General features: G+C 48.7%; 2 protein-coding genes across 8 annotated transcripts; one reads left to right on the plus strand and one right to left on the minus strand.

Annotated features, from left to right (window-relative positions):
- Positions 1-811: 811 nt before the first annotated feature.
- On the plus strand, positions 812-95873 carry xpnpep1 (X-prolyl aminopeptidase (aminopeptidase P) 1, soluble). Of its 3 annotated transcripts, none has more exons than XM_072479543.1 (20): positions 812-925; positions 27216-27340; positions 30594-30657; positions 35199-35303; positions 36003-36095; positions 37589-37732; positions 40912-41007; positions 43963-44044; positions 50327-50537; positions 52638-52727; positions 53641-53691; positions 54692-54750; positions 66493-66570; positions 68540-68611; positions 71170-71230; positions 72667-72736; positions 75366-75539; positions 79347-79423; positions 93159-93257; positions 95587-95873. In XM_072479543.1, the coding sequence occupies exons 2-20, from the start codon at positions 27224-27226 to the stop codon at positions 95707-95709; spliced, it is 1866 nt and encodes a 621-aa protein (XP_072335644.1). In that variant the 5' UTR covers positions 812-925; positions 27216-27223; the 3' UTR covers positions 95710-95873. The 3 variants fall into 3 exon arrangements, with proteins under 3 accessions (XP_072335644.1, XP_072335641.1, XP_072335645.1); XM_072479540.1 differs by lacking the exon at positions 812-925 and adding an exon at positions 16789-16950; XM_072479544.1 differs by lacking the exon at positions 812-925 and adding an exon at positions 25238-25393.
- Positions 95603-119180, minus strand: LOC140393264 (uncharacterized). 5 transcript variants are annotated; one of them, XR_011935561.1, is made up of 5 exons: positions 118976-119180; positions 118764-118860; positions 108418-109119; positions 105911-106629; positions 95603-98718 (listed from the first exon to the last, which is right to left on the minus strand). XR_011935561.1 is itself a non-coding variant. In XM_072479545.1 (4 exons), exon 4 carries the CDS (start codon positions 103735-103737, stop codon positions 102673-102675), a length of 1065 nt encoding a protein of 354 aa, XP_072335646.1. In that variant the 5' UTR covers positions 103738-106629; positions 108418-109119; positions 118764-118860; positions 118976-119152; the 3' UTR covers positions 102022-102672. The 5 variants fall into 5 exon arrangements, 3 of the variants coding, with proteins under 3 accessions (XP_072335646.1, XP_072335647.1, XP_072335648.1); XM_072479545.1 differs by lacking the exon at positions 95603-98718 and having other exon boundaries at positions 102022-106629; positions 118976-119152; XM_072479546.1 differs by lacking the exon at positions 95603-98718 and having other exon boundaries at positions 102023-106629; positions 118976-119144.
- Positions 119181-133212: the final 14032 nt, after the last annotated feature.

A 133212-nucleotide genomic window follows, 5' to 3' on the forward strand; every position in this document is an offset into this window, starting at 1 on the left:
GTGACCCTTCGAAAGATCACCCTACCTAGGCCCAATCCTCTGCCCTATTCCTACGAAACTACCCTAAGGGGTAATTTAGCATGGCCAATCCACCATCTTTAAACTGTGGGAGGAAACCGGAGCACCCGGAGGAAACCCACGCAGATACGGGAAGAACGTACAAACTCCACAGTCACCCGAGGTTGGAATTGAACACGGGTCCCTGGCATTGTGAGGCAGCAGTGCTGACCACTGTTCCACCATGCCACTGTGTTGGCGCAGACAGAGAAGGGCTACTTCAGCAGTGCATTTTCCTTGAATGGACATAAACCTGCCTTTTAAACTCAGGAGAAAGCAGCTCCCAATTAGACATTAATTTCATGTCAATGAACAAGTTACAATCCTGGACATTTGTATTTATATTTCTTGGTTTGTTTTACGTAGAATTATAGCAACCCCACAGTGCAGAAGGAGTCCATTCGGCCCATCGAGACTGCACTGAGTCTTGGAAAGAGCACCATACGCATGCCCACTCCCCTATTACCATAACCCAGTAACTGCACATAAACTTCTGGACACTAAGGGGCAATTTAGCATGGCCAATTCACCTAGCCTGCACATCTTTGGACATGGAACGTTTTATGTAGCTGTTCCAGACTGAGAAGTGTTATTCTTTCGTTGGTGAAAGAATTAGTAGAAATCCATGATTGAAATAATGTCTATTCCGTTAAAGATGTTAATTTGACAGCTAATGGCTTTTCTACTCCTTGAGGGGTTTCCTAGCGCATGCGCCTTAGGCGCAGATTTCCTGCTTATGCGTACTAAACGCGCATGCGTCCAATCGCAGAACTGACGCGTGCGCACTGTCGGCTTACCGGACACTGACGCAATTTACAAATGGCGGCGCCCAGGCGGTGAATCTAATTACAACAGAGACCGGAATCAGGTGGGTATCGACGGGGGAAGTGAAGCCGGCACTGAGAGGCTGGCTTGAGTCTCACTGACTGACCCTCACTCACTGACTGACCCTCACTCACCGACTGACTGACCCTCACTCACTCACTGACACCTCCCACACCCACACTCGCCTCCCGCCCCCCCCCATACTCGCCTCCCGCCCCCCCCCCCCCGCCCCCACATACTCGCCTCCCGCCCCCCCCGCCCCCCCCCGCCCCCCCATACTCGCCTCCCGCCCCCCCATACTCGCCTCCCGCCACCCCCGCCCCCCCCATACTCGCCACCCGCCCCCCCCCCCATACTCGCCACCCGCCCCCCCCCCATACTCGCCTCCCACCCCCCCCATACTCGCCTCCCACCCCCCCCCATACTCACCTCCCACCCCCCCCATACTCGCCTCCCACCCCCCCCATACTCACCTCCCACCCCCCCCATACTCACCTCCCACCACCCCCATACTCGCCTCCCACCCCCCCCCCATACTCACCTCCCACCCCCCCCCCCCATACTCACCTCCCACCCCCCCCCCCCATACTCACCTCCCACCCCCCCCCCCATACTCACCTCCCACCCCCCCCATACTCACCTCCCACCCCCGCATACTCACCTCCCACCCCCCCCCCGCATACTCACCTCCCACCCCCCCCCCGCATACTCACCTCCCACCCCCCCCATACTCACCTCCCACCCCCCCCATACTCACCTCCCACCCCCCCCATACTCACCTCCCACCCCCCCCCCATACTCACCTCCCACCCCCCCCCATACTCACCTCCCACCCCCCCCCATACTCACCTCCCACCCCCCCCCATACTCACCTCCCACCCCCCCCCCCCATACTCACCTCCCACCCCCCCATACTCACCTCCCCCCCCCATACTCACCTCCCCCCCCCCCCATACTCACCTCCCCCCCCCCCCATACTCACCTCCCCCCCCCCCCCATACTCACCTCCCACCCCCCCCATACTCACCTCCCACCCCCCCCCCATACTCACCTCCCACCCCCCCCCATACTCACCTCCCACCCCCCATACTCACCTCCCACCCCCCATACTCACCTCCCACCCCCCATACTCACCTCCCACCCCCCCATACTCACCTCCCAGCCCCCCATACTCACCTCCCAGAGCCCCATACTCACCTCCCACCCCCCCATACACACCTCCCACCCCCCCCATACACACCTCCCACCCCCCCCATACTCACCTCCCACCCCCCCCATACTCACCTCCCACCCCCCCCATACTCACCTCCCACCCCCCCCATACTCACCTCCCACCCCCCCCATACTCACCTCCCACCCCCCCATACTCGCCTCCCACCCCCCCATACTCGCCTCCCACCCCCCATACTCGCCTCCCACCCCCCCCATACTCGCCTCCCACCCCCCCCATACTCGCCTCCCACCCCCCCATACTCGCCTCCCACCCCCCCATACTCTCCTCCCACCCCCCCATACTCTCCTCCCACCCCCCCATACTCTCCTCCCACCCCCCCATACTCTCCTCCCACCCCCCCATACTCTCCTCCCACCCCCCCATACTCTCCTCCCACCCCCCCATACTCTCCTCCCACCCCCCCATACTCTCCTCCCACCCCCCCATACTCTCCTCCCACCCCCCCATACTCTCCTCCCACCCCCCCATACTCTCATCCCACCCCCCCATACTCTCCTCCCACACCCCCATACTCGCCTCCCACACCCCCATACTCGCCTCCCACCCCCCCCATACTCGCCTCCCACCCCCCCCATACTCGCCTCCCACCCCCCCCATACTCGCCTCCCACCCCCCCCATACTCGCCTCCCACCCCCCCATACTCCCATCCCACCCCCCCCATACTCACATCCCACCCCCCCACCCCCCTCCCATACTCACATCCCGCCCCCCTCCCATACTCACCTACCGCCCCCCATACTCGCCTCCCACCCCCCCATACTCGCCTCCCACCCCCCCCATACTCGCCTCCCACCCCCCCCATACTCGCCTCCCACCCCCCCCATACTCGCCTCCCACCCCCCCCATACTCGCCTCCCACCCCCCCCATACTCGCCTCCCACCCCCCCCATACTCGCCTCCCACCCCCCCCCATACTCGCCTCCCACCCCCCCCCATACTCGCCTCCCACCCCCCCCATACTCGCCTCCCACCCCCCCCATACTCGCCTCCCACCCCCCCCATACTCGCCTCCCACCCCCCCATACTCGCCTCCCACCCCCCCCATACTCGCCTCCCACCCCCCCCATACTCGCCTCCCACCCCCCCCATACTCGCCTCCCACCCCCCCCATACTCGCCTCCCACCCCCCCCATACTCACATCCCACCCCCCCACCCCCCTCCCATACTCACATCCCGCCCCCCTCCCATACTCACCTACCGCCCCCCATACTCACCTCCCACCCCCCCCATATTCACCTCCCACCCCCCCCCCATATTCACCTCCCACCCCCCCCATATTCACCTCCCACCCCCCCCCATATTCACCTCCCACCCCCCCCCATATTCACCTCCCACCCCCTCCCACACTCGCCTCCCACCCCCCTCCCACACTCGCCTCCCACCCCCCTCCCACACTCACCTCCCACCCCCCCCATACTCACCTCCCACCCCCCCATACTCACCTCCCAGCCCCCCATACTCACCTCCCAGAGCCCCATACTCACCTCCCACCCCCCCCATACTCACCTCCCACCCCCCCATACTCACCTCCCACCCCCCCCATACTCACCTCCCACCCCCCCATACTCACCTCCCACCCCCCCATACTCACCTCCCACCCCCCCATACTCACCTCCCACCCCCCCATACTCACCTCCCACCCCCCCCATACTCACCTCCCACCCCCCCCATACTCACCTCCCACCCCCCCCATACTCGCCTCCCACCCCCCCCATACTCGCCTCCCACCCCCCCCCATACTCGCCTCCCACCCCCCCATACTCGCCTCCCACCCCCCCATACTCGCCTCCCACCCCCCCATACTCGCCTCCCACCCCCCCATACTCGCCTCCCACCCCCCCATACTCGCCTCCCACCCCCCCATACTCGCCTCCCACCCCCCCATACTCGCCTCCCACCCCCCCATACTCGCCTCCCACCCCCCCATACTCGCCTCCCACCCCCCCCATACTCGCCTCCCACCCCCCCCATACTCGCCTCCCACCCCCCCCATACTCGCCTCCCACCCCCCCCATACTCTCCTCCCACCCCCCATACTCTCCTCCCACCCCCCCATACTCTCCTCCCACCCCCCCATACTCTCCTCCCACCCCCCCATACTCTCCTCCCACCCCCCCATACTCTCCTCCCACCCCCCCATACTCTCCTCCCACCCCCCCATACTCTCCTCCCACCCCCCCATACTCTCCTCCCACCCCCCCATACTCTCCTCCCACCCCCCCATACTCTCCTCCCACCCCCCCATACTCGCCTCCCACCCCCCCCATACTCGCCTCCCACCCCCCCCATACTCGCCTCCCACCCCTCCCATACTCGCCTCCCACCCCCCCCATACTCGCCTCCCACCCCCCCCATACTCGCCTCCCACCCCCCCCATACTCGCCTCCCACCCCCCCCATACTCGCCTCCCACCCCCCCCATACTCGCCTCCCACCCCCCCATACTCGCCTCCCACCCCCCCCATACTCACATCCCACCCCCCCCATACTCACATCCCACCCCCCCCATACTCACATCCCGCCCCCCCACCCCCCTCCCATACTCACATCCCGCCCCCCTCCCATACTCACATCCCGCCCCCCTCCCATACTCACCTACCGCCCCCCATACTCGCCTCCCGCCCCCCCATACTCGCCTCCCACCCCCCCATACTCGCCTCCCACCCCCCCCATACACGCCTCCCACCCCCCCCATACTCGCCTCCCACCCCCCCCATACTCGCCTCCCACCCCCCCCACACTCGCCTCCCACCCCCCCCATACTCGCCTCCCCCCCCCATACTCGCCTCCCACCCCCCCCATACTCGCCTCCCACCCCCCCCATACTCGCCTCCCACCCCCCCCATACTCGCCTCCCACCCCCCCCATACTCGCCTCCCACCCCCCCCATACTCGCCTCCCACCCCCCCCATACTCGCCTCCCACCCCCCCCATACTCGCCTCCCACCCCCCCCATACTCGCCTCCCACCCCCCCCATACTCGCCTCCCACCCCCCCCATACTCGCCTCCCACCCCCCCCATACTCGCCTCCCACCCCCCCCATACTCGCCTCCCACCCCCCCCATACTCACATCCCACCCCCCCACCCCCCTCCCATACTCACATCCCGCCCCCCTCCCATACTCACATCCCGCCCCCCATACTCACCTCCCACCCCCCCCATACTCACCTCCCACCCCCCCCATACTCACCTCCCACCCCCCCCATACTCGCCTCCCACCCCCCCCATACTCGCCTCCCACCCCCCCCATACTCGCCTCCCACCCCCCCCATACTCGCCTCCCACCCCCCCCATACTCGCCTCCCACTCCCCCATACTCGCCTCCCACCCCCCCATACTCGCCTCCCACCCCCCCATACTCGCCTCCCACCCCCCCATACTCGCCTCCCACCCCCCCATACTCGCCTCCCACCCCCCCATACTCGCCTCCCACCCCCCCATACTCGCCTCCCACCCCCCCATACTCGCCTCCCACCCCCCCATACTCGCCTCCCACCCCCCCATACTCGCCTCCCACCCCCCCATACTCGCCTCCCACCCCCCCATACTCGCCTCCCACCCCCCCATACTCGCCTCCCACCCCCCCATACTCGCCTCCCACCCCCCCATACTCGCCTCCCACCCCCCCATACTCGCCTCCCACCCCCCCATACTCGCCTCCCACCCCCCCATACTCGCCTCCCACCCCCCCATACTCGCCTCCCACCCCCCCATACTCGCCTCCCACCCCCCCATACTCGCCTCCCACCCCCCCATACTCGCCTCCCACCCCCCCCATACTCGCCTCCCACCCCCCCATACTCGCCTCCCACCCCCCATACTCGCCTCCCACCCCCCCATACTCTCCTCCCACCCCCCCATACTCTCCTCCCACCCCCCCATACTCTCCTCCCACCCCCCCATACTCTCCTCCCACCCCCCCATACTCTCCTCCCACCCCCCCATACTCTCCTCCCACCCCCCATACTCTCCTCCCACCCCCCCCATACTCGCCTCCCACCCCCCCATACTCGCCTCCCACCCCCCCCATACTCTCCTCCCACCCCCCCCATACTCTCCTCCCACCCCCCCCATCCTCTCCTCCCACCCCCCATCCTCTCCTCCCACCCCCCCATCCTCTCCTCCCACCCCCCCATCCTCTCCTCCCACCCCCCCATCCTCTCCTCCCACCCCCCCATCCTCTCCTCCCACCCCCCCATCCTCTCCTCCCACCCCCCCATCCTCTCCTCCCACCCCCCCATCCTCTCCTCCCACCCCCCCATCCTCTCCTCCCACCCCCCCATCCTCTCCTCCCACCCCCCCATCCTCTCCTCCCACCCCCCCATACTCTCCTCCCACCCCCCCATACTCTCCTCCCACCCCCCCATACTCTCCTCCCACCCCCCCATACTCTCCTCCCACCCCCCCATACTCTCCTCCCACCCCCCATACTCTCCTCCCACCCCCCATACTCTCCTCCCACCCCCCCATACTCTCCTCCCACCCCCCCATACTCTCCTCCCACCCCCCCATACTCGCCTCCCACCCCCCCATACTCGCCTCCCACCCCCCCATACTCGCCTCCCACTCCCCCCCCATACTCGCCTCCCACCCCCCCCATACTCGCCTCCCACCCCCCCCATACTCGCCTCCCACCCCCTCCATACTCGCCTCCCACCCCCCCCATACTCGCCTCCCACCCCCCCCATACTCGCCTCCCACCCCCCCCATACTTGCCTCCCACCCCCCCCATACTTGCCTCCCACCCCCCCCATACTCGCCTCCCACCCCCCCCATACTCGCCCCCCACCCCCCCCATACTCACATCCCACCCCCCCCATACTCACATCCCACCCCCCCCATACTCACATCCCACCCCCCCCATACTCACATCCCACCCCCCTCCCATACTCACATCCCGCCCCCCTCCCATACTCACATCCCGCCCCCCTCCCATACTCGCCTACCGCCCCCCATACTCGCCTCCCGCCCCCCCATACTCGCCTCCCGCCCCCCCCATACTCGCCTCCCGCCCCCCCCATACTCGCCTCCCACCCCCCCATACACGCCTCCCACCCCCCCCATACTCGCCTCCCACCCCCCCCATACTCGCCTCCCACCCCCCCCATACTCGCCTCCCACCCCCCCCATACTCGCCTCCCACCCCCCCCATACTCGCCTCCCACCCCCCCCATACTCGCCTCCCACCCCCCCATACTCGCCTCCCACCCCCCCATACTCGCCTCCCACCCCCCCCATACTCGCCTCCCACCCCCCCCATACTCGCCTCCCACCCCCCCCATACTCGCCACCCACCCCCCCCATACTCGCCACCCACCCCCCCCATACTCGCCACCCACCCCCCCCATACTCGCCTCCCACCCCCCCCATACTCGCCTCCCACCCCCCCCATACTCGCCTCCCACCCCCCCCATACTCGCCTCCCACCCCCCCCATACTCGCCTCCCACCCCCCCCATACTCGCCTCCCACCCCCCCCATACTCGCCTCCCACCCCCCCCATACTCGCCTCCCACCCCCCCCATACTCGCCTCCCACCCCCCCCATACTCGCCTCCCACCCCCCCCATACTCGCCTCCCACCCCCCCCATACTCGCCTCCCACCCCCCCCATACTCGCCTCCCACCCCCCCCATACTCGCCTCCCACCCCCCCCATACTCGCCTCCCACCCCCCCCATACTCGCCTCCCACCCCCCCCATACTCGCCTCCCACCCCCCCCCATACTCACATCCCACCCCCCCACCCCCCTCCCATACTCACATCCCGCCCCCCTCCCATACTCACATCCCGCCCCCCATATTCACCTCCCACCCCCCCCCATATTCACCTCCCACCCCCCCCATATTCACCTCCCACCCCCCTCCCACACTCGCCTCCCACCCCCCTCCCACACTCGCCTCCCACCCCCCTCCCACACTCGCCTCCCACCCCCTCCCACACTCGCCTCCCACCCCCTCCCACACTCGCCTCCCACCCCCTCCCACACTCGCCTCCCACCCCCTCCCACACTCACCTCCCACCCCCCTCCCACACTCGCCTCCCACCCCCCTCCCACACTCGCCTCCCACCCCCCTCCCACACTCGCCTCCCACACTCGCCTCCCACCCCCTCCCACACTCGCCTCCCACCCCCTCCCACACTCGCCTCCCACCCCCTCCCACACTCGCCTCCCACCCCCTCCCACACTCGCCTCCCACCCCCTCCCACACTCGCCTCCCACCCCCCTCCCACACTCGCCTCCCTCCCCCTCCCACACTCGCCTCCCACCCCCCTCCCACACTCGCCTCCCGCCCCCCTCCCACACTCGCCTCTCGCCCCTCTCCCACACTCGCCTCTCGCCCCCCTCCCACACTCGCCTCTCGCCCCCCCCTCCCACACTCGCCTCTCGCCCCCCCACCCACACTCGCCTCCCGCCCCCCCTCCCACACTCGCCTCCCGTCCCCCCTCCCACACTCGCCTCCCGTCCCCCCTCCCACACTCGCCTCCCGTCCCCCCTCCCACACTCGCCTCCTTCCCCCCCTCCCACACTCGCCTCCCGCCCCCCCCTCCCACACTCGCCTCCCACCCCCCCATACTCGCCTCCCACCCCCCCCATACTCGCCTCCCACCCCCCCCCATACTCGCCTCCCACCCCCCCCATACTCGCCTCCCACCCCCCCCATACTCGCCTCCCACCCCCCCTTACTCGCCTCCCACACCCCCCATACTCGCCTCCCACACCCCCCATACTCGCCTCCCACCCCCCCCATACTCGCCTCCCACCCCCCCCATACTCACATCCCACCCCCCCCCATACTCACATCCCGCCCCCCTCCCATACTCACCTTCCGCCCCCCATACTCGCCTCCCACCCCCCCATACTCGCCTCCCACCCCCCCATACTCGCCTCCCACCCCCCCCATACTCGCCTCCCACCCCCCCCATACTCGCCTCCCACCCCCCCCATACTCGCCTCCCACCCCCCCATACTCGCCTCCCACCCCCCCATACTCGCCTCCCACCCCCCCATACTCGCCTCCCACCCCCCCATACTCGCCTCCCACCCCCCCATACTCGCCTCCCACCCCCCCATACTCGCCTCCCACCTCCCCCATACTCGCCTCCCACCTCCCCCATACTCGCCTCCCACCCCCCCCATACTCACCTCCCACCCCCCCCATACTCACATCCCACCCCCCCACCCCCCTCCCATACTCACATCCCGCCCCCCTCCCATACTCACCTACCGCCCCCCATACTCACCTCCCACCCCCCCCATATTCACCTCCCACCACCCCCCCATATTCACCTCCCACCCCCCCCATATTCACCTCCCACCCCCCCCATATTCACCTCCCACCCCCCCCATATTCACCTCCCACCCCCCCCATATTCACCTCCCACCCCCCCATATTCACCTCCCACCCCCCTCCCACACTCGCCTCCCGCCCCCCTCCCACACTCGCCTCCCACCCCCCTCCCACACTCGCCTCCCACCCCCTCCCACACTCGCCTCCCACCCCCTCCCACACTCGCCTCCCACCCCCTCCCACACTCGCCTCCCACCCCCTCCCACACTCGCCTCCCACCCCCTCCCACACTCGCCTCCCACCCCCTCCCACACTCGCCTCCCACCCCCTCCCACACTCGCCTCCCACCCCCCTCCCACACTCGCCTCCCATCCCCCTCCCACACTCGCCTCCCACACTCGCCTCCCACCCCCTCCCACCCCCCTCCCACACTCGCCTCCCACCCCCCTCCCACACTCGCCTCCCGCCCCCCTCCCACACTCTCCTCCCGCCCCCCACCCACACTCGCCTCCCGCCCCCCTCCCACACTCGCCTCCCACCCCCCTCCCACACTCGCCTCCCACCCCCCTCCCACACTCGCCTCCCGCCCCCCTCCCACACTCGCCTCCCGCCCCCCTCCCACACTCGCCTCCCGCCCCCCTCCCACACTCGCCTCCCACCCCCCTCCCACACTCGCCTCCCACCCCCCTCCCACACTCGCCTCCCACCCCCCTCCCACACTCGCCTCCCACCCCCTCCCACACTCGCCTCCCACCCCCTCCCACACTCGCCTCCCACCCCCTCCCACACTCGCCTCCCACCCCCTCCCACACTCGCCTCCCACCCCCTCCCACACTCATTAATAAAATGGGCAAGCAGAGTTGAGGACTATGATGGGTCATGATCTTATTAAATAGCAGGGCCAACTCAAAGGGGCTGGTTTAGCACACTGGGCTAAATCGCTGGCTTTTAAAGCAGACCAAGGCAGGGCCAGCAGCACGGTTCAATTCCCGTACCAGCCTCCCCGAACAGGTGCCGGAATGTGGCGACTAGGGGCTTTTCATTTGAAGCCTACTTGTGACAAGTGATTTTCATTTCATTTCAAGGGCTACTCCAGATCCTATCTCCTATGTTTTTATGTATGATAGGAATATTTTTTTGCCAATTTCTACCCAAGCTTGAATGTTATGCAGAACCTGGTGCATGTGGGCGCAAATTGCTCCCATAATGCGAATGGGTCTGAACATTGCTCAATCACCAGCATTGGCCTCGGGTCACGACCCTGAGGCACTCCTGTAGCAATGACCTCAGGATGAGATGATTGGCCTCCATCAACCACAACCATCTTCCTTTGCGCTAGGCATGACTCCAACTAGTGGAGAGTTTCCCCCGATACCATTGACTTCAGTCTGAGAGGCTCCTTGATGCTTCGTTTGGTCAAATGTTGTTGAGGGCAGTCACTCTCACCTCATCTCTTGAGTTCAGCTCTTTTGTCCATGTTTGAACCAAGGCTGTAATGAGGTCAGGAGCAGAGTGACCCTGTGGGAACCCAAACTGAGCGTCAGTGAGCAGGTTATTGCGAGGTGCCAATTGATAGCAACGTTGAAGGCACTCTCCACCACTTTTAGCGACCATGTCCGGATAGGTCGCGCCTACGGCAGCTCCCGCTGAGATCGGACATTTGGGCTCTTTAACGGAGCTGTAGCAACACTTCGGCGGTGATTCCCGGCGTGGCAAGAGATGCTGGAGAGGTTCCCCTCATCGCTGCATGGATGGGACCAGGAGTGGGGCTGTGAAGAGAGCAATTGCGGGGAAGCGAGTGGAACGGGCGCGAGAAGACAAAATGGCGGCCGGCGCGGACCAGGCAGCGTGGGCCCAGTGGTCGCGGGAGCAGCAGGAGTTCCTAAGAAGCTGCTTCGCAAAGCTGAAGACAGAGATGCTGGCCCCTATGAAGACCTCTATGGAAAGGATGGTGGAGACTCAGAAGATGCAGGAGAAGGCGATCAAAGAGGTGGAGAAAAAGGTCTCTGACAATGAGGATGAGATCCTGGGCCTGGCGGTCAGGGTGGAGGCGCATGAGGCCCTGCTCAAGAGATGGCAGGAGAGACTGGATGACCTCGAAAATAGCTCCAGGAGACGAAACCTGCGAATTCTGGTCCTCCCTGAAGGTGCGAGCGAATTTGTGACCACGATTCTGGTGACGCTGATGGGCGCGGGGGCCTTCCCGCGGGCCCTTGGAACTGGACGGGGCGCACAGAGTCCTCACGAGGAAGCCTCGGGCGAACAAACCGCCTCGGGCAATGGTGATAAGATTCCACCGCTTCACAGACAGGGAGCGTGTCTTGCGTTGGACAAAGAAGGAGCGGAGCAGTAAGTGGGAGAACTGTGAGATTCGTATATACCAGGACCTGGGAGCAGAATTGGCTAAGAGGCGTGCGGGATTCAACCGGGCTAAGGCAGCCCTCCACAACAAAGGGGTGAAGTTCGGGCTGCTACATCCGCCGAGGCTTTGGGTTACGTACCAGGACAGGCACCACTACTTCGATACACCGGACGAGGCGTGGACATTTATTAAGCATGAAAAGCTGGACTCCAGCTAAAGGACAGCTGCACGTTGATGAAATGCCCTGGTGGGGATGTGTAACCGGGTGTTGGCCTAATGTAAGATTGGTAGTCAAATTTAAGTTGTTCGTTTTTTTCAGGAGGCGGGGTAACGCCCGGGGTGTGTTTCTTGTTTCATGGGAAGAATTTGGATGGGTCTCTCTCTTTTACCCTTTGGGGGAGGGGAGGTTGGGGGCCTGAAGGAGGAGACAACTGTAAAATCTTAGAGGCGGGAGCGGCCGGGGTCAGCATGGGTAGCTGACTTACGGAAGAGTAATGGGGAGGAAAATCAGTGTTAAACGGGTGCTTGACATGGGGTATTGGGATTGGGGGGCTGGGGGCGGGGGGGGGGGGGGGGGGGGAATGGGGTGCTGCTTTGCTGACTGAAGGGGAGCCAACTTTCGGGAACCCCCCGTCCAGGCTGATCACGTGGAATGTGAGGTGTCTGAATGGGACGGTCCAAGAGGGCCCGCGTGTTCACGCACTTAAAGGGATTAAAGGCAGACTTAGCCATGCTACAGGAGACGCATTTAAAACTCGCTGACCAAACGAGACTGAGGAGGGGATGGGTGGGCCAGGTGTTCCATTCGGGGCTGGACTCAAAGACCAGAGGGGTGGCAATTCTAGTTAGCAAACAGGTGGCATTCGAGGCAGGGTTTATTGTGGCGGACAAAGGGGGCAGGTACATAATGGTGCTTGGCAAGCTACAGGGGGCCCGGGTGGTGTTCGTGGACGTCTATGCCCCGAACTGGGACGACGTGGAATTCATGAGGCGCATGCTGGGTAAAATCCCGGACTTGGAGTCAAATAATTTGATAATGGGGGGGGGACTTCACCATTGGACCGTTCTAAGCCCAGGTCGGGAAAGAGACCGGCAGCGGCCAAGGCCCTGAGGGGGTTCATGGATCAGATGGGGGGTGTGGACCCATGGAGATTCGCTCGGCCAAGGGCGAAGGAGTTCTCTTTTTTTTCTCCCACGTTCACAAAGTGTACTCTCGGATTGACTTTTTTTGTGTTGACAGGGCGTTAATCCCAAGGGTGGAGGGGGTCAAGTATTCGGCCATTGCGGTCTCAGACCATGCCCCGCACTGGGTGGACTGGCAACTGGGGGCGGAGGGAGGGCAGCACCCTCTCTGGAGACTAGATGTGGGACTGCTAGCGGATGAATAGGTGTGTGGGCAGGTAAGGAGGAGCATCCAAAACTATCTGACAACAAACGATACAGGGGAGGTAACAGCGACAATGGTCTGGGAGGCTATGAAGGCAGTTATTAGAGGGATGTTAATTTCTATTAGGTCCCATAGAGAGAAGAGGGAGAGGGCGGAGAGGCTGGTGGGAGAGATACTCAGGGTAGACAGGAAGTACGCAGAGACCCCCGAGGAGGGGCTGCTAAAGGAGCACCGGAGACTGCGGGCGGAGTTCGATCTGCTGACCACTGGGAAGGCGGAGGCACAGCTGAGGAAGGTGAAGGGGGCAGCCTGCGAGTATGGGGAGAAGGCGAGTAGCATGCTGGCGCACCAACTGCGCAGGAGCGAGGCGGCCAGGGAAATTGGGGGAGTTGGGGATAAGGCAGGTAACACTGTCTTGGGCCTAGAGAGGACCAACAAAGTCTTCAAGGAGTTTTATTGTAAACTACGAGTCAGAGACCCCGGTGGGAGGGGAAGGGATGAAGCAATTTATGGACCAATGAGGTTCCCAAGGGTGGACGAGGATCTGGTGGAGGGACTGCAGGCCCCGATGGAGTTGGGGCCCCGATTGAGTTGGAGGAGATAGTTAAGGGCCTGGATAGTATGCAGTCGGGCAAGGCCCCGGGGCCGGTTGGCTTCCCTGTAGAATTCTACAAGAAATTCTCGGAGCTGCTGAGCCCACTCCTGTTAAGAACCTTTAACGAGGCTAAGGAGAGAGGAACCCTCCCCCCCGACGATGTCGCGGGCTTCGATCTCGCTCATCCGGAAGAGGGAGAAGGATCCGCTTCAATGTGGGTCCGACAGGCTGATATCGCTCCTGGACGTAGATGCCAAACTGCTGGTTAAAATTTTGGCTACTCGAATAGAGGACTGTGCCCCTGGAGGATTGATGAGGATCAGACGGGTTTCGTTAAGGGCAGGCAATTGAACACAAATGTGAGGAGGCTCCTAAACATTATCATGATGCCCACAGAAGGAGGGGGATGCAGAAGTCGTGGCTGCAATGGATGCAGAGAAAGCCTTTGACCGGGTGGAATGGGAGTACCTGTGGATAGGTTTGGATTTGGTGAGGGATTCATAGAGTGGGTCAAGCTGCTGTATTAGGCCCCTGTAGCGAGTGTGTCCACAAACCGGCTGAGGTCGGAGTATTTTAGGCTGCACCGGGGGACGAGGCAGGAGTGCCCCCTGTCCCCGCTACTATTTGCCCAGGCAATTGAGCCGTTGGCCATAGCGCTGAGGACTTCAAGGAACTGGAGAGGCTGGTTCGGGTGGGGGAGGGGGGGAGGAGCACCGGGTTTCCCGCTACGCGGATGACCTGTTGTTGTATATTTCGGACCCGATTGAGGGGATGGGGGAGGTCATGCAGATCCTGGGGGACTTTGGGAGCTTCTCGGGTACAAGTTGAACATGGGGAAAAGTGAGCTGTTTGTAATCCACGCTAGGGGTCAGGAGGAGAGACTGGGAGAGCTCCCGCTCAAGATGGTGGAGAGGAGCTTTCGGTACCTAAATATACAGGTGGCTAGGAACTGGGATGCCCCACACAGGCTCAATCTATCTCGGCTTGTAGAGCAGATGGAGGGAGACTTTAAAAGGTGGGACATGCTCCCGCTTTCCCTGGCGGGAAGAGTACAGACCGTGAAAATGACGGTCCTCCCCAGATTCCTGTTCGTTTTCCAGTGCCTTCCCATCTTCAGCCCCAAATCCTTCTTCAAGCGGGTGAACAGGATTATCACGAGATTTGTGTGGGCAAACAAGACCCCGCGAGTTAAAAGACTGTTTTTGGAGCGCAGTCGGGGGGGGAGGGGGAGGGTTGGCGCTACCAAACGTTTGTAGCTATTACTGGGCGGCTAATGTAGGCATGATTAGGAAATGGGTAATGGAGGAGGGGGGCGGCTAGAGGCGGCGTCATGCAAAGGCACCAGCCTAGGGGCACTGGTAACGGCACCGCTGATGTTCTCGCCGGCACGATACACCACAAGCCCGGTTGTGACGGCGGCACTGAGGGTCTGGGGTCAGTGGAGAAGGCACAGGACCCTCAGTTTGGACCCCGATACGGAATAATCATAGATTTATGCCGGGCAAGATAGATGGAGGGTTTCAAAGCTGGCACAGTGCAGGCATTAAAAGGATGGGGTCCTGTTCATAGATGGGACTTTCCCTAGCTTAATGGCGCTGGAGGAGAAATTCAGCCTGCCCTCTGGAAATGCCTTCAGATACCTCCAAGCCCGCGACTTTCTCAAAAACAGGTGGGAACATTTCCGTTGCTACCCCCCTCGAAGGATACAGAACAGGGTGGTGTTTGGCATCTGGGTAGGAGAGGGGAAGGTGTCGGACATCTACCAAGAACTGCAGGAGGCGGAGGAAGCCCCAGTGGAGGAACTGAAGGGCAAGTGGGAGGAGGAGCTGGATGAGGGCCTGTGGGCCGATGCCTTAGGCAGGGTGAACGCCTACTCATCATGTGCCAGGCTCAGCTTAATTCAGTTTTAGGTGGTACATCGGGCACACATGACGGCGAGAATTAACAAGTTCTTTGGGGTTGAGGACAGCTGTGCGAGATGTTCAGGGAGTCCAACGAACCATGTTCATATGTTCTGGGCATGCCCGGCGCTTAAAGAATTCTGGCAGGGCTTTGTGAGGGCGATCTGAAAATCGCTTATTGTCACAAGTAGGCTTCAAATGAAGTTACTGTGAAAAGCCCCTAGTCGCCACATTCTGGCGCCTGTTCGGGGAGGCTGGTACGGGAATTGAACCGTGCTGCTGGCCTGCCTTGGTCTGCTTTCAAAGCCAGCTCTTAGTTCCAGTATTGAATAATCAGAGCGAAAAAAATGCTCCAGTGTTTTTAATTAATTTTGCCAAATGCGCGGCAGGCAGTAGTAGAATAATTCAGCTTATTCAGCCATGCTATGGTTTTGAAAATTGCGAATTCAGCTGATTAAACCGGTTTAATCATTTACTTGAATTATTGTGCGGAATATCTGAATTGATTATAATCACAAGTTGTGCTGGATTTGGTGACTGGTTCAGCAGTTCATGTATAATGCCTGATATTATTTGTGGTAAAATGCAGCATAGCCTTTAATACCAACTTATACAGGACTCTGTGCAGTCAGCCTGGCCGAACAAGTAAGGGACTTGGGAGTCAAAAACCCCAAATTCTGATCTGGTTGTTCCACAATAAAGTCTCCCACCTTTTCCTTCAGAAAGACCTGACGAAGGGCAGCACGGTGGCGCCGTGGTTAGCACTGCTGCCTCACGGTGCCGAGGACCCCGGTTCGATCCCGGCCCCCCCACTGTCCGCGTGGAGTTTGCGTATCCTCCCCGTGTTTGCGTGGGTCTCATACCCACAATGTGGAGGGTAGGTGGGTTGGCCACGCTAAATTGCCACTTAATTGGGGGGAAAAAAAGAATTGGGCACTTTAAATTAAAAAAAAAAAATCTGACGTTGCAATTTTGCGCTTCTTCACTCGTATCCAAAGTCTGGAGCTGGACAATAATGTAAATTATAATCACCCCTCCTCCCCACTTAACAAATTGACCTGACAGTAAAATAGCATTTCACAACAATGGCCCTTGAGCAAGTTTATTGTAGTTGAGGTTTAATGTATTACAGGTTCAGGTACTGTTTTATGCTGCATAAGAATAAAAATAGTGATAATGGATAGGCAGATGAATTGTGTATTCTAAAGGGCAAGGACGCATCAAGACTTTGCTAATATTGCACTCTTGACATCTCAAGACACTTGTACTGTACCCTCTAAAACATGGACGGTGGAGGTAAGGAATCCGTGATCTTCGAATTCAGATTCTTTAACAAACAAAATGTGTTCAAAGTCCTTTGCATTTTTATTCAGGATTGTAGAGTAACTTTGTCAACAGTTTCCATCAGAGATAAGGTGGTATCAAGGAATATTCGGAGATGACACTTGTTGGAAGGGTTGTTACCCAGGTGGGGTCTGGATGTTTTCGTGCTGTTGTGGTAAATCTAGTTTTGTAAAGGAAACTGATAAAAGAAAGAACCAACTTGCATTTAAATAGTGCCCTTCCTGTGCTCTGGACGGTAAGGATCTGGAATGCACTGCCTGAGAATGTGCTGGAGGCAGAATCCGTTAAGACTGGGGAGAAAGGGCTGAGGGGAAAAGGTGGGGGAGTGGGACTAGATGAGTTGCTCTTGCAGAGGGCTGGCACAGACTCGATGGGCTGAATGGCAGCCTCCTGTTGATTCACTGACTGAATGTCCCAGCTCACTTACTGCCACTGAAATGTAGCCACAGTTGTCGGAAACGGAGCAGCCAATTTGCTCACAGTCCGGTCCCACAAACGAGCTAATTCTTCTTTGCAAAAGGTGTTGCATAAATTGGAAGGGAGGTAGCTGAGATCTGGCAAGCGGTAGATTCCTGCCTTTGAGGAGGCTAATCACAAGACTCTGCTTCACATTGGGTGCAGTACTCTGTTACGAAGGATTAGTTTTGTCCGAAGTTGCATCATGATAAGGAGACCTGGACACAAACCATTGAGGCAAGTTTGCTATCAAAAAGCATTTACTCACAGACGGAGTAATCGATATCTGGCACTGTGCGTAGGTAATTGAAGCTCCAGCTCCAGGGGAATGAGCCAGCTCAATTTATCACGTATTGACCAGCACATCCCTGGGAGTGTTTACAAAATGATATATTTAAAAAAAAAAAAAAGATTGAGTACCCAATTAATTTTTTCCAATTCGGCAATCTAGCGTGGCCAATCCACCTCGCCTGCATATCTTTAGGTTTTGGGGGCACAACCCTTGCAACACGGGGAGAATGTGCAAACTCCACACGGACAGTGACCCAGGGCCAGGATCGAACCTGGGGCAACGTGAGGCAGCCGTGCTAACCACTGCACCACCGTGCTGCCCAACAAAATGATATTTTAACTTGTCTTTCGGATGAAATGCTAAATCAAGGCCTTGTCTACTCAAGGCGAAGGATCCCATGGCACCATTTTGATAAAGAGCATGGGAGTTCTTCCTGGTGTCCTGGACAATAGTCATCTCGGAGCAACCACTGAAACATTGGGCGGGAATCTCAATCAGTTCACAGCAGCGGGATTCTCCAGTCCGCTGCCGCGAAGGGCAGATTTGGCTGAGCGTCAAATTCTCCGTCCTCGCTAGCAGCGGTAGTAGGGCGGACTCGCAACGCAGAAACCCGGCCATTGTGTCCATTGATCTCAATGCTGATTGTGGGACCTCACTCGTGAGCAAATTGGCTGTGGTGTCTCCAGTTATATTATGGTGATTATACATCAAAACTGCCTCCAGGAGGGGGTGGGGGCGGCGGGAGGAGAGTTGTGAAGTGCTGCGGGGCATCCACAGCTTGGGAAAGGTGCTGTATGAATATAAGTTGGTTCTTTCCTTTAACGCCATAACAATGATGACAAAACAAAGAACAAAGAAATGTACAGCACAGGAACAGGCCCTTCGGCCCTCCAAGCCCGTGTCAACCATGCTGCCCGACTAAACTACAATCTTCTACACTTCCTGGGTCCATATCCCTCTATTCCCATCCTATTCATGTATTTGTCAAGATGCCCCTTAAATTCCCCGTTCCCCTTAAGTTGCCCCGTTGCAACTCTTCTAGCTCAACACACCTTGCAAATTGGAAGGTGAAGAGACTTTGAAGCAAAGGTTATTGTTACTTTGGACTTCAGGATTACCACATTGGGTAATCAGTAATGTGGTATTCTGAGGTAGTGGTTTATTGATTAATAAACTGCAACCCTATAATAATGTTCGTCAGATAATGAGCTTTCATTCATCATAGTCTTGTGCCATTTATCCTTAATTTAAATTCTGCTCCAAACTCCCGATGAGGTGTTTCCTTGTAATGCAGTGTTTTCACACTAATAATGAGCAGTTGTGGGCCTCTGGATTCAGTGTCAGTCTGATCTCCGTGGAAATGGCAGTGGGGATTACGCAACCTGACTCTGGATCCACAAGTCCCCTTGGATGGAACTTGCAGTTGAGTTTGGAATTTGCTTTCCTCCCCAACATCGAAGCATCCCGCTACTGTTCACTGTTTCAGTTTGCACTGGAGAAGTAATCACTTTCTGCAATCAGTTACATCTAGTGAGATAATTGGTCAATTTCAACAGCCTAATCTTCCTTTTAAGTATCTAGCCTGCTTTCTGAAATATCTGGCATTGGATATTCTGGCTATCTTTGTTCGCCAATTTATTTACCTGCTGACCATCCCTAATGGTCACTGCGCTTTTATCATGAGCATTGTAAAATGTAATTGATCAATTTTTTGACTGTGGCTGTTTTATTATCTGGCCTATAATTTAATATCTCAAATGTTGTCCTGAAGAGGAAGCTCCTCTATTCAAAATATCAAGCCAAGTCTCTAGTATTTCATCACTCACATCCCTGAAGGTTCTTGGCATCGTCCCATCTGGCCTGAAAAATGCTAATTCATTGGCTTCCTTTAGAATAAATAAAAAAGGTTCTTAAATCAATCTCATTGGATCTTGAATTTGACTGTAGTCTTCTGACAGGACTGCACAGAAGGCTGGTACACAAGGTCGGATGGACCTGAACAAGGGAGATTTATTGAGTCAATCAGAAATTGGTTGAATCAGGGAAGAAAATGGTCGTCGTACGTGAAGCTTTGCTCCAGTGGGGAAAAGCTCGCGAGCAGGCTGGCATCCTACCCAAATGGCTTCGTGGTGGGAAGGGAAACTCTGGGCGGGATTCTCCGATCGCTGACACCGAAATCGTCTCCAGCGATTGGCCGGAATCCGTTTTTACGCCAAAATCGGGGGTGATGCCGTTTTTCGGATGCTCCTCAAAAACAACTTAATCGCTGAGTACACCGCACGCTGTTGGGAGGGCCTCAGGACGTCGCCTGAGGCCCTCCCCCCGATGCTCCGCCCCTGATGGGCCGACTTCCCGACGGCGGCGGTCGCGTGTCCTCTCAGCTTTCAGAGACCTCGCGTGGCGCCTGTGGACTGTGTCCATCGCCGCCATAGTAGGGGAACGGGAGCCACTCCGCTCACCAGGGGGGCTTTTGCGAGGTCTGGGGGGGACTGGTGGGGGTGTGGTCAGGGGATTACAGGGGGCCACTATCTGGCAGGCTGGGTCCGCGCGTGGCTGTCGCCATGTTGTACGGCGCGGACGCCGAGGGTGGCCGCTGTGCGCATGTGCGGCCACGGACCCAGCCATTCTCCGCCTGTATCTGCAGGTAAAGCCGGGGCTTTACGTCGGCGCAGCTGCTAGCCCCCCACCAGATGGAGCATCGGTCCGGGGGGCGGCCCTGACATTTTGGTCGTAAGACGACACACCTCCTCCGGACGTGGCCGCCAAATCGGAGAATCCAGCCCTAAGTTTTCGAATGATTCAAAATATGTTCACCCTCTTGAGACAGTGGCGACTCTAGGTCCCGTGCATGAATGGCTAATAGTCACAGCCTTGAAGACATGCCATGTGGCAAGCTTGCTATTGGCATGAGACCGAAAGGTTGCCCAGGTGTGTGATGCAAGGATGTCTGAAAGCGAGACCTCAAGTTGACAAGGATCAGAGTCGATGCATGGGAATTCTATGCTGCTGACCTGAGTGCCTGCAGACAAGCAGTCCGGAAGACTGTGGAAAAAGCAGAGGTCAAAATAACCGACCAGATGGAGGAAAAGAGAGGCCTCCGGAAGGAACTTGGCACAATGTTACTCGGTTACGGTAGGGATTGTCATTCACGTGTCGGCCTCTACTGCTGCAACAGACCATGTTCAATCCAGAAGTGACATACGCCCCGGGCGCAGTCCATCATCTCCCAAGGTGGAGGAATGCCAATAAAAGGGAGCTGGATTAATTGGGGGTTTCGATGGAGTGAAATGACTTGACCAGATGGTCTTTGCCAGTTCTGAACACACCTAAATTTGTGAGGACAGAAGTGAAACATCAAATTGCCTTATCTGCCAGTTCTTATCTTACTGACATTTGAATGCTTCTGGATGATTATGGCCTTGCCTTCGATATTCTACGGGGTCCAGGAGCGCCATGAATCCAGCAAGTGATTTCATATCTTTGTTGCGTATGCCTACAAAATCTCTTTTAGCAGATGAGAGAAGTATTTGACAAAGATACGGCTGGTTACGAATTGAAAAGCTGCTTTGTTTCACAAGTGACCATATAAGGACAATCATTTTAATCGGATTTACTTTGTCCAATCAGTAAAATTTGTCTTTGTGGAACAATGTAAAATAATGAACATGATATGCTTCCCCAAAATCAGTCGGTTATATTGCTTAACTTGAGCAATTACTCACTACTTTCCTTCATTCGAACTTCCTCACAGCTTTTGTTGTGTCTGATTGCCTGGTTTCTGATCGAAGAGGGAAGATCTGCCAGACGCCTTGGCTGGGATTCTCCTGGAATCGGCGGGGCGATCCTCCGCACTTTAGGGGGCTAGGCCGGCGCTGGAGGGGTTTGCGCCTCGCCAACCGGCGCCGAAGGGCCTCCGCCGGCCGGCGCGGGTTTGCGCATACGCAGGACTGCCAGCATGTTCTGGCGCATGCACAGAAGCACTGGCATGTTTCCTGCGCATGCACAGGGGGCTTCTTCTCCGCTCCGGCCATGGCGGAGCCTTACACAGGCCGGCGCGGAGGGAAAGAGTGCCCCCACGGCACAGGCCTGCTTGCAAATAGGTGGGCCAGGCCATTGTGGGAGACCCCCCCCCCCCCCCGGGTCGGATCCCCCCCGAGGACCCCGCGAACCACCCTCCAAGCCAGGTCCCGCTGGTATGGACCATGTCTATTTCACGCCGGTGGGACTGACTGGCCGAAAACGGGCGGCCGCTCGGCCCATCGTGGCCCGGAGAATTGCCGGGGTGGGGGGGCGCTGCCAACGGCCCCCAACCGGCGCGCTCTCCGCAGCCGGCATCGGAGCGGCGGGGCTGGATTCGCACTGCCTCCCGACGATTCTCCGACCTGGCGGGGGGTCGGAGAATCCCACCCCTTATTCTAAGCACTAGGGAGCAGGAACTTCCTGATGCAATAGATGCAAAATGTTAGTCAATCATCAAGATGCTTATTATTTACATTCTTTGGCGGGAAAATCCACTTCCAATAGCATATTAACCACCAATCAATTTTGTGTCTTTACTTTTAACTGATGTGATTGTGGCACAGTGGTTCGCACTGCTGCCTCACAGCACCAGGGACCGGGTTCGATTCTGGCCTTGGGTGACTATATGTGCGGAGTTTGCACGTTCTCCCCGTGTCTGCGTGGCATTGCAAGTTGCAATGAGGAAATAAGAAATTTACAAATGGGTATTGGATAGGTTAGGTGAGTGGGCCAAAACTTGACAGTTGGAATTTATCGTGGATAATTGTGAGGTTATCCATTTTTGGTCGGAGGAATAAAAAAAAGCAACATATTATCTAAATTAAAATAAACCTCAAAATGCTTTGGTGCAGAGGGATCTGGGTGTCCTCATGCCTGAATCACAGTTAGTGTGCAGGTGCAGCAGGTAATAAGGAAGGCAAATGGGGTTTGGGCATTTATTGCTAATGGAATAGAGCTTAAAGTGGGGAAGTGTTGTTACGACTGTGTAGAGCATTGGTGGGACCGCTTCTGGAGCACTGTGCACAGTTTGATCCCCTTAGTTGGGGAAGGGTGTAAATGAATTGGAGGTGGTTCAGAGAAGGTTTACTAGATTGATTCTAGGGATGAAGGATTTGTCTTACAGGAAACTTTCAGGATACTGCGAGGCCTGGATAGAGTGGACGTGGAGAGGATGTTTCCACTTGTCGGAGAAACTAGAACTAGAGCACACCATCTCAGGTTAAAGGGAAGATCCTTTAAAACAGAGATGAGGAGGAATTTCTTCAGCCAGAGGGTGGTGAATCTGTGGAACTCTTTGCCGCGGCTGTGGAGGCCAAATCACTGAGTGTCTTTAAGACCGAGATAGATAGGTTCCTGATTAATAAGGGGATCGGAGTTATGGGGAGAAGGCAGGAGAATGGGGATGAGAAAAATATCAGCCATGATTGAATGGCGGAGCAGCCTCGATGGGCCGAGTGGCCTAATTCTGCTCCTATGTCTTATAGTCTTATGAAGAGAGATTGAGCAGTTTAGGCCTATATCCGAGTTTGGAAGAATGAAAGGAGATGTAATTGAGGTATATAAGATACTAAAGGGGATTGACAGAATAGACGGAGAGCAGATGTTTCCCGTTGTTGGACATTCTCTAACGAGCGGCTATAGTTTCAGGCTAAGGGGTGGGAGGCTTAAAATAGAAATGAAGTGGAATAATTTCACTTAAAGGGTTGTGAGTCTGTGCAATTCTCTATCCCAGAGTTCAGTGGACACCGGAACACTAAACAAATTTAAAGAGATAGATATGTTTTTAATTAGTAGCGAGATGAAGGGTTATGGGGAGTGGGCAGGAAGATCGAGATGAGGCTGAGATGAGACCAGCCATGATCGTATTGAATGGTGGGGCAGGCTCGAGGGGCTGAATTGCCTAATCCTGCTCCTAATTCTTATGTAAGAAATGAATCTGGATTAGATCTATAAATTTGCAGTATATAGAAATTTGCATTGTGTATTTTGCCCATATGAGGCTACCTTACATACATGTCCCAGCAGTGGGAGTCTACAGGGAAGAGAAGGACAAGAAGTTGCAGTTCTAATTCTAAATGTCTCGGAATATTTAACTGTTTCTGTCCTCCGAGCTCCACGTGAGGGTAAATCAGGGAAGTGTAAAATGAGCAGCCAACCTAATGCTTTTGGTGGGTGGGTCATGGTTAAATTATCCTCTATTATTGAGGAGAGTGTGGATGGCATCTTTAGGATTTGTATGAAGGAAAGTAACATGTATCTTACTGTCGTACAGTTTGTTCACCCATCCTGTTGGGGAGAAAACACTTGGTTCCAAACCTGATGATTCAGGCTGGTAAGAATGAATGTTTGGTCCACTTAAGAACAAAGAACAAAGAAATGTACAGCACAGGAACAGGCCCTTCGGCCCTCCAAGCCCGTGCCGACCATACTGCCCGACTAAACTACAATCTTCTACACTTCCTGGGTCCGTATCCTTCTATTCCCATCCTATTCATATATTTGTCAAGATGCCCCTTAAATGTCCCTATCGTCCCTGCCTCCACTACCTCCTCCGGTAGTGAGTTCCAGGCACCCACTACCCTCTGCGTAAAAAACTTGCCTCGTACATCTACTCTAAACTTTGCCCCTCTCACCTTAAACCTATGCCCCCTAGTAATTGACCCCTCTACCCTGGGGAAAAGCCTCTGACTATCCACTCTGTCTATGCCCCTCATAATTTTGTATACCTCTATCAGGTCGCCCCTCAACCTCCTTCGTTCCAGTGAGAACAAACCGAGTTTATTCAATCGCTCCTCATAGCTTATGCCCTCCATACCAGGCAACATTCTGGTAAATCTCTTCTGCACCCTCTCTAAAGCCTCCACATCCTTCTGGTAGTGTGGCGACCAGAATTGAACACTATAATGAGACCTGCACGTCAGGGTGTAATACATTTCAATAACAAGCATATAGAGAAGTTTTCCTCATGATCCCAGGTCTTCCTTTCATTTATCTAGATTATAAACAAAGAAGGCACGCGATGGATCTGGCCTGAGAGTCCCCTGTTGGGAGTGATTGGTGACTCTGAACTAAATATCCACTGCACCAACCCAGAAAAATGTGATGTCCTATGTTTTTTGTTCCTACGTTTCTGTGTTGCTGCTAATTTTTCTTTTGCTTTCATATGGGTGCAGCCAGTAGGAATGAAATGGCATTGGTGCTGAACTGGGCATGGCAATACTCATTTGAGCCTATAAGGCTCGCTGAACTTGTTTGAAGTGTGTTACAGGTGCACCCGCTGGCATAATGCCCTAGGTGAGCATGACTATGCTCGAACTAAATTTGGAAGTGTACCCTAGGCTATCCTCATTTTTTATGTTCCTCCCTCCAAATTTCATTTGTTTTGCAAAACGTCAGAGGTGACGCAATTGAAATGAGGATAAAAGAGGTTCGACATTTCTACTCGCCTCCACACTCTGTTCCATTTGCATCAAATGTGTGTTTAGCGTTGAATCTAATGGTTCTGGATATGGACTGGCTGTTTGGCTTCTGCATCAGCCCTATATGAGTTTCCCTGACCCGTGGATGCAAAAGGAACATCAGAAAGATTTATAGCATTGCTCCCTTCACTGGCTCCTAGCAGTCCAGGTATTGTTTTGTTTGAAAGCTTTTTTGTTTTGTTAATTTAACAAAATACTGCATTAATGATTCTGTTCTTGGCTTGATGGCGTGGTTCATAGCACTTGTTTCTGAGTCAAAAGGCTATGGGTCCAAACCCTACTCAAGAATTTGAGCTTGTGCCCCAACCTGACACTCCTGCGGTATACTGAAGGAGTGTTGCATAGTCAGTGACGCTGTGTTTTGGCAGAGATGTTCAACCAAGGCTTTCCCTCGCTGCCTGCTCCGCTGGGTTCAGGTGGCCTTATTTGAAGGCTGAGGAGGGAGTTCATCTGATGTCCTAGCCAATATTCCAGCACAGCTAAGACCATCAGCAACAGAACAGATTACTCATCGCACAGCTCCTTGTACATTCTTAATGTGCACAAAATTAGCTGTTACGCACTTGGAGGCATTGTGGAGAAATGTCCTTGGGTATTATTTTACTGCAAGCCTTTTTGCCTTGATTCACTGCAAAGTAAAAATACTCGAGCCCTGGGCCCATATATTTAATGGCATTGGCTAAGGTCGTCGGAGTTTATATTAGAATTGCAAAGAGAGGCTAAAGAAAGTGTTTGAAATGCCAAGTAGGGTTGGGGCAGGTTAGGATTGTAGGTCCCACCCCAAAATGTTCAGGAGATTACCAGCCTGCCTTTCCGGTTCTAATGCATCGTGTTTTCTTTAGTGCATTGTGCGGGTGTTTACTAATAGGCGTCAGTGACGCACCTGAAATCTGAACACGTCAAACAAACTCCAAAAATACCCCACATGCTGGAAATCTGAAATAGAAGCTGAAAGTGCTGCTCAACAGGTCTGGCAGCATCTGTGGAGAGAAGCCGAGTTGATGTTCCAGGTCAATGACCTTTCTTTGTGGTGGTGGAAGATGTTGCGAAGAGCAGATTTTAAAGCCAGGGTAAACTGGATGGGGTGAGGTGGCAGGGCGTTGACGCTAATGATGAATCCTATATTTTAGTTACTATAAAATAATCTCCCTCTTCAATCTGAAAGAGCTGACTTTGGTTTATTTGGAGCCAAGTACTTTTCAGCGGTTAAGATCAGCCTAGACGCAAAAACAATTTAAAATGTAGTTGCCCAACGGCAGCTGCTGCCCTCTGTGTATAAAAAAAAATAATAATAATTAAGGCTACTTTTTCTCTCGAGGCATTTAATTATAATCTTGTTTCAGTCGCACACTTACATTTTTTTTTGTTTTTGTTTTTGGATCATTTTCTGAAAAGAAAACTTTTATGTTGTGTGAAATTCGAGTTTGTCAAGGGTGCGGAACAGCCCATTGTATTGATCCCAGTGATACCACCCAAGTGTTCTCAGCCACGTAGAGAAAGGTTAGATGCCAGGGAACCAATCTCCCTCTTTTCAACCCCCGACTCTGATGAACTCCCATTTCAGGGGGGGGAGTGCCACGTGATCTTTCCCTATCGGGCATAGTGGACCATGACAGTGCAGCGCTCCTTTAGCGAGACAGCCTAGCTTTGGTGCAAAAAAGCTGAACTGGGACTTGAACCCCTAATCTTATTCTTTACTGATAGTTCTACTATTGAGTCAAGCTGCCACTTCAGCTATTTTAAGTGTGCATTCTATGCCGCATTTCTTCTACTTGTTGTTTTCGTTGCAAATGGATTACGCGAACTAAACACGGTGGGCCAACTGCGACCTTTACGGTGCCTGACAAAGTTATGTGAACAATCACTGAACTTTAGCATACAGCCCATTAAAGGAGGTGGGTTAAGTATGCTTGCTGCAGAAGCCGTTTAAAGTTGCTTGTACTTGCTGATGCTATGCCTGATTTCTGTAGGAAAAAGCATGCCTGCGAAAGACACGACCAAGCTGCTGAAGCAGCTGAGGCAGGTGATGAAGGGCACGAAGAACATGCGTGAAGCAATCCAAGCCCTGATTGTGCCATCAGGGGACAATCATCAGGTACCTGGACTTAATCATCTTCTCACTACAATTACCAGATTAAAATTTCAATTTTGTTTTTTTTCAAAATGTATCCTTAATGAATGTTGTTTGATTAGATTGTTGGAAGCTTCATAAACTGCCATTAATGGTTTTCCTAGTTTAATTAATCTCATGATAAGGTCTTATCCATGGGAGATTAAAGAATCAGATTTATGTTCTGTGCTATCTGTATTACCTTTAGAATATATTTTATCTTTTTGATTATATTTTGTTTTCGTTTAACTTTTTTCCTTTTTCATTCTCCCCCTAATGTTCCATGTGTGTATTGCCATTCACTATTGTAAGGTACAGTTATGATGATGGTTTATTAGATTCCCTATTTTTAATGTTCTTCTATCTCCCCCAACCGTCAAGGTAAATTTATTCAATCTAACTTATTGTTATTCTTAATCCTTGACTAAGAAAGCTTTTTGATTAGCTTTGTCAGCTGTACCAGCTACAGGCTTAGTCTTCAAATAAAATGTCCTACATCCCATGGTTATTAAGACTAAACAAAGATAGCTCAGAATGAAATATACTTTCTAGGTATATTTTGCAGAAAGAACTTTTCTGAGTTGACCTTTCACAAAGATCCGTCCGTGATAAGTTCTGGAGTAATTAGGGTCCTGTGGTACACAAAGTAGGGGCGATTCTCTGATATGGAGGCCAAGTGTGCGCGTCGTCGTGAACAGGGCCCGGGCACGACCTATTCTGGCCCCCATAGGGGTTCCCGCCGCTCCAACCTGCGCTTGCGCGGGGGACTTCTTCCGCGCGCTGGCCCTGACCCCAACATGGGGTCGGTGTTCAGGGGCCGGCCGCGCCAGGAAGTAGGCCCAGGGGGGGGCGGAGAGGCCGGCCCGCCGATTGGTGGGCCCCGATCGCGGGCCAGACCCATCGGAGCCCGCTCCCCCACCCCCCCTCCCCAGTGAAGGAGTCCCCCCCCCCCCCCCCCCCAACAGGCCGCCCCCCCGAGCGTTCCCGCCGGCAGCGATCAGGGGTGAACGGCGTCGGCGGGATTCTGTCGTGTCGGAGCGGCCGCTTGGCCCATCCGGGCCGGAGAATCGGCGGCCCTGCCGATTCCAGCGGCTCGCGCCGTGCCAAATGCGCCGGTGCAAATGCCACTGATTCTCTGCACCTCAGAATCGTGCGCCGGCGTCGTGGCGCGGTTGCTCCGATTCTCCGGCCCGGCGCGGGGCTCGGGAATCGCTCCCCGAATGTCGACAACTTTTTATGCTTTATTATAACCTTATGAAACTTAATGCTTTATTATAACCTTAAATCTTGGATTACATTATAGTTATGGTTGGAATATGTGATAGACTAAAATATGAATGCAAAATATAAATCCACCGAAATGTGGGATAGTCAAGCAAATAATAAACTAGGTTTGTACTTCAATCTAAATATAAAGCATAGTTTCTGCCTATGTCGCAGGTAAGAGGAGATCTGTAAGATCTCAACTCTGCTGTGGAGATCTGCTCTGATGTTTACCTCAGATCCTAATTTAAAGAAAATCGTCCGCTTTCAGAATAACATGACCATTGTCTGTCTTACCCTTAAGGGTCTTTGTTTAAGAATTCCTAAAGAGTCAAATCATGCGTTTTGTTTGATTGCTGATGTTCCTCATATTCTAAACAGTCTCAAAACCTTGTCTAGTAGTGTTCTCAAGGCCTTTTCGTTTGGTGTATGATTTTGCCTTTTTCAGCTCTTGGCAAAGTTTTCTTTTAAGCGGAGTTAGTTTTTAAACCTTTCAGTAGCTGAGTTACACCCTAAACACTATGACTTCAAATCCAATATGGCGCGTGTTTGCTGTATAGGCCTATGCCCTTGCACTGTATAGATTCTCCTTGCACTTCCTCTTCATCCTCAACCATGATATGAGAGACCAGTCACGCAATGATACAAAGAGTAAAAGCTTTTAAGAAAATTGCCTGGTTATATCAGGGTTTGGATAATAGAAAGCACCCTACGTTTTAGAGTCACAATTTCATTACAAACGCATGACACCACGATGCAAATCATCCTACAAGACAGTGATTACCAAGTTAACATACTTGTCAATATTAATACCCCCTTTCAAATAGGTGTTCACTTTAGAGTCTTTATCGTAGCAATGTGTTTGTGACAATGTTTTTGCTTCCCATACTATGTAGCCTTGAGGCCACACACTGGGGACAGAGGTGGTGATATAGTGGTATTGCCACTGGACTAGTAAGCCAGAGACCCAGGGTATTGGGTTGGGGTCCCAGGGTCAAGACAGATGGTGAAATTTGGACTCAATAAAAATCTGTAATTTAAAATCTAGCGACAACCATTAAACCATTGTCATAAAAGCCCACCTGGTTCACGAATGTTCTTTAGGGAAGGAAATCTGCCGTCCTTGCCTGGTTTGGCCCACAGGTGACTCCAGACCCACCGCAACGTGGTTGACTCTTAAATGGCCTCGCAAGCCACTCAGTCCAAGGGCTGAGGCAATTAGGAATGGGCAATAAATACTGGCTCAGCCAGTGACACCCACATCCAACGCAAGCGCAAAAAAACCCATTTTAAATGCACATGCCCATTATTTTGTGTTATTAAGCTGTTCATGCAAACTTATCTTGCATTTGGGAATTCATTCAGCAGCTCGACAGCGGCGTTAAGGCTAGCTATTCCTAAATCTCCAGGCTCAAAACAGAGATATTTAAGGACGAATTTGCTTGAGTTCTGAGGGACTGAATTGCCATGGAGACTATGTGTGGCCATGTCCAATCCCATTTGGACTGGCTATTTATTCTTTTCTAGTTTAAATACTGCTTTCCTGCTATGAATTTTTTTTTCTTCTACCACAAGTTGTATATTAAAATAAAGCCCGTGAGTATTGTATCTGGATGAAGTACAATGTTTTCAAATGTTTAAAGGGAAGATAGTTAACTGGTCAGCAGTATTCTTTATTATGTGGATATTCCATATTTGAGGTGGTGCGGTTTCTGAATAGCTCCATTGTTCCAACTTGCCGTTCATAAATCTAATTTTTTTTGCACCTGCCAAGTCCGTTTAAACTCCTAATCAGAGGTGCCCTTTCGTGACCTTGTGAGCAACATCTGACATTTCTGTTAATGGGTCTAATAACAGTACTTCCCTGCTCATAAAGACATCTGCTTTGCTAATTCATTTGAAGTAGTTAATCTACATTGTCGAATGGTGTGCCTTGGATTCAGTGTCTAATTTGAAGAGCTTTTGTGATTTTCAGAGTGAATACATTGCTCCATGTGACTGTAGACGCGAGTTTCTTTCAGGCTTTGATGGCTCTGCAGGTCAGTGGTAATAAAGAACAAAGCATAGCTATGAAAGAGTCCACACAATGCCCATAAAATATGTGTTGAATAGATTGCTGCGACAGCTGCACTCTTTAAAATATACAAGTAATTTGAATATTTAATACAAATATGCACCCTTAATTTGGATCTGGACCCAAATATTTGCATGTAATCACAGTAAACAGAATCACAGATAATGCAGAGGAGGCCCTTCGGCCAATCGGGTTTGCACTGATACATGAAAAACACCACACGTACCCATCTAATCCCATTTGCCAGCACTTGGCCCATAGCCTTAAATGTCATGTCGTGCCAGATGTTCATCCAGGTACTTTTCAAAGGATGTGACGCGACCCGTCTCTACCACCCTCCCAGCAGTGCGTTCCAGGCCGGCATCAACCTCTGGATAAAAAAAGCTTTCCCTCGCATTCCCCCAGAACCTCCTGCCCTCCCCTTGAACTTGTGCCCAACCCCCTTCAACCAAGGGGAACAGCTGCTCCCTAACCACCCTGTCCATGTCCCTCATAATCTTGTACACCTCGATCAGTAGACCGTTGCACATGTTCCACACCCTATTCCCAACCTCCAAACACATTATGCCGTGTCATGTCACCCAGCTCTGCTCCTGCCTCAGCCTATCCACTATTAAAACCTTTTTTATTACCCATCTTCCACCCCTGTAAACTTGAGTTTATCCAAAACTCCTCTGACAGTACCCAAACTCTAACTTGGGTCCGTTCTTGCATCTTGCGTGTGCTCACTAATTGGCAATGACTCTTGGACCAGCAATGGCTCAAATTTGTAAAACCTCATCCTTGTGTTCGAATCCCTTCATGACTTTGTCCTTCTTTGAAAATGGTCTTCCGTAGGTTAGTAAAGAAGGGATAAAGTCCAGGAAATAGATGACAAATTTTCTAGATGCTTTATAAAAAGGAAATTGTGTCTGATTAATTAATTAGAGCTTGGCGAGGAAGTCTCAACCAGAGGGGATGGAGGGGAACCAGTAGATAGAAACATTAAAAAAAAAGGAGAAGCAGGAGGCCATTCAGCCCTTCAAGCCTGTTCCCCCTTTCATTATGATCATGACCGTGCATCCAACTCAGTAGCCTAATCCCACTTTCCTCCATATCCTTTTTTCTCCTTCTCCCTAAGTGCTATATCTGACTGCATCTTGAAACCATATAATGTTTTGGACTCAACTACTTTCTGTATAATGAATTCCACAGGCTCGCCGCTCTCTGGGTGAAGAGATTTCTCCTCATCTCTGTCCTAAATGATCTACCCCGTATCCTTAGTCTGTGACCCTTGGTTCTGGACACACCCACCACCGAGAACATCCTTCCTGCATTTACCTTGTCCAGTCCTGTTAGAATTTTATAGGTTTCTATGAGAACCCCCCTCATTCTGCTGAACTCCAGCAGATACAATCCTAACGATTCGGTCCTGCCATCCCAGGAATCAGTCTGGTAAATGTTCGCTGTACTCCCTCCATAGCTAGATCGCCCTTCCTCAGATAAGGAGACCAAAACCGCACACAATATTCCATGTATGGTCTCACCCAGGCCCCATATAATTGCAGCAAGACATCCCTGCTCCTGTACTTGAATCCTCTTGCAATGAAGGCCAGCATTCCATTTGCCTTCTTTACCGCCTGCTGTACCTGCATGCTTACTTTCAGTAACTGGTGTATGAGGGCACCAAGGTCTCGTTGTACATTCCCCTCTCCTAATTTATGGCCATTCACATAATAGATGTGTTGTATTGGGCTTCCAGAAGGCATCCAACAAGGTACCTTATAAAAGGTTAAGTCATAAGATAAAGGGGCGACATGTGGCGCAGTGGTTAGCACTGGGACTGCGGTGCTGAGACCCGGGTTCGAATCCCGGCCCTGGGTCACTGTCCGTGTGGAGTTTGCACATTCTCCCCGTGTCTGCGTGGGTTTCACCCTCACAACCCAAAGGTGTGCTGGTTAGGTGGATTGGCCACACTAAATTGCCCCTTGATTGGAGAAAAAAATAATTGGGTATTGTAAATTTTTTAAAAAGTCATAAGATAAGAGCCTATGGTGTAAGAGACAGTAAATTGGCATGGATAGAGAATTGGTTAATGGGCAGGAAACAGCCAGTGGGGATAAGGTTGGCGACCTGTATTCAGTGGGGTTCCACAGGGATCAGTGCTGGGACTGCAACTGTTTGCAATATGGTCAAAATGTTGGCAAATAGTACAATGTGGGAAAATGTAGTTCTTCGTTTTGGAAGGGAGAACAAAAGAACAGAGTATTATTTAAATAGAGAGATTGCAGAAAGCTGCAACACAAAGGGACTTGGGGGTACTTGTGCACAAAACACAGAAGGTTAACACGCAGGTTTGCCCTTATTTCAAGGGGGTTGCAGTGTAAGAATAGGGAAGTCTGGCTACAACTATTCAAGGTACTGGTACCACATCTGGAGCACTGTAAGCAATTTTGGTCCCTTTATTTAAGGAAAGGTATTGGGCATGATGTAACGGAAATGAAATAGAGTCCTGCGTTGAGCGCGTTTATCTGAGTGTTTCCCAGTGCCGGCAGTGCCAAGAACAACCCTGCTCCGCTCTGCTCGCCAGTGCAGGAAGAGATCCCAATCTCGAGACCCCCACCGTGACCTCCAGACTTCCACAACACTCCTATAAGAGGGTCATCGTGGCCCCAGCACTCCAACTCATAAGGGCAGGGCACCCCTGGGCCTGATCTCGGTGCGGGTTTGCACTGCCAGGTGGCATCGGGGGTGCCAGGGTGCCACCCTGTCCAGATCCCGACCACCCAAGGGCCCTGATCGCCTGGGAGACCCCATAAGTGCCGGTATGGCTGGTCTACTTTGATGGAGACCAGTACGAACCGGTGCTCACTCAGGGCCTCCCAGGTGCAGGGGTTAGATTTGCGTCTTGGGTAAGTCTGGCGAGTGCATACTGAATTGTCCCTTACTCATGGGAGAATTTAGGACCAGAGGGCAGAATCTCAAAATAAAGGGTCCCAATTTGAGATGAGGAGGAATTTCTTCTCTGAGAATTCGGAGTCTTTGGAACTCCTTGCCACAGAGAGCTGTGGGGGCAGAGTCCTTGTGTATATTTAAGGCTGAGATAGATTCTAGATCAGTAAGGGAATCGAGGGTTATGGGGAAAGGGCAGGAAAGTGGACATGAGGAATTTTGGATTAACCACGATCCTATTTGTCTTAGCAGAAAATTAAAGATGTTGATAAAGCTGTGTATGCGACACACATGTGCACATTGGTGGGAGGCAACAGTGATATTTCATTACAGATTAGAGATAAAGCAGGATATGTTTATAGTTCCCTCTGAGTTGAGCAGCTAAGTAAAGCCTATTATTCCCAATGTGCCTTTCTTCCCTTGCTACTTGCTCAGCATCATCTCCATGACTATTCTGGATTATGCGTAAAATTAAAAATCTGGAGTGATTTGATTTTGGTTGTGACCATTAAAGTGTTTTTTGAAATCCAAAAACCCAAAAAGAATGAAGCCACAACTTCACTTTTAAAACCAAAGAATTTTATAACACAAAAATCAAGAATACAAATGCAAAAATTATTATATTATAATTAATTATTTTGCATGCTATATCTTAAATAGTTAGTCATATTAAAGATACTTGAAATACAGTGAACACAGTTACTTTAAACTAAACTTCTTAACTCAAACGCCCCTCCACACTTGCACCTAAAACATCCAGTCAGATATGTATCAGAAACGAGAAGATTGACCATTTGGCCTGAGCACTGTTCCAAAGGGATTTCTTGGGCCTTCCATTTACTTCCAGCAACGTTTTCCCTTCAGATTTCCGCTAACTGTCCCACGGTTGTAGGCTCTGTGTTAAGCACAAGCGTCGCCAGCGTCTTAAGTGTTGAGGCAGAATTCTTCCAGTTCTAATGTTCTTGAACTCTGGCATTCTCCCTTTAGGAAGTTGCCCTCTCTTCTCAGCTTGACTATCCCAGAAGTCCCAACTCACTGTTAATAGAGCCCTTCAGTTACTCAGACTTCTAGCCAGCACAGAAAATTTCAGTTAGTGATGGTTCCCTACAGCCAGTTTACTCTAAACTAAACTTATTTACCCTTTGCTTTTCTTTTGTCTCTCTCCCAGGCAGCTTGGTCACATGATCAGTTCCTGGACCAAATTGTTTTTCACAAGAAATCATCTTCCAAAGAAAGGACCACCACCCTGACATAAAATATAGGTCATTTTCCTCCCAGAAGCACGTGGGCCATCACAAGAGTGAGAGGAGGCCAAACCTGCTGCATTTGGCACCCGTGTTTATACTACCAAGACTTTCATCCTTCCCGCACGCTACCACCAGCTGGACTTGCATGTCAAGGAATGGTGGGTGCATATGCCACAATTTTCTGTCCATTAATTTTCAGTGGAATAAAATTGATGGCTTAAGCATGTAATGTTCCTTTACCTGCTCCCGGTGGCTGAGAGTTGTGATTTTGACTTTAATTGTGAGTAATAAAGAATGTGTTGAGCACTTGTAATTTGGCTGCTTGTAGGTACTGCGATTGTAACTCAGGAGCATGCAGCAATGTGGACAGATGGCCGTTACTTCCTTCAGGCCTCCCAACAAATGGACAGCAACTGGACCCTGATGAAATTGGGTGAGTGGCTCTGAAATTCGGTGCGTGCATGTCACTGCTGGTCTGTCAATGAACAGGAATTCTAAGTGCAGCAGGGTCAGGATTAAATCAGATTTAAAATGTTCGAAATATTAGGATCAGCAGCAGTGGAAACAATGGGCAAAATGCATTTCATGATCCTTAATAAAAATGTTCATACAGCCCAAGTTGACTTTTCTTTTTGCATGATTTCTCCTGCACCCATTAAATTGGGATAAGTGCAAATTGGTAAAATCCATAGAATGATGCAGCACATCAGATATTTGGCCCATCATTCCTATGCTGGCCCTTTGAAGTTAGTCCCACACCCCTGCCCTTTCCCCAGATACTGCTCACACTTGACAAATGGTGATGATCTGTGAAGTATAACAATTTTACCTTCCTTATCTTGTTCTGGATTGATGAGCTTCAGCTTCATAAGTTATTCTCTTAAAATATTGGGAATCTCAGAAAAAATCTGCTTAAATGTGACATGTTTGGTCTGTGCATTCTCGCCGGGAAAAGTTGCCAGTATTTCTGGCACGGCATTCCGGTTTCCATATGTTCCCCTATCAGGGTGTGTTATGACAAGCCAATGTAACAGTCAAGGTGTTTGATACCTGCCTACCATTCCTTGTGGGATATGTGCACCAACTACTGGTGAAAGCCTTTATGTTGAACCCAGCTCCCCTTGTGTTTCAGGTCTGAAGACCACGCCTAGTCAGGAAGATTGGCTAATAAAGGTACTCCCTGAAGCGTCGAAGGTTGGCGCGGATCCTTTCATCCTGGCAGCCGGTAAGTGGAATCTATCTGCTGTGCTAACATTTTACGAAGGATCGTCATTCCTTTACACGCATTCATTTTTGTTCCATTATGCGTTAAATTTTATAGCATTAAAATCAAACCGAGAGGTTTAGCAACTTGTTGACGCACCGCATTGCCCCACTCATCAGAGTCGCAGTTTTTGGGAAGCCTTAAGAAGTTTAAAAATTTATGTTTTACACTGTTTTTCAATTTAAAAGTGTGGCGCAGCAGTGGGAGAAATGTATTTCTTTCCCGGGCTTTAGGCAAGTAGGGAACGCTCACTTTTATGCACAGGATCTGCTCGCTTAGTTAAAAGAAACTTTTAATGACGCATGAAGTTAAAATCACTAGTACTTAAAGTTTAAACTATTCATTTTATTCAGTGGGTTAGTTGACTGTTGATAGGATGATCAAATTAAGATCGGGATCAGAAATCAAGATCAGACTGCAGCTTTTGCTTTTCTGTGTGCTTAGCTGATGTTTTGGCACATGTATAACTTGGATTTCATAATAGTAATGACAGCGGAGCTCTCGCCGTGTTCTCCACCATTACTCCTCTGAAGCTGGCATTGACCTCTGGGGCCCAAACGTGCTGAGCTAAACACAAAATTCCAAAGGTTGCAATTGGTGGTTTTATGTCTCTCCATAGGATGCATTGTTTTTTTCCCCCCAATCCTACCCTGCACATCTTTGAGTTGTGGGGGTGAGACCCCTGCAGACTCTGGGGGAATGAGCCAACTCCATGCAGACAGTGTCCCAGAGTCGGGATCGAACCTGTGTCCTCAGCGCCGCACTTTGGGATGCACTGTTGAAGTTTTGACAGACTGCAGTCGGTTAGAAATCTCTGAACTGATGAGAACCTGCCCTTAGTGCGTTTAGTTTTGCTGTAAAAAAAGCTTTTGAAAAAGTTAAACCCTTGTGAAATGGGTATAACTGAGTTTTAATGGTGTACTCAGTTCATAATTATTGCTGAAAATCTCCTTGGTTCCTGACATTTTTTTATTTGTGGAATGCCAAATTTCTCCGATGAATTTCATATTTTAAAATCATTTTAAGTTTTTTAGTTCAGCTACTATTTTAATCTTGAGCGTGTATCCCAATTAATTATTTCCTAGCCAGTAAAATTATAAGAAGTGAAGAATAAATCAGTACATTTTGCTATAAATAAATACAGAAAATGCTGGAAAAGGTCAGCAGGTCTGGCAACATGTGTGGAGAGGGAAATAGCTAACATTTCAAACCTGTATAACTCTTCAGTGCATTTTGCTTCCTTGTATGCTGTCTGTGAGAATATTTAAATGTGATTGGCTGCTTACCCTGCTTGGTGAAATCACTGTTGCTAGATACATGGAGATCTCCTTGACTTGTGACCAGATTTGAGCTAAAGTTGGGAGAGAGGACACCCAAGCCACGGAGATGGTTGCATCTTTGTGCCTAGATTTCTTCAAGGTCCAGATCCCGATCATAGTGTATTTATCTTTCAGACCAATGGAAGAACTTGTCCAAAGCAATGAGGAATGCAGGACATACCCTTGTGCCTGTCAAAGAAAATCTTGTTGATTTGATTTGGGAGGACCAGCCATGTCGACCGTGTGAACCTTTGTTGGTTATGGATCTGAGTTATACCGGTGAGTCGGTTAACTGTCAGGAATCGTTCCTCTGTCGTCTTGTACCTTGTTGCAAACTGCGCTGCCAGTGGGAACAGAGAATCCCAGTGGCCGGAGAATTCTGACCACAGTTGTGTAGCTAAATGTCAGTTGTTCCGCATGTAACGTTGTCTCGCAAATTGTAGTGAGATGATTGAAGACCGGATGTGTCATCTGAACTCCAGGCGCAGCAGGTATAGAACCTAGATCTTGATGCTGCACGTCAGTTGACCTAATTACCAAGCATGGGATGTACTGGGAAATCATAAAATGGAAATGAAACAATTTGGTTGAATCAGTGCATGTTAGTCCTTAACCTTCATATGAGGAGCAGCCTTCATCACATGTGCCCACTCTGTTCTCAATTCTCTTTATTTCTCTGTTCTTCAACTGCCTGGATCCGATTGTAGTGGCAAATGGAACAAAGTTTTTCTACTTTTTTTTGTCAATAGTTAGTCTAAATGTCACCTGAATGAACCTCCTCCTTCTGCAATGACATTATTATAATATAACCTTATTCCAATGTCCAATGACATCCCTGAACCTCAGCTTCAATTGCTCCATGTCGCAAGTTTATAAGGCCACTTAGAAGACCCTTACCACCAGCAGAGAGGTAATAAACTTTTACAGAAACAAGATACTCTGGATTTTGGAAATCTGAAATATAAAAACAGAAAATGCCAGAAGTACTCAGCAGGTTTTGCAGCCTCTTTGGAGAAGCAAGCAAATGGGGGCATCAGGTCAGTAACATCTCATCAGGACATCCAAACATCTGAAGAGATTTTTACCATCAGTTTGGGCTAGATTGTAGGGCTCTGAGGTGAAAGGAGAGGCTCCTTGACCCACCATCCAGTTCCAATAGTTCAGTTCTGAAAATAAACTTTTGGATAAATTGTGACACTTTCGTTCAAAAAACGTTTGCAGCAACATTTTGAACATGTTCCTTGTTATGTATTTACAAACCGGGTTTAAAAGTGTTCTGCATAAAATGAATAGGAGTGGGAGGTCAAACGACCCTTACATAGAATTTACGGTGCAGAAGAAGGCCATTCATCCCATCGAGTCTGCGACGATCACATGAGCAGTTCCTGGAGCTGCGAGGCAGTAGTGCTAGCCACCGTGCCTCCATGCCGCTTTGAGCCTGTTCTACCATTCCGTAAGGTCATACCTCCACTTCACTTTCCTACTCTAGCCCCAGATTATTTGAGTCCCTTACTGCGCAAAATTCTGTTGATCTCCGTGTTGACTATACTGAAAAAGTGAGCATCCATTGGGGCAGAAAATTCTGAAGATTCTCGATCCTCAGAAGTGAAGAAATGTTTCTTCATCTCAGTCCTAAATGGCCAACTCCCCATCCTGATGTTATGTCTGCTCTCCAGCTAGTGGGACAGATTCTCAGCGTTGCTCTGTAATAGGCTTGTTAGGAAGTTTGCACGGTTCATTGAGATTTCCCCCTCATTCCTCCAAATTAAAAGGAATATTGTCCCATTCTATTCCATCTTATCCGCGAAATCAATCTCATGAACTTTTTTGACTTGGTCTTGGAAAGAATGCAACACAGATTCTTCGAATGTTACCAGGGCTCCAAGGGTTAGTTTGAGGAGAGGTTACGCAAACAAGGCTTGTATGCCCTGCAATGTAGAATGTTACGGGCGATTTGATTTGAGGTGTTTAGGATTTTGAAAGAAATTGATGGGGTAGATAAAGAGCAACTGTTTCTGCCGGCGGAGAATTCGAGGACAAGGGTGATTAGAAGTTTGGAATCCTAACTTCCACAAAACGCAATAGATGCTAGATCAATTAATTTTAAACCTAAATCTGCTTTTAAAGGATTATGGCAAGGCAAGTGGATGTAATTAGGACATAGATGAGCCGTTGTCTCATTAAACAGCGGAATAAGGTGATGTGTTTGAATGGCCCACTCTATGTAAATCCTTGCTTGTTCTTTCATCTTAAAGAATTAAGCATAGAACCATAGATTCATTACAGAGCAGAAGGAGGCTATTCAGCTCATCGAGTCTGCACCGACCCTCCAAAAGAGCACCCTACTGTCATGGGCCAGGGTTTAGAGAACCCCAAAGTGTATCATGGAGTTTACCTGACCCACGACTTTTACTAGATTGTGGTATGGGGAGCACACGGCCCACTCTATAGGTGTGGTGCACCAGACATCTGACAGTATTTTTTAAAGCAAACAATGTTTATTCTATGAATTAAAGTTAACTTTTTTTTTAAATTTAGAGGACCCAATTATTTTTTCCAATTAAGGGGCAATTTAGTGTGGCCAATTCGCCTATCCTGCACATCTTTGGGTTGTGTGGGTGAAACCCACATAGACACGGGGAGAATGTGCAAACTCCACACAGACAGTGTCCCAGGGCCGGGATTCGAACCCGGGTCCTCAGCGCCGTAGGCAGAATTACTAACCACTGTGCCACTGTGCTGCCCCAAGTTAACTTTTCAAAACATACAGAGAACATCTTTGCAACCATCAATTCAAATACAACCCCCAAAGAATACAACACTAAGTAATCCTTAAACTTTCCTTTTAACATCCATAAGACAAAAAAACAAAACCTTTTAACAGAAACACAGCAGGTTTAAATTCACTACTGAGAACAGTTATCACTCTGAATTCACCAAATGATCAAGAGATAGTCTTTACATGGCGGAGGGAGCACCATTACACCCTCTTTGGCTGGCTGCAGCTCCAACACTAAAACAAAACTAAAAAACACAGACACACCCAAGCTTTTCTCAAAGTGAAACTAAAAAGCAGAGCCAGAGCTCTGCTCCACCCCCACTCTGACATCACTACAGTAACTTGAGCAGACAAACATTTCTTAAAGTGACATTCTCATGACACTACCTAGGCCCATTCCCCCGCCCTATCCCCGTATTCTCACCTAAGCTTTGAACACTAAGGGGCAATTTAGCATGACCGATCCATCTAACCTGCACAGCTTGGGACCATGAGAGGAAACCGGAGCACCCGGAGGAAACCCATGCAGACATGGGGAGATCGTGCAAACTCCACACAGACAGTCACCCGAGGTCTGAATTGAACCCGGGAACCTGGTGCTGTGAGGCAGCAGTGCTAACCACTGTGCCACCTATTGATGCTAATAGTTTTCAGTAATTTTGTTTTAATTCCATTTCAGGTATGTCGTGGCAAGACAAAATTGTTCAGCAGCGTGCAAAGATGGCAGAGAAGCATGCCAGCTGGTTGGTGATCACAGCCCTTGATGAAATTGCATGTGGGTACATATTTAGCAGTTGGAAAATCAGTACCATTTTAGCAAGAAATATTATGTAAGAGGAAGAATTTACACTTGTATATGCATATTGGTTATATTTATATATCACCTGTTCATGCCACTGAAGTCCCAAACAAGCATTTACAGAAAACTTACAGAAACGGGCCATTCGACCCCGTTGTCCCAGACCGGGGTTTATGTTCCTTCACCGTACTTCCCCTAACTCGTACTCTAGTCTGTTTGCCTCAACTACTTTAGGTGGTAGCAAGTTCCACATTCAAGCTACCATCTGGATAAAAAAGAAGCGGTTGGATTTATTTGTGATTTATATTTGTGTCCTCTGACTTTGGACGCCCTAATAAATGGAAACATCTTTTCGAAACATCTTGAACCTGAGGCTTCTGACCCGGAGGTAGGGACACTACCATTTGCCACACGGCCTCCCCGTTTATTGCAGTTTGATCTTTCCTAATTCTTTGAGCCATAGCTCACTAACGCTGCTAACCCCTGTCCCTTTATTGGAACGCTTAAAAGGAAAAAAATCTTGTTAATTATTGGAATTCATAGAAGCATAGAAAATAGGAACAGAAGGAGACCATTCAGCCCCTCGAGCCTGCTCCGCCATTCATTATGATCATGGCTGATCATCCAACTGAATAGCCTAATCCAGCCTTCGTGCAATTCACGGCTATCCCTGTATTCCTTGCCATTTAATGCCAACAGGCTATTTGACTGTAGGTGTATCACAGCTAAGAACCAATTTGCGGTCACCTGCGTTCACTTACCAGCTCCTGGCACACAAGATCAATCCGGAATGGAAGGCCTAACCTTGGATCAGTACAATTTACCTCTGCATTGCTGGGTTAAGGAACAGACCTAGCTGACAACCAGGCTCAGATCAGCCAACTAGGACAGGTTGGAGCTAGAGCCCTGGGGCCTTTAGTTATGTGAAATGAAAATGAAATGAAAAGAAAATCGCTTATTGTTACAAGTAGGCTTCAATGAAGTTACTGTGAAAAGCCCCTAGTCGCCACATTCCGGCGCCTGTTCGGGGAGGCTTGTACGGGAAGACTCCGTTCCACCCTGGACAGTGCGGTCCCCAGCATGAACTGGGGATAATATTAAAATAAATTTAGAGTACCCAGTTATTTTTTTCCAATTAAGGGGCAATTTAGCGTGGCCAATCCAGCCTACACATCTTTTGGGTTGTGGGGGTGAGACCCAGACAGACATGGGGAGAATGTGCAAACTCCACACGGACAGTGACCGGAGACGAGAGAGATAACATTTCAATAAAGTGTTCTGCATTCCCCCTCCAGCAACACCCTTAAGTTCTCGAGAGGTAAATTGTGGTGTCTTGGCAAGTGGTCCATTTGAGAATTAAGACATTTGTGGTCTCTTGCACAGTTATCCTTCAGCATATTGCGTTCCTTTGCGGGGTAATTATGGCACCACCGTTTTATATAGGCCTACACTTGAAATTGTGTGCCTCTACTGCAAGATTTTCTTCCCTGTTGGTGAAATGTTGTTCTCAAGTAATAACTATGCTTCGCCTGACAGATTTTTGCAGTGTTTGTATTTCACCACTGGAAGATGCTGCAGGTCATGGAACCCTCGCTTCCAGTGTTGGATATGTATGAGTTCTTTTCAATCAATCTTACCTCTGACAGTGATTTTTGAGCTGTACTTATTTAAACCGCAGCAACACTGAATTCCCTTGGGAAATGTCTACATATTTTGAAAGCTGTTCTGTAGTTATTTACATATATATCACAAGGTTTTATCAAATGCATTTGAATAAATGCATAAAATCAGAACTTATCCTGTAACTCGCAGTATTCACTGAACACTTAATGTAATGTGAACATGAAAGAAATTCTGCCATAGACCTCCGCGACACGATTCGAGATCTTGGTTTAAAGTGTGATCACTGGAATAGTGTATTGATCGAGGGAGAGATACAGGCAGCAGTTGTGACGGAGAAGAAATTAGGTCTTGGGCAGGGTTTCTGACAGCCTGCTTGATCCCAAGGCAGTGGATAAAGTAGGGAACGGAATAGACAAACCTGTGGAGTTTGTGGTCCGTGCAAGTCAAATCATAAAAGCGAAATAATGCAGATGCTGGAAGTCTGAATTAACAGAAACTCTGTACGCAGGGCAACATCTGGGAAGAAAGGAGAATTTAATGTTTCAGAGCGCGTTCAGAGGCAGGGGAGGAATGAAGAAAAGATGGAAAGGTCTATGATAGGGTGGAGGGAGAAAGCATTGCATGGCAATAAGGATGATAGGGCAAAGCAAAAGAGGGGTGATAATGGGACAGGTAAAGAACTAAAAAGATTGATGTAAAGGAGAAACATCATTCCTGACAGCTGCTGTCCAAAGATAGCACTGTTGCTTCACAGCGCCAGGGTCCCAGGTTCAATTCCCGTGTCTGCGTGGGTTTCCTCCGGGTACTCTGGTTCCTTCTCACAAGTCCCACAAGACGTGCTTGTTGGGTGAATTGGACATTCTGAATTCTCCCTCCGAACAGGCGCCAGAATGTGGTGACTAGGGGCTTTTCACAGGAACTTCATTGCAGTGTTAATGTAAGCCTCCTTGTGACAATAAAGATTATTGTGGTAGCAGTGATTATGATCTGAAATTGTTGAACACCGTGTTGAGTCTGGAAGGCTGCAAATTGCCTATTTGAAAGATGAGTTTCTGTCCCACGAGCTTTTGTTGAGTTTCTCTTGGAACAGTGTCGGAGGCGACTGAGTTGGGAGTGTGGCGAAGGATTAAAATGGCAAGAGACTGGAAACCCTATGCCGTGCTTGTAGAATGAATGGTGTTGCTCAGCAAAGCAATCGGCATGTCTGCGTTTCACCCCCGATCTTGACAAGATTTATGTTTTATTGTGTTGTTTTCTCAGTTACCATCTTGGCTGTACTGTTTTGATTTTGATTTTCTCCCTCCACAGGGCTGTTCAACCTTCGCGGCTCTGAGATACAATACAATCCAGTGTTCTTCGCCTTCGCAATCATTGGTCTGAACTCTATTCGGTAATTTGGGTGCAAAAAGCACCCTCAACTCAAGTTATCTAAAACGTTGTTGCATAGTTTAAACATTTAACGTTTAGGGTTTATTTTTTAATGTCAGTTTTTCTAAGGCTGTAACAAGCCTTGATTTTGAAGATTTATTAGATTTGCACGTGACTGGCAGCAAATGTTTAACAACTGTAGATTCATAAAGATGCAGAGGGACTGGGGAACCTGCAGTTGTTCTTGGAGCAAAGAGTTAAGGAGTAGATTTAATAGCGCCGTTTAAAATTATTAGAGGGGTTTGAGGGGCTGTTTAGCACAGGGCTAAATCGCTGGCTTTGAAAGCAGACCAAGGCAGGCCAGCAGCACGGTTCGATTCCCGTAACAGCCTCCCCGAACAGGTGCCGGAATGTGGCGACTAGGGGCTTTTCACAGTAACTTCATTTGAAGCCTACTTGTGACAATAAGCAATTTTCATTTCATTTCAATAAATAGGGATAAACTGTTTCCACTTAAAGGAAGAGTTGCAGACGCAGGTTTAAGATAATTGGCAAAAATATCCGGGGGCAGCTGAGGATTATTGGGTGGGATTCTCCCATCGGGTGACTAAGTGCCGACGCCGGCGTAAAAACGGGAGTGTTTTACTCCGGCGTCAAAACGGGAGTGTTTTACTCCGGTGTCGGACCCGTTCCGAGACCCGATTCTCCGGGCCACAGTGGGGTAGCACGGCGCTGGAACGGCCCACGCCGCTCCAGCTGCTGATCCCTGCATGAACCCGGCGCCATGGGGTCCACGCATGTGCAGTCTTCCCCGCGCCGGCCCCGACGCCAAATGGCGCAGGGCTACAGGAGCCAGCGCGGAGGAAAGGAGGCCCCCCTGACAGAGAGGCCGTCCCGCCGATCGGTGGGCCCTGATCGCAGGCTACTACGGAGGCCCCCCCCCCCGGGGTCGGACCCGTCCTCCCTCCCCCACAGGCTGCCCCCGGACCCTTCAAGGCCAAGATCCTGCTGGCTCAGAGGATGTTGGAACAGCGCCGGTGGGACTCGGCTTTTTGTTGACCAATCCGGGCCGGAGAATCGGCGTGCCGGCCTATGCTGGCCCGGGCCGGAGAGTCGGCGCATACCCCGACCGGCACCGTGCCAACCACACTGGCCCCAGTGACGCCGATTCTCCACGGCCCGCCGGCGATTCTCCGACCCGGCGGGGGTCGGAGACAAGTGGCTGGCGGACCGGAGAATCCAGTCTCATATTTTTACCGTATATATTATAGTTGTATTTTAAAGCATGTTGGATCTGTGCACATTTCTTTTCTCTGCATCTTTCCATGGCCGCATTTTTCTTTAGCTTCGATATCAACTCTGTTTTTCCATTATAAATATCAGCGTCTGCATTTAGAGTGGGTTTTGCCTTTGCAAGTCTGTCACACTGGTGGCTGCTGACTGGATTCCCACAAATCACTTAATAACTTCTAAAAGTTTCATGAAGTCCCTCCCCAAATACCTGAAGTTCCTTTTGTCCAAAATGTGAGTTTAAAACAATTTTACACATTTCACAACTTGATGAAATTTATCCATTCTATAGACTTAAATTAGTTTTTAATGCCTTAAAGGTTTTACTTGAAGCTTTCCTCAAAAGCTTGGGCTTGGTTATTTTTCGCAAAGCTGCGAAAATCTGAGCAGAATTCTGATTGTGTCGGAGTGATCTCAGGATTTCTCAGTGCCGTTTAGACAGCTGTACTGATGCAAAATTACACTAGTTTCTGCTCAAAAGCTTTTTGTTATTAGAATAACTAGGGAACAACCTCGGGAGCAACAGAAAATTGTCAATCGACATTGTTAAACGGGCTGAGAGGGAGAGGGTAATGAATGAAAGATCCCTCATTGCACATTCATTGCAGTTTTTGTTTTTGGTTCTATAAACGGAAGAAGGTCCTTTCTTGTAATCAAATTCCAAAGTTTGCAAGAATGAATTGGAATTTTGTAGCAAACTGTGTAATTATCTCACTGTTTTATGCTGACAGAAAATAACAATTCTTAATTATTAACAGCTATCAGACATAGGAGCAGATAGAGAGAGGATCTTTCCTCATGTAATTTGTTTTTTTTCTTGAATGAATTGAAAGGTCTGTACAAATTTGTCGCACTGAAGTGGGAGGGTTGTAGTAATTCTATCATGCCCATTTTAGGTCAGGGTGTTTCTATTATAAATATGGACGCTAGTTCACCATAGAAAAATTTGGCAACAAAGGTGTACAGATGTTAATTACTATCTCTATTCCCAGTTAAATAACAAGAAAGAGGAAAAACATACAGCTCTCAGTCCATCCTACATCCCAATGGCACAGAGTAATACTTGCTTTCCAGAACAGATTTGGCTCCTGTTGAAACCTCTGCAGACTCTGGCTGAATGTCTTCAAAAAGCTGCTTCGGCTGGTTTGTTTCAGCTTCCCTCTTGTCCTCTGACAAGTCCGCTTTGAACACTATTGATCTTTTTGTACTTTCTTACTGTGAGAGCAAAAGACTAAAAGTGGGCTCAGGGTTAGTCAGATCAGAACTCAACTCAAAATCTTTCTCAATATGTCTGAAAGACTTAGCTGCACCCAGCAATGACATCATCTCCCCAAGCTGAAAAGAAATTAACTCCCCAGGCTTAAAACACTAACTTCTCCACCCCACCCCCCTTAGTCAAAGTGCATTAACCGAGGCTTTTCACCTCTGGCTCCGAAAAGCTTTCTGGTTTTGCAAAACCAGATTATTTTACAAACATGACTACTGCAGTCGAACACACGCTAACTCAGGCTTTTACCCCTTAAATTTCCAAATGTTTATGATCCAATATATCTAAAATCTAAATTAATTGAAGCAAGCAGGCAACTGTTCCAATGTTCTCCGTGTTTAGGCATCCACTTGATTGCAGTTCCCTCATGGACTGAAACCACTTATTAGCCAGGTCATCCACCTAGAATCGTTTTTTCAATGTTTCTTTCATAAGGTCACGGGGAGTCCACACCGAGCAACAATAAAGAACTTTGGTTTTTTTGCCGTTACGTTGTATACAACTGCTGGTAGATCCATACCGGATATCTCCACGGTTAGTGCCTTACAGGCCGCCCTTTTATCCGTGGTTGAATTATGTTCCCCGCCCCTCAGTGGGGAGCTCGTACTCCCCATGGGGAAAATAATCATTCCCACCCCGTAGGTCCGGTGCGGGATACGACAGTTTTGTCCTATTAAGTTTTACACAATCCTGTTTTCTGCCGTTACATCGCCAGTTCAATGTCAATAATCTTCTCGGTTCGTTTTGTTTCCAAATTGCAGACTGATTTGTTGCAGTTCGTGTGTTCAGTCTTCCACAGTAGGTGTACATTGCTGAGTAGGTGATGTGTAAGATCTGCAGGTTAGGTGGACTGGCCATGATCAATACGCAGAGTTACAGAGATAGGGGAGAGGAGATGGCCTAGGTAAGGGTGCTCTTTCGGAGGGTCGTTGAAGACTTGATGGACCGAATGGCCTCCTTCCGCACTGTAGGGATTCTATAGAATCCAAGTTCGATGCGAGTTTAACATGACTTCTCTGCTTTTCAATCCTGTCGCTCTATAATTAAACCCCATTGCTGTATATGCCTTTTTTTGGCCTAATTAACTAGCACCGCTTAGTTTAGATTGCGGGAAATGGAAATTGGCAAGCTGGCTCAAGCATTTGCAACACTAAATCCAGCTGGCTTATCTCACAGGCAGACTTGCTAACCCAATTTCTTTTTTTTCTCCTTATCTACAGGTTCTGCAGCTGGGGTAGGCGGGCTGGATTTACTTGTGTAAATGCACAAGGCTTACTGTCTTGACACCAGCTACAAAATGAGCCTTTAGCCTCATTTGTCTTCCCCGTAACTCTGTTAGGTCTAAGCACATTAAATGTTCCAAGTAAATTGGACGTATTAATAGGATGTCGCTGCATTTCACTGCTTACCACCCACACGGTCACAGGTGATTGTTTAATTTCCAGTGCCTTTGCCGCAGCAGCCACACTTTATCTGAGAGGGAGAGTAGGTGTGGGAGGTGGAAGCATTTTAACCAAGCTGGTGTCCTGGTGCTGGGACTTGGGGATACCTGGAAACAAATGAGATGGTAGCACAGTGGTATTGATACTGGGCTGTATGTAACCACAATCTGCAACCTCACGACCCGGCATATCTCCCACCTTCTCATTACCACCAAGCTGGTGGATCAACCCTGGTTCGATGGAAGAGTGCAGAAGAGCATGTCTGGATCAACATCAGGCATACATAAAAATGAGTTGTCAGCCTGGTGAAGTTACAACACAGGACTACTTGCCAATCAGTAAAAGCAGCGAGTAATAGACAGAGCAAAGCAATCCCACAACCAACGGATCAGAGCTGAGCACTTGCAGTCCAGTCATATCCACCCATGAATGGTGGTTGGACAATTAAACAACTCACTGGAGGAAGAGGCTCCACCAATATTCCCATCCTCAATGGAGGGGGAGCCCAGCACATCAGTGCAAAAGATACGGCTCAGGCATTTGCAGCCAGAAGTGTCAAATCAATGATCCATGTCTGCTTCTCTCCCCCCTCCCCCCCGTGTTACAGATGCCAATCTTCAGCCAATTCAATACACTTCAGAAGCAGCTGAAAGCACAGGATACTGCAGAGGCTATGGGCCTTGACAGTATTCTGGCAATAGTACCGAAGACTGTTCTGCAGAGCTTGTCACGCCCTAGCCAACCTGTTCCGGTCCAGCTACAGCATTGGCATCTGTCCACAAAAAAACAGAGCAAATCCAACCCAACAGTTGCCACCCCATCATTTAACTCTGGACCATCAGCCAAGTGATGGAAAGTGCCATCGACAGTACCATCTCAGCAATATGCCGCTCAGTTGGTGTTCTGCCAGGACCACTCGGCTCCTGACTCCTTACAGCCTTGGTCCAAACATGGACAAAAGAAGTGAACTCCAAAGGTGGGGTGATGGTGACTGCCCTTGAAATCAAGGCACCATTTGACCAGAGTGTGGCATCAATGAGCCTGACCAAAACTCGACTCAATAGGAATCAGGGGGCAAACACTGTGCTGAGTCATACATAGGACAAAGGAAGATGGTTGTAGTTGTTGGAGGTCAATCATCTCAGTCCCAGACCATCGGCTGTCGGCGTTCCACAGCGTAGTGTCCTGGGCCCAATCATCTTGGTTGCTTCATCAATGACCTTCCCTTCATCGTAAGGTCAGCAGTGGTGATATTCACGGGTGACTGCACTAAGTTCAGCACCATTCGTGGTTCCGCAGATATTGAGGCTGTCCGTGCCTATATGCAGCAAGACCTGGACAAGATTCAGGCTTGGGCTGATAAATGGCGATTAACATTCACGCCACACAAGTGCCAGGCAGGAACCATCTCCAACAAAAGCGAATCCAACCATCTCCCCATGACATTCATTGCTGAATCCACCATTATTAACATCTTGGGGATTACCATTGATCAGAAACTGAACTGAACTCACCACATAAATACAGTGGCTACAAGACCAGGCCAGAGGCTGGGAATTCTGCGGTGAGTAACCCATCTCTGACTCTCCCAAATTGTGTCCACAGCAGCTCCAGCAACACTCAAGAAGCTTGACATCATCCAGATCAAAGCAGCCCTCTTGATTTGCACCCATCCACCATCATCAACATTCACTTGCTCCACTACTAATGCACAATAGTAGCAGCGTGTACCATCTCCAAGATGCACTGCAGCAACGCACCAAGGCTCTTCAATTGAGTTTCCCCTGCGACCTCTACCACCTAGACGGACAAAGACAGCGGCTTCATGGGAACACCACCACCTGCAAGTCCCCCTCCAACCCACACTGCATCCTGACTTGGAACTATATTGCAGTTCCTTCACTAGTGCTGGGTCAAAACCCTGGAACTTCCTTCCTAAAAGCACTATTGGTGTTCCTGCAGTGGCTGAAGAAGCCACCTCACCACAACTTCCTTGAGGGCAATTAGGAATGGGCAATAAGTATGGCCTAGTCAGCAACGCTCCCATCCCATGTACCAGTTTTTCTAAAATATGAGATAGTCAAATAATTTCCCTGATTTTTGCTTTTATTCCTCTATGGTTAAGAATCCAGCTTTTATGGGACTACAAGAATGCAGTGCAGGGAAAGCGGGACGGGTCTTCAGTGCAAAAGAGTTGTGTTTATTTCAAATGAGCATATCTTTAAAACAAAAGCCAATGCCACAAAATTCTCTGGAGGCTAGTTGCTAACGACAACATGTTTTGTTTTATATCTCGTTACCGCAGACTGTTCATCAACGAGACGCACATGGAAGACCCTGTTGTGCGAGAGCATTTGCAGCTTGACTGTGACACAGCACCCAGTTTCAAAATACAAGTACTCCCGTATGAATCTGTTCTGTCTGAACTGCAGACTATTTGTTCCAATATGACTGCGAAGGACAAAGTGTGGATCAGCAGCAAAGCCAGCCATGCTCTGTGTGAAGCAGTCCCGAAGGTCTGTTGAGAGGCAGTACTGCCATCTAATAATTTGTCAAAACAGAAAAAAATCTTTTGAACTCGTAATCAAGGCTGCAGCCTGCAGTTCTGTTGGTAAAACAGGTCCGCGAAGGGTTCTGGATGTGTGTGAAAATAGAATGAAAATTGCGGGGGGAGGGTGGGAGCAGCAATTGTGTTGAGAATGAAAAGCAGCAGAGTAAGAATCTCTGGGGTGGTTTGCTGACTCTCCGTGATTCTCGGTCCAGCCTGCACCGACATTGGAAATGAATTGACCTTCACTGGCAAAGTGTTGCTATTTCTTGTCTTGGCTGCCAAGAACTCCAAAGGACCGCACCACCTCACGAACTGGGCCAATTAGGTCAGACGATCACCATCCCCAGACAGTGGGCACCGCAGCACACTGTTGCAACTGGAGAAGAACATGGGGTAGTGGTGATGGATAGCCAAAGGAGGTTAAACTGGAAAAATAGCATACAAGTGCTGTTTAGCTGTTGATGGACGTTAACCACGAACATGCATGATCCAAGGGTGTATTTTTGTTTGCGGGTCGATAGCTGCAGTTTGGGTTTAGTCAGGCCGAATGTTGCAGATGTGGGCTTGGCTGTGGCCTGGAATTCTTCAACAATACTGAGCGGAAGAGATGGCTGCTCGCGTCCTCGACACACACCCTCCCGACTAACATGGAAATTTAAAATAACCTGGAGAACTAATGGGGGAAATTCCTTGCTCTCGCAAGATTCAGGTTGAGGTCAAGTTAGCTTTAATAAGGCCCTAGGATGTACACCACCTGCTGATGAATGCGCAGGGCGTTTGATTGCTGTCTCTGGGAAATACCACAGGTTCACACTGGAGACGGGTTGGGCTGTGAGGTTGGGCTATGACTCAGTTTACACTGAGTTTGGAGAAGGAAGGAAGAGGAATGTGCCTGGCACCGGCCAGCACTAAAGATGCGATGTCAATTTGACTGCCTACAATTTGCTGTGCTCGATCAGTTCCGGATAATGTAACTCCCTACATGGGAACTTTTCAGAGGCTGTGGTTTGTGATGCCGGCAGACTTTAGGCTTTTGTTAACAAACACAAACCTGTGAAAAGGATCGAATCCTCAGAAATGCTTGCAGACTCCTCTTTCTTTCCCTACGTGTTTCATTTCCCCATTTTTAGACTGTGATTGATCAAGACCTTTCCAACTTTTTTTTCTGTATGTATTTGATGTTTCCAACATCTAGGATGTTTACATTCCCCCCCATCTTATACGCTTGTGCCTTGATGGCCGTGGTTTCAATTGTGTTCGTTGCAGTCGAAGGCTGGAATCAGTTTAAAAAAAAAAAAATAGGTTGTTAACTACGAAGGGCACTTGCATTCATATTGAAATGCATCTAAATTTAGACGTTTCTGGAGATGGCCATGTGGTGATCGATGGGGAGTTGGTAAACCTGGGTTTTGGCAGGCACATCAATGTGACATCATACTGCTATTACTGCTCAGTTACAGCAGCGGTTTCTTCGGCTAGCCAGAGCCTATTTTACCTTTTGACAGTCTTTGATTTACTACTGTTATAACATCACTTTCCGGACCTGATCAAATTTCAAAAAGAGCAAAACAACGGGAATGCTCAGTGGATTAGTCAGTAACTGAAGGAGATTAGATCCAACCTCCTGGGCATTTCCTATTTTATCTGTTAGCAGCTCCATTTTCCATCTTTTGTTGTCTGCTTTTGAAATTTTATTGAAGACTCATGCAGAGCTGGCCTAATACTTAAGAATTGTAGAAAATCATCCCAAGTGTGCGAATTGTGTTCGCACCCTCCCCCCCCCCCCCCCCCCCCCGACTTTCTGCGACTCTGCCATTGTGACGCTCACCGTAGCTTGGCCATATTATCAAATGCAAACTGGTACCCTCGTTACGCCCTTTGAGATGGGGTCAACAATACAATCATTAAATTGTGCAGCTTGCTTTTGCTCTTATTTGTATCGGTGTGAAAGGTGACCCAGGTACCTTTTGATCACCTGCAACCACGGTGTCACTCCATGCTCGTTGAAATTATAGTAAGAGGCGGCTGTGAGCAAAAATAAGTTTATTTGCTTTGATCTCAATAGATGCTCAGACTGCAGACTGTTTACACCCCCATCTGCATTGCAAAGGCTCTGAAGAATGCAGTAGAAGTCAAAGGGATGAGACGAGCTCATGTGAGTGATAAGTGAACTTATTTTAAGTTTAAATTTGGTGTAGTAATGTTGGCGCTCATCTCGTTTAGTCAATCTGTACAGCCGGAGTCGATGTTTAAATCTGCATTTCTTAATGGTACTTACTGTAACTGGGTTATCTAGCCATTAATCACATTGTTGTCTGTGGGATCTTGGATGTGCACAGGGTGGTGTTTATCTTGCTTCCTATAGTGACTACACATCCAAAAAAAAAAGCTGTTGTTGTTTGTGGAGCACTTTGGGATGTCTGGGACCCTGAAATGCAGTGTTAACATGCAAGATTGATTCTTTTTCATTGAAAATTGAAATTGACCTTTGACCAATGAATAACAAAGCTTTCAGATGCTGCTTTAAAACCCCCGATTGGGGTGATTTCAGCTCTTCCTCCATTTTCATCCTTTTTCTTCTACGCTGCAAAACACCTTGTCCTTTTTCTTACACGAAAGTCCTGCAATTGTTACCTGCTTCAGGATCAGGTTGTGGCGACGGGAGATGACGTATCAGATTTTACGCAGATTTTCATGGGATTGCCCAACCCTGTCTTGCGAGGGCAGCACGGTGGCGCAGTGGGTTAGCCCCGTTGCCTCACGGCGCCGAGGTCCCAGGTTCGATCCCGGCTCTGGGTCACTGCCCGTGTGGAGTTTGCACATTCTCCCCGTGTTTGTGTGGGTTTCACCCCCACAACCCAAAGATGTGCAGGCTAGGTGGATTGGCCACGCGAAATTGCCCCTTAATTGGAAAAAATGAATTGGGCACTCTAAAATTTAAAAAGAATTTTTAAAAAAAACCTTCTCGCGAAATAAACTGTAATTTGAGGAAAAATAGCGACCAGCAAGCTGGCACAGAAGAAATGATTGGGAATGAACTGATTTTATTTTTTGCTTCTAAATGTTAGGTTAAAGATGCTGTGGCACTCTGTGAGTTGTTTGCCTGGCTTGAGGAGGAGGTAAGAAAGTTTTTCATTGTTCGTCTCGGCATCAGTGTTAATTCTTGGATAGATCCGCAGGGTCCTCCACTGTCTTAGTCACTCAGCAGATCACCTGCACCATCACAAGACATCATGAATGTGTCCCATGCAGACTAAACCATGCACAGAATGTACTATGTAATACGGGGGGGGTGGGGTCAGTTAACACAGTTGGCTGGACGGTTGCTTCGTGATGGGGAGCAAAGCTATTCATGAAGGCTCAACCTTGCCCCTGATCTGGGGCGCGATTCTCCGACCCCCCACCGGGGGGCCGAAGTCCCGCCGCTGTCAACCCACGCCAGCCGGCGTGGATTAGACCTCCTTTTCAATGGCGGGACAAGATGGCACGGGCGGGCTCCGGGGTCCTGGGGGGGGGGGCGCAGGGCGATTTGGCCCCGGGGGGGTGCCCACACGGTGGCCTGGCCCGCGATCGGGGCCCACCGATCTACGGGCGGGCCTGTGCCGTGGGGGGCCCTCTTTTCCTTCCGCCTTCGCCATGGTCTTCACTATGGCGGAGGCGGAAGAGACCCCCTCCACTGCGCATGCGCGGGGATGCCGTGAGCGGCCGCTGACGCTCCCGCGCATGCGTCGCACGGCTAAGTCATTTCCGCGCCAGCTGGCGGGGCACCAAAGGCCTTTCCTGCCAGCCGGCGGGGTGGAAATCAGTCCGGCGCGGGCCTAGCCCCTCAAGGTGAGGGCTCGGCCCCATAAGATGTGGAGAATTCCGCACCTTTGGCGCCGGTCGGCGAACATCGCGCCGATTGTGGAGAATCCCGCCCCTGAGGTGTGATGACCCTCAGGTTAAATCGCCATCAGTCAGCTCTGCCTCAAGGGGGAGAGCAGCCTACGGTCCTCTGAGGCAACATTTACGTTTACTAAATGACTAATAAAACGCACCACTTGGACTGAGTTTGCTCTGCAATTTGAATTGTTTCTGAGGTACTTACTGAAATGACTCACTGAAATTGCAATGTTTCAGGTTCCAAAAGGCAATATAACTGAACTGGATGCTTCAGACAAAGCAGCTGAATTCCGCAGGTAAGTCGTAATGCTGCAGCCTGTGTGACACATGTTTCGCTGTAAGTTAATTATTTTACAGAAGCCCAAATGTCATCTGTTCTTGTTTTACTTGTTAGAAGCATTGGGGAATAATTTTGTTAATCATAGAATCATTGAATTTACAGCACAGAAGGAGGCCATTCGGCCCATCGAGTCTGTACCGGCCCTTACAAAGAGTACCCTACTCAAGCCCATGTCTCTACCCTAGCCCCGTAACCCAGTAACCCCCACTTAACCTTTTTTGACACGAAGGGCAATTTATCATGGCCAATCCACCTAACCCGCTCATCTTTGGACTGTGGGAGAATGTTAGGATCCTGTAGTCTGCATGCTGATTTCACCATTGCTGATTTGAAGGTTGACTGTGCTTGATCATGGAATGTGGTTTTGAATTGAATCATAGCGGCTTACAGTGCAGAGCAAGGCCATCGACCCCATTGTGCCCATGCTAGCTAAGAAAGCGCTAACAAGCCTAATCCTACCGTCTAGCTCTTGGTCCACGGTCCTCCAGGTTACGGCACTTCCAAGTGTATATCCAAGTACCATTTAAATGTAAAGTTAGTTTCTGCTTCTGCAACTCTTCACATGGTGAGTTCCAGCACTACATAACCCTCTGGATTAAAAACAATTCTCCTCAATCCCTGCCACTTACTGTAAATCAGTGCCCCGGTTATTGATCCCTATGCTAAAAGAAATAAGTCCTTCCTGTGCATTTCATCCAGACCCCTCATAATTTTGTACATCTCAATGAAATCTCCCCTCGGCGTCCTCTGTAACAAAGAAAACAACCCCAGCCTACCCAAACTTTCCTCATGGCTTCTCAAACTTTATGGGAAATTCCAAAATGTTTTTAAACAATAAAATGTGATCTTTGTTGAAAGAAAATTGAAACAAAATTTCACATTTAAAAACCAATTGCAATTATTAATGGACAGAATGTGATTCTCAAGGTGCCAGTAAATAACCTCGCAAATCTCTGGTAATAAAAATTCAATGTGACTTAATTGGTCGTCATAAATCAGTGGCCTTGGTAATTGGCCAGTGTATATTTCAAAGACCTCCTCAAGGATGTGGCTCTTCATCTCTGCAAACTAATGCAGCTGGCATCTGTTTGCTCTTATAACATATTTGTTACTATGCCCTCTTTTCATTTTGTGAACCTGGTGGTTTGGTAAGGGTTGTCCTCGATATCTTTGCCACTTTAAGTCAGGACATCAAGATGTTGGTAACTCCATGGGGCGCTAAATTCTGCAAGTGAGGATCTGTGGTGACCTTTGAAGATCAGATGATTGGGCCTTCTGTTATCGAGAGAGAAAGAACTTACATTTATATAGTGCCATTCATAACCTCAGGGCAACCCAAATCAATTTGACAACCAGTCAAGTACATTTGATAAAAGCAAATTACTGCGGATGCTGGAATCTGATTCTCTTTCAAGTACATTTGATGTATAGCCACTGTTGTAATGTAGGAAACTCTGCAGCCAAGCTGTGCATAGTAAGACCCAGTATAAAATCTAATTATGACCAGTTAATCTGTTTTACTAATGCTGGTTGAGGATAAACATTAGCTAGGACATTGGGACGCACACCCCTGCAATTCATTAAAATAGAGCCATGGGATATTTCACATCCACCTACTACTATCATCCTCCAGTCTTCTGTCCTCTCAAAGCACTGTCCCAAGTTGAGATACAGTATCATGGATGCCCAACCACTTGTACTGTTGCCCATTTACAACTTGCACATCCACCACAGTAACACAGTGGTTAGCACGGTTGCTTCACAGCGCCAGGGATCGCCGCTCGATTCCCGGCTTGGGTCACTGTGCGGAGTCTGCACGTTCGCCCTATTGTTGCTCATTTTGATCCCAACAGCGTCGCCAATACTGTTGCTAATAGTAATGATAATGTTGGTGAACCACAAGCCTTCCCTTATATCGATCAAATGACCACACAACCAGTTAGTTAGTTCAAAAGTTGGTTTATTTACATACGCAAGAGTTATGTCGACATGCAAACACAATCTACTATGAGTTAAACTACACCTTTCAGCGACAATACCTACACTTAACTTCAGGGCGACCGGCACTGTGCAAATGGATAAGGCCTTTATCTGGATTTCACTTGGCTGGTTCGAAGAAAGTGGCTCTGTGTCTGCTGGGCTCATCCGTCCGGTAGCGATCGTTGGTCTTGAACTTGGCTGGCTGTTCCTGCTACAGTTGGGTTGGCACAGGCCGGATCCAAAAGAGACAGAACACATGGCTGTGCTCTCTTTTATCCCTCTGGGATTTCGCTCTCTTTGAGGCGGTCCTTAACCTTGGACCCAATAGTTTGCCAGGGCTTTGATCACTGTCTTCGATTTCGATCAATAAAGGGGCGGGTGCCTTGGTGGCTGGGCGGGTCCTTAGCGGTCATTGACCTTGGCAGTTGTGCTTTCTGAGTAAGGGGAGTGGCACCGATCCGTCTGTGGCTGTACCGGTTTCTTGATTGGAGTTCTATTGTCCTGGGAAAATGGGCCATTAAAATGCAAACGAGCGGGGGAGTTTCGATCAGGTCTAGTTACCTGTGTTTCAAATACACATAGGCTCTGTCTCTGTCCGAGTCCTGGGTTGGCCATAATTCCCATGGTTCTTTGCAGGTGGCCATCTTAGATGGCTACATCCCGTCCTCTTGATCCCCAACGCGAAGTGTGGTGGATCACACTATTGATCCCTGTTCCTCCTTGGTGGCCCGGTCACCCTTGGTCAAGGCAAGGTTCTACTCTACTCTATTCTATGGTTTGGACATTTACCTAATATTTCGTTAATACATTCATGAATTAATTAATCTCTAATGGTCACTATAATTCAGGTCACTATAAAACATTTAATTTATTCGCACAGTTGATCTCTAGCCAACACTATTTAAGCTACTCTCATGCTGCTGGTGGATATCAAAGAACTTATATACAGTACAAAATTTAAATCAGCAGCACCACATTTTTACTTAATCCTAATAAAGTTATAGAGGTACATGGTTTATTCTTAGCAGCGATTAATGCATGCGTTCAATTTTGTTGAATTCTAAAGAAAGGAGCCCGGACTGTATATATCGGAGAACGGGTGGCTTTTGCTCGCCATTTACGGAGTCGGAGTGTCTGAATGACACTGCAGATTATTGCAATTACTAGAAGGGCCTCTACTATGTATGAAAGGGGGTCCCATTTGGCAATGTTTTCGCACCAAGTGGGGCTTTCAATGTCTGTCTTTATGTGTGGTGTAGTGTCCGGGCTGGGGGTGGCCTGTTGTGTGGTAGTGTTCGGGGCTGGTGTGGGGTTTGTAACAAGAGTCCATTGCGCGCGCAGTTGCAGAAGTCCAGCGATGATCCAAACGCATGTCAGCAGTCCTTGCTTCATCCTGTGTTTTCTGTTTACCAGGTAATCCCGGGGATGCAAGCATAGTATCTGTTATTATCTTTGGTTAATATCTCGTTTTATTAGTCTTTTTCTCCTTACTCCAATTACCCGTTATGATTGTCACCATGTGTGACTCCCTCATTTTTTTTGTTTTTGAAATACCATTTTGGAGAGACAAGAAATGCAAATCTTTAAGTACAGAGACTCTCGCAGCCTGTGGTCGATGCGGGGAGTGGACGGACAATTTCTCCGACCAGTCTTTTCTTTACTTGCAACCAGTGGTGGTTGAGGCTTATATTAATCAGCCGAATTTCAGGGCGGCCAGTTTTATAGAGTTTCGTCCCAGGGTTCAGAAGTAGTTCGCGTGTAGCATCGTGTATAGCAACCAATTGTGTCATATGTGTAAATAGCAGGTGGGGAGCGACCAGTGGGTCTCGGAAGGTAAAGGAAAGAAGGGATGAACGTACGGAACGTGGCAAAATGCATTCTTCATACCACAACCAAAGGGAGAGCAGAGAAGGTGAAACTAAGGCATGCCAAAGGCAGTGCAGAGTGTAGAGAACCATTCCAGAGCGTATGAAGTGACGGGAACATGAGGTGCGTGTGGGCCGCTGCAGGATAAGAATGGGTGGAATCCCCGGGTAGGGCGGGGGTTAGTGCCGTTACTCCACTACCCGAGCTTAACTGACCGGATGCATTTGGGGTCCTCGGGTAGGGTGGGGACCAGTGCCGTTACTCCCTACCTGGGTGACCTGAGTGGTCGGTAAGGGTTTGTAGTCATGTGGAAACTTGTCACAAAGACTGGGAGAACAGTGATCTGTTTTTCGACAAACTTGTGCCTTTAACTGACATTGGGTATCGTACCCTCGAATCAGAAGAGTAGTTGTGTGTCGGGCGACATGAGTTAAAACCATGCAGTGCAAAAAAGAAAAAGGAAAAAGGTGGGCAGGCACCATCAGAACCTGAACACCTTAATACTTGGGTGATGTCTCTTTCTCATCATCTGGACACCTCAGGGTTCTGTACCAAACAGTGTTGTAAAAGCATTACCGAAGAGTCAGTATCTGAATCATCACCATCTCACGGTTGCCAGACTCGTGTCTGCCGTTTCTGTGCCATGGCCGCGTGGGCCGTCGCGTGCCTTACTATTCTGCAAGAGTTGTCGCGATGCCAAAGAGGGGCTTGTTTGTCATGAGGCGCAGGGGCGGTGGGAGTGGAGGGCAAGTTACTGAGGTCGGGCGGTGGCTGGGGGAGGGCATATAGGGGGTCAAAGATATCTAAGTCCTGGTTCGGGGGGCTGGCGTGACTGGAGGCAGTGAGAGCGCGCCAGTGTTCAGGGATAGTAATCAAATCCGGGAGGCTCTCGCTGTCATCAGAGTCAAGTTCAAGGTCAAAGTCTGTACCTGTGGGCGGAGATAAGTTCGGGTCTGTGGGAGTGGACAAGGTATAAATGCCGGCATGGCTGGGGGAGGGTTGGTGTAGGGGTTGGATTAGGTTGTCGATGGGCGGGGCGTAATCGTCTCCTATTGCCAGAGAGATGTGGTGGGAGTGGCCCAATTGGGATCGGTAGACTTTGAGTTGGTTGATGTGGAACCAACCAGTTTTACCATTGGGGTACGTTATCTTGCCCATGGAGAGGCTCTCTTTGTCGGAAATGGAGTAGGGTCCTGCAAATTTGGGGAGGAGATAAGAACTGGGGTTGTAAATTGAAACCATTACTTGCTAACCGACTGTACTCTACGGGGTGGACGGTTTTGTCAAAGCAGGCTTTACTCTGCTTCCTTCTAGCGCCTAATCGGTCAGCTGCAGCAAGTTGTGCCGCTTTAATGTTATCTGTAGCCTGTTGGACTGCTTTTTCGTGGGTGAGGGTGGTTACTGTAGGGCTTGCCAGATCGAGGCCTAATAAATATCCAATACCCTTCATGGGCTGTCCGGTCATGAGAGTGTGGGGGGTGAAACCTGTTGAACTGGAAACGTGTTCCGAATAAACGTGAGAGCAAATGGGAGGACTGTGTCCCACGTGGTATTGTTCTGTTGCACCATCTTCCTAATGGTCGCTTTTAAAGTTCGATTCATTCTCTCGACAGTGCCACTGGATTGGGGGTGATATGCTATATGGAATTTCTGCCTGATCCCAAAAAGTGTTAAAACATTTTGCATGACTCTGCCAGTGAAGTGGGAACCTTGGTCTGACTCAATGCTGTGGAGGAGACCCCAGCATGTGAATATCTGTTGGGTCAAAATCTTAGCGGTGGCCTTTGCTGTGTTTGTCCGTGAGGGAAATGCTTCTCCCCATTTAGTAAAGGTGTTGATTACAACCAGCACGTACTTGAAACCATTTCTGCAAGGGGGAAGGGGGCCAATGTAGTCGAGTTCCAAATTTGTCCAAGGGCCATTCACAGGTCGGGTGTGACGCAAGTGTCCTTTCTTTGAGTAACGTTCCGGATTGTTCTGTGCACAGATAAGGCAATTCTCGACATAATAGGTTACATTGCTTTATAAATCGCGCCACCAACACAAAGGTCTTAAATGGGCAATGGTATTGTCTATCCCCTGATGTCCGTGTCCGTCATGAAATTGGTAAATGAGCTGGTTTCTGTCCTGGGTGGGATGTTGCCGTCTAAAACCTGTTTGAGGGTGTCTCCTGCTTTTTGGGCTTGGGATAGATCCTCAACATTGGTCTGGGAAACCTGGACTGCTTTCGGGTGGCTGCCAGAAGTGACCATGGCATGATCCTGCTTTGGCTAAGGCGTCTGCCTTTACATTACCGGGTGGGGACGAGCAATGATGGCTTCTTACTTTAATAATACAGTTTGTGCGATCTGAGGCTTTAACAACGGGGCAGAGGGTAGGGGTTTTCCATCGGCTGAAACAAAACCTCGAGATCCCCAGAGGGGCAGGAATTCTGTTAAGCTGTTGCACACATACAGGCTGTCCGAGTGTCTGTGTGCGGGGGTTGGAAAAGCGCGGGGTGCTGAATTACATAGGCTATGGCTGCGAGTTCTGCTGCTTGTGAACCTAGGTGGCTGGGCAATTTTAAAGAGATCTCTTCTAGTGGGCTTCCCTGTGCGTCTTCCACGTAAATTCCACAACCAGTAATCCTAACTCCATTTTCCATTGTGGAGGAACTGTCTACATACATTTTTAAAGCATTCCCTGTGGCTCGGGAATCCTGTGTCTTACTGCCTGCTCGTGGGTGTAGTGACTTTGGGATAAAGGGTCCTGTGTGGTGTTGGGCTGCTATGACCTGGCACTCATGTGGGGTCCCTGCATATTGGAAATTATCGGCCAGAAATGTGTGGGTCTTGGTGCGTTTTCCCGTAATGTCCCTGCCTTGTAACAGTAGTGTCCAGCGAGCTGCTCTGATTTGGCTGACTGAACCGTCCTTTAATCTACCGTCTTGTAATAGTTGTGTGGGGGTGTGCTCAGTCAAGATCGTGACTGGGTTGAGGCCTGTGATGTACGCAAAGTACTGTACAGCCCAAAAGACTGCAAGCAAGTGCCATTCGCAGGCTGAGAATCCTTGCTCTGCGGGGTTTAATACTCTTGAGGCATAGGCAATGGGTCCTAGGTGATCGTGTCGTTCTTGCACGAGCACTGGTGATGGGGTTCGGTCGGTAGTTGCTACTTCTATGGCATAGAGCAAGTCTGGGTCTGGAACTTGTAAAGCGGGGCTGTGTCTAGGGTGCATTTTAAATCATCAATGGCGTCTGTGTGCTGCGGAAGCCATTCCCATGGGGCGTTCTTTTTAAGGAGCTCTATGAGTGGGGCTGCTTTAGTGGCAAAACCATCTATATGATTTCTGCAATATCCTACCAAACCTAGGAATGACCGCAGTGCAGTGACATTTTGGGGCAGGGGTAATTCAACGATGGACTCGATCCGTTTTTGCTCAATTTCTCTCTTCCCATGGGTGACGATGGTTCCTAAATAAAGAACCTTTTCCTTTCAAATCTGGGCCTTTTTGGGGTTGACCTTGCATCCGATGGATTGCAATAGGCTTAGTAATTCCAATAAGAGCTCTACGTGTTCCTCTTTTGTGTCCGTTTACAGGAGCAGATTGTCTACATATTGTATGAGGCATTCGGGTTGGGAAAAGTCCGTTGGCCAATTGTCGGTGGAAAATGGAGGGGGAGTTATGGAATCCTTGTGGGAGGCATGTCCACGTGTACTGCTGCCCTTGAAACGTAAACATGAATTTATACTGGCAGGCCTTGTCTAACGGGATGGACCAAAAGCCATTGCTAATGTCCAGCACTGTGAAGTACTTTGCCTGTACTCCCTGTTTGAGCATTGTCTCTGGACTCGTGGCAACAGTGGGGGCTGCTAAAGGGGTTACCTTGTTAAGTTCTCAGTAGTCGATCGTGAGTCACCATGAACCATCAGGCTTTTTTACGTGCCAAATTGGGGCATTATTTGTGGACGCTACGGGTCGAATAACTCCTTGGTCTAACAAACTGTTAACTTTCTAAATCTCACCCTCTGCTTGCTGTGGGAAACCGTATTGCTTTTGCGGCTTTGGCTCGGAACCTGAAATCTTTACCGTACCTGGGACCTTCCCACAATCGTGTTTGTGTTGTGTGAACAAAGCTTTGTGTTTTATGAGGAGCTCTCTAATCGTCTGGTCTGAACTAATTGCTTGCAGATTTAACCAATAGTCCCCCACTGAGCAAATCCTGTTTTCATAATCCCCTACTGTGAGCGTAGCGGGAGCCCTAGCTGTTTTGGCCATTCGCCAAACAATTGTTTACTGGGTCAAGCAAAAGGTTATGGGAGCTCATAAAATCATTGCCTAAAATGTGCTCTGCTGTTTGGGGTAAGTCAACTGAAACGACGGGATGTCTGGTGCTAATGTTCCCTATCTGAATGGGTACGGGAGCAGTGATATATCCTTGCTGTATGTGGCCGGTGAATCCACTCCGGGTGATGGTGTCTGTGTTGGCCATTTGTCACGTTGAAACATGGTGGAGGAGTTCAAAGTGGTGCGGGATCCTCCTGTGTCCCAAAGGAAATCGACTGTATGTCCCCGGACTGTGCCTGTAACTACTGGTCTGCCTGATTTGTCCCAGCGTGTGTCACAGACCCAAGTTGGGGAGTCCGAACACTGTCAATCTGTGGAGTTAAACGCGAAGTCGTCTGAACGGGCGCTAACATTATGCATGGGCCTAACATTGTTCCTAGGTGGGGGGTTTGGTTGTTGGTACCGGTGCTGGTTCAGGGGGTTTTGTCAGCAATCGCGGGCGTAATGTCCCATGTGGCCACAATTGTAACAACCTCGTGGTGCCTGTGCTCTGGGGTGCTGTCCCTCATATGTACCCTCGTTTATCCATGCTGGGTCCTGGCTAGTCCTAACTAGGTGCATGTTTGCTTCTATCTCTTCCTGATCTGTCTGTCGGTGTAGGGTTTGTTCCCTTGCCCTGGAAAGTTGTTTCAATACCCAAACTTCATTGTGTGTGCGGTCGCGGGGTTGTAGTTTACACAAGCCTTTTGACCTGCGTCTGTGGCATGCGAGACTAAGGTGCGGGACCATTTAGTGGTGTCCTCATTTAGGTGTGCGCGGTTCAATTGTCTGCAGACTGCCATGAAATGAATCCATAGGCGACCAGCAAATGCGGTCGGATGCTCTCCCTTCTTTTCCCTGCAGTGATTTAAACCCTTGACTGGATCTCCTTTGTTATACCCGATGGCATCTAATGTGGCTGTTTTCATTTCCTGTAGGGTTCCTCCTGCTACATTTTGGGGTTTACTGCCTCTCTCTTGACTAGGCCATACATAACCTTTTGTTGGCGCACCTCCTCAAAGAAGCTGTGCGGGTCTGCGGTGGGCTGGAATGGACTAATTTTCGTGCAAGCTTCTCTTAATTAGTTATGGATAGTGGGGTGGTGTAAACAATATCAGGCTCATCCTGATCCGATGACTTGCGTTGTGGTAACTGGATTCATGGCGGTCGAATTGTGAGTAGGGGTGTGTGCTGCCTGTGCAGTCAGTGCTGCGGGTGCTTTCCTTTTTGGGGCGTGGGGGGGGCTCGATTTTGATTTCCCGTATCCTCTACGTATCTTTGGGCGCTTTCGTTTAACTCTTGCCAATCGGGAGCATCTTCCTCATCTAAATCCTGCCCGAAAGTGTACCTGAAGCCATTCTGTACAGTGTAGCGACTATAACTGTTCTATCTTCTGTCGGCATTTAGCATTGTCTACGATACTCTGCCTCTGTTCCTTAGTGGAGCGCTCTCAAAGCTGCTTTTAGATCTGCGCTTTTGCTAGTTAGCTGGGCGACTTGTTGTTCTGTTTCCTCTCTTACCAGGACTGCGCGCTGTGTTTCTTGGTAGGCTTTATCGTACTGGGTCTGGAAGCTACTAAGGTGAACTAGACAAGATTGATGTGCACGTTTTACATCGGTTATTTCCTTATCCTTAGCTGCTAACTGTTCCCGGAGATGCTCAATTATCTTCTCGCTTTCGTTACTGTTTTCCTCGCTCTTTTCTTCCTTCTCAATTAACTGCCTACGGAGTGTCTTCACGATCTCCTCTGTGCCTCCCAACGGTGCCAAACAAGACACTATTGCCATTGGCTTTCTGCCTTTCCCTACATGTTTCTTGTGGACCTCGCTTAGGTTCTCCCACCAAGTTTGTCCTATCTTTCCTGGACCTGACTCATTATTAGCGCAAAAATTTGACCAAACGGGCCATCCTTTCCCCTTTAAGTATTTCCTTAACTCTTCCTCCCATATGGGGCATTGCTCTGCTCTGTTGGTTGCTGTGACCTCGGGTTCTTGTGGATTCATCAATCTTTCCATTGCTTTAGTGGCCATCATTTCTCTTATCTCTTTCGCTACTTTTAATATCTATTTCTCTACTTTTAATTTGGGACAGGGGAATAAGGCGGCGATTTGAACAGCGGGTATGGCTTAAGCTATTTTCCGGCTCTCAATCTCTTGATAGTTGTACACAATTCTAACGGGTTTACCTTGCTCTTCGTGTTAGGTACGCATGCGGGTGAGTACACACTTCCGAAATTCGGTTATTTGACCAATATGGGACTTGCACTTGTGGTTCTTTCTCTTTCTCGCAATTGGATTCAAAGTTTGTAGGTTTTGTCGGAGTGACAAAGTCACTTCTAATCGAGTCCCGTCAGAGATCGCCAATAATGTTGCTCGTTTTGATCCTAACAGCGTCGCCAATACTGTTGCTAATATTAATAATAATGTTGGTGAACCACAAGCCTTCCCTTATATCGATCAAATGACCACACAACCAGTTAGTTAGTTCAAACGATGGTTTATTTACGCACATAAGAGTTATGTCGACATACAAACACAATATCTACTACAAGTTAAACTACACCTTTCAGCTACAATAACCTACACTTAACTTCATGGCGACCGGCACTGTGCAAATGGAGAAGGTCTTTATCTGGATTTCACTTGGCTGGTTCAAAGAAAGTGGCTCTGTCTCTGCTGGGCTTATCCGTCCGGTAGCGATCGTTGGTCTTGAACTTAGCTGGCTGTTCCTGCTGCAATTGGGTAGGCACAGGCCGAATCCAAGAGAGACAGAACACATGGCTGTGCTCTCTTTTATTCCCTCTGGGATTTTGCTCTCTCTGAGGCGGTCCTTAACCTTGGAACCAATAGTTTGCCAGGGCTTTGATCACTGTCTTCGATTTCGGCCAATAAAGGGGCGGGTGCCTTGGTGGCTGGGCAGGTCCTTAGCGGTCATTGACCTTGGCAGTTGTGCTTTCTGAGTAAGGGGAGTGGCGCCGATCCGTCAGTGGCTATACCGGTTGCTTGATTGGCGTTCTGCTGTCCTGGGAAAACGGGCTATTAAAATGCAAACCAGCGGGGGGGTTTCGATCAGGTCTGGTTACCTCTGTTTCAAATACACATAGGCTCTGTCTCTGTCTGAGTCTTGGGTTGGCTATAATTCCCATGGACCTTTGGAATCGAAGCCGGGTCCCTGGCGCTGTGAAGCAACAGTGCTAACCACTGTGCTACCGTGCCGCCCAGATTATTCAAGAATTTTGACATAACAGTGAAAATATCATGGCAAAGTGGACTCTCCGTGCTAATTTGTTGGATTAAGTGGAACTGACTGTATCCTTTTTTAAATCTGCGCACATTTTCTTAATGAGTAAAATAAATCTCACCGAGTTGGTTGGGAGTAGAATTTTGTAATTGTGAAATCGGATGGTTCAACAAAATACCAGTTTGATGTTTGAAAGTGCTGAATTATTTTGAAGCTTCCAATGTATTTAGTATTGAGTTCTGCAGTTTAAGAATGCATTTCAAAATATGAACAGTTTTCACTTATGCCTCTGTGAATGTTTTGCAGGCAACAAGAGAAATTTGTGGACTTGAGCTTTTCCACCATCTCCAGCACAGGCCCCAACGCTGCAATAATTCACTACAAGTAAAAATGAATGGATTGAACCGTCGGGGTGTTGCATTGGTGACATTAATGCTGATTGGTTAAAAATAAGGTTTGAGGAAGTTTGGGACTTGGGGGAGGCCTTTAGGTACACGCAGGTGCGGGACTTTGCAAGGCAGGTTTTCCCGACATTTCCAGTGACCACTCCCTCCTCCATGGTTGGAGGGAGGGGGGGTCATTTCGGTGATTTATGGGAAGATTTTGGAGGAGGATATGACGTCGCTGGAGGGGGTTAATTCCAAGTGGGAGGAGGAGCTGGGAGTGACATTGTTGGAGGGATTGTGGTGTGAGGTAGTGCGGAGGGTAAATGCCTCAACCTCCTGTGCGAGACTGAGGTTGATACAGTTAAATATGGTGCACAGAGTGCAGCCGACGAGGTTGAGGATGAGCCGGTTGTTTGAGGGGGGGTGGAGGTCACTTGTGAGCGGTGTGGGAGAGGTCCCACCAACCATGTAAACATGTTCTGGTCCTGCCCGAAGTTTTGGGCTTTTTTCAGCACCACGTTGGCGATCGTGCACTTGGATTTGGAGCCCGGTCCCCTGGGGGCCTTTGTTACGTTGTGGGACTTGCCGGAGTTGCAGGCGGGAGTGGGGGCAGGCGTTTTAGCCTCTGCCTCTCACTGATTGCTCGCAGGCGGATCCTGCTGGGGTGGAGGTCACCCTCTCCGCACGGTGCCTCAGCATGGCTTGAGGACCTGATGGAGTTCCTGTATTTGGAGAAGGTTAAGTTTATCTTGAGTGGGGCGATTGAGAGGTTCCACAAGAGGTGGGTTCTGTTTATTCTTCACTTTAAAAGTTGGTTACTGTCAGCTGCTAGGGGGAGGAGAGCGGGGGGGGTTACCCAATGTATAAAGATGAACAGCAATCAAAATTAAGATTCATTTTATAACCGTCCTGACTCTCGGGTATTAATGCCAATTATAATACTCTGGATCATTAAATTCAGGAGAATTAACCCAAATAAAGTTAGCATGCAGGTGCGGCAACTGGAATGTTGTCATTAATTACAAGGGGAATGGAATTTAAAGTTGTGATGTTTCGCTGCAGTTGTACAGGGCATTGATGAGACCACATTTAGAGTGCTATATACAGTTTTAATCTCCTTATTTAGGAAAGGAATGTGTTTGAAGCAGTTCAGAGAAGACTCCATTGACTGATACCTGGGATAGGGAGGGGTGGACGAGGGTGAGGGTGGGGGTTTATCTTGCAAGGAAGGTTGGACAGACTGGGCCTGTATCCATTGGGCTTCAGAAGATCGAGAAGTGATCTTGTTGTTAAAAGATACAAGGTCCTGAGGGGACTTGACTGGGTGGATGCGGAACAGATGCTTTCCCCTTCTGGGAGACGAGAATGAGGGGGACACAGTTTAAAAATAAGGGGCCTCCATTTAAGATGGAGATAAGAAGAAATCCTGAGGGTTGTGAATCTTTGAAACTATCTTCCCCAGACAGCAGTGGAGGCCGAGTCATCGGATATTTTTAAGGCAGAGGTAGCTGGACTTTTGACCAACAAAGAGGGTCAAGGTTATTGGGGGTAGGAGGGATTTGGAATTGAGACCACAATCGGATCAGCCATTATCTTATTGAATAGTGGAGCAGGCTCGAGGGGCAGAATGACCTGCTCCCGATTCTAACTCGTAGTTGAGGCTTTCTAGGGCCGTATGGCTCATTACCACGTAATATACTGCTTTTAGCAACACAACTATACACTGCACTTCCTAAGATGATATTGCATTTACAAGCAAATACTGAGCAGTAATTAGACTTGAGTAAGGTTATTAAAGGATATGGAATGAATTGGAAATTTTGATTCAGTTTAATGGTCTAATTGAATGCCAGAACAGGCTCGCAGGCTACGTGCATGACTCCTGTACCTCCTTGTGGGGGAAATCTGTATGCAATATAATAAATGCTTGAAGCTTATTTAAATTTCAGACTTCTTTTAATTTTTAGGCCCACCCCCCATACGAACAGAACTTTATCAATGAATGAAGTCTACCTTTTGGATTCTGGTGCCCAGTTCAGGTAAGATATTGTAGTACATTCTGAGAGATGCACTTTTTTATCAAGCAGAAATCGTCATGGGTGGGATCTGTGCGCAAGTGATTAGTTATTTCCGAGGGGAAAGGAGAGGCTTCTGTTTCTAGAGCCCCGTCTCATGTCATTGCATACCGCATTGCATCTCTCGGTGCTTCTCACAGATGACCTTTGCAATGCGCTAAGTAATTAAGTTCATTTATGCACAGCAGGATCCCACAAATATCAGTGAGGTGACTGGCCGTGTATCTGTTTTGGCGGAGGGGGCAAGGTTGAGCACTCACTGCTTTTCTTTTAAAAACTGCAGTGGGATTGTTAACATTCCCCTGCACAGGCAGGCCGTGCCTTGATCTCAAAAGTGACATTGATGATTGTGAATCGTTCCTTTATGATTGCATGAAAGTAATGTGGGTTGTGTGCTGAAGTCCTTGATATGTAGGCTCGAGCCTATAGATTTCATTTCAGTCATGGGTTCTTCCAATTGAAACTGAAGAAAAGGCGCTGGAAACTAAAGAAGCCTGGGAGAGCAGGTGGCCACTTTTATGACAGAGTGGAGAATTGCACTGTTCCACCCTGCCTTTTGGTGGCCTTCCTTCGTCCATATTGACAGCACGTCTGGCTCCTATCACTCGGTGGCATTGTAGACCTCGGAAAATGTTGATCTAAAATCCCACCATTGGGGTTGGGGAAGCAACTTTAACAGTTCATATTTATGCAAAGGCTCCCCATTGCTTATTGATTTTGGAGCTCCATATAACAGTTACATTCAGTGGAAAGAACCTAACCTGTTTGAATGGAAAACAGGAGAATTGCACGCTGATAACGTCAGTATGTAGATTCCACCGCAGGTAAAAACTTGCAGTAGTCCAACATAAGAAAATTATCAACTTTTAAGTATAATCTCCTTCGCTCTTTGAAAGAGAGTCAACCTTTGCATACAAGCTCTTTCTTGCTGTTGCCAATCTCCCATTCCTCTTCTGATCTGGCATATTGTGGTGGTGTTTTATTCTTCTGGACATTTAGCATGCAAGCTATTGTTTGGGGCTTTCCTGTTGTTTTTTTCCTGTGACAGAATTTATGATAAGGTCCCAGAATGGGTTCTTCATGAAAAGGAATAATGGCCAAAGGGGTTTCACTCCAATTGCATGATGACAAGCCATGAATGGGGTCTGAAGGTTTGGGAGTGCTTGTGCCTCTGAGACAGAAGGACATGGGTTTAAGCCCCACTCCAGAGACTTGCGATGTAATCCAGTCCTGTGAGAATGCTCTGAGCTGTCAGAGGTGTCGGGCGCAATCTTCTGAAAAGGGAATAAAGTCCTCGAGCGAGCGCGTTTAGCCGCGTGTTTCCCAGCTCTGCAGTACGGAGAAACACATGGCTATTCAACGTGACTCGCTTTAAATAAGGGGCCTAAATGGGGAACATGTGGCCGAGACCGCTCATAGTCCCATTTTTTTACAATGAGGAGCTCCGCTCGCCGGAACTCCCCAGGGCAGCGTGAGATCGGGATGCCAATTTTAAATGACGTCCTGATCTCTGAGGCCCCAAAAGAATTCCTGACCCCTCTCCTCCTGCCCACACCCCCCCCCCCCCCCCCCCCCCCAAGCCCAAACGCAACATGGACCGCCCACACCCCTCCAACACCCAATGCAGGCAGACCCGGCCCGATAGCGCGCAAGCAGAAAATGCCACCTTGGCAATGCCAACCTGTCACTCTGGAGGTGCCCCTGCCAACACCTGCTGGGCACTTTGTCAGTGCCAGGTTGGCACTCAGGTGGCACCAGCAGTGCCAGGGCACCACCTTGCCCAAAGGGCATGCAGCTGGGGGCCTCTGATCCCCTTGGAAACCCCCACGAGGGCCATTCCGTCAGTTCTCCATTTGTGGGGACCTGTACCATATGGCGCTTGCCTGAGGTCCCCGAGGTGAAGGGATTGAATTCCAAAGCCTTACGTACTTTGGGAATCTACAGCAACGCTCTAATATGCGGATTTGCTAAAATGTGATCCCACCCATCGTGGGCAGGATCCCCCTTGCATCGTCTCGCGAGATTGTGTTGAACCTCGCGAGGCGTTGTGAGCTGGGTAGATCCCGGGAGCGGGGTCTCCCGGCTTTCCCTTGCCAAGCTGTGCCGCGGCGAGCTGCTTTTCCGGAGCAGCGTGGTCGGAGGATCGCGCCCAAGTCTTTTGGGTGATAAGTTAAACTGAGGATCCATCTGCCTTCTTACGATGGATGCGATAGACGACATAGCACTATTTTGAAACAAAACAGGGGAATCCTCCCCAATATCCTGGTTCACATTTATTTTCACCCAAAAGCATTAAAACAGATATACTGGGTCATTTATCTCATTGCTATGTATGGGACCTTGTAACATACTTCCTACATTACAGGATTTCCTTGTAAGTTATCTAACATTATGGGATCTTGCAGCTTTCGTGCAGCCGTCTTTAATTGTAAATGCATGTGACACATTTGGTTCTTTGTTTAAGGATGTTTAAATTGACGGTTCTTCATATAAGTGTAAGATGCTGTTTGTGTTTCAACTAGGGATGGAACAACAGATGTCACACGGACAATGCACTTTGGCACCCCTACTGAGTACGAGAAGGTATGTCACCTTGTTTGTGAGCACCAATGTACCTTTGACTGGTTAATTGAGTTGCTAAAGGTGCCAGATGTCAGGAAAGGGTTGGGTTGCTTTTCTCTTGAAAAGGGAAGATTGAATTTTTCAGTGAAGTAGACACGAGGAGTATTTCCACTTGGGAAGAAGAGCATAGGATGGTCACCCAAAAAAATCAATGATGGAATTCCAAAGGAAATTCCTTACTCCGTGGTGAGAATGTGGAACTCGCTGCCAAAGGAAGCAGTTGAAGTGAATAGCATTTAAGGAAAAGGTAGATTAGCATTTGAGGAAGTAAGGAGGTGGCGGATATGCTGATAGTTAGATGAGGAAGGATGGGAGGAGGCTCAGGTTTAGCAGTAATGGCAGCATAGACTGGTTGAGCTGAACGATCTGTTTCTGTGCTGTACTCTCTATGCAACTTCACGTGATGTTATTCGGAACCTCAATTGAGTGATAGTGTTTCTGCCCCATGTTAAGGAGAGTTCCGAGTTAGCATTATACATTTTCTTGAGCCTGAGTAAGTAGCCTTTCATAGAATCTCTACAGTGCCGACAAAGGCCATTCAGCCCATTGAGTCTGAACTGACCCTCTGAAAGAACTCCCTACGAGGCCCACTCCCTCACCCTATACACATACCCCACAACCCCACCCAACTAGAACATTCCTGGACACTATGGGGCACGCTAGCATGGCCAATTGACCTAATCTGCACATCTTTGTGACTGTGGAAGGAAACCAGAACACCCGGAGGAAACCCACGTAGACACGGGGAGAAAGTGCAAACTCCACACAGACAGTCACCCAAGGTCGGACTTGAACCCGTGTCCCTGGCACTGTGAGGCAACAGTGCCAACCACTTTCTATGGAAGCATCAGATAGTAAGTTTCTTTATTTACATCAATAACATCTGGTTAATAAGTGACTCATTTGCATGTGTGGATCTCCACCAGCGAGTCAGTTGGTTTGTAAGGTTAGCAGAGGATTATCTGAGCTTGCACAGGTTTGCATCTGTAGTGGGCGGCTAGCGTAAGTGTAGGGGCTGTGATAGATTGCCACAAATATGTGTCCTGAATTGACCAATAGTGAAGATCGTCTAGTTTATCACCGTCTAAGTTAGGCAGCCTCTTCGAAATCATTCTTGGTCTCTGGTATTGATGGATTCCTCTGGAGCTTTTGCATGGTTTAGTTTTTGACCAGTTTTTGTGACTCTCAATGTCTTGAGAGGATTGGTGACCATCCTTGCCACAGTTTCATGAGAAAACAATATTCGGTCGATTCGGAGGATATTCTGTATCCCACATTTAATGTATTAAAATGTGATTATTTATTTAATAAACTCTCAGATCTTATACCAACTGCAAAATATGTTTGTGTTGAAATATATTTCATCTGTTTTTATTTGTGCTTTCTGTTCTCCTCAGGAGTGCTTCACTTATGTGCTGAAGGGGCATATCTGTTTGGGCTCAGCAATTTTCCCAAGTGGTACTAAAGGTAAGACAGCTTAGAATCATTTGGTAGTGCAGAACTTGAGTACAGCTGAAAAAAAGACAAACTATCAAAGCTTTCCATCTTGCGCCCAAATCCCCAATGGGAAGGCGTGAACAACAATTTGCACTGCATGAGAAGAGAATGCTGATTGGTTGGCAAGTGAACCCTGATTGGTGGAGGCAGTATCTAAACGTGTCCAGAGTTCACTTGCCAACCAATCAGCACCCTTTCTTTTTATTCTTTCATGGGATGTGGGCAAGGCCAGATTTGTTGCCCATCCCTAACAGCCCTTGAACTGAATGGCTTGCCAGGTCATTTCAGAGGGTACTAAAGAGTCAACCTGTGATCTGGAGTCACATAGAGGCCAGACTGGGGTTAGGATGGCAGATTTACTTCCCTAAAGGACATTAGTGAAGCAGATGGGTTCTGTTATCATGCTGTATGAATTGATGTTCTCCCACTACCATTGAAAAAGTCTTGCACGCTAACCTGATGAGCTCAAGAGGAGGAGAGGCTTAGATAATATGTCTGTCTTTTATCAATGGAAAAAAATCAATGCAATCGCAATGCTCCCCGCCCCCCCTCCCGGCTGTGGGAACAAGGTCCACATTGCCCTACCTGCCCACCCCTCCGGAACACTTGCAAGAGGGAGAGACCCCCCTCCCCTTTCTGGGACATCTGCAGTAGGGATAAAACCCCCCTTCCCCAGGGACAACTGCAATAGGGAGACCCTCAAACTAAAGGGACCCCCCATAGAGACCCCCTGACAAAAGGGGCTCCTACCTCCCAGAAAAGAGGCCCCAGCCTGGAAACTAGAGAGCAGTCCCGACAAGGGCAGTGAACAATTGGAGCTGTAACGCTCACCTGAAAACTCCACGTGTCCATTCCTCGCAGGAAAACACCTGTGCCCTGTGTTTCAACCTTGCAGATCCATTAGCTGCCCACACACACGCACGCGCTCACACGCTTAGTTAGAATAGTTTAGCAGGCAGCCAGTTTAGTGGGAGCGCATCACTGTACATTGAACATAGTCACTGTCAGAGGCTAAACTGAAAACACTGCTGAAAATGCCATCTTCCTGGGAAAGTGCGTTTGCAAGCACCATATTAGAAAATCGAATGTAGATCCTGGTGCCTATCAGCTTGTTCTGCACACGTTGGCATCCTTCCTGCATTACACCAACTGAATAGTTTCCAGGCTACGACTGGCTAAGCAGCTGATCAGGCAACTGCGGTGCTCACGAGCACTCATTCTATCCCCGGTTATCTGTATCCCCCAGCACTGCAGCCAGATCCAGTCACTCACACCAGCTCCCAGTCCTGGGCACTCCATTCTGAAGCACTTGGCCACCCTGCACTTGTTTTCAAAGCCCGATGAATTTTACAGCTTATTGAACCAGCAACTGGGCTGACACCGAGCTTTGAACATGGGTTGTGTCCCAAGGTGCCTCACAAATAGGCGTAAGGCAAATGCAGGCTGCAAGAGGGAGATTAGGAGGCTGGTGGAAAGCTTGGTTGGTGATGGGTGCTGAGGAGATGTAGACGTTGAGGGTGCTCCAAAATGTGGGTCTGAAATTCCGGCCAACATTGACCAGGGGCGGAGAGGGAGGAGGGAACTGCGCATAAGGCCAACCCGAGGAGAATTTGAGAAATAGGGTGGGGAAAGTTCATGGGGAAATTTACAGATGAGAGCGAACATTTTTTAAGTTTGGAGGCCGGGAGCCCTGTCGGAATCAACAGTCATCGAGTGAGACAGAAGATGCATGTAGCAGAACAATGGGAAAGTTGTAGTTTATGGAAAGTGGGACAAGAAAGAACTTTGGAATAGTCGTCCCTTAGAGTCATAGAATCCCCAGAGAAGGCCATTCAGCCCGTCGAATCTGCACCGACCCTCTGAAACAGCAGCCCAACCTTCACCCATTTCCCCCTCCCCATCCCCGCAACCCCAACCTTGAACCAATAAAGACACGTGTGAAGGTCTCTGTGGCAGAGGGACTGATGTGAGCAATGTTGTTGTACAGCCTGTTGCAAGTGATTTTGGTGATGGGGTATGAAGCTCAGCACAGGGTTAAACAGGGCACGACAATCATGGACAAGGTGATTCAAGCTGAGATAGTGGTGGGGGCCGGAAGCAGTGGTAAGGCCGTGTGACGGAGACTGAAGATCATGGCTTCACAAAACTTTAAAACTGACCAAGCGGTTCTGCCAACTCACTGGCTGACCGAGCTTAAGAATCAACAGACTTGAGCTGGCTGTACGCTGGACAGTGGGCTGTGAATGATGGGAGTGGGCTGTCGATGCAATGAAGCCGCAGTCAGCTGCAGTTTTGTAAACTGTTGCATTGGGGACAGTCTCCTTTGTGATCTCCTGATATTTAATCACATTTGCCAGTGCTGTAAAGGAGATAAATATATCTTATTTTCTGCCCTGAGAAATGCCCTATTTGCCAAATAGAGCGTCACAGATGTATGCAGGCCTGGTTCAAATCCTGAGGAACATCAATGGCTTTGTGATGAATTCCCGACAAGCCAGCAGTCCGCAGATCCTGTTCTCGAGGTTCCTTCGACACAGCGGTGAGGTTTAACATATAAAACACTTGGTATGTTCACTCCTGCTCTGCTCCTTCCTGCCAGGGCACCTCCTCGACTCTTTTGCAAGAGCCACCCTTTGGGATCATGGTTTGGATTACCTGCACGGAACAGGACACGGAGTGGGGTCTTTCCTAAATGTCCACGAAGGGCCTTGCAGCATTAGTTACAAATCTTTCACGGATGAGCCTCTTGAGACTGGAATGGTTCTGAGTGACGGTGAGTAAAGGTGACGTACGATGTTGGACTGCTCTGTTCCAGGTCAGTGGGCAGGAAGAAAAGATGGCCAAGTTCCAAGTGAGACAAGTCCACACAAAGGGCCTGACACTGGTGATCTGTAACCTGATCAGCACGTTCCTTGAAAACTGCTCCCTTTTGTAAATAAATACAGGTTTGGCTTGTCCAAAAATACCCCATTGATCATGTGCAATGGATAAAAATAATGCATTAACCATCCGTATGCGGTATACCTTGTACTGTGTCACTGAATATAAAAAAATAGAAAAGTCTTCAAGAAATTGTAGTAGTGGACTCCTGTCGGCAGATGGCAGTATATCATCATCTTTGAATCGTCTATTATCAAGAAGGTTCTCCCGACTTCTTCTGAGGCCTAAATCTCTTGTGTCACAAAGATTCCACAATGTTACACAAGTATATTTTCTGTGTAAAAAATTAGTTCAGTCATACAACTAAACATTTACTATTTTTGTTTCTCTCTTGCTCTCTCTCATTCAGTCTCTCTCTATACTCGAGCCAAAACCTGTGCAAACACCAAGAGACCCTGGCTCTGATTCATTCTCACTGGGAGACATTCCTTCATTGCCAAGACATCTCGACCACTGGCCTATCCTAATTCTGATTGATCTGATCTCACATCTTTTCTGCACACTCTCTGGTTATTTAAAAAACAATCTTTAATATTGTCACAAGTAGTCTTACATTAACACTGCAATGAAGTTACTGTGAAAAGCCCCCAGTCGCCACATTCCGGCGCCTGTTCGGGTACACAGAGGGAGAATTCAGAATGTCCAAATTACCTAACTGCACGTCTTTCGGGACTTGTGGGAGGAAACCGGAGCACCCGGAGGAAACCCACGCAGCCACGGGGAGAACGTGCAGACTCCACACAGACAATAACCCACGCCGGGAATCAAACCTGGGACCTGGGTGCTGAGAAGCAACAGTGCTAACCGCTAGTGCTTGCGAAGCCTAAAGGGACTGCAAACCTATGTATTAGTGCATTCATAAAGTACGATGGACATCTCGGGAGTGAAATTCCTCCTGTCAACAGATGTACGAAAAAGCCCGAGATTTTTAAAAATCTGAATTTCTCACGGAAGAATTTTGTTTCCTCTCTTCCCCTCCCGTGAACAAAGGGAAAGGAAACATTTTCGTCAGCAAAGCAGTAATATTTTTTGAGATGCGGAGTCAAACCCATCAGCAAATTCAGTACTTGACAGAAATGCCAGCAGTAGAGAGGAGAGTGAGTGCTTCTTCAATCTGGAGTTGATTAGTTCAGCATATTGACATTAATTATTTCATAGTGTCTTTTTTCTCCACCACTAAAGGATTCTAGTGCGATATATGCAGCATAAACTTTAAGCGCTGTAACATTTCTCATTAGTTTAATGTACGCAGCCACTCCTGCTGGCTATTTTAATGTTACACACATTTTTAATGTTGCAGTTGTGTGATCCAGTCAGATTCCAGGAAATTGCTGGGTGCTTGCTGCCCCTCAGTTGCCCATGTCTTAACACCACTGTTCATTTGTTTTGTGAGCTGTTAGCTGTTGACCAAACGTCTGTCACACTTTCCTACACAACAGCAGTTCGCTTAGGACAGCATGGTAGTACAAGTGGATAGCACTGTGGCTTCACAGCGCCAGGGTCCCAGGTTCGATTCCCCGCTGGGTCACTGTCTGTGCGGAGTCTGCACGTTCTCCCCGTGTCCGCGTGGGTTTCCTCCGGGTGCTCCGGTTTCCTCCCACAGTCCAAAGACGTGCAGGTTAAGTGGATTGGATAATTCTGTCCTCCCCTTCCACCCCACCAGTCTCTGCAATTAAAGGATCATCATAATTCTGCTCCATCCCCTCTTATACCGTATAAAATCTCTCGCATTTCTCCCTCTCTTTCGAGAAACGTTAACTCTGTTTCTCTCTCCAGATGCTGCCAGACCTGCTGCGTTTTCCCTGCATTTTCTGATTTTTGTTTCAGATTTCCAGCATTCACAGTATTTTGCTTTTATTATAGCAAAGCAACAGAGCCTGCATTGCACAAGTGTGGACAAATTCACAAACAGATTAAATAATTAGTCAACTGTACAATAACAACTTTCAGTTAATAACTGAATCTGTTAATAATTCTTATGACAAGCAAATACTCGTTGGAAGGCACAGTGAAAACTTACAAAGAGACGTTAAATATTGCTGTGCGCACAAACTGAAGGGTCATTTAAAGAGACACCTATTTTTTACTGTTGGGCATTTGGAGTTAGGAGGTCCTACCATGTAATATTCCCACAGTTAACACATGTAGGACTGAATCAGGATTCCGGCATCCGCAGTATTATGCGTTTTTATTAGACTGAATAAAGATTGGCTACAGTTCTATCCTTCCAATGGATATTCTGAAATAGTTACAAGAGGGGCTTTAGAGAAGCTCCGTGATTACTTTAATAAGTTGTTTAAATTCTCGATTGCTCTTTCTGTTTATCTCGAGCTTCTGTTTTCTATCTCTTTCTGTAACTGGGCCGGTTATCCAGGGCATTCTGCTTTGCAGCTTCTATCAGAGAGACCCTGGCTTGAAGGAGTCATGCGGTGGTACCAATCTTGCAAACTTCTCCTTCTCTAAGAGCTGGAGTAGAATTTTCTTCTCTGATTGATTAGCTCAGTGGGCTCGGCAGCTGGTTTGTGATACAGAACAAGGCCAACAGCGCGTGTTCAACTCCCCTACTGTGGAGCCACACAACAGATGAAGGTGCACAAAGGCACAGAATTCTGAATTCTCCCACCGTGCACCCGAACAGGCGCCAGAATGTGGCGACTAGGGGCTTTTCACAGTAACTTCATTGCAGTGTTATCATAGAATCATAGAATTTACAGTGCAGAAGGAGGCCATTCGGCCCATCGAGTCTGCACCGGCTCTTGGAAAGAGCACCCGACCCAAGGTCAACACCTCCACCCTATCCCCATAACCCAACCCAACACTAAGGGCAATTTTGGACGCTAAGGGCAATTTATCATGGCCAATCCACCTAACCTGCACATCTTTGGACTGTGGGAGGAAACCGGAGCACCCGGAGGAAACCCACGCACACACTGGGAGGATGTGCAGACTCCGCACAGACAGTAACCCAAGCTGGAATCGAACCTGGGACCCTGGAGCTGTGAAGCAATTGTGCTATCCACAATGCTACCGTGTTAATGTAAGCCTACTTGTGACAATAAAGATTATTTTTATTTATTTATTTATGCTTGATGCATTTTCAGTCCAGGGCCAGGTTAAGCTCTTGGAGGCTCAATTACAGAGTTTTGACATTCAGTGTCGATAATATATTCTACTTTATGACATTACACGATTTTGCAAATTCATAGTATGTTGCAAAAGCGGTGCATTAATGTACCAAAAACTTGGGAGAACATTGAAAACAAATGGTGAATTGTTAATGCACTAGTCATCATAAACAAGTCTCATCCCAGTTTTTTGCATTTCATTCCTTTCCCCAGCTAGACGCCACTGATTGCTTAATTATGTGAGCAATAATGATTAAAATTCATGTTACGGAAAGGAATCCTTTCAGGGGAAGGCGTGCTTTGAAAATACCATAATGTATATCTCAGTAAGACGTAAAAAAACCTGATTTGTTTCATTGTTATCAAAGCTAATAGTGAGAAAATGAGACAAAGCATTAAAAATGAATTAGCAATACTCCTTGCTCTTCATGCAGTAATAGCCATCTGACATAAGTAATGGATACAGTGTTTGATATCTGTAGGACATTAACTGATAAATCTCTCTTTATTTATAGAGCCTGGCTATTATGAAGACGGCAGTTTTGGAATACGGATTGAAAGCATTATGCTTGTAGTTCCTATACAAACCAAGGTAGATTATAAGCCACTATACTTCCTTCTCAATTCAAACCATTCAACTTTGCAAATGTGGACCTCAACTGGAATCCTTCTGGGTGTTACCCAAATCTGTTTAATCCACTTGGTTTAGGGCCTGCCTTCTTTAAAAGAAAAACTTGAAATTTGTTCAATTGCAGTCAAGTATGAAGCTGTTGGGGAAAGAGAGCATCTTGCTCTGTTGGCCGCGTGACTCTCATTAGGCAGTGCTTGTTCAGTCGCAGCTTGGGTTACATACAGGTCACCTCACACTGCTTCAAATCTCCATTTCCCACCGCTGCCATGAAATGAAATGAAATGAAAATCGCTTATTGTCACACGTAGGCTTCAATGAAGTTACTGTGAAAAGCCCCTAGTCGCCACATTCCGGCGCCTGTTCGGGGAGGCTGTTACGGGAATTGACCGTGCTGCTGGCCTGCCTTGGTCTGCTTTCAAAGCCAGCGACTTAGCCCCGTGCCTGGAGCATCTGTATGACTCCTGAGGTTGATGGCTTCCTTAATGCGAGAGTTATGGCTGGCTAGTCTGAAAGACTCACTTGTAGACGAGACGGGTCTGAGGCTGCCCAAGCTTTCTCTTGGGTGAGTTAAAAGGGAGCCTTTCATCCATGGGTGCAGGGTGGATTTGAACGCTGACCCTGACAGCGCAAGAGCGGTGTTCGAACACACTGAATCTCCCAATCTCTCAAAACAGGACCATGGGGTGCATTCTTCCATTCTGCCCGCTGTGGGAATCGGCGCAGGTGGGATGGATAGTTTCATGGACCAGTGAAAGGTCCATTGCACTCGGGTGGGGACCTCCGTTCCCTGGGTGGGTGTGTTATGGTCCCAGTTGGTGTTACTACTGGACGGAGAGAATCCGGAAAGCAACTCTGCCTCATTGTAACTTTTACATTTTTTGAAGAAAGCGCACCACGGGGCTACTAATTAGTTTTAACAAGAAAAAAACATTTACTCAAATGTTTTTGCTTCTCAAATGTATACAGTTTTCAAAAATCATACCCCACTCTGAACTAAATGGCCAATCTTGTGTGGATTTCTCTCTCAATTCCGCCAGGCGATTGTCACATGAGGATTTCTACAGGCAGTTCCTCTTTGATCCCTATTACTGAAATATTCTTGGAGCTTCTTTGTCATTCCCTGATTTCTAGAACTAACTGTTCTTTAGTTCCCCTGGAGCTTGCCTTTGTGCGCCTTACTCTGTTGTGTGGCTTCTCTGCTTCCAGCAGAGCAGAGAGCTATTCACCCCCTCGCTCCCTATAACCAACAGTAATAAATCCAGCTAAAACTAAACTCAAAAAGCATTCCTACCCTAAAGGTGCTCCTGGTTGCTAAGGAGCAGCTGTTGCTTCTCTCATCCTGTTTACTTTGAATGCTGTAACCCCCTCTAAGCACAATAAAAGCACAGTTTGGGCTGTGCCAATCCCAAGGCATACTAACACCGTTGTCTAGCATAAATCTAGTTAGAGTTTTACCCTTCCTTAACCAGCGACACTAAATTAAACTCACTTAAAGCTATACCTTATTTCTAATATTTAACAGTACAAATATAGCTCATTTAAAATGACCTTTATTTACCTGACCGGTGGGATCGGAAAATCCAGCCCTATGGATCCCTTAAACTTAATTAAACAAAGAGCAGAAAGCTTCTTCTTGACTCTGTCTACTTTAAAATTAATTTTACTGCAATAGGTTCTATGATATTTTAATTAAATATTTCAGCCACCTGATTAGACCAATTATAGCTGTTGTTAAACTCGATATTGTCATCTCAGTCAAAGTCCACAATAGATTAGCTGGACAGTCACAAGTGTCTTTAGTGTAGAAGCTGTATTGTTCCGAAACCCGTTATTTGTGTTTCCACTTCTATATCTAGCTTTTCTGCCACAGATCAGCATTTTACATTTGAACAATATCCGCAAAAACAGCTTTAACCTATGTTAGACAATGAACCAGATCTTCGAATCCCTACAGTGCAGAAGGAGGCCATTCAGCCCATTGAGTCGGCACCACCCTCTGAAAGAGCACCCCACCTAGGCCCATTCCCCCGCCCTATCCCTGTAATCCTGTAATCCCACCTAACCTACAATCTTTGGACACCAAGGGGCAATTTAGCGTGGGCATTCCAGCTAACCTGCCCACCTTTGGAGTATAAATAACATTAAAGCTATCAGTGCTCACTGTTCTTTAGCAATACATTTACTGTTGCTTTTGGGGGCTGCACATATGTAACTAAACATGGAAGTCGGGAAGTTTCTGTCTGAGTTTCCCTGGTGCTCCTGAAGCCTCTGTGTTGCAGTACACCTGGCATTGGAGTGTGGAGTCTCATTCCTTCAGCTTTTGATTATTGTTGAAGATTTTATTTTTTGTTTTACTCTGTCTTTTTATCCCCCCTTCTCTCAATCCTGTTTTACCTTCCTTCCCATTGCTTTTTGGATGGTCTGACATTGAATTGAGTATGCCTCCTGAAATTTCCTGGTTCAGAGTTTGCCTGACTGTAAGGGTTCTTCAATCTGATTGGTTGAGGCCACACCCAATTGCTTGTCCTGTTCTCGCTTGCAGCATTCTCTGAATGAATCCGAGACTTCTGGTGCGAGTAGTGCAAATTGTCTTGTAAAAGGATTAAAAATACTTGCAGTTCTAAACAAAGGACCCTGCAGCGAAGCTCATCGCGTCAATGTTGAATTGAGCATTTGTGGTCTAGGATGGTGAGGGGTAAGGTAGCCTGTTCTCATTAACTTGTGTGGCCCCATGAATTATCTCAGGTTGTCCAACATTCAATAATTTGACATGCTGCGATTGAATCCACTTTATTTTTCCAACCACTTATCGTTATATCTTGCGTAGCAAGTAATGTCACACAATGCCCCTTGGCCCTGTACCCAGTACAGAAGATATAGAGATTAATTCTAGTCTCAGTATTTTTCAAATACTTTCCAAGGGTCACCCTAAAATAGGTCAGAAGAAATGTTTCTGGAGACATTTAGATTTAGGCTGAGGCAAGAATTGGAAATGAGGCTTGGTAGAAAACAAAAAGTATTATTTTCAGAGTATATGCTCCAAGGCTTTTCGACAAATATTATCCATGTGCGTGCCTGTGTTAAATGTGTGATTTAGTGTGCCTGGATTTAACCTTTGGTTAAATGGCAAAACTGTCAGTGGCCTCCATTATTAGATTGACTGACCATCAATTTTAAAACAGTTTGAAAATAATGATCTTGTAGCTATAAGGGAAAACGTTGTCAGAAGTCCATGCGCAAAACAAGAAATTACATAGACTTCCGGGTGCGGCGATGACCAGCTGAGTCGCACGTTTCGGCAGCTCCCGGTGAAACGGACTTTTGGGCTCTTGATAGGAGCCCCAACGGCAATTTTGACGGCTAAAAACACTGTGCGGTAAACCAGAAGGGAATCCCCCCTGGATACGGATGAAAAAAGGAGGAGAAAGTGGCCGGATTGCAGTGGATCCTTTAGAACAGCGGCAAGGAAGGCAAGCAAAAACCAAGATGGCGTCGGAAGGTGGCAGTTTAACATGGGGCCCTGAACAACAAGAGTTCTTGAAATGCTGTGTGGAAGAGCTCAAAAAGGAAATGAAGAAAGAGCTGTTGGCCCCGATACTACAGGCGATCGAAGAGCTAAAGGAGGAACAAAAGACCCAGGAGCGGGAGCTTCGGGTCGTGAAGGCAAAGGCAGCCGAGAATGAGGACGACATACAGGGCCTGGTGGTGAAGACGGAGACGCATGAGGCACATCAGAAACGATGTGTGGAAAGGTTGGAGTCACTGGAGAACAACGCAAGGAGGAACAACCTGAGGATTCTTGGTCTTCCTGAAGGTGCGGAGGGAGCGGACGTCGGGGCATATGTGAGCACGATGCTGCACTCATTAATGGGAGCGGAGGCCCCGGCGGGTCCGTTGGAGGTGGAGGGAGCATACCGAGTGATGGCGCGAGGACCGAGAGCAGGAGAAATTCCCAGAGCCATAGTGGTGAGATTCCTCCATTTTAAGGATAGAGAAATGGTCCTTAGATGGGCAAAGAAAACTCGGAGCAGTAAATGGGAGAACGCGGTGATCCGCGTTTATCAAGACTGGAGTGCGGAGGTGGCGAGAAGGAGGGCGAGCTTTAATCGGGCCAAGGCAGTGCTTCATAAAAAGAAGATAAAATTTGGAATGCTGCAACTGGCAAGACTGTGGGTCACATATCGAGGGAGGCACCACTACTTTGAGACGGCGGATGAAGCGTGGACTTTTATTGTGGAAGAAAAACTGGAATGAGCGGGCTATTAAAAAGAACGTTTGAACAAAGTTGGGGGGCGAAGAGGGGGGTTAAAAAGGGGGGAAAGAGGAATTTTATGTACTAATCATGCGATGTGGTAACTTTTCTCTCTTCCACAGGTGGTGATGGGGGGAGGTGGAGGAGATGGGGCGTTGGCCATTGGGTGCGGGGCCAAGGGAGAAGTGCGGGCTTGGTTCCCGCGCTATGATAATCATGGCGGGAATAGAGAAGCAGGAAGGAGGGGGCGTCGCACGGTGCGAGCCGAGGTCACGGGGGGAAGCCGAGGTCGGCCAGAGTTTGCTGACTTCTGGGAGCAACATGGGGGGAGTAATTACGCTAGCGGGGGATCTAGCGGGGGGGTGGGAGGGGGGAATTACTGGGTTGCTGCTGCTGGGGAGAGGGGGGAGCTGGTATGGGAGGGGATGGGCGGGGGGGCACCGCCTGGGGGAGATACAGCTGCGTGGGAACCGGGTGAGGAGCTGGAAAAAGGGGATGGCTAATCGACAAGGGGGGGGGGGGGGGGGTAGGAAGCCCCCCAACCTGGCTGATCACGTGGAACGTGAGAGGGCTGAACGGGACGATAAAGAGGGCACGGGTACTCGCACACCTTAAGAAACTTAAGGCAGATGTGGTTATGCTACAGGAAACGCACCTGAAACTGATAGACCAGGTTAGGCTACGCAAAGGATGGGTGGGACAGGTGTTCCATTCGGGGCCAGATGCGAAAAACAGGGGGGTGGCTATATTAGTGGGGAAGCGGGTTATGTTCGAGGCAAAGACTATAGTGGCGGATAACGGGGGCAGATACGTGATGGTGAGTGGCAAACTACAGGGGGAGACGGTGGTTTTGGTAAACGTATATGCCCCGAACTGGGATGATGCCAATTTTATGAGGCGGATGCTAGGACGCATTCCGGACCTAGAGATGGGAAAGCTGATAGTGGGGGGAGATTTTAATACGGTGTTGGAACCAGGGCTGGATAGGTCGAAGTCCAGGACTGGAAGGAGGCCGGCAGCAGCCAAGGTACTTAAAGATTTTATGGAGCAGATGGGAGGTGTAGACCCGTGGAGATTTAGCAGACCTAGGAGTAAGGAGTTCTCGTTTTTCTCCTATGTCCATAAAGTCTACTCGCGAATAGACTTTTTTGTTTTGGGAAGGGCGTTGATCCCGAAGGTGAGGGGAACGGAGTATACGGCTATAGCCATTTCGGATCACGCTCCACACTGGGTAGACTTGGAGATAGGGGAGGAAACAGGAGGGCGCCCACCCTGGAGAATGGACATGGGACTAATGGCAGGTGAGGGTGTGTGTCTAAGGGTGAGGGGGTGCATTGAAAAGTACTTGGAACTCAATGATAATGGGGAGGTCCAGGTGGGAGTGGTCTGGGAGGCGTTGAAGGCGGTGGTTAGAGGGGAGCTGATATCAATAAGGGCACATAAAGGGAAGCAGGAGAGTAAGGAACGGGAGCAAGAACTTTTGAGGGTGGACAGACAATATGCGGAAGCACCGGAGGAGGGACTGTACAGGGAAAGGCAAAGGCTACATGTAGAATTTGACTTGCTGACTACACGCATTGCAGAGGCACAATGGAGGAAAGCACAGGGTGTACAGTACGAATGTGGGGAGAAGGCGAGCAGGTTGCTGGCACACCAATTGAGGAAAAGCGGAGCAGCGAGGGAAATAGGGGGAGTGAGGGATGAGGAAGGAGAGATGGAGCGGGGAGCGGAGAGAGTGAATGGAGTGTTCAATTATAAAAAATTATATGAAGCTCAACCCCCGGGTGGGAGGGAGAGAATGATGGGCTTCTTGGATCGGCTGGAATTTCCCAAGGTGGAAGAGCAGGAAAGGGTGGGACTGGGAGCACAGATCGAGGTAGAAGAAGTGGTGAAAGGAATTAGGAGCATGCAGGCGGGAAAGGCCCCGGGACCGGATGGATTCCCAGTCGAATTCTATAGAAAATATGTGGACTTGCTCGCCCCGGTATTGACGAGGACCTTTAATGAGGCAAAGGAAAGGGGACAACTGCCCCCGACTATGTCTGAAGCAACGATATCGCTTCTCTTAAAGAAGGAAAAGGACCCGCTACAATGCGGGTCCTATAGACCTATTTCCCTCCTAAATGTAGATGCCAAGATCCTGGCCAAGGTAATGGCAATGAGAATAGAGGAATGTGTCCCGGGGGTGGTCCACGAGTACCAAACTGGGTTTGTGAAGGGGAGACAGCTGAACACGAATATACGGAGGCTGTTAGGGGTAATGATGATGGCCCCACCAGAGGGGGAAACGGAGATAGTAGTGGCGATGGATGCCGAGAAAGCATTTGATAGAGTGGAGTGGGATTATTTGTGGGAGGTGTTGAGGAGATTTGGTTTTGGAGAGGGGTAAGTTAGATGGGTGCAGCTGTTGTATAGGGCCCCGATGACGAGCGTGGTCACGAATGGACGGGGATCTGCATATTTTCGGCTCCATAGAGGGACAAGGCAGGGATGCCCTCTGTCCCCATTATTGTTTGCACTGGCGATTGAGCCCCTGGCGATAGCGTTGAGGGGTTCCAAGAAGTGGAGGGGAGTACTTAGAGGAGGAGAAGAACACCGGGTATCTTTGTATGCGGACGATTTGCTACTATACGTGGCAGACCCGGCGGAGGGGATGCCAGAAATAATGCGGATACTTGGGGAGTTTGGGGATTTTTCAGGGTATAAATTGAACATGGGGAAAAGTGAGTTTGTGGTGCATCCAGGGGAGCAGAGTCGAGAAATAGAGGACCTACCGTTGAGGAAGGTAACAAGGGACTTTCGTTACCTGGGGATCCAGATAGCCAAGAATTGGGGCACATTGCATAGGTTAAATTTAACGCGGTTGGTGGAACAAATGGAGGAGGATTTCAAGAGATGGGATATGGTATCCCTGTCACTGGCAGGGAGGGTGCAGGCGGTTAAGATAGTGGTCCTCCCGAGATTCCTCTTTGTGTTTCAATGCCTCCCGGTGGTGATCACGAAGGCTTTTTTAAAAAGGATTGAAAAGAGCATCATGCGTTTTGTGTGGGCCGGGAAGACCCCGAGAGTGAGGAAGGGATTCTTACAGCGTAGCAGGGATAGGGGGGGGCTGGCACTACCGAGCCTAAGTGAGTATTATTGGGCCGCTAATATTTCAATGGTGAGTAGGTGGATGGGAGAGGTGGAGGGAGCGGCGTGGAAGAGATTGGAGAGGGCGTCCTGTAGGGGGGCTAGCCTACAGGCTATGGTGACAGCCCCATTGCCGTTCTCACCGAGGAACTACACCACAAGCCCGGTGGTGGTGGCTACACTGAAGATTTGGGGACAGTGGAGACGGCATAGGGGAAAGACTGGAGCCTTGGGGGGAGTCCCCGATAAGAAACAACCATAGGTTTGCCCCGGGGGGAATGGATGGGGGATATGGAATGTGGCAAAGAGCAGGAATAACGCAACTGAAAGATCTGTTTGTGGATGGGAAGTTCGCGAGTCTGGGAGCGCTGACCGAGAAATATGGGTTGCCCCAAAGGAATGCATTCAGGTATATGCAACTGAGGGCTTTTGTGAGGCAACCGGTGAGGGAATTCCCGCAGCTCCCGACACAAAGAGGTGCAGGACAGAGTGATCTCAAAGACATGGGTGGGGGATGGTAAGGTGTCAGATATATATAGGGAAATGAGGGACGAAGGGGAGACTATGGTAGATGAACTAAAAGGGAAATGGGAAGAAGAGCTGGGGGAGGAGATCGAGGAGGGGCTGTGGGCAGATGCCCTAAGCAGGGTAAACTCGTCGTCCTCGTGTGCCAGGCTAAGCCTGATTCAGTTTAAGGTATTACACAGGGCGCATATGACTGGAGCACGGCTCAGTAAATTTTTTGGGGTGGAGGATAGGTGTGCGAGGTGCTCGAGAAGCCCAGCGAATCATACCCATATGTTTTGGTCATGCCCGGCACTACAGGGGTTTTGGATGGGGGTGACAAAGGTGCTTTCAAAAGTAGTGGGGGTCCGGGTCGAACCAAGCTGGGGGTTGGCTATATTTGGGGTTGCACAAGAGCCGGGAGTGCAGGAGGCGAGAGAGGCCGATGTTTTGGCCTTTGCGTCCCTAGTAGCCCGGCGCAGGATATTGTTAATGTGGAAAGAAGTCAAGGCCCCTTGGGTGGAGACCTGGATAAATGACATGGCAGGGTTTATAAAGCTAGAGCGGATTAAGTTTGTTCTAAGGGGGTCGGCTCAAGGGTTCACCAGGCGGTGGCAACCGTTCGTCGAATACCTCGCAGAAAGATAGATGGAATGGAAAAAAGAAGGCAGCAGCGGCAGCAGCCCAGGATCGGGGGGAGGGGGGGGGGGGGGGAGGGCGGAGGGCGGGGTGAGGAGGAACGAGAAGGACTCTCAGGGTTGTTAATATATACTGTATAATATGTATAGGTCGTTGCTACAGATAAATATATATTGGACTGTTAAATTATATTTTTGGAGAGTGTTACTTGTGATAAGGCAGTTGCCAATTACGGTTAGTTTTCATTTTTGTTATTTATTATTTATTAATTTTTTTGTTTGTTTATAAAATAGGTCATTGTTATTTGTGTTGTTATAATATTGTGTAAAGGATGCACAATGTACTGTTTTGGTTGACCAAAAATTTTCAATAAAATATTTATTAAAAAAAACAAGAAATTACATAGGTTTTTTAAGAATTGTCATAATTGTGGCCCAGCAAATCTGGGCCAGATCTCACTTTCAAGAATTTGAACGATTAAAAAAAAAAAAAAAAAAATCCCATTTCGGTTTTAGCAAATTTGTTTTGATTTAAACTGTCGCGATCCACTTTTTTTGTTGTTATAGAATCATAAAACTTACAGTGCAGAAGGAGGCCATTCGGCCCGTCAAGTCTGCACTGGCTCTTGGAAAGAGCACTCCACTTAAGCTCACGCCTCCACCCCATCCCCGTAACCCAGTAAGCCAACCTAATCTTTTTGGGCACTAAGGGCAATTTAGCATGGCCAATCCACCTAACCGGCACGTCTTTGGACTGTGGGAGGAAACCGGAGCACCCGGAGGAAACCCACGCACACACGGGGAGGATGTGCAGACTCCGCACAGACAGTAACCCAAGCTGGAATCGAACCTGGGACCCTGGCGCTGTGAAGCAACGGTGCTAGCCACGGTGCTACCGTGCTGCCGTTGTTGCACATGCTGTTTATCCTTCCCTGGAGACGGTGGGATGTTTCTCCTGCAAACTCCACTGCCATTGGCAGTCTTCCACTGTCTTTCACAAGCGGTGACTCAGCCAATGTGTGGAGGGCGGAACTTTGTGCAGACTCCAAGCACATGAGGCCTGCTATGGTGTTGGCTTCCAATTACTGCTCAGTGGGCACGGCCAACACCACAGACCGAAGTTGAAATTGAGATCCTCATACTCTGCATGTCTGAGTGCCATGCAAATGAAATTGGCTGCTGAGAAATTGCTCGCTCTTTTTGATTTGACTGTGATTTTTATCATCCCGAGCAACACTTCGGTGCAGAATTTTGTTCAATCTCCGGGTATTCTGGATAGCTAGCCCGGGGATATGTTCTAGTACCAAGTAGGTAAACAGCATCTGAGCGCAGATGTCCTGATATTCAATTCTTTCCAGTGGCAGATTATTAACATGTCGTGGAAACAGCAATGGCTTTAAAATAGAGCCTTCTAGGGCACTGGAATATGAAAGCCTGGATTGCGGTTGTATCTTTCAGCCTCCACAAGTTGCAATCTGTTCTCCTTAGGATAACTGATTTATTCATTATGAGCTATTAATTTTTCTCAATGATCTGTTTGGAGAGGACAGGCTCCTTGGATAATATCTGAACCAAGTAATTGTGTGTAATTTTAACTGTCGTCTACCCATGCTCCTATTTCGAACCCGTATGCGTTCTTTCATAATATTTGCCTCTGGCTGTCCCGTCGTATCTCTGAATTTGTGACAGAATTTTTTTGGCTGTTCTGTTTTGCCTCAATGGTTTATGTAGTTTCTTTTTCTCTCTCTCTGCCAATAAGATATCAATAAAATCCCAGGGTATTGGAAATCTCAAAATATTAAAAACAAATAGCTGGATAGGCACAGCGGGATAATCATCTTTGGAAAGTGGGAAACAGGCTGACGTTCCAGGTACAATAGTTCACCAGGACCATTCTGGCAATTCCATTCTGTACCTTTCTCTCTCGGTGTCTATCGAACGCGGTGCACTTTTCCCGCAGTTTGTTCTTCAGAGACTCTTGATGGCAGTGCGCCCATGAATTGTGAATACTAATCGAAGGTGTTGGACTTGTCTTTCCTGCTTCGCAAGGTCAAATGGCCCAATTTTCCCACTTTCGCCCTGCAGCACCCACTACAAGATCAGGCAAGAAGCATGGCTATTCACTGAGTGCCCCAGCACTCGCTGCCAACCTGAGGAAAAATGGAAACTTGGGAACAGCTAGAAATAAAAAAAGAATATAGCCCACCAAGTTTGCCTTCTATCATCCTGGTTCTAGTCTGATACAATGATAATTAAGTTTCTACTGATCACCGTAATCAATCTTTATTAGGTTGCTATGCAACAGACCTTACACGATGAAAACCCCAGTGATGAAAAGCTTTGAGAGCAATAGGTCCAAAGTCAAGTGTTCCTCCCAAACGCGATATACTTAGCATATCATGTCTCTGATTACTCAGACTTTACCCAAAATATTTTTTTCTGACAGAAATGTATCTAATTTTCACCTGAAAAAAAAATCAGTGCTATAACTGCTTCCACTGTCTCCTTAGGGAGCCTGTTCCATTAATTGACCACTGAAATAATGTTTTCACAGATTGGTTTTGCGTTTGTTTCCAAAACCAGCAAGAGGAAAACTTGAGGAGAATAAAATTAAGAACATCTGCCTTTGTTCAACACTAATCTGGCCTTCTGTTCACTTTATTGAGAGCCGCACTTTCTATCACAGGGTTACAATTGGTTCAACAATGATTTGTTACTTGAAACAAGCCAGAAAACCTTTAGACATTGGCTGCTAGCATTTCATTCTCAGCATTAAACAGCACGGTAGCACAGTGGTTATCACAGTTGCTTCACAGCTCCAGGGTCCCAGGTTCGATTCCCGGCTTGGGTCACTGTCTGTGCGGAGTCTGCACGTTCTCCCTGTGTGTGCGTGGGTTTCCTCCGGGTGCTCCGGTTTCCTCCCACAGTCCAAAGACGTGCAGGTTAGGTGGATTGGTCATGATAAATTGCCCTTTGTGTCCAAAAAGGTTGGGTGGGGTTACGGGGATAGGGTGGAGGCTTGGAGGGGTGCTCTTTCCAAGAGCCGGTGCAGAGTCGATGGGTCGAATGGCCTCCTTCTGCATTGTAAATTCTATGATTAAAGTAGTTTAATCCGACGTGCATGTCCGTAGGTGCAACTAACACCAAAGGTGAATCTGTCACTTGAATTTACTTGTAATTAAGTGCAACAAAAATGGGTTTGCAAGAGGCATAATCCCTGGGGTTGTGTTATGCAGCAAGGTTTGTGAGCTCCCATAGAGTTGGGATCAATAGGAAGGTTTCAAGATTTTATTCAAATACTTAATAAAGGATAGTGGAGATTTGTATTGATGTGCCTCTGGATACAACATCATTGCAAGCTGTCACATTCCAGATGGAGTGAACTGGCTCCCCTCTATTCAGCGTCTTTGATCACAGCAAAGGTTTAAGTTTCTTTTTCAAGAAGATATGCCTTTTCTGAATCTAAATGTACTCAATAATTTATTCACTGAGCAATAAGGAGCCAAGAAAATCTTGTTTGATTTATTGCTTAAAGAAAGAACAAATTTATTAACCACTAAACCTGAGAAAAAGGTTTAAAAAAAAAAAACGTGACTTGTCAGTCTCTCACACACACATACACACGTGTGCGTGCGCGCACACACACACAGGTAACTGAAAAAAGGGAACGCAAAGACCAACAAAAAAAGGCAAAGGAATATACGATTAAGTGGCCATGATTTTCCTTGAAGGGTAGATTTTAAATGTTGCATCTGATTTATTTAGCTGGTTTCTTGGATGTGGTTAGATGTTAGAAGGTGTTTCAATCATTGAGATCTCAGTTCACTGGCGGGTGCGCACTTTTTCCAAAAGAGAGGAAAAGAGCACAGATTTTCAGCCCGTTTCCCCAGCTGAAAATGTTCTTGGCACTTGCAAACTCCCTGCAGCGGTGGCAGTCTGCTTGTTATACCTCACCCGTTGTGTGTTTCAAAGGGGTTTGGGTCTGTCTGTCTGTGACAGTCATTGTTTCAATATCCAGAGCGTTGCATTTTAATATCTCTCTTCCTTAGACCGTTACAAGTTTTGATGGATCTTTGACTTGTAGGAAATGACCCTCTCTTCATACAGGGTGATTTATTTGTTTTTTTTCATCTTCACCTCAGAAGGTAATCTTGTATTTTTAAATAGCTTGATTTGTCTCAGTTCAAATTGCAAAGTTTGAATTGTAATTCCACATTCACACTTTCTAGCAGCATGGTCAACTGACATTATCAGATATTAGATGACGTGTGGCAGCCATCTTTAGTAAGTGTTTTTCCTTGTCTTTTTAAAAACTCCCTTTCAAACAATTCAGTACATGCTTGGTCAGCTGGTGAAATTACAGATTTATCACATTTTTCTCTCAGACTGAGATATCAACTGACGTGCTGTAAAGGAAACACTTGCACAATATATTTCATAACACTGAATCTTTATTAATGTTTAAAACACTAGATAAACACTGAACTGCTCTTTATTCCACTTGTTGAAGTACTGATTACTTGTTACAACGAATCAGACTCAGACTCAGACTCACGGCTTAGACTCAAGTGCTACCCATTGCGAGGTGAGGTTGTCAGTCTCCCTTCAATGGGCCGCCTTCTTCCCTGATCCTTGAATCCTGGACACAGGGCTTCCTTACACCATGGTTGTTCTTGCCGATCTCGTCCCGGAGGCTTCTAGACTCCCCTTTTTAACTATTTTTTTTCCAGCATCGGGAAAGTTCTTAACCACGTACACTCATGGCCTGGGGGTCATCAGTTTGCCCATTACTGGTTATAACTGGATACATCTGCTGTCCTTGTTCTTTTTATCTGTCTTCGCCAAGCAGCCTCTGTGCCCTAAGCAGTTTCATGTCGAACACATCTTATAGCACACTGCTTATTCAAAAGGCTGGTTTGTTAAACTGCACCCACAGCTGTTGCACAGTGCCGGTGTCTGTGCAAAATTGGCTATTCTTCCCATGATACTTTGTTAATGTTTAGCCGTCACACTCATGTACAAATCACATCATCATGACTTTAGGTAATGGACACTACGTGCTTCAGATGATGTATTTTATCTCGTAGGTTGTGGCACGAACATAACTTTTGGAACAGTGCACTCTGTGCGACTATGGACAAGATTTATTAACTCTAACTCTATTTTTGTTTAGTACCGGTATCTGAACCGAGAGAGCCTGACATTTGAAGCACTGACTCTAGTTCCAATTCAAACCAAAATGATCAACGTTGAGTTACTCACACGGAAAGAGGTGAGATTCCATTATAATTATTGGAAATAAACGAAGTGGAGGATGTATCTCCCATCTATGCATCTTGTTGTGAAAAAGCTGTTTGTCACGTGGCAATGGTTAATGTTTGTAATGCATTGTCACCGCGGAGGCTGTGGAGCCCTGTTCATATTACACTGGTGTTAAGATGTTGCATTAAAGCGGAACATAATTTCCCTCTGCAGTGCTATCCTGCAAAGTAGAGCTTTGTTCTGATGGTTAATTTTATTCTAGTTTTATTTGGTGTCAATGACTTGCATTTACAAAGCACCTTTAATGCAGAAAATCATTCCAATGTACTTCATGAGCATTATCGCAAGCGATGAGTAATTCCTTTCCTGCCTCCACAAAGCCTGTCCACAATCTATAAGGCAGGAGCGTGATTAGATACACTCCACTCGCCTGCATGAATCTGCTCAAGAAGCTCAACCATCCAGAAAAATGTGGCCAGATTGATTTGCCACCCCACCCACCACCTTGAACATTCACTCCCTCCACCACTGGCGCACAATGGCAGCAGTTCGTACAACGTACTGCAGCAACCCACCACGTCTACTGAAACACCCGACAAAAGCTCGACACCGAAATGAACAAGAGCAGCAGACGCATGGAAAGACCACCATCTGCATGTTCCCTACCAAGCCACACACCATCTTGATTTGGAAATATATCACCATTCTTTCACTGTCGCTGGGTCAAAATGCTAAACTCCCTCCCTAACAACACCGTGGGTTACCTACACCACTGCAGCGATTCAAGAAGGCTGCTCACCACCACTTTGTCGAGGGCAATTAAGGATGAGCAGTAAATGCTCTCTTTGTCACCAACACTCGCGTCCCATGAATTAATAAGAACTATTAATCCAAACTTGTGCTGAGCTGCAGGAGGCAATATCAGGGCAGATTGCGAAACGTTTGATCAAAGAGTTGGGTTTGACAGGATGCCTTAAAGGAGGTGAAAGAGGGGGGGAGAGATTAAAGGGACCAATTCTAGAGTTTGGATCTTAGACTGCTGGCAGCACGGCTGCCGGCAGGAGAGAGATTAAAATCAGGGATGCCAAGATTGAGGAGTGCAGAGATTTTGGAGGCTTGTCGGGGTGGAGGAGGTTCCCGTGATGGGTAGTGATGAGGCAATGAGGGATTTGAAAACAAGGATTAAAACCATGGCATTGCCATACTGTATGCCATCATTGGTTGCAAGCACGGAGGGGGGGGGGGTCTAGCGGAACAGGACTTGGGTGTGAGTTAGGGTACTGGGAGGAGAGTTTCAGATGAGCTCAGGTTTATGAAGGGTGACCACGAGAGCATTGGAATAGTCAAGGCTCGAGGTAACAGGCCTGGATGAAGGTTCAGCAGCAGATAAACTGAAGCAGGGATGGATTCGGGCAATATAACAGAGGTGGAAATAGATGATCTTGGTGCAGATATGTGATTCTCAGCTCATCTTGGCGTCAAAGGTGAAAACGGGTTTTCGGTGTCTGGTTTAGCAACAGAAAGTTGCAAAGGAGAGGGATGGAATTGGTGACGAGGGAACAAAGTTTGTTGAAGTGATGAGGTGACGCTGTTTGGAGCTGAAATAATCCTGGCAAAGTAATTTGGTCAGTTTTAATGCCCAGGGATTGCTAGCAAGACTATAGCGTCAATGGGAGCATATGGAGATTGTAATTAGCTGAGTAAAATTACATTTCCGACTATGAAAATTCATAAAGAAGATCCCGCTTCCCAACTGAATGATGAGAGGTAAAATGAATAAGAGCGAGTGAAAATGAATGGCTTTAAAGGTCTTTAGAAATTGAGGTATTGGACAGACAGATTGATTTCATACTCATTTAAGAAAAGGATAGAGACAGGACTAGTATGTACAAAGAGCTTAACTTGTAGATTTATATCTTCCTAAAATAGCGTTCCAGATTTTGAGAGGGAAATAATTGGATTAAAGAGAGTCTTAAAATTGCTCCCTGCAATGCATTTGAGCAGGTGCACCAGTTTGCAGTTTCATATTCATCCCCATAATGTGTGCGGCTATTTGACATGAAAGCATACATACTGTGGAAGCATATGTGATTAGAGCAATTATAGATTCATCAGACACCCATTAGAGTGTGGGAAGCCCATCTGGTCCTGTTTTCACACCCACTGACATTTCGTGTCCCAGGCACCAAAGTGTGAATTTTCATTTCTCAGTTGTCTCAAAAACCAGCTTTGACTGTGCTCCCCAAACGGGTCTCCAGCGATGCAATCACTCAGCAGCTTTGTTTGTTATGGGTTTAATTTTATGATGAATAACGCCACTTTTTATCAATGTCCTTCAGCGCGATTGGATCAACCTCTACCATCAGTCATGCAGAGAAGTGATTGGAGTGGAACTGGAGAAGCAGGGAAGACTCCAGGCCCTGCAATGGCTCATCAAGGAAACGCAACCAATCGCTGATTAACAAATTAAAGTTTACCAAAGGGAACACATTTGTTTATCATGCACAATAATGGCTATCGCCTCAGCAGAGCAGAGAACACCCACAATATACTGACTGAAGCTGTAATGATGTCTCCTTCAGATTTAATATGTAATTTTTACAAATAAAATATTCCATGCTTCTAACTTTTTGGTACCCTTTTATTACTTTGTGTAACAATTTTCTGAAATGTTATGATTTCGACTAATTCCTTGCTAGCTGTCTTTACATAATGAAATCAATTTTTCTTAAAGGTGGGTTTTAATGTATTTTTAGTCAACTATTTTGGCTGCTTTACCACTTAGAGGATACTATTTTGTCCATCAAGATTACTGCTTCATTAAAGCTGTTGTTTAATGTCGCCCACTGCTTGAATATAGCCAGTTTTTAAAGCAACAACGTACATTTATATAGCACCTTTGACATATGCTCTAACATAGTAAAATGTTCCTAGACACGGCACGGGAGCAAATTGGAGCAGAGTTCTCAGAGGGTTGTCGGACTGGAGTTGCCTTTTTGTAAACAGGACGTTTTCCTGTCAATGTGAGCCGTGATGATGAGGGTGCAGTTCAAGTGTCCAAGTCCAAGATTACTATTTCTAAGAAGCTGCTTTATTATTTGAGCTCTTCCAAAAATCTGTTTCCTAACTCGCACCAAGTCCCGCTCCTTCATTAACCCTGTGCTTGCTGCCCTACATTAGCTCATGGTCTGGCAAGGCCTCAATTTTAGAATTCTGATCCTTGCTTTCCAAGCCCTCTGTGACTGTCCCCCCCTCCCTATCTCTGTAACCACCGCCAGCCCTACAACCCACTGAGATATCTGCACTTCTCCAATTTGCTCCTGTGAAATGCCTTGGAACATTTCACTATGTTAAAGTCACTATGTAAATGCAAGTTGTTGCTGTTGTTGTGGGCGAGGTTAAAAACTGGCCAAATTCAACAGTGGGTAACTTTGAAAGACAGCTATGTTGAAGCAGTAATCTTTATGGATGAGCTGAAACATGATTCAGCAAACATTGTGATTTCAGGCTATATTTCTTGTTTAGAAATCTTTGAAGACCAGAGCTGTTACAGAGATAGGGAGGGGGGACGGTCACAGAGGGCTTGGAAAGCAAGGATCAGATTTTAACAGTTAAATTTTTGGGGGCGGTGATTGGGGCGGTGATCTGATCCAGTGCACCCCGCATTCTACCCATCACACATTTAAGGATGGCCAGGCCCACAAAGATGCAGCCGATAGCTACCACTAGATACATGGCCATATTTATCAACCAGTCCTTCCATCCTCCAAATCCCCAGTTACCCCAAGAGCCAGGATCCTGCATCCCGTCCAAGTGATCCCGTATGCGATCCATAAATTTAGTGATGTTAGCGGTCAAGTCCTGAACTCCCATGATACACTTGCCCTGTACTATGGCGCATACCCCACCCTCACGGGCCAGAAGATAGTCAAGAGCATACCGGTTCTGCATTGCAAACAACCGTAGCTGAAACAACTCCTTGGTTATTGCCCCGAGGGCTCCCAAGGTTTCATTTCCCAAGATGGTAAGGCCGCAAATAAAATAATTCCGATCACTGACAGCCAAGGAACCCCCCACACCTCCCAGTGTCAATACGCTCAGAATGCCCCACCCGGCTGAGTGGCCCCGGTTGGGTGCAAGAACCTGAGGTTTTTTCCAGTTCTCGCAAAATTCAGCAGAGACTGCCCGGCGTGCTAACTGAAGGGCAGGGGACTGTGGTAGGAACTAGAGTCCCTATAGCAATTCGGCGGGGAAATGGGGGTGACAAAACGTTGGTCGCTGTACCATTAAATAAAATGTAGTATCCTTGCTCCGTGTGCAGGCTAGCATCACAATCAGCATATCGGTTGCGTAAGGACCCCCCAGTAGCCCAGTTTATCCAACTTTGAAATGCCCATTCAGGCCGCCCAGCAATGCGGAAAGCCCTAGTCCCAACAGTGATAGAGACATTCGCCCAGCCACAGAGGAGCTGGAGGCCGGCGTTCAATGGAACGCAAGTGGTGTTGTAACAAACGCATTGGCCAGACGCCTGGGTGATATGACACCTCCTGTCCGTACAGGTGGGAAACAGACATGTTATATTTGTGTCCACCTCTACCAGCAAACAGCCATATCCTTCACTGCTGAAGCAATTCTCGTACGACCGGGAATCCCTATTGGGAGTGAAGTGGCTAGGTATGTACGCCCTCCACCCTCGCAGCCTATCGTACTGTGAATAGGAATTATCCCGAGGAAGGGGAAGGCAAATAGCCGGTGGTGCTGAACCCGGATCGTAAGGAAGAGTGACCTGATCGGGCAGTGGTTCGGAACGCTGACAATGAACCACCGTTTGGGGAGTGCCCCAAAGCGGTGAAACAGAAAATAACCTAGACACCGCTGCGGGGTTTGGGTAGCAGACAACCCGTCACTGGCCATACAAGCGGTGGTAAATCTGGTAGAAGAGATTCATACTATCCGGGTTTTCCTCAGTTTGGCCTTTAATTAACTTAAGTGTATCTCCCGGTAACCTACGTTCTAGCTGTACTTCCCTTCTCATACGCCCCGTCCTCTCTCTAGTCCCTTTCTCTTTCTCATAGCCTCTTCCTACACTCTTCTGACAGCCTGATTTTACCTTTATTGTACCACTCTTAACACATCCAAAATCAAATTTACATGTATTCCAAAAATAAGGCAATGTCCATATAATGTTCCCTTCCCATCGCCGGGACCGGTGCAACTGCTTCATGACTCCTGCATTCTCCTTAACTTTGATGACCTTCCATGAGTCGATACCATGTCCTCGTATATGGGGGCAGCGAAGAACATCACCTTTGCATAGGTGATGTATCCTTGTAGATTGGTTGGGGCTACACAGATACATAATATTCCCCTTTTCCATGTCCATTGCCAATAACACGCCAAGCGAAGTGAGGCCAAATATCAGACAGACGATGCGTAGCCACTCCATCATGCTCCACACCTGTAAAATAGCACTGGAGAAGGGAGGCAGGTTAGTATCTGACCTTTTACAGTAGTGGAGATGGACTCAATTTACAGTGATGTAGGTGGACCCAAGCACTTCGCCCCTCCACTTTAACTGCTGTGGGGGTGGTAAGGAGAACTTGGAAGGGCCCGTCCCATCGCGGCTCCGACCCCTTCCTAGTCCAATTTTTGACCATGACATAACTACCGGGCTGGACTGAAAGTGAGCTAGGTACTGGGGGCAATGGCTGGTGAGCCGCGCGGACCTGGCCATGGAGTTCCTTGAGCACTTGCGTGAGGGCTAGAACATAGGTGGTCATTTCTTCAGTCATCTGATGAAACTGAACCAGTCTGGGAACCTGCAGGCTCCAGGGAGTTCTAAGAGGCCTGCCATAAAGAATCTCGGACGGAGAGAGCCGGGCCGGTCCCGCAAGTGTAACCCGCAGCTGGAAGAGGGCAACGGGGAGCAACTTAAGTCATGTCAGTCCCGTGTCTGCTCTTAATTTAGCCAATTTAGTTTTGAGGGTCTGATTGTGTCTCTCAACCAACCCGGCCGCCTGCGGTCTGTAAGCACAGTGTAACTGCTGGCGTATGACCAACTGGGAGCAAAACTCCTTGTTAATTTGTCCAATAAAATGAGGCCCATTATCAGAACTTAACTGAGCTGGTACCGTACCGGGGAATGATTTCCCTCATCAAGACTTTAACCACAGTAGCAGCTTTATTATCGATAGTCGGATACGCCTCGACCCATCTGCTGAACACATCCACAATGACCAAAACATATTTATAACATTGACACCTTTCCAACTCAATGTAATCCATTTGGAGCGTCTCAAAGGGACCACTGGGCAACGGGGTTTGCCCCTTCCCACAAGGGATACCTTTTCCGGTGTTATATTGCTGACAAATCAAACACCGATTACTGATACTTTGGGCCAACCCCTGCATTTTAGGGTGCCACCAAGTGTCCAGCAACAAATCACTAGTCCCTCGAGCCCCACAATGAGTTGCAAAGTGTACACATTCAATGACCCATAAAGCCAGCACATCAGACATACAAGTCTGATGTGCAGGCGTGGTCCATAAAGAGGAAACAGAATCATATGTACAACCTAACCGTTTCCACATTTGTTTATCACTCTCAGGAGCATCCTCCTGTAACCTTATGACGTCTTGGATGGTTGGCATTGACTTGTCAGAAGCAGACATATTTATAGTAGATCGTTTAGTCTGACTTAACATCTTAGGCACCATCACTTGCTGAATTTGCGCGGCTGTCCGCGCTGCACAATCTGCTCGTTCATTACCAACGTCAACTGGGGTTGTACCATTCGTGTGGGCAGCGCATTTAATAACGGAAATCTGCGCGGGCATAAGGAGAGCCTGCAGCAGGCCATTAACTAAACCCCGGTTGGATATTTCTGTGCCTGCCGAGGTAAGAAATCCCCTATTCTTCCAGAGTTGTCCGAAGTCATGAACTACCCCGAAAGCATATCGGGAGTCAGTGTAGATATTTACCCGGCGATCTCCCCCAAGTATACATGCACGGGTGAGGGCAAAAAGTTCGGCTTGTTGGGCTGAATAAGGGGTCTGGAAAGCTGCTGCTTCTAAAATCAGACCATCCTGATCTATGATTGCATAACCGGACAGTCTCCGGCCAGTGGGGCTTACTAATGCACTGCCATCAACATACATAATCATGTCAGGTTGTTCTAACGGAATATCACTCAGATCGTCCCTTATTGTTGTAGTTTCCTGAATCAAGGCTAAACAGTCGTGACCAGGCGCGTCCTCATTGACAGGGGGACCGCTAAGAAAACAGGCTGGATTGATAGTAGTACAGCATTTAAATGTCAGACGTGGATTGTTCAAAAGGTATATCTCATACCTATTCTGACGAGCTGCGGTAAGATGCTGAGTCTGCAGTTGCCCCAATAGTGCGATTACCGAGTGGGAGCTATACACCGTAATATCCTGTTGGAGAGTTATATTGGCAGCAGCCTGCAAACTATTGTATATCGCTGCCAAGATCTGGGTGCAAACAGGGTGACCCAACGCCACTGGGTCGAGTTTGGAAGAGTAATATGCTACGGGCCGGTGCTTGTCCCCATGTTGCTGGGTAAGTACCGCTGTTGAACATCCTTCCAGAACAGTACAGTATATCTGGAATGGTCGGTCGTATAGGGGCCTACCAAGGGCCGGTGCTTGTAACAAGGCCTGCTTCAGGCAACGGAAGGCCTCGAGTGCCTCGGTGGTGAGAGTAAAGTTCCCCTCTTTACTAGTGTAAGGCGTCAGCAGCTTTGTATAGACAGCGATGTTTGGTATCCACTGCCGACAATAATTCATCATACCCAGCCAATGACGAACCTCCTTGGCTATTGTAGGGGCGGGGAATTGGCATATTGGTTCAATCCTACTGGGTTCGAGACTTCTTTCTGTGGCTGTAAGTAAAACTCCTAAGAACTTAACTTTTCTCTGAGCCACCAAGAACTTTGCTTGTGAAACAACATAACCCAACGAGGATAGGTGGTTCAATAATTGGATCACATCATCCCTATTACTGGGCTCGTCAGGACTTGCCACCAATATGTCATCTACATACTGCACCAGAGTGGAACCATGCTCCAATGTCAAGGCCTGGAGTTGGGTCTGCAGACACCTGGAGAAGAGTGTAGGTGAATTGACGAACCCCTGTGGCAGTTGGGTCCAGGTATACTGCTGTCCATTGTAAGTGAAGGCAAACAAATATTGACTTTCAGTCGCAAGTGGGAGGGCAAAGAAGGCGTGCTGAAGGTCAATTACGGTGAAGACCCGGGCTTGAGCTGGAATTTGAGCCAGTATGTGGGCAGGGTTAGGGACGAGAGCATGTAACGGCTGTGCGATGGCATTAATTGAACGTAAATCCTGTACTAATCGGTACTGGTCTGGTTTGGCTGGTTTAGGCACAGCAAATATGGGGGTGTTACATTCTGATTGGCAAGGGACCAAAATACCCTGTTTCAACAGTTCTTGAATTAATTTATCTATTGATGGAGCAGCTTGAGATTTCAGGGGGTATTGTCGAATGGAAGGTAGCTTTACATGATCCTTAATCATCACCTTAATAGGTGTAACATTTGTCTTTCCCACTTGTGATGGGTATTCCGCCCAGACCTGTGGATTGACATATTCCAACACATCATGTCCCCTGTGATGCTGCAGTCGAGTGTTAATCGTTTCAGGGACCTCAAAATATTTTATGGTAGTGCCGTCCGGCATGACTTGAAGTGCGTAGTCTGTTGGATCCGAATGATCCACTGCCCTCCTGACCATTCACCCCATATCCCTGGCATGGTACTGGTCATGGACCTGACGTGTAATATGAGGGCTTACCGAAGCTGACTGTGGCCATAAATGTGGTGATATTGTAACAAAATCGGCTGTACCTTCTTTTCCCGTGACTGTGGCTGTAACCTTGACTGGCCATTCGGTCTCAAGTAATGGCCGGTATTTGTCCTCCAACTCCCTGTTTCGTCCAGTTCTGTCATAGGCCAGGGTAACGTGATGCAGTGACTGTTCAACGTCCACCACTGGGGGGTGATAGAAATATAGCACTGTTGTCTCATCCTCCATGATGTAACCGTTACCCCCTCATCTCCGCATTCTAGCTGTAGCTGGAAGATACACAGTAAATCTCGGGCCAACAAGTTACAGTCCAATCCAGTAGTCACTACAAACTGATGCTCTGCAGACTTATTCTCGTAAGTGACTGTCACAGGTTCAGAAATAAGATACTCACACACCTGTCCTTGGAACCCTGACAATTGCTGCGTGTGGTCGGATAATGGTAATTTAAGTGCTGATTGCACAGAAGACATGGCTGCCCCGGTGTCGATTACAAATGAGTGATGTTGATCTCCTATCTGCAGAGAGATAATAGGTTCCCTGTCCGATTGGAGAGTCCTTATGGCTAAATTAGCTAGTCAATCCTGTGTTGGGAAAGGGTTTTCCTGGGAGAAGTCAGTGTATCTCATCTGTCCTCCCCTTGGTGGGTACCCTCTCCTTTGGGTCGGATAATCTCCTTCTACTGCCTGTCTTTTAAAGGGGCATTCCTGTTGCCAGTGATCTACACGGCCGCAATTAAAACATGCATTGCTCCCTCTATTTCTGCCCCGTCCTCTTCTTCCAGTAGACCAATGGCCCCTCAGAGGGGGCTGCGGTTGTAGAGCTGTTGATTCGTTCGGTGGGCCATAAAAAGGGGGTGAGGGTCCCTTTGGGTGGGTTTGGTATCCTCCTCTTCGCTGATCCACCCACCCAAAGTCACTATATTGGGGCTCCTGCTGGTAAACTACCATTTCTGCCGCTTGTTGGGGTCGCAGATCATCCTTTTTCATTACATACTCAGTCTTAACCTTTGTAACTGAGCCTCCTTCTTGGCCTACACCCTCCTTCCAGTAAAATATGACTGCCCTTGCCATCTGGGAAGGGTCGTTCTCTGTCCAATTCATGTTATTACATTTCACAGCAGTAACCACAGAAGGTGGTAGGCAATGCATTAACATAGCACAGTATTGAGGGGAATTCTGACCATTTTGATACAGCAAATCGCCTGACTGCCCCCGGTAGATTTCATTAAAACGCTCCAGAAATTCCTCTGGCTCTTCAGTCTTCTTAGGTTTTAGGTCTAAGATAACAGAAAGATTTATGGGCCTTTGAAATGTGCTATTCAATGCATTCAAGATCTGTGTCCTTCTATCGTCGTCTAACGCATAGGCCTGCTGGAGTGCGGCATGACTAGCATAATTCAGGTGGTTAAGATAATTGCGGTACTCTGCTGGGGTTAAAATCTGCTGGACTAGGGCCCAGAGGTCCCTTGAATCAGCTTGATAAATTGAGATGGTAGTTCTCAAGGAATCCACAAAGGCAGCAGGAGATTTTTTTCTATCTGGGATTGTAGCCATAATAGCCATCATCTCACTGGGTGTCCATGGGAAGTAAACGTCTATTGTGGGGTTCGCTCCCGCAGTCACTGGGTCGGGGTTTCGCATCTTCCTAATCGGTAACTGTCTCCGAATGTCACCAGGGGGTCACTCTAGCTATTTCCCCTGGTTGTTCCAAGACTTCAACGTCTCTCCCTGTCACTAGGGGGAGTTCTTTCTCTTCAAAAGAAGTTGTTTCAGCTTCCTTTGTTCCCGAATCTTGTGGTTTCTCCTTAGTTTGGGGAGACTTAGGTGATATGCTTAATTGTTTCTGGTGAGCGTCAAGCCCCTCTCTCGCTGTCCGAGATCTTGTCCTAGAGCTAACTGGGCTTGTGGGACAGAGTTCCTTTTGCTCTTCCGGTTGTGAAGTTGGTAAATCAGGACCCACACTATCACCCAAAAGGGCTTGAGTTTCTGGCATATTTGAAATCTGGGGAGCAATGACTGGGTATATATTATTGTACTCTGGTGGTTCTGGAATGAGCGCAGACCATGATATGGGTGCAGACGGAACTTTTACTGACTTTTCCAAATTATTGAATTTTTCTTCTTCTGTCAATTCAAGGCCAGCCATTGAACTACGTAGCTCATCTCTTGTGTGACCCGGATCCTTCCTGTCTCTATTTGCTCTTTTTTTAAATGCACATTCCTTTTTCAAGATCTGTAATGTTTTTAGGTTACCCTGTTCACTAATTGGAATCCCCATTTTATGGGCATTATCCTGCCAGCTGGACAACATAATCTTATCTCTTTCCTCTTGACAATATTGCCTCCATAATCCAATTAATTCTTTAGCTTTCATACCTTGATTTTTTCTCCAAATTTGTCCCTGGATTTTCTTAACCATTTCTAGGTCTTTGGTTCCCCCTAGTGGCCATTCATCTCCCATTTTAGTTCTTAACTGTGCTGACAATTTTCTAAAATCCTTCGCTTTGTCCGGATACTTATCACATAATATTTGCAGTGGCATGCCTGGATCATTTGTGCTATCCAAGGAATTCCCCATAATCTCAACTAGTCCTCGGAACTGCGTTTTTTCGCCACTACAGTCCAAAGAGAAAATTTTAGCTTAATCAACTATATTTTTAACACACACACACATAGAGGTGAACCAGTTTCAATTTCAAATGTCACATCGACCTCCCATAACGTAACCCAACCGAATTAACTCACAAATAAAGTTGAACCATTTATATTTTAAATGTCACATCAACAATACAGCCTACCCCAGCCGAATTAACTCACAAATGAAGTTGAACCATTTATATTTTAAATGTCACATCAACAATACAGCCTACCCCAGCCGAATTAACAATATGAAATCCCATCAATTAAAATGCTAATCCCCAGACTGACCTGTGATTTCGTCGAGGCGGTCTTTCTGTGCCAACCGCGAGTGACCAGACTAATCAGACGATAAGAAGAGGGGAACAATCAATGCGCGGTCATTTTCCAGTTCTACATTGAGGGCCCTCGTTCCCCATCCTCCTGTTCATAATCAGTCTAATTCTGATTTCGCAGTTGGACCAGGATCGCCCTGAGAAATCCCGTGTTTCGGCACCAAATGTTGAATCCCAAATTTCTTTCCTCTGTCAGTCTGGCCTCAATAAAAGTCGAGATGGATTTGCAAGTAAAAAGAAGTTATTTTATTCAGCTTGCAAGCTATCTAGTCCACAGTGATACAGATAACATGTTGCTGTCTGCAGCCCCGGGAACTAAGTGAAGGTCCCAGACAAAGAGATCAGTACTCATACATTCAAATGGCATCAAGTTTCACATACTCGACACCCATAGGTCATCCTATGTCCCTCCTGACTTGTTTGATCTATTCTGATTGGCTCACTTCCAATCCCTTTCTCCGGCCCCTATCAATGCAGCATCACTCTCATAGACACACCTCTTCCTGCTCTTTCCATGCGGTCTAAAATCCTTTGTCTCTACCTGCCAGAATCAAAGTGGCTTATTTCTACATTACATTAACTAATATCTCTAAAGTAACTATTTTATATCACATTCGTTAGTACCATCTTTTGGATAAGACATGAAGCTGAGATCTCATCTGCTCCATGAGGGTGGCAGTACTAGAAGTTCAGGTCTGTTCAGTCCTGGCCAACAAGCATCCCTCAATGGACACCACCAAAGAAACAGATTTTACAACTATTTCCGTCAAAGCTGTTTGGGAGATCTTGCATTACGGCAGTGGGAGATCTTGCATTACGGCAGTGGTTATGTTTAAAAATACCTGGCTTGTTTCAAAGTGCTTGGGGGCACTTTTCTGACTCGAAGCGAGAGTGGTCTCATAGAATGAAGGCTGACATTTGACAAAGTAAGCGATAGAGGCCGGAACACTGTTGGAGTTGCTGATTCTGATCATGGTAACCGGTTATAAAATAAACTTCCATTTACCAGTCCGCATTTGAAACTGACTGGAAGAGGTTGAAAATGCTGAGTTTATTTCTGGTGTTCACATGGGCCTTTACTCTGCTTCTGGTCAGCAATGGAGACTCATTTGCACTTCTTGCGAACGGCTACCCGATTTGTGGGCTGTGTTTCTGCCTGGTGTCTGATGATGATAAAGCATTTGGAGTTGTCAAGACCGGGAATGAGAAATGCTGCGCCGGGCTGCTTCTGGTACATAGGCCTCAAGTACTTTCATGTGAGTTAGGCTGTCCTCTAGAATCCTACCACTGCTCTCTAAGAAATGTCTCTTAAATCAGTCGAAGGTATCTCTTGTCTCCCTGTGTGGGCTGATGGTGCGCTTGGCTGCAGTAAGTGTGGACAGGGCAGGCTTGTTCGACAAAATAATCTTTTACCACCTTGCTCTCTGTTATATTCACAGTTGTCGGATCAGAAGATATTGTTGTTGCTGTTAAATAGAAAACTTCCCGGAGATGTTGATACCATCCGTTCTCTTCTCTAGCAGGGTGCTGAGCGCCCACTGAAAGGATGTGTTATGAACACCTGCAGCATAAACAGAAAAACTGTTAGACATTGAAATAGATTTGGAAAAGAGCTTCTTGATCCTGGAGTGGGAGGACGAACAGGCAGATCATGTCAGAGGTGAACCCAAAGCCTTATGATTGACTAGATATACATTTTAATGCAAGTATTGTGAGAGAAACAGACCAATTATTAGCATTCCAAATGCATCAATTGGATTGTCTGGTTACATCTGCTAAGCCACTTTAGGCAGAATTTTCCCAAATTACATGGAGTGCTGGATCAGGCGGGAAAAGCTGAAAGAAATTGGCCAGCTTCACTGGCTCCTTTCCTCACCTGATTTAACAGCAGTCTGTGCAATTTCAAAGTCCTGGCAAAGACCTCAGCCAGTTGGGGGGAGAGCCTTAACACACTAGCATAACTGGGATTCTGAGATTGGGTGCCATTTATGAAGGGCACTCTGATCTAAAAATTACATTTAAGGCCCTTGTCAATCCACCCTTCCCCAAAGCATCGGGGCAATGTGACCCGCCCCCCCGCCCCCCCCCCCCCCAGCCACAACGGCAACACTGGGGCACCCCCTCCCCCCGCACAGTCATTGGGACTCTTGCTCCTCCCTTGCAGTCACTTAGGCACTCCCCTCTTTCCCCTCCTCCCAACCACCGGTAACTCCCACCAATGGAGGAGGGTTATTTCCCCACCCCCCTTGGCGGAGCTGCCTTCATGTGTTGCCTTTGGCAGTGTCCGCGACCCCGGCATGATCATTTTTGCTTTTGTAACATTCGTGCTGGTGCGATGTTACGCCGCATGGTGTGGGGAGGGGTGGCGAATGTGTTGTGAGTGGACGCTGTGACATAAAGCCCTTTAATTATATTCATGATTCACCTGAGGAAGGAGCAGTGCTCCGAAAGCTAGTGTTTGAAACAAACCTGTTGGACTTTAACCTGGTGTTGTAAGACTTCTTACTTTAATTATATTAAAATTTATGTAAAATCATCCAATGAGGTTCACGCCCTCGTCACTAGCGGGCAAAATCTCAAACTGAGAACTCACCAGCGCAAATATTGTTTTGGCTCTATCAGGAGATTTAGTGGCCATTATGGGAACTGTGCCTGTGGCGAACGAGGCCGCTAGATCTCGCCTTTTGTTTTAGGAGCAATTGCATGATTAGGAATGACAGGAGCACCAAATCAGGTGCTACCAGCTCATCCCAACATTACTGATCTCGATTGTAGTTGAGACAATCCAGGATACTTGCACTTTTAATATTTGCAAATGCCGGTGCTTCTCTAATTTTCTAATGAGCTTTAAAGACTTACCTTCATTATAAATACAGTGCTAGCAGTTTGGATGCCATTACAAGGAACCCCGAGAAGGACACAGATGGAAAGGTTTATTTGCCGGTCCAAAGCAAAGCCCAAAGCTGTCGGGAGTGCATCTAGTCCCAGCCGGGCCCATCCGAAGATGTCGGGTCCCTTTCGGGTCGGCTTTTATCAGTGGGTTTTAGCGAGCCCCACTGTTAGACCTCCACCCCTTAGCGGGGAAGCTCGTATTCCATGAGCCTCACTAGGAGATCAATCAGGACATCCCAGTGGATCTCATGGGCGTTATTACAGATGCTTTAGAGATGACCATTCACAATAAAAGACATTGTGCACATAATTTATCAATTCCCAGCGCACAAAATGACAATCACATTCAGAGGCCTCACTGATAGTTGATGGGGGAATTAGGTGGTGCTTTTCTGAGGTTGGAGTTAAGGATTGCATCCTCAAAACATCTCAAACCACTTCACAATTATTGAGTTACCTTTGAAGCAAAGCCATTATTGTCCTGTAGGTCAACATAGAATCCGGTTTGTGCACTGCACTGTCTCAAGTGTGAGCAATAAGGGACAAATATTGACCAGGACATCGGGGCAAGTCCCTGTTCCATAAATGCCATGGGATTTTTCATCTTTTTTGGCGAGCTTGATTTAACATTGCATCGCACCCTCGACATTCAGCATTCTCTCTGTGTTCAAACCTTGATAACTGCTGACTTCTAATTCAACGATGAATTACACCAGTTGAGCCACACTGACAAGGCACATAGGGAGATGCAGAGGTTTCCACTCGCCTTCGCTGTCATTAGTGGATAGGAGCGATAGCTTTGCTGCAGCCAGAGATTAGAAAGCAATGCAATCTAGGGGTGTGTATATAGTTATAAAGGTAATTTTCCGTGATGGAGTGTTGTAAATTACATTTTTTATTCTTTCGTTCTTTACCGAGGAAAGAGCATCGGCAAACTTTGCACCTTCGGGAAGGTTTCCCTGTTCATATAGTCATGATGCACTCCTCCGATGATGCCATTGTTGGATTTTGGTAAATGAAGAATATTTTTGTGCTGTGTTTGTTTTCTTGTTTTCTGGTGAAAATCGATGACTTGCCAAAACCCTGTCTCCTTTTCACACGCTTCACGTTTGACGTGGTCTTGATCGTGGTCTCGTACAGCCTGGCTCTCTGAAGCCGCCTGAGAGGTAGAAATCAAATTGTGAACACATCAATAGCTCAGATCTTTTTCAATTAATGTGAACAAATTAAAGCCTGATAGTATATTGCCCAAACCACTTTAATCAAAATTACACTTCTGTTGGTCACCGTGGCAACGTAGTTACTCCTGTTTAGCTGAACTAAACACCAACAGCCCTTTCTCAAAAGCTAATTATTTAAGTCCTATCTCTTCCTGCATTTCCTTTTCCTTTTAACTGGTATACTTCCAGCTCTCTGGCTTCCCCGGGTCAAAATTTAAAGGTGCATCAACAATCATGTGTTTTAAAATTGATGCTGTAATGAATGGCTGGGCAGTATGATTTTATAAATAAAATCTCCTCAGGCTAGATTTTGATGTACTTCTTGCAGGGAGCGGCGAGTGAGTGCAATCGCCGTTGCTTCGCACCTGATTTTGTAAAGTTTTTTTTGAAGGAAGGCTGAAAGACAAATAGAAAATTCTAGAAATGCGCAGCGGATATGTTTGCACCCGTAGCGAGGAGCGACAGGGATGGGCAACGAATGCTGGCCTTGCCAGTGAACCCACATCGCGTTTTGGGTGTAACCCTCCATCAAATCACAGCAGGTTGTTCAGTGTCTGCAAAAGGAAGATAGGTTAATGTTTTGAATTTGATTATTCAACAGGCCTCAGCTCCAATCACAAGTGCTCTTTCTTGGTTATTGCAGGACTTATTTATGCAACATTCCTTGTTCACATCCTAATTTACTGATTGTTTCATAACTTTAAGAAACCTAGCTACTATTTACTCTTGGATGTGGGTGACTTACTCCTCTTCCTATGCATACATTCCTATGACAATGGATGGTCTGGTGAAACAACATCAAAATGTGCTGGCCAATGAAGGTGTGGACAAAAGACATGGCTATTCACCTCTTAATCACAAGAAGCTCTGCCGTTTTTATACTTATGTAAGTATAAGAGGCAGTGGCGTAATGGTATTGTCGCAGGACTGGTAGGTAATACAGAGACCCAGAGTCATGCTCTGGGGATTCGGGTTCAAATCCCACCATGGCAGATGGTGAAATTTGCATTCAATAAAAAAAATCTGGAATTAAGTCTAAAGGTAACGATAAAAACCTATCTGGTTTGCTTTAGAGCACTAATGTGCTTTAGAGCACTAATGTGCTTTAGAGAAGGAAACCTGTGGTTCTTACAGATCCACAGCATTGTGGTTAAATGCCATCAGGGATTGTCAATAAATGCTGGCCCAGCCTGCGATGACCACATCGCATAAATCAAAAAAAATAATTCCTGGGTGCGATTCACCCAAGGGCGAGATTCTTACGCCTCGCCAGGGGGCACCATATTTAAAGGTCGCCAGGAAGTGATGGCTGCCCTGAAGTTCTCAGACACTTCCCTGGAGGGATTCCTTGACGCCGCAGAAGTACACCACGATATCAGGACTGGAACCTAGCAGCGTAGGGGGCAGTGATGGTCAGTACCAATGCCCTGCAGAAGAGTCAACACCAGTACCCTCCGAGGCCAGCCAGTTGTCCCCAGAGTGTTGCCCATGTACAGCCGAGTCATACTCAGGTACCCCGTGTAAAACCTCCTGCCCCCAAGTGAAACCCCTGGTTTGACATGGAGTCATTCTACGAGCCCTGCGCTCTCCTCCGAGCTCCCTTCGGAGCGGGGCATGCCTTTTGATGCCAGTTGTGATTTGCCCTATTCTGACAGCATGCCAGCCTGGATGGAAATTTTGACAGGAGGGTATGAAACATGGCCAGCCACTGACAGGGGAAGGGGACGATTGTGGCAATCTTTCATGCAGACATAAAGCGCGACTTTGGACTTTGCACGATATTTTCTGCTCCCGTCGTCGAACCCACCCAATGTGAACGGGCGCAGGAAATCCTGACCCATGTCTCTCCTTGTAACCTAAATATGGTGGCAAATATTCCCAAAGCATTTATCGCTGTTGCCTTTGTCACTTCTGAGTTATGAAGTGTTATTTATCCGAATGCACACAGCATTCAAAACTAGATGGATGAACTGAGAGCATAGATATAATAAGTCAGTATGATATGAGAGCTATTATGGAGACATGGTTGCAAAGTGACCATGGCTGGGACTTGAATATTCAAAGGCTTTTGACAATGCAGAAGGACAGGAATATAGGAAAAAGAGGTGGGGAAGCCCCGTTAATGAAGGCTGAGATCAGTACGGTGATGAAAGATTATCTTGATTTGGAGGATCAAAATGTAAGATCAGTTTGGGTGCAGAGAAGAAACAGATCTGCTACAAATGGTGCAACATTTGATGGAGCGAATATCCCTATTTCTTGTTAAGTGTTAACTTACAGGAAAAAATGGGCACATTGACATTAATCATCATCACATACAGCCACAAAATTATTATTATCAAATTGGAAATTGAGGACAATGAAGATTAGAAACGTGTACCGCATTGAGGCCAAACTCAGAATCTTTCCAAACATTCCTAAGCTGTGGTGGTAAAAGCCGTTACTGCAAACACAACTTAACCTATGTTTAGGGACTCAGTTAGTTCGTTTTTTTGTTTATTTTGTGAAATGAACATAAAGAGCCTGTCCCGTAATCCAGGACATGAACAAGGCTCAAAAAGGGAGAAAATTCATTTCCCCTGTCTTTTCCCCTTACTGACTAGGATTGTCAAAAACGGAATTTTGAATCCAAAATTAACCTTTGGTGGACGGGTGAATTACCCAACCGTCGTTCAGTGGGAAGCACTCTCCCCTCTGAGGCAGAAGGTTGTGGGCTGAAGTACCACTCTTGGTAACGTGCTACTCCCAGTCCCTCACTGTGGGAGGGACTATCTTTTGGATAAGATGTTCATCCAAGACCTCGTCTTCTCTTTTAGCTGCGCGAGAAAGATCCCGCGGGACTATTTCAAAGAGCTCTTTGCCCTGACTATTATTATCCCTCTGCCATCTGTAAACTTGGCTGCTGTTTGTGGGACGTTGCTAGCAGTAAATTGGCAGCCACACTTCCTACATTACAATGGTGACTACACGTCAGAAGTGGGGTGTCCCGAGGTCATGAAAGGAGTTCTATAAATGCGAATTTTATTTTGCATAAGGGAAAGTAACATTGTTCATTTTATATCCTACTTTAGGATGACAGTGTGGTGATCTGTGGTGATTGTCCCTTTAAAGGAAAAACAGCAGAAGAGGGTGTGGTATTATCAGGTATTGCAGTACCCGAGAGGCTGAAAACCATTGGTTAAACCTAGGAGTTTACCATTGGGCTGTTTGGTATGTAGCTCCGCCCTGACAGGCGGGGTATAAGAACCGGTGCCGTCCCAGCAGCCCTCATTCTGCACCGAAGCTGCTGGGGAACAGTTCTAGTCTATTAAAGCCTTCGGTTCTGATACTACCTCGTCTTTGATTGTAATTGATCGTGCATCAATTTAATAGACTACACTTAAGCTGAAAGGATGGATCTCCAAATCAAGCCGGAGTGTCTACAACTCAGCCCACACGCGGAGAACTCAGCGGTGATATTTAAGCACTGGCTGGCGTGCTTTAAAGGCTACCTTGAGATGGCCGGAGGCACCCCCTCAGGAGAACAGAAACTGCATCTCCTGCACTCAAGGGTAAGCCCTGGGATCTACACCCTCATCGAGGAGGCGGAGGACTTCGATGCTGCGATCGAACTGTTAAAAGGACATCATATCCGCCCTGTAAATCAGGTCTACGCACGTCACCTGATTGCAACTAGACGGCAAAGCCCCGGGGAATCGTTGGAGGAGTTCTACCGCGCGCTACTGGTGCTGGGCAGAAACTGTGGCTGCCCGCAAGTTTCGGGGAGCGAGCACACGGAACTCCTAATCCGGGATGCCTTCGTAGCAGGGATGAGCTCCTCAGAGATCCGCCAAAGACTCTTAGAAAAAGAGACCCTGGGACTGAGGGATACACGGGCCCTGGCAGGATCCATGGATGTTGCCTCCAGAAACGCACAGTCCTATGCGCCCGACCGCGCGGCGGCCCCCTGGGCTGCGTGGTATCCCGCAGTGGCAGCCCCACAGACCTTCCCCGTGTCCCCGCAGGCCTGCGCTGTAAGACAACCCGCTAACTCCGTTGGGCCCCGCTGTTTCTTCTGCGGGCAGGCGAAGCACCCTCACCAGCGCTGCCCGGCCCGCACCTCCACCTGCAAAGGGTGTGGCAAGAAGGGCCATTTTGTGGGGGTCTGCCAGGCACAAGCCGTGGCCGTGGTCTCCAGCGACTCTGGACCGGCACGGCAACCTCCCCTTTGGGCCCCAGGCGGCCAGCACTCACCACCACCCCCCCTATCCTAGGGCCACGTGCGACCCACGGGCGTGGCCATCTTGCCCCTCGGACACCACGCTGGACGGATGTGCGCCACCATTTTGTCCATCCCCGATGCCATTTTGTCCATCCCCGACCACCATGTGCGACCCATGGGAGACGCCATCTTGGATGGGGCCCCAGGCCCCCAGCACGGCCGACTACACGCTGCCCGAGCAAAACCCGCAACTACTTCATCTGGCCTCGGTGACTCTGGACAAAAATCGACCTCGGACACTCGCAACAGCAACGACGATGGTCCTCATCAACAGCCACGAGTCGTCTTGCCTGATCGACTCTGGGAGCATGGAAAGTTTTATACACCCCGACACGGTAAGGCGCTGTTCACTTGTTACCCACCCTGTAAACCAAAGAATCTCCCTGGCCTCCGGGTCACACTCGGTGGAGTGAAAGGGGTTCTGCCTAGCGAACCTCACTGTCTAAGGCAGGAGATTCAAAAGTTTCCGCCTTTATGTCCTGCCGCACCTCTGCGCGGCTACACTCCTGGGGCTGGACTTCCAATGTAACTTGCAAAGTCTGACCTACAAATTCGGCGGCCCTATAACCCCCCTTACTGTCTGCAGCCTCGCGACCCTTAAAGTCGACACGCCTTCCCTGTTTGCGAACCTCACCCCGGATTGCAAACCCGTCGCCACCAGGAGCAGACGGTACAGTGCCCAGGACCAGACCTTCATCAGGTCAGAGGTCCAAAGGCTACTGAGGGAAGGGGTCATTGAAGCTAGCAACAGTCCCTGGCGAGCTCAAGTAGTGGTGGTAAAGACCGGGGAGAAACATAGGATGGTCATTGACTACAATCAGACCATCAACAGGTTTACGCAGCTGGATGCGTACCCTCTCCCCTGCATATCCGACCTGGTAAACAGGATCGCACAATACAATGTCTTCTCCATGGTGGATCTCAAGTCCGCCTACCATCAGCTACCACTCCGTAATAGAGACCGCCAATACACTGCCTTCGAAGCAGATGGGTGGCTCTATCAATTTTTAAGGGTTCCCTTTGGTGTCACTAATGGGGTCTTGGTCTTCCAACGCGAGATGGACCGAATGGTTGACCGGTACGGCTTGCGCGCAACATTCCCGTATCTTGATAACGTCCCCATCTGCGGCCATGACCAGCAGGACCACGACACCAACCTCCGAAAATTTCTCCAGACCGCGAAAATCCTTAACTTAACGTACAAAAAGGATAAATGCGTATTTAGCACCGACCGCCTAGCCATCCTCGGCTACGTGGTGCGAAATGGAGTTCTGGGCCCCGACCCTGAACGCATGCGCCCCCTTATGGAATTCCCCCTCCCTCACTGCCCCAAGGACCTGAAGCGCTGCCTCGGGTTTTTCAGTTATTACGCCCAGTGGGTCCCTAACTATGCAGATAAAGCCTGACCCCTAATCCAGTCCACAACCTTCCCCCTGTCGACGGAGGCCCGCCAGGCCTTCAGCCGCATCAAAGCAGACATTGCAAAGGCCACGATGCGCGCCATCGACGAGTCCCTCCCCTTCCAGGTCGAGAGCGACGCGTCCGACGTAGCTCTGGCCGCCACCCTCAACCAAGTGGGCAGACCCGTGGCCTTCTTCTCCCGTACCCTCCATGCTTCTGAAAGTCGCCATTCCTCAGTCGAAAAAGAGGCACAAGCCATAGTAGAAGCTGTGCGACATTGGAGGCATTACCTGGCTGGCAGGAGATTCACTCTCCTCACTGACCAACGGTCGGTGGCGTCCATGTTCGATAATGCGCAGCGGGGCAAGATAAAAAAACGACAAGATCTTACGGTGGAGGATAGAACTCTCCACCTACAACTATGAGATCTTGTACCGTCCTGGGAAGCTAAACGAGCCTCCTGACGCCATGTCCCGCAGGACATGTGCCACTGCACAAGTGGACCGCATCCGAGCCCTCCACGAAGACCTCTGCACCCGGGGGGTCACTCGTTTTTTCCACTTCATTAAGACCCGCAACCTGCCCTACTCCATCGAGGAGGTCAGGACAGTCACCAGGGACTGCCAAATTTGCGCAGAGTGCAAACCGCACTTCTACCGGCCAGAGAGGGCGCACCTGATAAAGGCTTCCTGTCCCTTTGAACACCTCAGCATGGACTTCAAAGGCCCCCACCCCTCCTCCGACCGCAACACGTATTTCCTGAACGTGATTGACGAGTACTCCCGGCTCCCATTCGCCATCCCCTGCCCAGACATGACCGCAACCACCAGGGCCCTCCAGGGTATCTTCACACTGTTCGGCTTCCCCGCGTACATACACAGTGATAGGGGGTCCTCCTTTATGAGCGATGAACTGCGTCAATTCCTGCTCAACAGGGGCATTGCCTCAAGCAGGACGACCAGTTACAACCCTCGGGGAAATGGGCAGGTAGAGAGGGAGAACGGAACGGCCTGGAAGACCGTTCTACTGGCCCTATGATCCAGGAATCTCCCAGTCTCCCGCTGAGAAGAAGTCCTCCCGGAGGCCCTCCACGCCATCCGGTCACTGCTCTCTACAACTACCAACCAGATACCTCATGAACGTCTTCCTGTCTTCCCCAGGAAGTCTCCGGGACCTCGCTCCTAACCTGGCTAGCAACACCCGGACCCATCCTGCTTCGGAAGCGCGTGCGGGCGCACAAGTCGGACCCGTTGGTCGAGAGGGTCCACCTGCTGCACGCTAACCCCCAGTACGCCTACGTGGCGTTCCCTGATGGCTGGCAAGATACAGTCTCCCTTTGGGACCTGCCGCCCGCCGGAACCCCACGCGCACACGAACCATTACCCCCCCCCTCCCTCCCCTTCTCCACAGCACCTCAGAGGAGGGTCAGTCCTCCCGCCGCTCCTGCCTAGGCCCTCCCACCCACCGACGCCCCCTACAGGCACCCCCCTCTCGTTTGTCCCACCAGTTTGTCACCTAGGGGTGACGAAGCTGCCTTGGAGGCCGAAGCCACGCTGCCGGAGTCGCAGACGCCTGGACCCCCACCAGCATCACCACCGAAGCCCAGACGATCCAGGAGGACGACCAGGCCACCCGACAGACTGATTGCTTCACTGTAACTGTAAATGAACACTGACTGTATATATCTTCCACGCTTGTAAATATTCTCGACAACTCTGTAAGGAGGTATCACTGTACCTCCACATCTGATCATACCATATTAAATGCAATTGTAACCACTGGCCACCACCTCCGCCGGACTCATTTTTAACAGGGGCTAAATGTGGTATTATCAGGTATTGCAGTACCCGAGAGGCTGAAGACCATTGGTTAAACCTAAAAGTTTACCATTGGCTGTTTTGTATGTAGCTCCGCCCTGACAGGCGGGGTATAAGAACCGGTGCCGTCCCAGCAGCCCTCATTCTGTACTGAAGCTGCTGGGGAACAGTTCTAGTCAATTTAAGCCTTCAGTTATGATACTACCTCGTCTTTGATTGTAATTGATCGTGCATCAGAGGGCCACCTGGCTTGGGAACTAATTGGGTGGCAAAGCGGGTCCTCACTCCTGGAGGTGGTGTCCTCCCTTTTAAAGCATTTGGGATTGGGGCAGTCGGGTGGGCTGCTAGTCTTTGTAAAGTCTTTCTTATCAATAAATACCTTTTGTGTTTCTAATAAAGTCTGAATGCGTATCATTAAAGATAGCTTATTTCCCCAGAATATATCTAAGCTAATCTAATGGGAAACCACAACAGAAGGGTTGTCCCTCTTTCGGATGATGGAACGTGGCCATGGGTGAAATATATCAAGTAATAGGGGGCGCGATTCTCCAAAATGGAGACTAAGTGTTCGCGCCGTCATGAACGCCGTCGCGTTTCACGACAGCGCGAATCGGGCGCGGGGACAACTGATTCTGGCCCCCACAAGGGGCCTGCACGGCGCTGGAGTGGTTCACACCGCTCCTCCGTTCACGGCGCCAAATGGGCGCCGTGCCAACGTGTGCATGCGCGGGGGACTTCTTCAACGCTCCAGCCCCGACGCAACATGGCGTGGGGGTTCTGGGGGCGGAAGCGGAACAAAGTAGGCCCGAGGGGGGGGGGGGGGAGAGGCCGGCCCGCCAATCGGTGAGCCCCGATCGTAGGCCAGACCCATCGGAGGCCCCCCCTGGTGAAGGAGCGCTTTTCCCTGCCCCACAGGCCACCCCCCCGACCCTTCGCGCAGAGTTCCCGCCGGCAGCGACCAGGCGTGGACGGCGCCGGCGTGACTCTGCCGTTTCCGCGCGGCCGCTCGGCCCATCCGGGCCGGAGAATCGGCGGCCCGCGGCCCGCGGCGCGCCAAACGCGCCGGCGCAAATGGTGCCGATTCGACGCACCTCGGAGAATCGCGCACCGGCGTTGGGGCAACGTGGCGCGGTTGCGGCGATTCTCCGGCCCGGCGCAGGGCTCGGAGAAGCGCGGCCAGGATGTGAGGCTACCAGTGAGTGAGATTTTCAGGTATTCCTACGGTTTAGCCATTTACAGATCTGTTGCGCCGTAGGCCATACGTGTCAGTCTCATTTTACAACTCATGATTGGTGACGAGTGATTTTTTAAAAATTCATTCATGGGATGCGGCTGCCGCTGGCTAGGCCAGCATTTACTGCCCATCCCTAATTGCCCCTTGAGAAGGTGGTGGTGAGCTGCCTTCTTGAACCGCTGCACTCCATGTGGTGCAGGTACACCCATGGTGCTGTTAGGGAGGGAGTTCTAGGATTGTAACCCAGTGACAGTGAAGGAGCGCCGATGTATTTCCAAGTCAGGGTGGTGAAGTAACAATTTGTAAACCCTGCTTTGCAATAGCCTGCTGTGGTTTCTAGGAAGTGATTTATTTGAGTTGATGAGGAAAATGGAGGGTATTTTGAAGGCTGACAAGGAGATTAATTTCTTGGAGGGTTAACGTGCCTTGCAATAATGTTTTGATCTGAACATTTAAACAGAATGTCATGTAGGTTTTGCCTTGCAATCCTGTCTTTCAATAAAGTAACCTTTTTGTGAAGTAAAACATAGTGAAGGTCTCTTAACAGGTTCGATCCAACAGCAATCAAATATGTTCCGTGCATCAAATGGTTTCTATTAAATAATTGCTATGAATTGTGTGGGAATTGAACCCATGCCTCAGCATATATTTCCTTTTAAATTGATGTTTCTAACAGCACGGTGTTCATTAGCTGCTGGATAATGTGTGTCAAGGTCTCCTGAATAGGACTACTCTGGTGAACAGAAAGGCAATCCCTTCATTTGATTATCTTGCATTATAAACCAAATCAAATCTATTGGAGGCTAATGAGTGTCTGAATAATAACTGGATGTCCTTTAACTGATACACCCTCAGAATATTTTACTGTACCTTCTTCGCCTGTGATAGAGGAGGCTACAGATAATTCCAGACACAACCAGTATACAAAGTGCTATGGAGGCTATTGTCAAGTCCATGATTTTCAATCCTGCAAAATAAAAGCCGACACATTTCCATTAACACTTGTGAGACAGACAGAGAGAGCACGCAGTTCATACAACCAACTTCAATCCAATTTTTAATGAACAGGCAGGCTCACTTACCCAAAACAGCGTCATCCAGACCCTTATGACGGTCTGTTTCGTTGATGGTGAAACCCACCAAAATGTCTGCACTGCTCAAACTCATCTTGACATCAGAGTGAGATAAGTCAGCACAAGCTGAACAGTTTCAATAGTGAAACCATGTGATTAAAGTAGTCATCGTGTGTTACCGTGCCAACAGCTACATTCATTTTTTTTTGCCCTCCCCACAATACACACACTTAACGTATCGGAAGCAGAATGAAAATTTCCTGAGCAGATTTAGACACAGCGTCGGCTGAAATCCCCTAGCTATGAATCCTTTTTAAAATCAAAATGTTTTCGATTTGCTCAATGTCATTTGTCCTTTCACTGCTCTGGGAAACTGAGCTAAATAAAACAACTGGACAAAGGCTGTATTGTACCCGCCTCAGTGAGCAGCTTCGTGGTCTTGGTTACACTCTGTGAGAAAATATTTAAGCCACTATGTAAATTGTGATAGAGAAAGCAAATTAGTCTGGCCCCACTGGTAATCTCTCATGACACTGTCCGGCCAAAATAATCTTTGCTTGGTTGCAACTTTATACCCAATGGCACACCCATCTATAGTTTAATGCTTCTAAAATCAGAACTCTCTCTCTGCCGCTGGATAAATTAGGTCTCCTTTTGCAAGGAATGGAGCAGTGCTTAGCAATGTGTAATGTTGGGAATTTCTCAAACCATAGAAGCAGCATCCTTCAAAAGGGAAACTGACCGACCCCCAAGCTGAGCTAATGCTGTGTCAAATCCCGAAGGTTGCCAGCCCTCCAGGATTGGGCCTGGAATCTCCAGGAATGGGGGACACTGCAATCCTGACAAAGCATCTTTGATTGGGATCTTTAAAAAAAAAAGTGTTTTTTTTGTCATTTTCTTCGAGCATTTCTCTTTATCGGATATAAAGGTGTTGACAATGAGAAAGAAGGCTGTTCGGCTGACAGACAAGCATCATCCGATTGGTGTAGGGAGACAATGGGTCACAAGGATGGATGTGCTGCTCGAATAATGACTGAAGCATGGGGGCAAGTCATGTGATGAAACCTCCGGGAATAGATTTAATTATAGTTGGCAACCCTAGACAATTCAGGGAGTGAGTGGATAGGATGGACAGATTTGGGTTGAGATTGCCCCAAGTTCATTTTCTGTAGGATACGGACAGTCGACAGTCTATTAAATAAACTGGACCTTTGTTCTCTGGTGTTTAGAGGTGTGAGATTTGATCTAATTAAACGTACAAAATTCTTACAGGGCCCGACAGGGTGTGTGTTTCCCTTGGCTGGGGAGTGGGGGGGGGGGGGAGGTCGAGAACCAGCGGATACAATCTCAGAGTCAGGAGCCAGCCATTTGGGACTGAGATGAGGAGGAATTTCTTCATTCAGAAGTTGGCGAACCTTTGGGGTTCCTGGTCCAGGCGGGCAGTGGAAGCCCACTTGTTGAGTATGTTCAGCAGTGAAATCGATAGATTTCTCCAAATTAAAAACATCAAACGGGGATGAAGAGTTGCACAGATGTGGTAGTATGCATTAGGGGTCATGTGGGACTGTGAAGCCGTGATGTCATTGGCTGACAGATCCCGGGTCCTGGTTGGCCGTTGACCTCTAGCTCCGCCCTGAAGGCGGAGTATAAGAACCAGGAGTCCTCCCCCGCAGGCAGTCTACTACTGAACTGCGGGGGAACAGTCACGCTTAATAAAGCCTCACCGACTTCACTCTATTCGTCTCTCGGAGTCTTTGTGCGCTTCAATTTATTAAGCGTGACTAAAGGACTATGGAGCTCAGGATCATCCCGGAATGCCTGAGGATCAGCCCCCATGCAGTGAACGCAGCAGCAGCTTTCAAGCACTGGCAGACTTGTTTCGAGGCCTACCTCAGAACGGCCCCCGGCCGGGTCACAGAAGACCAAAAACTACAGGTCCTGCACTCGAGGTTAAGCACGGAGATTTTCTCTCTCATCGAAGACACAGAGGATTTCCAGACGGCGTTTGCAGCACTAAAAAGTCTCTATGTTCGCCCAGTAAACCAGATCTACGCTCGCTATCAACTCGCAACGAGACGGCAAAGTCCCGGAGAATCGATAGATGAATTCTACGCCGCGCTACTAATTTTGGGACGGGCCTGCAGCTGCCCGCCGGTGAACGCAAATGAACACACGGACATGTTAATGCGCGATGCTTTTGTGGCAGGTATGAACTCCTCCCAAATCCGCCAAAGACTTTTAGAAAAAGAGTCGCTAGGACACTCAGAGAGACGTGGCCGCGCGAAACACCCGCGCCTACGGCCCCGACCGCGCGGCAGCCCATTGGGCTCCGTACGCACCCGTCGCGACAAACCCACCCCCCCCCCCGGACACCCAACAGGCTTGCGCGGTTCAAACGCCAAGTCGCACCGGGGGAGCCCGCTGCTATTTCTGCGGCCAGGCGAAACACCCCCAGCAGCGCTGCCCGGCCCGCGCAGCGATCTGTAAGAGCTGCGGAAAAAAGGGCCATTTCGCGGCTGTGTGCCGGTCCCGGGAGGTCGCCGCGGTCCCAGGAGAACAGGGAGCCCTGCACGCCTTTTACTCTCCCCAACCCCCCCAGCGCCCCATGTACGACCCGCAGGCGCAACCACCTTGGGTCCCGACCACCGCTCTCCCCGGAGAACAGGGAGCCCTGCACGCCTTTTACGCTCCCCAACCCCCCTCCCGCGCCCCATGTATGACCCGCCGGCGCTACCAGTTTGGGTCTAGGCCACCGCTGTCCCCAGAGAAGAGGGAGTCCTGCGTGTTCCTAATGCTCCCCAACCCCCCCAACGCCCCATGTGCGACCCGCAGGCGCCGCCATTTTGGGTCCCGGCCACCACGAGGGGAGGAGGGGCGCCGCCATCTTGGACCACCCCAGACCTGTACGACGCATGGGGGCAGCCATTTTGTCCACCCCCGCCGCCATCTTGTGACCCCCCAGCCATGTGCGATGCATGGGGGCAGCCATCTTGTTCACCCCCGATGCCATCTTGGACGGCAACAACGGACCCCAGCGTCGACGGCTCCACGGGGTTCGAAGAAGACGCTCAACCATTACAACCACGGCTGGCTTCAATGACGCTGGATCAAGCACGGCCCCGGATGCTCCAGACGACGACGACAACGGTGCTGATAAACGGGCACGAGACACCATGCCTGGTCGACTCCGGGAGCACGGAGAGCTTTATCCACCCCGACACGGTAAGACGCTGTTCCTTGACCATCCGTCCCAGCGCACAAAAGATTTCCCTAGCTGCAGGATCCCATTCCGTACAGATCAAAGGCTTCTGCATAGTTACCCTAACGGTGCAAGGGAGGGAGTTCAAAAACTACAGGCTCTACGTCCTTCCCCAACTCTGCGCCCCCACATTACTGGGATTAGACTTCCAGTGCAATCTACAGAGCCTAACCTTCAAATTCGGCGGCCCAATACCCCCACTCACTATCTGCGGCCTCGCAACCCTCAAGGTGCAACCCCCGTCCTTGTTTGCAAACCTCACCCCGGATTGCGAACCCGTCGCCACTAGGAGCAGACGGTACAGCGCCCAGGACCGGACCTTCATTCGGTCCGAAGTCCAGCGGCTACTGAAGGAAGGCATAATCCAGGCCAGCAATAGTCCCTGGAGAGCACAGGTGGTAGTAGTAAAGACAGGGGAGAAGCAAAGGATGGTCATAGACTATAGCCAGACCATCAACAGGTACACACAACTAGACGCGTACCCTCTCCCCCGCATATCCGACATGGTCAATCGGATTGCCCAATATAAGGTCTTCTCCACCGTGGACCTCAAGTCCGCCTACCATCAGCTCCCCATCCGTCCAAGTGACCGCAAGTACACAGCCTTCGAGGCAGACGGGCGATTATACCATTTCCTAAGGGTCCCATTTGGCGTCACAAACGGGGTCTCGGTCTTCCAACGAGAGATGGACCGAATGGTTGATCAACACGGGCTGCGGGCCACGTTCCCGTATCTCGACAATGTAACCATCTGCGGCCACGATCAGCAGGACCACGACGCCAACCTCCAAAAATTCCAATGACCGCTAAAGCCTTGAACCTCACGTACAACGAGGACAAGTGCGTTTTTAGCACCAACCGGCTAGCCATCCTGGGCTACGTAGTGCGCAATGGGATAATAGGCCCCGACCCCGAACGTATGCGCTCCCTCATGGAATTTCCCCTCCCGCACTGCTCAAAAGCCCTAAAACGCTGCCTGGGGTTCTTTTCATACTACGCCCAGTGGGTCCCCCAGTATGCAGACAAGGCCCGCCCCCTAATACAGACCACGACCTTCCCTCTATCGACAGAGGCTTGCCAGGCCTTCAGCCGCATCAAAGCGGATATCGCAAAGGCCACGATGCGCGCCATCGACGAGTCCCTCCCCTTCCAGGTCGAGAGCGACGCCTCCGACGTAGATCTAGCGGCCACCCTTAACCAAGCGGGCAGACCCATGGCCTTTTTCTCCCGAAGCCTCCACGCTTCAGAAATCCGCCACTCCTCAGTGGAAAAGGAAGCCCAAGCCATAGTGGAAGCGGTGCGACATTGGAGGCATTACCTGGCCGGCAGGAGATTCACTCCCCTCACGGACCAAGGGTCGGTAGCCTTCATGTTCGATAATGCACAGCGGGGCAAGATCAAAAACGACAAGATCTTAAGGTGGAGGATCGAGCTCTCCACCTTCAACTACGAGATCTTGTATCGTCCCGGAAAGCTGAACGAGCCGTCCGATGCCCTATCCCGCGGCACATGTGCCAACGCACAAATTAACCGCCTCCAAACCCTCCACGAGGACCTCTGCCACCCGGGGGTCACTCGGTTCTACCACTTTATTAAGTCCCGCAACCTCCCATACTCTTTGGAGGAGGTCCGTACAGTCACAAGGAACTGCCACATCTGCGCAGAGTGCAAACCGCATTTTTTCAGGCCGGATGGTGCGCACCTGATTAAGGCTTCCCGCCCCTTTGAACGCCTTAGTCTGGATTTCAAAGGACCCCTCCCCTCCACCGACCGCAACACATACTTCCTTAATGTGGTGGACGAGTACTCCCGCTTCCCATTCGCCATCCCCTGCCCTGACATGACCGCGGCCACAGTCATTAAAGCCCTGAACACCATATTCACACTGTTCGGTTGCCCCGCATACGTCCACAGCGACAGGGGGTCCTCCTTCATGAGTGACGAGCTGCGCCAGTTCCTGCTCAGCAACGGTATAGCCTCGAGCAGGACAACCAGCTACAACCCCCGGGGGAACGGGCAAGTAGAGAGGGAGAATGGCACGGTCTGGAAGACCGTCCTACTGGCCCTACGGTCCAGGGACCTCCCGGTTTCACGGTGGCAGGAGGTCCTCCCGGACGCCCTCCACTCCATCCGGTCACTACTGTGTACTAGCACTAACCAAACGCCTCATGAGCGCCTCCTTGTCTTCCCCAGGAAGTCCTCCTCTGGAACGTCACTGCCGACCTGGCTGGCGGCCCCAGGACCCATCTTGCTCCGAAAACATGTGCGGGCGCACAAGTCGGACCCGTTGGTCGAAAGGGTTCACCTCCTTCACGCGAACCCGCAGTACGCTTATGTGGAGTACCCCGACGGCCGACAGGACACGGTCTCCCTGCGAGATCTGGCGCCCGCCGGCAACACACACACCCCCCCGACACCAATCACCCCCTTCCTGCCACTGCCGCACCCTGCGACCGCCCCCTTCCCAGGAGGATCGGTCCTCCTCCCAGGCCCGACCAGGAGTGAAGCCCAAGCTGAAACCGTAAGGCTCCCGGAGACGACAACACCGGAACAAGCACCACCACCACCACCGGGGCCGAGGCGATCGACACGGAGGACCAGACCGCCCGACCGACTCGTGGTGTCGATCTAACACTACAATATGTGGACTTTTAACGAGAACATTTTGTCTTTTTCTCCTGACGATTACTATAAATAGTTCGAAAAAAAAACCCCAAAAAAACCTTGTACATACTGTAATAACATGCGAAAGTTTTCCTCCCAGGACCAGCCTTGTAAACCCTTACCACCATGCGAAGCATCACCCCGCCGGGTTCATTTTTAACAAGGGGTGAATGTGGTAGTATGCATTAGGGGTCATGTGGGACTGTGAAGCCGTGATGTCATTGGCTGACAGATCCCGGGTCCTGGTTGGCCGTTGACCTCTAGCTCCGCCCTGAAGGCGGAGTATAAGAACCAGGAGTCCTCCCCCGCAGGCAGTCTCCTACTGAACTGTGGGGGAACAGTCACGCTTAATAAAGCCTCATCGACTTCACTCTATTCGTCTCTCGGAGTCTTTGTGCGCTACAACAGATAAGGCAGGAAAGTGGATTCGGTGAGTGTTAGATCAGCCATGATCTTATTAAAGAACTGAGTGGTCCCTATCTTGCTCCTATTTCTTCTGTTCCTATGTACGGGAATAGGAGATTGTCATTGAAGCAGCGTATGATTTAAATCTCGGACCCCAAAAATGAAGGACAGTATCCCAACCCACCGTCCCTTCCAGTTAACCCAAATCAGTAAGTGTTTCTGAACTTTGAACTGGGCGAGGCCGCTGGGAGTTAAGATAGCTTCAGATACGAAACAAATATCAACATTTCAATTAAAAGCAAAGCCCTTCAGATCCTGTAAATCTGAAATAAAAACAGAATAAACGCAGCAGGTCTGGCAGCATCTGGGGAGAGAAACAGAGGGCTGGATTCTCCAGTTTCCCAGCCGTGCATTCCCGGCTGCGCGCATTGTCTGGCGGTGGGGTTCTGCCTTCCCGCCGCCTGTCAGTGAAATTTCCCATTGTAACTGCCCCACGCCCGTCACGAAGCCCGCTGGCGGGGCTACGCCACTGGCGGGAGCATTGACCAGCGATTTCCGGCCAGAGTTACCGTTTCGAGTCCGTGAGACCTGTCTACAGAACAGCTGCTGCCAGACCTGCTGAGTTTATCCAGCGTTTTCTTTTCTTATCACAATTTCAATAGTGTTTTGTGAAACACAGCAGGTAAATGCCAAATACAGGTTCATAGATTCGTAGACGTGTACAACGTGTACAGAAGGAGGCTATTTGGCCCATCATGTTCATGCCAGTCATGGTAGGTGGATTGGCCACAGTAAATTAATTGGAAAAAATTAATTGGGTACTCTAAATTTATTAAAAAAGACAAAGATCTTACTATGCAATCCCATTATCCAGCGCTTGGGCCCTACAGCAGCACAAGTGAATATCTAAACACTTCTTCAATGTTACTAGAGTTTCTGACTCAACCACTTTTCAGGCATTAAGTTCCAGGCTCTCACTGCCCTCTGGGTGAAAAAAAAGCTTCTCCTCAACTCCATTCTTAGCCATCAACCTCTCTTTTCTATGTTCATATGAAACAATAATATAATATATATAACACAGTGGTCAGCACTGCTGCTTCACAGCGTCAGGGACCCGGGTTCAATTCCCGGCTTGGGTCACTTTCTGTGCGGAGTCTGCACGTTCTCCCCGTGTCTGCGTGGGTTTCCTCCGGGTTCCTCCCAGAAGTCCCGAAAGACGCGCTTGTTAGGTGAATTGGGAATTCTGAATTCTCCCTCTGTGTACCCGAACAGGGGTTGGAGTGTGACGAGTAGGGGATTTTCACAGTAACTTCATTGCAGTGTTAATGTAAGCCTACTTGTGACACTAATAAAGATTATTTATTAATATACTCATCCATTAAAAAAATCACTTGGAGATGTACTGCAACCTTCACATCTGCCGACGAATGGCTGGAAGATGGGATTGGCTCTTTTCCAGCCTGCACAGAAGCAATGGTGCAATTGATGACACCTTGTGTTGTAAATCTTTCTCTGTTCCTATCCCTTCAAATAAATATTACTAACATGGCTTCAACAATGCAGCGCTTCTATCTATGGATCCGTACTCTTCTTGCCAAGGCCGATGTTGGCTTGCCTTTTCTAGAGTCTTGCCATTTGCAGTGAAAATATCACGAATTCTTACACTCCAGTCGGTCATCCGATCAACTGTCGCATTGGCACGTTGAAGAGAATGTTGTGAATATGTTAGTGTGTTCCGAATAAAAATGGGACACTGTATTAGAATCTCCGTTGTAGGGTGAACTGGTGGCTCACTTAGTTAGTGCAACATGCAGGGTAATAAATTGGCGGAGCACGGGTTCTGCATAATGAGTTCCCTCTGTCCTAATAACTGAATTACTGGGGAGAGAGGTGCAGAGATTCTGGGTAGCTGATTAAAGAATAGCAATGGGGGTGAGGCTGCTATTATACCTTCTGACCAGGGAGAGTGAAATGACGCAAAGTTGTAGAACCAAAGAGAAATGGGGTAAACAGAGGCTCCCTTTTATCTCAGTATGTCCATTCAAAGGGGTGATTTATTATTTCTGTTTACAACTGCTTTAACAATGTGATAGTTTTCTTATTTAATATTTTATGTATAGTTGTTATTGCAAAAAAGTTCTTTGATTCAGAAAATGTCTCTTTTGATTTTGAAGATTTGACCAAGAGAAGTGCACATAGCAATTATTGACAGTGGAGATTGACTATGGAGAGTGAACGGTGTGTACGAGCCATTCGTGTTATTTAGAGGCAGTGAGCAGTGATTATTTTAATAAAGATGAAGGGAGACAGACAAGTAATATAAAGAAGACATTTATTTATAATAAGTACTATTTACAATGGAGCCCGGTTGAACCTCACCTGGTCCTCTCTGTCTGTCGGTTCCTATCTTATACACGCATGGTATCAGCCCTGTAGTTAGCAGGGGAGCTCATACTGCTCGAGCCACACGGGGGAAACAATCAACCCAGCCCTGTGTGCTTCGTGCAAATTATTACAATTATAACCAACACGGTAAGAATATGTATTGTCATTAATTTATACACAGACAATGCCTTAGTTCTAGAACAGTATCAGAAGTTCCTCTTGAACACGTCACTTTTCTTTCTAAAGTGAAAGTGCTGGAAACTCCCAGCCAATAAGACAGCATCTGCAAGAGAATGGAAAAAGATTAACATTTCCTGTCTCTCGACCCTTTGTGAGTTTAACTGCAGAGTCTGGTGTGGCTAATAATATCGCACATACAGAAAGGTTTATTTACTTATCGAATTCAAACTAGCATCAAGCAGACCTCATGGGACCAGTATACTAAACAATTCCAACTCTGTGTCTCGTAAAACAAACATCATTTACAAGGAAATGCTATATTGGTGCCAGGATAAGTCGTATTACCAGGGAAGCCCTTTTAAACAGCTCGTAAGAAGAACAGGGAGTGATTGAGGGTTCAGCTGAGGTGCGTCGGCAGAGTCAATCTATCAAGAAAAGAGGAGTCTTGGGAGTCCAAAGATGTGCAGGTTAGGTGGATTGGCCATGATAAATTGCCCTTAGTGTCCAAAATTGCCCTGAGAGTTGGGTGGGGTTACTGGGTTATGGGGATAGGGTGGGGGTGTGGGCTTGGTAGGGTGCTCTTATCAAGAGCCGGTGCACACTCGATGGGCAGAATGGCCTTCTTCTGCACTGTAAATTCTATGATCTATGATCTCACGCACATTTCTCATTTCTAAACGTTACTATTATATAATTAAATTCAAAAGAAAATCGGAATTATTCTGTCCATAAGAAACGCACCTAATGCAACACCCTGGGCAACTTTATACAGAATCTGGAATTGATTTTTGTTTAATAATAACAATAATAATAATAATCTTTATTAGTGTCACAAGTAGGCTTACATTGACACCACAATGAAGTTACTGTGAAAAGCCCCTAGTCCTCACATTCCGACGCCTGCTCAGGTACACAGAGGGAGAATTCAGAATGTCCAATTCACCTAACAAGCACATCTTTCGGGACTTGTGGGAGGAAACCGGAGCACCCGGAGGAAACCCACGCAGACACGGGGAGAACTTGCAGACTCTGCACAGTGACCCAAGCTGGGAATCGAACCCGGGACCCTGGCGCTGTGAAGCAACAGTGCTAACCACTGGGCTAATGGCCTCTTTCTGCACCCTAGCCTTTCTATGGTTCTATGGATTCTCTGTGCCCTTGTTTGAGATACCATGTACATAAAATGCGACGATTCCACAGTTACTGGAATCACCTATCAGTTGGCCTGGTTAGCTCTATCAAACAATCAAAGGGAAATATTTGGAGAGGAGGCTTTAACTTTCTTGTATTGATCAGTAATTATAACCCACACATGCAGTGAATAACTGAGGCGGATTATTTAGGGGAGGACATTAACATCCCCATAATCCACATTTTGTAACACCTACTCACGGCTACGCACTCTGACACTGATATTTATGGAAAACCTAAAGCATTAATTCTCCCCGGTGCTGGCTACTCGTGTCTGCCAAGTGCTGAGGGAGAAAAGCAGCAATTGCAGAAGATATTCTACACTCCGGTGAGGCAGTGTCTGTCGCGGAAGCCTCTGCCTTCGCTTGATGCCATTTCGTCAGAACCGAAAAAAAGTTTGAGATGTAACCATTTTTAAAACGTTTTCTGTTTCTGGACTGCAGATTTAGACCTTCAGATTTACAGTATCTGTGGTGTTCTACTTTTGTATAATTGCTGAAGTGTTTGGTGTTCAAAGCGTGAGAACACAAGGTTTTGACTTCAACACACATCAAAACCATTGACATAACTTAAGACAAGAGACGAGGGAAATCATTTAGCCCAAAGAAGTCATCCCTCTTACAAACTAACTCCCATCATAGCATTCACCTCCTTTTCGAACAGATCCAATATTCTAGCATCCAGCATCTTGGCTGGAAGATTATTCCACATAATTACAACTCCTTGTGTGACTACCTGTTATCTACTTGTTTTTCTTTTTGCTACTTTCCATTTATATCCTTTCATAGTGCTTTCCTGAAGTGATAATCTAGGTTCGCCTTGTCTTCACCTGGTAAATATTTCATATACTTTGATGAACTATCTTCCTTTAACTTTCTTCTCTGGGGACTGAAGCTAAGCTTCCATAATTGTTTCTTGTGAGTAATCCATTTAAGACAAGATAGGTCTTATTCCTGTCCTTTGCCCCTCGCCTAAAGTCAACACATCATTTTTTAACATGACGAGCAATACAGAACACAGCATTTTAAGTGCATCCCCGCATTGTAAGCTTCTGTAGAATCTCATTCCACTCTATATCCTCAGACGGCGAGTGGTTTTGGTTGTTTGTTGACATGGTTGGGATGCTGAAAATAATCAGCCCAGTAATGCTTGCGAATGTCTTTTCAAGCCTCTGCACACCGGTCCGTTATTGCCTCGTTCTTTATTTTCTAGCTGTCTTGACTCCTTTTCTCTAATTCTGAAGTTACTTAGGGCTGGATTCTCTGATTCTCCCAACTGCACGTTTATCGCTGGCACGCTGTTCTCTGGTGGCAGGATTCTCTGTTCCCACCAAGCACAGAAAGAGGCTGCAAGCAGAAAGGTGAAAGGAGTGAAGTGTTTTAGGTGCGGAAGGCCACACTGTGAGAATCATTGCAAGTTTCTGGACATTGTCACCGATGCAATAAGAAGGAGCATTTAGCGAAGGAATGCAGGGGTGGGAGGGGCAAGGCAAAGGCTGAGCAAAAGAAATTTAAACTCGAGGAAGCCACAAGCAGCGACGCATCATGTGGAAAGTTCGGAGCAGGTGGAGGAGTATACTTACATTTCTAATGTGAATGAGGCACAAGCAGAGCCTATTTTTGTTGCAGTGGTGGTCAATGTTAAGCAAATGAAGATGAAGGTGGACACAGGAACCTCCACGTACATAATTAGTGAAGAGACCTACAAGTCAACCTGGGACTCTAACCGAGTGCCAGTCCTTACGGCGGCTGAGATTAATCTTCAGATGTATATCAGAGAGTCCATACCTTTGCTTGGGGCGTTGGAAATCCATATTGCATGTAACAGTCAAGAAGCAACTGCGCGCCTCCTTGTGGTCAAAGGGAAGGGGCCAAGTTTGCTTGGTGTAACTGGCTTAACAAAATTCCATTGCAATGGGGTGAGATCAAGCACAGGAGGGTGACCGAGGATATTGTCTGGAAGTATCCGGACGCGCTCAAGGACGAGCTGGGTACGCTGAGTGTGGTACAACTGTGAAGATGTAGGTAGACCCCCAGACTGCTCCTTGCTTTTTCAAACCCAGGACATTGCCCTATGCCATGAGTAGGAAAGTGGAGGAGGAGTTGGAGCGGCTACAAAGGCTTGGAATCATTTTTCTCGTTGGGCAGCTCCAATTGTTCCTGTCTTTAAAAATGATGGTACGGTGCATGTACGTGGTGACTACAAGCTCACCAGGTTTCCAAGTTAGGTGCTTATTTATTACCCAGGGTGGAAGATTTGTTTTCAACTCTTGCGGGGGGTGGTGTGAGATGCTTTCAAAACAGGACGTGAGCTTGGCATAACAACTTGCGAGAGGAATATTCAAAGCAGTATATGACCATCAACATACATAAAGGGTTGTTCAAGAACAATCGTTTGGTTTTTGACATATCCTCCAGTCCCACGATCTTTCAGAGGCTGATGGGCAACCTGTTACAAGGCATTCGCAGGTGGCAATCTACCTGAATCACGTCTTAATTACAGGGAAGCTTGAGGAGGAGTACCGCAGCAATCCGGATCAAGTTTTAAAAAGGCTATCAGAGGTGGGACTGCACCGGAAGTGGATAAAGTGAATTTTCCAGGTACAAAGCATGGAGTATCTGGGCCACAGAATCACTGCGCAAAGCCTATCTCCTGTGGAAGGGCTAGTTTGAGTGATTAAGAAAGCTCTGGAGCCCAGGAATGTGTCTGAGCGCAGCTCATTTTTGGGCTTAGTAAACTATTATGTGAAGTTTTTGTCAGACCTGTCAACAGTGTTGGCTCCGCTGTATCTGCCTCTGCACAAAGTAACTAAATGGAAGAAAGAGTATGCACAGAAGAACGCTTTCAAAGATCTGAAAATGCTGCTGCTTTTGGCTAGTCTGTTAGTCCATTTGATCCTGCAAGGGAACTTATGCTTTGCCCTTTAGTATGGGGTGGTACTCTCTCATTTAATGGAGAATGGGTCTGTAAAACCCATCGGTTTTGCATCTACGAAGCTGACAAAGGCTGAAACAGGATATTCACAGCTGGTCAAAGAGGGTGAAATGATTCCATCAGTACCACTGTAATAGTTCTGCCCCCTGGTCAGCTGCAAGTCATGGAGGAAATTCATGAGGCTCATTCAGGTGCTTCTAGAATGAAAAGTCTAGCCAGGTTGTATGTTTGGTGGCCTAATATGGATCTGGACCTGCAGAACACGCTGAAATCTTGTTCGGCATGTCAGATGAACCAGAAGATGGCGCCACCAGCACCACTTCATCCTTGGGAGTGGCCTGATAAGCCATGGCCCAGACTGAAGACTGTGGACTTTGTGGGAACTTTCATGAGCCTCATGCTTTTGGTTAGCGTGGATGTATATCTGAAATGGTTGGAAGCACACATCATGAGTAATATTGCAACTCCTGTGACAATTGAGAAGCAACATCAAATTTTCTCATCTTGTGATCCACCAGATTTGCTTGTGTTGGATAACGGCATTACATTTACAAGTTAATTATTTCAGGAATTTATGCAAAAGAATGGTATACTCCATGTGTGTACTGCGCTCTTTCATCCGGCTTTGAATGCTTTGGCAGAGGGATCTGTAAATGTTCGTCGGATGGCTTGATTTATATTACAATAACATTTGCAGCTAAAGCTATAAACAATTTATTAACATTAACTGTGGGTCAAATATACACAAAGCAATAGATGAATAACAGTATGAACATGCACAAGCAACCTCTCTCCCAGCTCCCTAGTCAGTCTGAGGTCACCTGACTCTAACATTCACTTATATACTAATGGGACTCCTAGTGGTCAGTCAGTGAATTACAACACAACCATGACATCACTACAGTTATTACCACTCACTGTGTAAAAAGTGGATTGGATTGGATTGGATTTGGATTTGTTTATTGTCACGTGTACCGAGGTACAGTGAAAAGTATTTTTCTGCGAGCAGCTCAACAGATCATTGAGTACATGTGAAGAAAAGGAAATAAAAGAAAATAACGAGTATAGGTTAAGTAAAAAGTGGATCTGTTTGGGAGAGCTCGCAGAGAGTCGCCTCGCTCCGGCGCCATCTTGGATAAGAAGTGTGCTTCATCTCTTGCCCAATTCTTAAATCTGTGTCACCTAGTCCTTGAACCATCAGCGAACAGGAACAAATTTTCTTTGTCTA

This window comes from Scyliorhinus torazame, chromosome 16 (genome assembly GCF_047496885.1).
Source record: "Scyliorhinus torazame isolate Kashiwa2021f chromosome 16, sScyTor2.1, whole genome shotgun sequence".
Lineage (NCBI taxonomy): Eukaryota > Metazoa > Chordata > Chondrichthyes > Carcharhiniformes > Scyliorhinidae > Scyliorhinus > Scyliorhinus torazame.

Excerpts from the sequence above, each read along its gene's own strand:
- xpnpep1 (XM_072479540.1), top strand. Across the intron at positions 68,612-71,169 it reads GATTCTGGTGCCCAGTTCAG|GGATGGAACAACAGATGTCA; the intron begins GTAAGATATTGT and ends TGTTTCAACTAG. Across the intron at positions 75,540-79,346 it reads TGGAATGGTTCTGAGTGACG|AGCCTGGCTATTATGAAGAC; the intron begins GTGAGTAAAGGT and ends CTTTATTTATAG.
- LOC140393264 (XM_072479545.1), bottom strand. The coding sequence starts at position 103,737 with ATGCGAAACCCCGACCCAGTGACTGCGGGAGCGAACCCCACAATAGAC.